General features: G+C 34.7%; 1 protein-coding gene across 1 annotated transcript; it reads left to right on the forward strand.

Moving 5' to 3' along the window:
• The first annotated feature begins 17,268 nt into the window (after positions 1-17,268).
• Positions 17,269-96,855, forward strand: LOC148941152 (beta-1,4-glucuronyltransferase 1-like). Its single transcript, XM_089103824.1, has 4 exons — positions 17,269-17,392; positions 44,662-45,749; positions 83,970-84,212; positions 92,935-96,855. Exons 2-4 carry the CDS (start codon positions 44,679-44,681, stop codon positions 93,130-93,132), a joined length of 1,512 nt encoding a protein of 503 aa, XP_088959950.1. The 5' UTR covers positions 17,269-17,392; positions 44,662-44,678; the 3' UTR covers positions 93,133-96,855.
• The last annotated feature ends 47,324 nt before the right edge of the window (positions 96,856-144,179 follow it).

A 144,179-nucleotide genomic window follows, 5' to 3' on the forward strand; every position in this document is an offset into this window, starting at 1 on the left:
AGCAATTCGATCAGGACCCAATCACCCAATACAACCAGAACCCTAGCGAACAATTTTAACGGAGGGTCCTAATCTAACCACCGAAGGACCCTAGCAACCAATTAAACCGAGACCTCTAGCAACCAATTTCACTGACAAGATGTTTCAAGACATTTCAAGACATCTCAGAATGTTTTCTAAGACATTTATCTTCAAGAAGTTTCAAGACATTCTAAGACGATTTTTTTCCCAAGACATTTTTCGAAATTTCCTTGCTTTTTATGCTTGAAAAAACCTAAAGCTACGGGGGAAACCTTCAAGGGGGCCCTATAGTGCAATTCCAACGGGGCCCTAACCTAACCATCGGGGGTCCAAGCTTCCAATTCAACCGGAGGGGCCAAGCGAACAATTCCAACGAGGGCTCTAACCTAACCATCGGAGGACCCTAGCAAGCAATTCAACCCCCAAATCCCAAGCATCCATTCGAACCGGGGCTCCTAGTGATCCATCCTAACAAGGACCCTAACCCGACCACCAGAAGCCCCTGACAAGCAATTCAACCAAAGGCACCAGGCATCCAATTCAATCGGGGGGTCTAACGATCAATACCAACGGAGGCCTTAACCTAACCATTGGGGGACCCAGGCAAGCAATTCTACCAGGCCCCAACCATCTATTGCAACCGAGGGCCCCTAGAGAGCAATTACAACGGAGCCCTTAACCTACCCATCGGAGGACCCTAGCAAGCAAATCAGCCTCCTCCCCCAAGCATCCAATTCAACCGGAGGCCTACCGAACAATTCAAACGAGGGCCTGAACCTAACCATCGGAAGACCCTAGCAAGCAATTCAACTGGTGCCCCTGGCATCCAATTCAACCAAAGCCCTAGAGAGCAATTCCACCGGAGCCCCTAACCGTGGGAGGACCCTAGCAAGCAAATCAACCGGACCCCAAGCATGCATTTTAACCGAGGGCCCATAGCGAGCAATTCAAATGGTCCCCCTAACCTAACCATTTGGGGACTCTAGCAATCAATTCTACCAGGACCCCAAGTATCCATTTCAACCGATAACAAATTCTTCTTACAAAATACAAAATACTTCATACAAAACACAAAAAAAATAATTCGTATTAATCGAAAATATATCCTTAGAAATTACAAATTCTTCTTATCCCCGAGTGGTTTTGTTTCAGGTCAGTAACTTTCTCTTCTTTGGAAAATCCAAAATTGAAGTGTAATTTTTCTCTCTTCTTTCGAAAGAATTCAGAATCGAATTGTAACTATTTTCTCATCTACGGAAAAGTTCAAACCAGAACTTTAACTTTTTTGCTCTTCTTTGAGAAAATCTAGAACTGAAGTATAACTTTTTCTCTTCTTTGGAAAAATTCAGAATCGAAGTGTGATTTTTTTCTCTTCTTTAAGAAAATTCAGAAGTGACAGGGAACTTTTTCTCTTATTTGAGAAAATTAAGAACTGAAGTGAATATTTTTCTCTCCTATAGGAAAACTTATTACCGAAGGGTAACTTTTTTCTCTTCTTTGGAAAAAATTCAAAATCGTAACGGAACATTTTCTCTTCTTCGAAAAAACTCAGAACTGAAGTTTAACATTTCTCTCTTCTTTGGATAAAAAATTCAGAATCGAAGTTTAACATTTTCTCTTCTATGGAGAAATTCATAAGAGAGCTTGAACTTTTATTCTCTTCCTTGAGAAAATTTAAAACAGAAGTGTAACTTTTTCCTTCTTTGGGGGAAACTAAGAGCAGAGCTTGATCTTTTTTTTCTTTGAGAAAATTAAGTCTGTGCTACTTCTGTTGATGTTTTAACAAAGGTAGTTTCAAGATATTGTGGAGGTAGTTGTAGATGTTTCAAGAACACTCTGGAAGTTTTTCGTTTGGAACGTATGACTTAGTATTTTTTGTAGTGTTGTGTCGTGCTTTATCTTGTCTTTGTTACCTCATTTGATGTTTCAAAGCGCATTTTGAAATTTTTTCGTTTGAAACGTTTGATTTAGGATATTTTTATAGTGTTGTGTCGTGGTTTTATTTTGTCTGAGCTACCTTAGTTGATGTTTCAAAGTGCATTTTGGAAGTTTTTCGTTTTAAACGTATGACTGAGGATATTTTTTGTAGTGTTGTGTCATGGTTTATCTTGCCTGTGCTACCTCAGGTGATGTTTCAAAGTGTATTTTGGAAGTTTTTCCTTTGTAACGTATCACTTTAGATATTTTTGTAGTGTTGGCGCATGCTTTATCTTGTCTCCACTACCTCGGTTGATGTTTCAAAGTGCAATTTGGAATTTTTTCATTTGAAAGCTATGACTTAGGATATTTTTGTAGTGTTGTGTCATGTTTTATATTGTCTAAGCTGCTTCAGTTGATGTTCAAAATGTATTTTGAAATTTTCTCGTTTAAAACATATGACATAGGATTTTTTGTAGCGTTGTGTCGTGATTTATCTTGTCTGTGCTACATCAGTCGATGTTTTAAAGTTCATTTTAGAGTTTTTCGTTTGAAATATATGACATAGGATATTTTTTGTAGTGTTGTTTTGTCGTTTATCTTGTCTGTGCAACTTCAGTTGATGTTCGGAAGTCTATTTTGGTAGCATCTCGATTGACACGTGTGACTAAGGATATTTTTTTGTAGTTTCTTGTACTGGTTTATCTTCTCAGTGCTACCTCAGTTGATGTTATAAAATGTATTCTGGAAGTTTTTCGTTTGAAACTACGACTTAGGACAATTTTGTAGTGTTGTGTCGGGGTTTATCTTATCTGTGCTACCTCAGTTGATGTTTCAAAGTGCATTTTAGAAGTTTTTAATCGAAACTTATGACTTAGGATATTTTTTGTTGTGTTGTGTCGTGGTATCTTGTACGTGCTACCTCAGTTGATGTTTCAAAGGAATTTTGAAAGTTTCTCGTTTGAAACGTATGACTTATAATGTTTTTGTAGTGTTATTTCGTGCTTTATCTTGTCTGTACTACGTCAATTGATGTTTTAAAGTGCATCTTGAAAGTTTTCGTTTGAAACGTATGACTCAAAACGTACTTTTATGGACAAAGCCAGAAACTGTCTTGGTACTAGTGCTTTTACGTTAACCTACACATTCTAGGTTAGGTTAAGTTAGGTTAATTTAGGCTAGGTGAGGCTTCATTTAACCTAACTTAACCTAACCTAGTTTGTGTAGGTCAACAGTTCACGTGGGAATGCATCATCCATAACCACTCCCCCTTAAATAAGAATTAAAGAAAAAAACGCCTTGAAAGAAAGAAAAAAAGAAACACCTTTAAAGAAAAAATGCCTTGAAAGAAAAAAACAAATGCCTCGAAAAAACACCTTGAAAGCTCTTCAAGAACAATGTCTTAAGAAACATCAGGAAATGTGTTAATAAAATTTCCCTGTCTTGTGCTGTCATTACGTAAGTTGTGCGCTAACATTACGTAAGATTGGCGCTACCCATAAGTTATTTCCGATAAATCCACTAAGTCCCGCATGAGTTCCAAATCCATTTCCGTAAGTTAGAATTCTTTGTGATATATAACACTTGTTGACTAACGTAAGATTACGTCATCCATATTACATAGTAACCGAATATAAACAGGGGTAAAAAAGTCCTCACTGGTTTTTCGATTGAAATGTAGGTTTTTTAATACTGAAGTAAGATTGCCTCATCCATATTACATAGGTTAAACATTAATGTAACACCTGGTCATGGAAACGGGAAAGCACTTGAAACAGGGATGTGTTTGAAACAGGGGCTGCGCTTGAAACCGAGAGTGTCTTTAAAATCCTAAGGGAAATTGCTATGGCAGTTGTGGAATCCTGGGTGCTGTGGAATCCTATGGGAATCTTGTAAGGGTGTTGTGGAAAACAGAGAGGGGATATTACTGATACTAAACATGGGGGGAAACCGGCATTAAAGAGAGGGATCTTAAATTTTCCTCCCCACCCCTCCTAAAAAATAAACATATATTAATAAAGAGAAAATAAAGTTTGAATTAAAGAAAAGCGTAAAAACGGCAATTGAAATCTAAACTACAGTAGATCTTACCAGTTCCAGTATTTGTCAAGGCCGATTTGGATATTACGCCGGTAACTGCCTTCGAAGTAATATTTCAAATTTCGAATGTAAAATGATTGCTGTAATCAAGACTAATTTGAGTGATCAGTTGAATTCATAATTTTATTGTTATATAGTCGGTAATTAGGATGTAATCAGTAGTCAATGTAACTGTGATTAGATTCGGTGAATACGCTTAAAAGATAAAAATTTATAGAAACTAATTGAGACAACGTCTTATACCGATAAGATTCCAAGAAATTTTTAAGAACTTTTTGAGGCGTGGGGGAAGCATGTTTTTTTAAGTTGCGTAAAACGTATTAATGTGAGGTATTCTAAAATATTTGATCAAACTGAAATTTATCCCTTTTATATGTGAAAGACACCCTTATTTTTTCCTTTTTTGTTTGTTCCCAGTATTCATGACCCAGCAGTAATAATTTTTAGACCTCCGTTTTTCTTCTTTGTCTCTAATTATTGATTGATATAGAACACCATCTCTCCCTATTTCTCTCTCTCTCTCTCTCTCTCTCTCTCTCTCTCTCTCTCTCTCTCTCTCTCTCTCTCTCTCTCTCTCTCTCTCTCTCTCTCTCTCTCTCTCTCTCTCTCTCACAGGCTCTCTATCACTCCTTCCCTCTCTCTTTACTTTTTCATCACCATTACGATTGTTATACAATTTTCATAGTTATTTTTTTGTATGTCGTAGGAATAGATTTTTCTTTTTGGGTTCATTAAGTTTAAAAGTTGTGAGTAATTGTTTTTATTCTGACCCCGTACCCTCTTGTGTGACCCCTGCCAGGTCATTTTTCCTACTTACTCTCTTCCAGGGGTACTTAAAAAGAATAGGAATCATACTGAAAAAACTGAACAGAACAAAAGGAACTGGAAAAAAACATATGAAAAGAGTTGAAAAATAAATGAAACAGAAGAGAGGAAGCAAGGAAGATTCCACATAAGACTTGTTCTGCACTTTTGAACACCAATGTGGCCTGCAGTGCAGCCACACTAGTATGGCCTGCACATTATACTCACTTGTCCAACTGTTAATATTTGCTGAATGTTGTTTTTGCTGTTGCAATTAACACGTTTAACCATTAATGTTTTACACATTTAATACATTAAATACATTTAACCGTAACGATTAACACATATAACAACTAATATAATTAACATATTTAACAATGTTGCTGTATCAATTAAAAATAACTAATTGGAATAATAAAAAATTGTTAGTTGTTACTGTTGTATAGCTTCTTATATACCACAGTTCATATATTATCCAGTATGATCATTCTCTATCTCACCCATTATAAAAGCCCGGACAGGGGTTTTTATGCAGAAACAGGCTAAACAAGCTAAGGCAGAAAGGAGTGGGAGGAGCTTTTTGTTCACGATGACCAGAAATGATCTGCGATAAGCTTACTGCTAATGCAGAAACAGGCTAAACAAGCTAAAGCAGAAAGAAGTGGGAGGAGCTTTTTGTTCATGATGACCAGAAATGATCTGCGATAAGCTTACTGTTATATTCTGTCTACTGTGTTATATACAAACTCAAATCAATTTTTATCTCTTCTTTATGTTCTAAGATTAGAGCAAGTGATCGATTCTAAAATTTCAAATTCAAAAGTATATTTCCACCACAAAAATGAGAGAAGAATTCAAAGATTCCGAAGTTAACATTAGCACAAAAATGAAAGAAAAATTTTGACCATTAAATGCCAATATTTATAAAGCCAGTTTGATAAGTTCAAATTGGAATATATCCAAGCACATCTTCTGTGCTTAGAAAACAGAAGAAAACACGCTGGACACATTTACCATCAGATAATAACTATAAAACCAAAATTTATATTTTTATAATTTTTCTTGTTTGCATCATGAATTTACCAATCCGTCGCTGAAAGGCCTTCTTCTTTTTTTGCTAAATTTCTGAAGATTTCTTAGAAAGAAAAAAACAAGACTTGAGATATTTTCCTTGAGCTGCTATTAATGCTCTGCTTACAGTTTTGGTAATTGTAGTTTTCAGTCATATAAACAGAATCAAAACAACCGTTTACCTTAGTTTTACAATTTCAGTCATATTTCACTTTTTTACAATTTGGATTTAAGAGATTCGTCCCCTGAATAGCTTTTTTCCATGCGACATTTCTAAGGCTTTCTTAGAAAGGAAAAAAATGAACCACTTCAGTAAATTAATATTCTGTTGACGGTTAAAATTCCGTTATGTAAACAAAATGAACAGCTGTATTTAACTTTTTAGAATTTTTATTCCTTACCTTTTAGATTTTAGCGATTTGGCCTCTGAAGAACTTTATTTTTTTATTAAATTTAAAATTTTTTTCTCATTTCTACATTTCGAAAGGAATATTTCATGCGAAAAATTGACAAACACAACTGACGAAAAAAGGAAAACAACTAGACAAGGCCGTATCCAGAACGGGTGAGGGATGGGTTTGATACCCCCCCCCCATGTAGATTTTATCTGACTCGTGAACACATAACAAAAATCTATATAAACAAACTATTGATGCGAATTTCAAGTTCTTATTGTAACTCCCCTGACGAAATTCCCCCCCCCCCCCAAAAAAAAATCCTGGATAAGCCCTGGATCATTATATTCCCCCGTATGTAGTAGATAACAAAGCGGTGCGTGGAAATTCAGTTGAATTATAAATGTAACCGATTTGTCCGCTGATTAGCTTATGTCCTGATAAGATTCTATACTTTTCTCCGAAGCAAAAAAAAAATTGAAACACTTTCTATGAACTGCAATTAACACTCAGCTTACAGTTACAATAATTACTGCTTCCAATTCAGTAAACAAAGAAAGAAAATTTATAATGAAGGATATTGAACCCTAATAATATGTTTCGCCACGTAAAACTTCATATGTTAAAGGTTATGCTAAAATTTACCTCAAAAATTAAGGAAAGATTGCGTGACAAAAAATCTCGTGTATGCTTACGTAAGATTTTTGCTATCGAGAGATGATCTGGCCAACATTAGCTGAGTTTTATGTCAACGCTCCCTTTCCTAAGGCTTATAAGCAACAAACAGGCCCGGATTTACCAACAGGCCTACTAGACCCGAGCCTTGGGGCACACAATGCCTGAAGGCTGAATGAATTATGGCTGAGTGATTTGTTTTCTTAACAAAACTAGACTGATCCGCCTTTGCCCAAGACTAGAGTTTTTCGGCTCTTACGTAAAACGGATGCTACATAACATAACACATTTGAAAAAATACAACCGACTTCCTCCTTAGCCAAATTTGGGGCAAATCCTTCGCCAACTAACACTCTTAGATTGGCATTTTGTTTTTATATTCCATCCCGGTATGAATGCCATCAAGGTCGCACGCAGAAAAAGTGGAGCCTTTGCCCCCTTCAAATCTATATCTTTACAGTTTGTCTTACGGAATCTTACATATTCCCTATAATTCACCCATTTTTTATTTATCCTCTCCTCGAAACAAACAGTTGCACACGTGCTTGAATGTTACTTTAACTTGCTTTAATTATGTAACACTAGCGATACTTATAATAGGACACAACTTTTTTGGTGACGGGTAACAGATTTTCCAAGGGTTTCTCGGATATTCAAATAGACGGAACATTTGATGGTTCACCTGCTCAACGCCCTTCCCTTCCCCCTTTATGCACAGGTTTGGCCAGGAGTATCAATAACCAAGCATTGGGACGGGAGCAAATTTTGGGGCAGGATTGGCCTTTTACCGGTTATGATAGAAATGCCGGTAAAATGGACAAGTTCTAAGTAAAATCACAGTGAAATCAACAAAAAGGCAGTCAAATTCAGCGAGAGTCCTGATCTCTCTTGTGCCCGGGGCAATAAATTGATTACCCCCCCCCCCGGTCTCCTGCAAATTTTTCAGGCCAAATTTTAACAGAAATTTAATTTATGAAACAAAATGTTTTCAACTTATTGATCAACTAATAATTTATTTTTTATCTTTGAATGTTTTACTCAACTTAATTAATTATCATTGATTATTTTAATTCAATTATTTTAAGTGTTTTTATTTAATTATTTTTTATTTATTTTATTAATTAATTAATAGTTTATTAATTCGTTTCATTGATTAACTGCGCCCTCTACTTTATTTTAATAAAAATGAGAGTTCAAAATATAAATTGATTATAAATTTTGCGCCCCTAAAATTTCCGTGCCGGGGCCAAGTGCCCCCCCCCTAAAGCCACCTCTGAAGTCAAATTGTGGTAAATTGGTATACCTTTATTGTCCAACCCCGTTTTTTTTTTACTGAGTTGCAGAATACATCAGGGGGCGTCCCACTCTACATTTAACACCTCCGAGTTTTCTTTTAAAACACCAAGGGCATAAATATATATATATATATATATATATATATATATATATATATATATATATATATATATATATATATATATATATATATATATATATATATATATATATATATATATATATATATATAGAGAGAGAGAGAGAGAGAGAGAGAGAGAGAGAGAGAGAGAGAGAGAGAGAGAGAGAGAGAGAGAGAGAGAGAGAGAGAGAGAGAGAGAGAGAGAGAGAGAGAGAGAGAGAGAGAGAGAGAGAGAGAGAGAGAGAGAGAGAGAGAGAGAGAGAGAGAGAGAGAGAGAGAGAGAGAGAGAGAGAGAGAGAGAGAGAGAGAGAGAGAGAGAGAGAGAGAGAGAGAGAGAGAGAGAGAGATATATATATATATATATATATATATATATATATATATATATATATATATATATATATATATATATATATATATATATATATATATATATATATATATATATATATATATATATATATATATATATATATATATATATATATATATATATATATATATATATATATATATATATATATATATATATATATATATATATATATATATATATATATATATATATATATATATATATATATATATATATATATATATATATATATATATATATATATATATATATATATATATATATATATATATATATATATATATATATATATATATATATATATATATATATATATATATATATCAATTGTTCCCCGGACTTTCCTATGTCTATTCAAACTTGAAAACTACATCTTTATTTTATATCAGCATCTTTCATTTCACTGTTTCAAAATTAGGAATTTTTTAGGGCAGAACTACATTTCCGTCAGTTTTGCCAGGTTAAACAGTAAAAATAACAGGCAAAACTAATTAGCTAAATGTGACAACGCTTTTCGTCCATAAAATTCCAACATTAACAATCTCGTTGATAACTAAAGACAATCACACCTTCAATGGAAAGCTACACCTATTTAAGCTGTTTGGTTCCGATTGTTTGCAGCTTATTTTCACTGATTTTTCGCCCATGTTTCTTCTTTTTAAATTTGGACCCATCATGACCAAAAACTGCATAACTACATAGAGACATATATTCTATCCGTTTTTTTTAAGATACGTATGTGTTAAAATTACCACTTAACAAATTCAAAAAATCAGATTTTCCTTGTCACTATGTCCTTGGTACTTTGAGTGCTAATGAGTCCCAAGGGTAAAAGGATAAAATATTCCTATGTACAGTTTCAAGAACTTTTTCTAATAGCTTTAAAGGTTTACAAATCAAAAATGTCAACTACAATTTTCATGTTAAAATAAAAAGTTGCGCATAAATTAAACCTTCATTTTTAAATTCATTAGGGTTACTACTTGTGTTTGGCACCAGTGTTACCAAACATGCGGTATTGAATAGGCAGCCATAGAAGCGAAAATGCAACGAAGACACCAGTTTTGAGCTAAAATGTTCCAAATATTCAATTTGTTATACAAATTATCAAAAAATGCACAACTTGGACGAATTCAACGTGCAAGCGCCTAATTATTGAACCCAAATGGTGTAATTACACCACATCTGGTGTATACGACTCTTCCACTACATCGGCTCCTAGGAGCACCCAGACCACCGTGTGTCAGAAGCACGGTTGCCGCCTGTAGCACGAAAGTGCTATGTTAGCAGTATTTTATTATGTTTAGTACTCCAGCATGTGCTCAGGGTTGCTAGAATAGTGCTAAAATAGAACGATCAGCGTCCTATTTTAGCATTATTACAGTCAATATTTGACGATAGCACCGAAAACGCTGTGTAGCACGCACACGCAAATTTGGGCAATTGCAGCACTTGGGGAACTAACCGTGGTGGCAGCCCTGGTCAGATGTTTAGACTGGGTAGAGGATGTTGTATTTTTGGAACTTAGCTGTCTCACTACATTAGGCGTCTCAGTCGCCGAAGTCTACAGGTTTGCGCTTTTGAATATTAGCTACCAAGTCAAATGCTAATTAGCTAGTTGAACTTCGTTCCAGTCCTAGTTCAACTTCTGGGTCTGGTTCAATTTTTTAATTTTAGTTCTAAATATCCTATTTTATTGTAAGTTATATTTTATTTATATACGTAGTTTGCCGAGGGCGCGTAGCTTGCTGATATATTTATCTTAAATATAGAGCTGAAACATTCTCAAGGTTTAAATAAATTTCACTGTCCTAGGTAAATTCCCTGTTGTTTGCTTGTTGTTGTTTTTATTAAGTCTATTAGGCCTTAATCGGTATGCAATTTTGTATGCTAAGCCGTTATGTTTCGTTAAATATTTCCATTCACGCTTAAGCAAATCCTTTCAAACTAGGCTAGCACAAAAGTTCATAAGACCGTAAAATCCCCGTCTAAGGTCATCACAATTATCAAGAGCAAACTATTCAAAAAATAAAGTAGTGAAATTTTGTTCTGTGGCCACACAATTTCCCCATGACGCAACACAAACTTACAACTACTACTACTACTATTTCTACTACTAACAGCTCACTGCAGTACCACGCTGCCTGAGGCCAAAACAGCTGTGCCCACTTTTCATCCATCCCAATCTATTCAAAGCTTTCCTCTTTATCCCCCCGAGAAGTTCTAATTTCCTTTCAATCCTTTCTTACGATCCCTTCGGGGACGATCCCCCTTTCGTTTGGCCCTAGATGATGACCGAAAAGAATGATCTTTGGCTAACTGTCTGCCTTCAGCCGCAACATGTGTCCTGGCCATTACATCCTTTGTTTAATTATATCGATAGAAAGCGGGATAGAACCACATTTTCGTATGGCCCACTGTTTGAAATACGTGTAAGTCCAACAGTTGCCCAAAACAATCCGTGGGTAATCTCTCTGGAAAGCATCTAGCAAATATTTCTCAGTTTTTAGGAGTTCCCACACTTCAGAACCATATTTGACCACTGTCATTACTGTAGCTTCCAATATTCTAATCTTGGTTTGCATACTTATCTTCCAATTCTTCCAAACTTGGAAAACTTGGAAAACTGTGAAAAAACACCCTGAGCCTTGCCTTTTCTACTGTTAACATCGTTACTGCTCCCACCATCTTTACTAAGAATAGTACCAAGGGTGAGTGGAGCTGTCCACTTGATCAATCTTTTTGTTACCAAATGCCACCTTTTCATCTTCACTTATTCCTAGCCTTAGTGACTTATTCTTCTTATCATTAATTTTCAAACCCATTCTAACACCCTGAAGTCTCAAAACTTCAAACAGGTACCCAAAACAATCCGTAGACAATCTCTCCGGAAAATATCTAAGAAATCGCCTTCCGTAGGACCCACGTCTCAGAACCTTTCTTGACCACTGTCCTTGCTGTCGATTTTATTTGTCCAATGCTAAGGACAAAATTTGCTGCATAAGATTAAATAAGGCAATTTAATGTCTTAATGTCTGCTAGTGTGGAAAGTACTATGGTGTTTTGTGCAAGCACCATTAATTTTTTTACGGCACTCACTACACAGTGGTCTATACATAAATCGAATTAAATAAAAATCTGGCCTAGACAATAATAATGGGAAGATTTTGGTTTCTTTACTATTCTTCTGTGACGCCAGACATTAAATCACTTAAAAATGGAAACTTTTAGGAAAAATCTCTCGAGTGGTTAACACAATTTAGGGTTTTGCAAAGGGTTTCACTTTTCAAGTTATTTATTTTGACGAAATGTGGCATTAATCCAAAATAACTCGAGTCTTTTTCTAGTCTTGTGTGATTTTTTTTCAAAAAGTGAAAGGATGAAATAAAAATGTTTTAAAGACGAAACAGCCGAAAATTTACTATTTTCATGCAACTGAGGAGAAAATAAAATCAGTCTTTTGATGGAACAACTTAATCACAAAATTTAAAAGTATCCTTTAGGTCAGTGTAGGCTCTAGGCCTCGGTAGGGGGAAGCTGCCCCCACAGTTTTCTGACATCTGACGTTAAATTTCTTTAATTTATATTTTTATACTCCTGTGGTATGCCCCCCCTGATTATGATGCTTAAAACCGCTACTGCTTTAAGTGCACCAGACGTCATTCAAAGGGAAAATGTCTACGGTGCACCTATCTCTAATCCTTCTAAACCCCTCAATATTCCCATTAGATACACAAACAGATATTTTTGTGAAGGGTTTGGAAACTCTAAAAAAAAAGCTAAAATCTGGCAAATTACAGAGGATCTTGAAAAATCACTAAAATTAATAGAGTTGAGAGGACCTGAGCTGCAGGTTTTTTCTGTATACTTACCTCCTGATACCCTGGCTGCACCAGATCTTCGATTTTGAAATTTATTGACTTGAACATAAATGTCAAATTTTCACTCTATTAAAGTGAATTAGCTTTTTAAATTGTCCTTTTGTTGGCAATTCAGTATGACAGCTAATTATTTAAATTAATACTCTCTGAAATCTTTATAAACCTATCTCCGGTAATTTCATACCTCTCAAGGCGCCCAGTAGTAGGCATGTGCGCATGTTTTTGTTTCTGAGATTGGGGAATAATTCAAATATTATGTGGTAATTCTAGTAAAAAGGGCCTGCAAATTTTGGAAATTTTTGGGGGACTAGGGCCCACAGGTTTTCCCTCATCACAGTAAGCTCATACTACTACTACTTCTAACAACTCACATCAGTACCAAGCCTCCTGAGGCCAACATAGCTACGCACACTCATCCTCCGTCCTAATCTATTCAAAGCCTCCCTCTTTACACCTTCCCAGGAAGTTTCCATTTCCCTTAAATCTTTCTTTACAATATCCTCCCACCCCAACCGAAAAGGGCGTAATTTTCTATGGGCGGGGGGGGGTGTCAACTCCCCCCTCCAGACCCCATTTTCCCCCACATGCTTAAATTTAGTTTCGGCAAAAAATGTTGCCAGAACTAAGATAAGCCTACAGAATTCAAGCATCCAGAGAAACAGGTCAGTTTTCCTTAGCATATTTATTGTACAATATGGCTCATTTTTCATTTTCCACTGTCATTTTTACTTGATTTGGGAAATTTGGCTCCAACTTCCCCCCCCCCCAGGATTTTGACAAAATTATGCCACTGCCTAACCGCGGACGACCTGTTTTCTGCTTATGCGGGGCTCCCATGGCGTTAATAAAGTTAGTAAACTTTTTGATGAAAGTGCGAACCATAAAGTTTAACCCACTCACACAAGGATTTCTCCTTTTTGACTTTACAGCAATTTTTCATAGAAATTAATTGGAATAGTCAGACATGAAGCTGAGAAAACCATCTTTTTAAACATTTTTTTCTTTTAATAAAATTAAAAATATTTTTCGTTTCTTTTATCAAGCAAAATATTTAAACAAGTATACACTATTATACTTGTAGACACTAATTTGTATGTCATTTATTTGAAATTGTCCATACGTCTTCTGCTATCGGTTGAACTTTGTGGACTTTCTTGAAAAAGTTAAATAAAGTTCAACTTTTTTCCGACAGCAATAAAGTCAACTAAGTCATGCGAGGAAAACAGTTTATTAGCTTTATGGACAGCTTTATTAACTTTATTGGCGCCGTGGTTAGCCCCGCATTAGCCCTAGACGGTTGGCCGAATTTATGTCGAGTACAGGGCAATATAGAATTTAGGGGCGTAAGCCCCGAGCCTTCCTCTCTGCATAATACATACATGTCTGGCAATCAAGGCTACACAGGCACCTTGATTTTACAGATCATTGACTTTGTGCGTCTGAATATTTCTCTGTTATAAAATAAACCATTCAAATATTTGCATTTTTGTTTGTTTTTCAGTGTGACACCTGATAATGAAGTTTAATACTCTGTGGATTTGTGTTAATATTTCCTGTTTGCTTTTACACTGCACAATTTTGAAAGATTGATGTCTCCAAGTGTGCAAAATTTGCTGAATAATACTTATCTTTCAAAGTTCTAATTACACTAAACACAGCTTTTTTATTATTTAAACTGACTGGAGTTTTTAGCTTTTTAGATTGACTGAATTTACTTGCCATGTTGCAGAAGTTGGTAGAAGGGGGGAAAGCCAAGCTCGTCCAAAGGCGTTATTATTAATTTTTAGGGTGAGGGAGGGGGTTAGGGGCTTGACAGTAATTTCCAGGGGTGATTCTATCGACCCAGTGGCTTTAGGAGATCGGGAGAGGGCTCATTTGAACGAAAATTAAAAGTTCTAGTGCGTTTTTTGAGTAGCCAAAATGATTGGCTGAATGAATTTGAGGCCAACTAGCACCGCTCTCACGGCATTTTTTACTCAAAGTCATTTGACCAAATTTTGTGATAGCCGTTTTGTTCAGCATAGTTGAAAGGTCGAACAACAATACCTCAGGGGATAACATGACCGCCACATCCACTTCAGTTGTGGAAGTTGCCATTGTTTACATATAGTATTTGTTACTGGGAAGTATAGAAACATTTTTCGGGGTGAGGAAGGGAAATTATATGTGGGGAGGAGGGATTCTCCATGGATAGAATTGCCGTGGAGAGGGAAGTTTCCGGGAGTGAGATTTCAGGGGAAATTTTAAACAGTGTGAATTTGCCAGAGTTCCTGTACGGAATTTTTGTTTGTCTCGCTTTCTCTTTAGTGACTCAATTTTACATGTGGGGATGCTCCCTGGAAATCCTCCTGATGAAATTTTCAGTTAGGTTAAAATTGCTGGCTGGTGGTTTTGCCGAATAATTTGGATGATATTGCATTTAGAATTACCTTATTTTTTTGTTCTTTACCGAATACGACTTAACTTCTTTCATTGATTTTTACGTTAAACATTTCCATCAGCCTATTTAGTCTAATGAAAAGAAATATTAGCCAGTAAAATAATAGTGCTTTGCGGCACTGTTTTACTGAAAAGTTTTATCTGACCGTCTTGGCCGTTTTTCAAATTATTCCAGGAAATATCCCTGATCCCTCCGTTAAAAGTTCTGGATGGGAAATTTTCTCTCCACGGAAAATTCTCCCCAGGGAAATTCCCCTAATGAAAGCCCTCCCCCATAGAAAATGGTCCGTACATTTCCCAATAGCAAATACTACTTAAAAACAATTGGCAAGATGTATAATTAAACCCCTTTGCTCAGGGGCTGGGGGGATCCTGTCGTCCCAAGAGGCATAATTATTGGACCTTTCAACTATTCTGAACCGAATGGCTATCTTAAAATTTTGATTGGATGCCTTTGGAGAAAAGGAGTGTGGGAGGGGGCTAGTTGCCCTCCAATCTTTTCGGTCACTTCAAAGGAGCACTAGAACTTTTAATTTTCGTTTGAATGAGCCTTCTCCCGATTTTCTGCAACCACTGGTTAAGTGCGATGACCCATGGTAAACACACATAAAAAAAATTAAACACACATCTGCAGTATTTCTTAAAAAAAAAAAAATCCAGGAGCTTGAAACCTCTGCAGTAGGATTCTCTGATATGCTAAATCTAATGGTGCGATTCGCATCACACTTTTCTAGCTACCACTCCTCAATCCCTAAGGACATCTGATAAAAATTTTGAGATAGCCATATTGTTCACAATAGTCGAAAAGCCCAATTGCTAAGCCTCCGGGGATGACCTGGACCCCAGAGCCAATGGGGCGAGGGCTGTAAATTATTTAAGTTGCCCATTGTTTACATATAGGCTTTATTACTGGGAAGCGTGGCATCTTTGATCCTAGGTGCCCGAAAAGGCCAAGAGTATCAAGGTGAAACTTTCATTGAGTGTTTGGAGAAATGTTGATTAAATTAAAAGGCGCTTTGAGTATCTAGACTTGTCGAAAAATCGTACCTTAAAAAAATTCATTCGATTAAACAGACTTCCAATTTATATGAACCCCCCCCCCCCTTGTCCCCCAGCTTATAGTAAGATATTACTAAAAAACAAATGTTCATATCTACAACACATCGAGTATTTTAACGGAATATTTAAGTTTAACCTTACAATCCACCATTTTAGTTCATAAGTAGAATAGCTACAAAAAAAAACTTTTTGCAGACTCCCACGATTAACCATGATAAAACTATGTCAGTTAAAAGACGAACAGACATTAATTATCAGAAAATCGTTTTCCAAAAACTAAATATTTTTTTTTTAATTTCTGTTCGTTTTATGATTCGTTTATTCATCCAAAGTAGTAGGCCTACCTGTTATCTCCATGTTTGCTGCGATTATTCAAATGATCGTCATCCCCCCCAGATTTCTTAAAGTACCCATTTGAAGCTGGGCCAACTCTGGATGAGCTTACATAGTCTGCGCTGACCCCTGTACCCAACCAAATAATCAGCGAAGTTAGGACTCGAACAATTTCCCCGAAGTACATAAAATTGTAACTTTTGCGTGTCAACCATTCCGTAAGACGGCTTATTTTTTTAAATGATCATAATAATTTTAAAATCTAAATAAACATTTAAATATTTAGATAATATTATGGCATACTTAAAAGGCTATAAAACAAATACCTAACTTTCAATTTCAGCAACGTAAGTAAGAAAAACACACTACTCTTAACACAGGATATTGTCTTGGACCTTGCTCATACACAGGCTGGACTAATGTTTAATTTTCTGAATTATAAATACAAAATTATACTGAATTTTAAGCGCTAAAATTAAAAAAGAACCCGTAAAACGTTGGTTCAAGGCAATTTTTCATTTTTCAAAATCCTTTTAACAGTATTTTATATTGTTCTAAAATACACTTCATTTCAAGACAGCAGATTTATTCAGTAGATACAATATGCAAATTTCGTAAACGTGAGTTATTGTTTTTTTAAATACTAGACAGTACTAAAATAAAAAATAAAAGATAAAAGCATCATACTTAAGCACCAGAACTGTAATTAAAAAAAGACGACATTTTCGGCTCTGGGCAGTAGTGCTAGAGGCGCGAAGAGCCTCCAGATTTCGGAACTATAGACAAGCAAGAGAAATCTCCAGATAAATTTCAGCAGTCAAAGCGTCAACACTGCCAGGAGGAATACTTTTCTAACTGTGAATGAATTTTTAGGATAAACTCTATCTGGATAAGAAACAAAAAGGTGAATAAACTTATCAAATGCTATCCTTACAATAAAGGAGCTTGGTTTAGATCTATAGGACTAAAATCAGATAGAAAATACCAATTGATTCCACATTCAATGCTCCTTCCGAATATGCTAATAAATACCGTGGCAATTGTGTTCCAACAGTGGCGTAATTTCGTCAAAATCCTGGGGGGGGAGAAAGGTTGGAGCCAATTTTCCCAAATCAAGTGAAAATGACAGTGAGAACTGAAAAATGAGCCGTATAGTACCATAAAGGCAAAGATATACTAAAGAAAACCAACCTGTTTCTTCGGATGCTTCAGTTATGCAGGCTTATCTTAGTTTCGACATGATTTTGAAGAAACTGAATTTCAGCTGGAGTCTGGGGGGGAGGGCAAATCGAGGTCTAGGAGGGGAATTTGCCCCCCTGCCCCATAGCAGGTTATGTCCCTATGTCCGAGTCCCCAAACCTCTATTGGGGATGGATGTAGCCGTAAGCTAAGTACAAAAGTCGTCAGATTCTTTTTTCATATTCGCTTTATTTAGCATTATGAACAACCTGTTGATGAGGAGTACACACAAAAAATAGGCTAAATAACAAACTCACAAAATCAGCAAACTTTCGTGTAGTATTGGGTTGTCTCCATGGCCGTATCCAGGGGGGTAGGGGGTTCGAACCCTCCCTCCCGAAATGTTTGTCCGAATCATAAAAAAGTAACAAAAATGAATCTTAATATTTTTTACGCGTTTTTTAAGTCTTTTTTTTAACCCCCCCCCCCCCCGAAAAAACTCCTTTTGCAAAACACACCGAAAAAAACCTGGATACGGCCCTGGTTGTCCCATTGGGGGGAGGGGACGAAATTTTGATGAAAGTGATGCGAGGAAGAGCAATAGAGAGCCGGTGTTGGTAAATTTTTCGCAGTTCACACAGTAGAATTACAGATACATTAAATATAGGAATTGTTGCCTTTTTTGTGCTGTTTCCAAATATAATAATCCTTTTTGTTGCAAATGAATTTTATCCCACCCTCTGTAGGCTATATCAATTCAGGGTATATATTTGCACATTAGGGGGGGGGGTGGAGGTAAATTTAATTTCTGATGTAAATGAGAGGTAAGTTTAAACTCCCCCCCCCCCAATGTGCAAATATATACCCTGAATTGGTAGGCTATATATGGGGGGGGGGTGGGGGTAAAAATCATTTCCGACAAAAATGATTATTATATTTGGAAAAAGCATTAAAAAGGCATCGAGTGGTATGTTTACTTTATTCATAAATCAATAATATGAACAACGAGAAAATTACCATATTTAGTTGGTATTTTGGTGAGCTTAGGCTAGTATTTAATTTAATGCGGTCTGGGGGACCCCCCTTCCATAATTTTTTGTTGTAGTTCTAATAATTTTGTTGATAAAGCATTATATTTTCATCAGATTTTTTTTTCATTAGCATTAATCATACTTCACTTTTCGACAGAACTTGAGTGTGGTGGCTATAAGACACAAGTACCGGTTAATCATAATGAAATACACCAAAATACGACGAAAATAAATACTTTAATTTATATATTAATATAATTTGCGCTATATATTTGCACATTAGGGGAGGAGGAGGTAAAGTAACCTAACCTTACCCCACCCCTGATTTACAAATATTTAGCCCAAATTATACAAGTCCAATGTATTCTGTCACCCGTCATTTGTCTTTGTGGCGATGAAACCGGTTTTCTCAGATCTTGCATTAAGCAAACTTCTAGATTGTGTTTGGTATAATAGATAAGCACAAAATTTACATCGTTATTCAAATAAGCTCTGTTGAATTTGGACGAATTGAAAACGTATAGTCTATCATCGTGATTATTTAATTGAAACCTATTGAATTGAAACCTATTCTTGAAACTATTGCAATTAATTATTTACTTATCGTGCTTCAGAGCTCAATGAGGTGCAATTCGTCATTTATAGGCTAGATAGAAAATTCGGTACTTATGTATTATACCAAACACAATCGAGAAGTTTGCTGAATGTAAGTTCTGAGAAAACTGGTTTCATAGCCACAAAGACAAATGATGGGTGACAGAATGCATTGGACTTGTATAATTTGGGCTATATATTTGTACATTAAGCGGGGGGGGGGGGAAAGGTTGCTTTATCCCTCCCCCTCCCTGTTATCATATAAACAATAGTATTATATTTTCATCATGTTTTGGTATTTTTGATTATGATTAACCAAACTTCACTTCTTGAGCGTGTTTGGTATAATACATAAGTACTGAAAATTCTTGGAATTTATCTATTAGCATAAACTAACAGTGTTTTTGGTTAGTTTCAAAGGTTTTATGGGTTTGCATTTTTTTTTTTTTTTTTTGCATGAAATTCACTGATGTTCAAACCGCGCTCAGTAGAGCACAATAGTTATACTTATTCAATAAGCTCTGTTGGACATCTCATTTAATAATCGTGAAGCGTTTCAGTTACTTGCAACTCTTTAATTACTTCACCCTAAAAACACTTTTTTCCACAATTTCCATGTTCCGGACATTCATTATGTATTAACTTTAAGGAAATGGTTGACAGTTACCTGTTATTTCCTTTCAATAGTTATGCTTTAAATTGGACTTCTTGCTCAAAGGAAATGGAAAGATCACAAGGAATTGAAATTATTCACTGTTCTTTGCTGTCCCTAGTTTTGGCTTAGTGCCGAAGTTGGGAAAATTTACCAGTCTAATATAATTCTTTTTTTAGGGGCAATAGCTGCAATCACAGTGATGTGTCACTATTTATCACGCGTTCACTTTGCCGTTCACTAATTGTAGTTTCTGTTCATTCGAGGTTGCATATGTTTCTTCGTAGGTAATTTTTGATCGTTTTTCTGACGAATTTCTGTTCGTCTCCAGTATTCAACTTTTACTGTAGTTCTGTTTTTCGGAAATAACCTATATGAGAAGTTGTGATCCAATTCATATGCTCAACTGTTGAAGTAGTTCGAGCGATTTTTTTCCGCTTTTGTAAAATTACAGCCAATCAGGGATTTGGGACCAGGAGCCCTAATTCCCGGAAATGTAGGGAAAAAGAAGGATTTTTTTTTAATGAAGACGTCAAAGATGTATTTTTGAAAATCTCGGAGGAGGATTTTGTTTATTTTTCTAAATGAAAATACCCGAAAAAGTATGTCAAAATCTACGGAGGTGATTGCCCCTCAGTTGTTGCGCTTGTTGGGAACTTAATTATGGGACAGTTCTGAAATAGATAAGTCAGAAAAAAAGTGTCAAGGAAAAAAATACCCAAGTCTTTGGCACTGAGATTGAATTTCGACATATTGACGAAATTAAGTGGATCCTAAATTAAAAAAACGACCATAGCACGTTGTTAGTGCCTAAATCCGCCGTATTTCCAAAGTATATAGTTGCTTTAGTAACTGATCACTATGTCCATTATGCTCACCGTCCATAACCAAATTTATCTTAAGGATTGTTTGTGTCCTACAGCCTGTAAAGACACTCCACGCTTGTCTACCTACGTACTGTAATAAACTTGGGACATAGCATATTTTTGAAGTACCCAGGAGAGTGAAATGAAATCTAATTGTTTGAACTGGGAATTTACTCAACCATATATATCTTAAAAATTAGGAAAAATTTTGAAGGAAAAATACCTTCATATATACTTATGCAGTTTTTGGTAATAGTGGCTGCCAAATAAAAAATATTTGAAATATGGGTTAAAAATCAGCAATAAAAAATTGAAAAACAATCTCGCACTAAAAAGCTGAAAAAATAGGGGCATAATTTTCTATGAGGCAGAGGGTGCAACTACCTCTCCCAAATCTCAGTTTTCCTCCCTCTAAGCCCCTGACCCCCCCCCCCAGTTGAAATTTAGTTTCTCCCAAAATCTTGTCAAAACTAAGATAAGCATGGATAATTCAAGCATCCACAAAAACGGGTCAGTTTTCTTTAGTATATCTTTACCTTTATGGTACTATGTGGCTCATTTTCATTTTTCAGCATTCACTGGTTTTGGGAAAACTGGCTCCAACTCTGCCCCCTCCCGGCCTCCCCCCTTGTATTTTGACGAAATTACGCCACTGTTAAAAAGATATAGCTTTCCTTTGAAGTTATAGCTGTCTTTGGGTATCAATAGATTGTTAACGTTTTCATTTTTAAGAACGAAATCCTTGTCAAGTTTACGTAATCTGTCTTGCCTTTTTCTTTCCACGGTTCAAAGTGGCAACACTGACGAAAATGTGACTGCCCTAAAGACTTCGTAACTTCGAAACAACCAAGGGAAAAATCTTAAAAAAAACGTGGTTTTCCCGCGTGGGGTCCATGAGGCAACAAATATTTGTATTTTTGTGTCCTTGGTAGGCTACTTGTCTGAATTTCGAAACATTAACGAAATTAGATATAACCTGTTTAACAGCACAAAATGAACATAAAAGATTGTTGACACTTGCCTCCGTCTTATTTCTAAAGTCTATAGTTATTTCAGTAACTGGTTACAAAAGCCATCATGCTGAAAACACGTGACAAATATTATCATAAGGATAGCTCGTGGTTGCAACTGTCCATAATAATGCCCACCCGAGCTCCCAAACCAATGCATCATAAAAATTCGAGCACAACACATTCTTGAGAATTGCATTGAAAATTATTTGGTCTTTATTTGTCCCCCCCCCCTCCTAAATGTATTTTCATATTTCTACAGTGTTCTGATGGAAGCTAAATACACATAACTATTTATTTTAAAGACCAAGGACATTAAATCGAAAATATGTTCCTCCTTGACCTATCTTAGGTCAATTAGTACGTAAAAACAATTATTTTCGTACATTTTTCTTCGGGCTCTTTCAAAATTATTACGTTATTGTTTGAACAAAGGGTTTATTTAAATATTGTGTTTTGTTAATTACAAAAGAGAGTAGATGCAGCAATTTCCTTTAACATAAGCCCTTAAACAGCTCTCTATGATGTTCCAGTGCCCCGATAGCAACAGAGAAGAAAAAAAGGGGACATGTGTTTCTCATGCAAAACAGTGATTGTTCTTGTTGTCCAAGACAGGGGACGTCAGGTTTCGTGTAGCCTATAGAGTTTTCGGTCATGTCGATTTCAATGGTGTACTTTTTGTTTCGATCCGATTCAGTTTCAAAATGATTAATTTTGGGCTACTATTGGCCGAAGTTCTTCCTTTACTAGGTTGCAACCAAAACAGTAATAATCTATTGATTCCCAAAGACAACTACATTTTCATAATCTGTTTGGAACAATAAGTTTTTCGTTTATTTTTTACTAATTTTTATCTACATTTCTTTTTTTGAATTTGGCAACCCCACCCTCCCCCCAACAAATGCTTAACAGCATATAGAGGACTTTTTCTTTAGAAATTGAATTCCTGAACGGTCAAATTTTTCAGGATAGACATGGTTCTGTTAGCCATTTCAAACAATATATATATATATATATATATATATATATATATATATATATATATATATATATATATATATATATATATATATATATATATATATATATATATATATATATATATATATATATATATATATATATATATATATATATATATATATATATATATATATATATATATATATATATATGATCACTTACCTTGGTAGTATTATTAGTAAAGATGATGGGACCAGTGAAGATGTTAAAAATAGAATAGTCAAGGCTCAGGGTGTTTTTTCACAGTTAAAAAAAGTCTGGAAGAATAGGAAGATAAGTCTGGAAATCAAAATTAGATTATTAGAAGCTACAGTGATGACAGTGGTCAAATATGGCTCTGAAGCATGGACGCTCCGAAAAGCGGATGAAGATTTGCTAAATGTTTTCCAGAGAAACTGCTTAAGGATTGTTCTGGGTACCCGGCTGACTGACCGTATTTCAAACAATAGGCTATACGAAAAATGTGGTTCAATACCGCTTTCTAGGTCTATAATGAAAGAAAGGTTGAGGTGGTTAGGGCATGTTGTTCGGATGAAGGATGACAGATTGCCTAAGATTGTTCTTTTCGGCCAACCATCTAGGGCTAAACGGAAAGCAGGTCGTCCCCGTCTGGGTTGGGAGGACGTCATAAAGAAAGATTTAAAGGAAATGGGAACTTCGTGGGCGGGTGTAAAAGGGAGGCTTTGAATAGATTGGGGTGGAGGAGGAGCGTGCGTAGCTGTGTTGGCCTCAGGTGGCTTGGTGCTGCGATGAGCTGTTAGTAGTAGTAGTAGTATATATATATATATATATATATATATATATATATATATATATATATATATATATATATATATATATATATATATATATATATATATATATATATATATATATATATATATATATATATATATATATATATATATATATATATATATCCAAAATTCACTTCCTCAAATGTAAAATTTTTGTCTCAGCTGATCAAACGTTGAGCACATTCAAACTCATGTTACATGTCTCCAAATTTCGATTAAATTACACGGAGAAACCCAAGATATTATGATATACCGTTGGCAGAGAATGTACAAGATTGGCTATATGCCCAGCATTCTGCTGCATGAGAGCTGAATTCATAAGGTTTAGGAAATATAAAAGCTGTATGATAGTATAGGAAAGTGCAAAAATGGGAACTGGGACTAATGTTGGGAAAGAAAATGGCCAACGCCATCTAATGTTTAGCGCCTTTTTGACCCAGAGACTACTGCATATTTTTCTTTTCAGATACTTCGGAATGCAGGGGAGGGTAAAGAAAGCAGAATTATTTCTCCAGTAGGCCTGCCATCTTAAATTCAACTAGCCTATTTAACCTTCCTAGGTTAGCCAAGCTAACTTGGGCCTACTTCGGGCAGACTGGATCTAATTTAGCTTTGGATTTAGGATTGTAGATTAATCATATGCATAAGATGAAAGAACTGACGCATAAAGATCACCTAGAGTAGCGTTATGTGATGTGTGTAATGGTGTTACGTGGCTGGGTGTTGGAAACACCCATTCTTAGGTGTTTGGAGATGATAGATGCTCTCACAATTTTTTCTGCAATTTTTTTACTAGTAAAGAGGAAGTTTCTTGAGCCTTGAAGATCGACTGTCTTCTGACACGAAAATTTTTGAAGAATATTACATAACGCGGAGAACATTCAAGCCTTTTTGTTATCCTTAGTAATTCAATTAAAATAAAAACATCCCCCTCCCCTGGACCCAGTTTAGGTCTATTTATATGTGAAAACCGCGTCTTTTTAAGATATGCCCTTTGGTTGTTTCAAAACTATGAAGTTTTTAGAATGGTATGGCATTTTCGTTTGTGTTTTTGACATTTTATCACATTTTAGTTTGTGACATTTCATCAGTGATAATGATTTTTGTCTTAAAAAACTTCTTAAGCTGTTAACAATCTGTTGATACTCAATGACATCTACCTCTCCAAAGGAAAGGTACAACATCTTAACCTGATAACAATCTGTTGATTCTCAATGAAAGCTACCTCTCCAAAGAAAAGGTGCAACTTCTCAAGCTGTTAACAATCTGTTGATTCTCAATGACAGCTACCTCTCCAAGAGAAAGCTACAACTTCTTAAGCTGTTAACAATCTGCTGACTCTCAATGACATCTACCTCTCCAAAGGAAAGCTACAACTTCTTAAGCTGTTTACAATCTGCTGATTCTCAATGACCTCTACCTCTCCAAAGGAAAGCTATAACTTCTTAAGCTGTTAACAACCTGTTGATTCTCAATGACATCTACCTCTTCAAAGGAAAGCTACAACTTCTTAAGCTGTTAACAATCTGTTGATTCTCAATGACATCTACCTCTCCAAAGGAAAGCTACAACTTCTTAGGCTGTTAACAATCTGTTGATTCTCAATGATATCTACCTCTCCAAAGGAAAGCTATAACTTCTTAAGCTATTAACAACCTGTTGATTCTCAATGACATCTACCTCTTCAAAGGAAAGCTACAACTTCTTAAGCTGTTAACAATCTGTTGATTCTCAATGACATCTACCTCTCCAAAGGAAATCTACATCTTCTTAAGCTGTTAACAATGTGTTGATTCTCTATGACATATACATTTCCAAAGGAAAGATACAACTTCTTAAGCTGTTAACAATCTGTTGATTCTCAATCACATCTACATCTCCAAAGGAAAGCTACAACTTCTTAAGCTGTTAACAATCTGTTGATTCTCAATGACATCTATCTCTCCAAAGGAAAGCTACAACTTCTTAAGCTGTTAACAATCTGTTGATTCTCAATGACATCTACCTCTCCAAAGGAAAGCTACAACTTCTTAAGCTGTTAGCAATCTGTTGATTCTCAATGACATCTACCTCTCCAAAGGAAAGCTACAACTTCTTAAGCTGTTAACAATCTGCTGATTCTCAATGACATCTACCTCTCCAAAGGAAAGCTATAACTTCTTAAGCTGTTAACAAACTGTTGATTCTCAATGACATCTACCTCTTCAAAGGAAAGCTACAACTTCTTAAGCTGTTAACAATCTGTTGATTCTCAATGACATCTACCTCTCCAAAGGAAAGCTACATCTTCTTAAGCTGTTAACAATGTGTTGATTCTCAATGACATATACATCTCCAAAGGAAAGCTACAACTTCTTAAGCTGTTAACAATCTGTTGATTCTCAATCACATCTACATCTCCAAAGGAAAGCTACAACTGCTTAAGCTGTTAACAATCTGTTGATTTTCAATGACATCTATCTCTCCAAAGGAAAGCTACAACTTCTTAAGCTGTTAACAATCTGTTGATTCTCAATGACTTCTACCTCTCCAAAGGAAAGCTACAACTTCTTAAGCTGTTAACAATCTGCTGATTCTCAATGACATCTACCTCTCCAAAGAAAAGCTACAACTTCTTAAGCTGTCAACAATCTGCTGATTCTCAATGACATCTACCTCTCTAAAGGTAAGCTACAACTTCTTAAGCTGTTAACAATGTGTTGATTCTCAATGACATCTACCTCTCCAAAGGAAAGCTACAACTTCTTAAGCTGCTTTGTTCCCCATGTCTTTGTTCCACTTGTTTTGAAGCTTGCTAACACTCCTTTGTTCATCTTCAGTTGACTAGGCTCATACGCAGGGGACAAGAAGGGTCTGTAACTTTGTCCTTATCTTACACTTCACAATTCATGGATTTTCTAAAAATATACCGTTTCCCCTCCTTCACATTATTTCCTCTATATGCTACTGATATTTCAAAACTTCTTTTCTAATTCTGTAGAAAAGAACGCAAATTTTAAAATTCAAATTTGCATTTTGATGCAAGAATAGGGTACTCCTTAAAGGATAAAAGAATTTTAATGCACTTAAAAAAGTTATAAGTTTATTTTAAAAGTCTCAAGGTTCAGGTTCTTTTTATTTGCAAACTAAATACAACTACAATAAGGGTATGTCCGGCTGAGAGTCTAGCTCCTATTACCGGGCAACCAATAACAAATAAAAACAAAAAACATAATAAATAACTGTATTTGCACACAATCACACTCTTTTTTGTAAATAAATAAAAAAGGGAAGAAAATGTATGACTTACCAAGCATCACCCCAAGCCAGCAGCCAAATGTAGAACCTAGCATAGCAATTCAAAAAAAAATAGTGAAGTGAAGCCGCGGGGAAACTTGACCAAGAGGATGAGTCAGCGGGACGACCATAACAAAGAAAAAAGAAAAAGAAATGATCAAATGGTTTGTAAAAGGGTTTGTTTTTCCATACCCCCAACCCCCCTTTTACGTTCATAAACTTTGGGATTTTTGCTCGGGAAGAGAATGGGGGCTGGGTAGCAAAACAATTTCTGATCATGGGCTTTGTGTAATTGCCTTCAATAAGATTAGAGCATAAATTATTTAAATACCTTATATGAAGTTATCTTCTTTTTTAACAGAAGTTAATGAAACTGGGCTCTTGGGTCTCGAAGTATATACTACTTTGGATACGGCCCGGCCATCCTTCTGTGTCCCCAGAGCTGAAACAACCTGGTCTTAATACGGAGAAGAGATTTAAGATTTAACATTAAATTATAATTTAAGAAAAGTTTAGGAAGTTCAGCACGAACTTCCATAACCCCTAAACACATAACCCCTAGGACCTCGGACAAATTGATTTATCAGAAAATATTTGGATTTAGTAATTTATGTTTGACCAAACAACATCACGTTCACAAGATTGAACTTATTTTCCTTGAGGCCCTGTAAACCTTTTATCCTTTTGTTAAGACACTAGGCTATAGCAAGGTGTCGTGTCTCAAAGAAAGTGTTTTGCGAGAGAAAAAGAGAGAGACAGACATTTTATAAGTACAATTTCGCGGCAAATGTTGCCTGTTTGGCCATATTAGCGCCATTTAGGCAAACTTTTTAGGTGATTGTGCGTCAAACTCTTTGAATCACCGCATTTTTCAAAGAATTTTTTGTTTGAATAATGCTTTCGGTGCATTTTCGCTTTTATGGCCAGGCTATATTGCAACAGCCATGTGGCAACACTGCCTTTGGCTATATGACATGATTCTTAAATACAATTAGTTTTTAATTAACTGATATTGAAATCATGCTTGGATTCATATAATGATTTGGGTATGGTTTTATTTCTTTCAAACTAAACAGATGGTTCAGTTTTGAGAGGCTAATGGTTATGATGCAGCCTAGACCAAACATGATATACCAGAGGCTTGACAATTAAAATTATTCTGGATAAAAAGATGGGAAGAGAAAGCAAAGATTGTGGAGATTTTCTTTTTCAACCTGATAGTTTATTCATTTTTTATTTTAATGGGGAGAAGAAAATATGTGCCGAGGATGGTTGAAGTTGAATCCTTATCGAGAAATGGATCCTGTGGCGATTCTCCATAAACTGTTTTTGTTGAATTGCCCAAAATCAGCGAAAATTTGGGTATGTGACCAAGGATACCTGGGTATGTTTTTTTTTGGAGAGAGAGGGTAGCTTTTCAAAAAATAAATGTTTCCAGGGTGAAGAAGGCTTGACTGTCCTATGCCGTAGCCTGGCATCTACACAAAGATTTAAGATTGATTTCTAAGATAGTATTCACAATAATATAATAATATAAACCAATAACAATAAGCTTGCAAGTCATAAGCTCGCGAAAAAAAAATTCAGTCTCCCTGTTCATTCCATGGCAGGGAATGAACAGGGACGAGGATTATGAGTTAATTATTGATCTTCCTTACTCTCCATACGGGGAGTCAGAATTTTTCTATCTGTTATACTGTCTGAGATGCAACCTAGTTTCTACTGGGGTGAAATTGGATTTCACCGGATTTCACCAGCCAAAACCTAGCTCAGACATACTAGACTGATAAGACCTTCTAAGCAGAAAATGGGCGGTAAAGACGGAAGAAAACGGAGTCTGTAAGACCTTTTTATGAATTTCTGTATCTTCAGCTATGTAAAGCCTTGGACTATGTACATTAAAGGGCGATGTCTTTCTCGTACTTTTTCTCTTAATCAATTTCTGGTTACTTTTTTGCCCTCTGAATATCTTCCTCACTTGTAAAGTTGTTGTACGAGGTCTTATGAAGCAAACTTACCTTAGTAAGCGGCGATTCAGGGAAATGTATGAGAGGGCAAAATATTCAAAATCTAGTGGGAGGGTAGTTTTTTTTTGTTTTTTTTTCTACAATGAAAATACCAAAAAAAAAAGTGTTTCAATGTGAATACCCCCAGAAAGATATTCTTCAAAATATATAGAGAAAAAGGTGAAAATCTAGGGGGGGGGGGAGTTGATCAAGTTCCATTTATATCCATAAAATAACAACGAATGCTTGCTTCCCAATTTACGCCCATAGAGGTCCTTTGAACTTGCAGAAATACTGTTTATTAAGAATATAATACTATAAAAAGGGATAAGAACATACAATAAGAACATACAAAGAGGGTGGAGAGTAGGGGTTCGGATGGTTTTGAACTTATAGATGACTTCTATAAAACAAATTTACGAAAGTGAATTTTTGGTTTCAGGATAGGGCCCCGGACCAATCCGGTGCTAGGGCAGGAATGTAGGGTATGTTTGTAGGCACACGCTTAAACATGACTAACTTCTCCTCTGGGAGAAAAATCGATCACACACACACACATATATATATATATATATATATATATATATATATATATATATATATATATATATATATATATATATATATATATATATATATATATATATATATATATATATATATATATATATATATATATATATATATATGTATATATATATATATATATATATATATATATATATATATATATATATATATATATATATATATATATATATATATATATATATATATATATATATATATATATATATATACAAAAGAACGACAGTATCAATGCTTTGCCATGTACGTAAATGTATATTCGCTTTTAGATCAGAATGTATATATATTAGTAAGTTAAATTGCATGTTTATTATCGATTGTTCAATTTGTGCAATCAGTATATGCTTTATTTCCGGTTCAGTATGTGGTTTTGACTCTATTTAAGCGGTATTTTTTTCTTGGTATTACCGTTAATTTTAGAAGTGTATTCTAAATGTTTACATCCTGGATAATATCTATGAAATTATTATTATTTAGAACAATCATTGATAAACTAAATTTACGTAGGATATTGTGCATCCCTTCTGTTGAGTATGTTACATATAAGGAGGATTGTCTGCATCTAGCGGGTTTACTTAGTCACCGTGGACGTCCGTTTTACTTAGTCACCGTTGGACGTCCACTGGAGTTGGCGCCGTACACTTCCTCTAATTAAGGGCCTCTGATAAGTTTCAAACTAATACCCAAGGACCATTTACAGTGGTCAAAGTGTCTACTTAACGTTGAAGAATGGCGGCATCTAGCGGGTTTTACTTAGTCAGCATTGGTTACCAACCAGGTTTTACTCCGTGTACTTCAACTAATTGACCGTTTTAAAAGTGTAAGCTTCTCTTGTAATTTTTAAACTAATGCCCAAGCACCCCTTAGGTATATTTTTTTTTTTTGTCATTGATCTAACTAACTACTCATGCATTGAAGACTAAGGCAAATTTATTGACTTACAAGAAAAAACACTAAAAACTTTAAAAAAAAACTTCGACCGTAAGCGAAAATTTTTTTTCGCGAACCTATTTTAGCATTACAACCGTTAAACTTTATGACAAATGGAATGGTGTAAAGATACTAAGCCAAAGTCTAAGATAATTATGTAGATTAATAATAATCTTGGACTAACACATGTGAGTAGAAAAATAAGTCAGGTACAAAAATTTATGTTCGATATTATAAAAGCAGGACTGACAATTGGAAGGGGGCACTAGGTTTTGAAAAAAACCTTCTTTTTTTTCTTTTTTTTTATTGAAAAGAATCGAAAAAGAGCCAAATTAACCCACTCATGATTTAGAAAAAAACTTATTTTCTTTATGTTTACTAAGAAATATTTGAAAAAAATCGTTGCCGCCCCACATTTACTTGGATTGGCGCCCCTGCACAAAAGGATGAGACATTTAGCTCAATTTTTGTCGAAAGCCCTATTTTGCTATTTAAAATTTAAAGAGTTTTTGACGACATTTTAAGAAGTGGATAAATGATAAGCATATATATATATATATATATATATATATATATATATATATATATATATATATATATATATATATATATATATATATATATATATATATATATATATATATATATATATATATATATATATATATATATATATATATATATATATATATATATATATGTGTTGTATATATAAAATATATATATTATTTATAATATATTATATTATTTATAAACATATATATATATATATATATATATATATATATATATATATATATATATATATATATATATATATATATATATATATATATATATATATATATATATATATAACGCCATAAATGGGTAAATTGCATGGAAAAACATTAGAACATAAAAGAAAAATTACACGATTTAGGGACCGGGCAGGGGTTTATAGGGCAAAATTCCCTCGTAATTGTGTCGTTCCCCTTGAAATTTTAAGATATATACGACTTCTACCATGATTTTATAATTTTTCTTGATTTGGTAGGCTTTCAGAATTTTGTCGAATTTCGATTAGAGAACCAGATAGTTTACTTATGTAACTCTGGGGACTTCAAAACTTTTTGCTCTCTTCACTGACTTAAAATCCTCCAGGTAAGAACAAATCAGGTGGAATCTAACTTTTCTGGCTTAAAATTTCACACATAAATTTTGAAATCTTATCCATTTTTTAAAAGACGGAGTTATCTATCTCTCCAAAAACGACGAGTAATGTAACTGGCTTAAGAAAATACGTCACAGATGTAAACAAAAGGAACTAAAGCACACTCTCTACCGGGGAACTACAGAGAAGCCACACAGAGAAATAGAGAGTTTACTTGTGTAAAATGTAATGGCTGAAGCATTTTTTCGTTGGCTTAATATTTTATACAAAAGAACCAATTAGGCCTTGCATTCTTTAATGGGAGAAAACTTGACATTACAACCACGTTTAAATAAATTGTGGTTATTTGGCTTCTTTTTCTGACATTTGCTAATAGTTAGAAAAGATGGCTTGCTTTCTGAAAGAAGCCTCACTTATCAACACGGGCCTACGCTGGGGAAAGGGGCCTTGGAAATCCTAAATTTTTCCAAATTTCAGGGCATTTCTTTTTCAAATTATCAAATTAGATTTTTATTTTTATTTTACCCCCCCCCCCCCCCAATTTTTCTCATACATGCCTGCTTGATAAAACATCATTAAAAGTTATGATACTTTGTGTAATTAGATCCAAAGGTTAAATAACGTGATTATATACTAAGACTTATCATTTCTTCGTTATGTACTCTGTAGCCATGGTTTCTGTTTGAAAACTAAAAGAATGTAATTGTCTGAACAGCATTACCTGATTAGTATTAATTAAAGCACCAAGGACAGGGAAAATCAAATCTGATGGTTTGAGTTGGTTGATTGGAAAGTTTCTTTATATATATATATATATATATATATATATATATATATATATATATATATATATATATATATATATATATATATATATATATATATATATATATATATATATATATATATATATATATATAGATATAGATATAGTATATATATATATATATATATATATATATATATATATATATATATATATATATATATATATATATAGATATAGATATAGATATATATATATATATATATATATATATATATATATATATATATATATATATATATATATATATATATATATATATATATATATATATATATATATATATATATATATATATATATATATATATATATATATATATATATATATATATATCTATATTAAGAGCTATTATTAGATACAAAGAGCTTTTTAGAATTCCTACATAGGCCAATCAGTTAAGTCCACTGTATATAAATAATAGATTAAGTCATAATTTGTGTATAAATTAAGTCATACCTGTGAGATGGGACAGTTGCAAATCACATCGCCGGCTCGCCAAGTTTCTTTCTGCTTTTGCAGTTACGAATAATACAATTTCGAACCATTTTTCAGTGACTGAGAAATACATACTAACCCGCTAATGAAAGAGTAAATGGGAGGAGCTGTTTGTACGCACCGAGAATGAAGCGCTGAAAATCATCGGCCTTAAGCTTACGGTTATATTATCTTTATACAGTGGACTTAATACACAGAAATATGTTTTTGTTGACCTTTGGATGCCGGAAGTGAAGTGTCTGTTTACAAAAAAAGGGAAATAGGTGATTGCTTATCTGTCTCTTATTTTGATTATGCTGAACAAATCAGGGTGAAATAAAATACTTGTAGATGAAAGAATACAAACATAGGTACAAAAATACTGAACTGTACCACATTCTACCATAATTATGTAAAATGTACCATATTTTGTGGAATTTTTTTAAGTTGTACCAGTAGAGGTGAAATGTACCAAAATGGTACAATTGTACCACGTTCGGCAAAACTAGAGAAGACTCAAAATTTTCCCGCCAGTCACCATTGAATTACGCCAGTGCGAGGGGAGTTAACTAATTATGGCACAAAGCATCATTGCTACGGTTATGCTGATTGATGAAGATCAGGGTGTCAATCTTCAATCAATTCAGCATTTCAAAAATTATTTATCTCAGTGTTTTTTTATTACTTAATCAACAGATATTAACCCAATTATTACTTTTTATCCAATGAAAATCTACAAACGGTTTATTGTTAATAATTTTTTCCCTTTATTTTGCAAATTAGTTTAAAAATTATATCTAGTTATTTTTTATTGTGAAAAATATTTATGTACTAATAATTTTGACAATAGCATTCAAACACCATCAAATAAGAGTAAATTTTCAATTTATTGCTATAAACTTTGAAGATTTCAGATGTTTCCGAATGCCTCTTTCGATAAGTTGCTAGAACAGCACCCAATTTTCCTCATCGTTGCCACATTGAACCCTGAAAATAAATAATCAAATAATTATTTAAATCTGGCAATACTTTTAACCGTAAAATTCCAGTATTAACATTTAACAATCTGTTTTTTCTCTAAGCAACTATACCTTTAGAGGAATTTTGTACCTTCTTAGGTTTTTTTGGTGCCGTATATTTTAGCTTATTTTTTGCTGGTTTTCCCCTTTTGGTTCATTTTGTTGCCTAATATAGAGGTCTTATTCATTAAAAATTGAATCGACGATTTTTTCCAATTTTTAAAGATTTGTCTCGAGTAAGTTTCAAATTAACCAATCACAAATTAGATTTTATTTCACTGCCCTTAGTACTTTAAAAGTATGGGGGGTTGAAAATTATGTCATTATAAAGGATATTAGGGACTGTAATACTGATACTGTGCAAATGTTTTCCCCATTTCATTTCTTTGTCTTGCCATATGAGTTTGATGGTGAAACCGCTCTGTGAGATATTCTGAAGGAAAGAGTAAGCCTAGTATCATTCAATTTGCCAACCAAAACTATTTCCAAATATAATTGTTCTTACCCTGATAATTGCGCCTCATCACTCCGATGGGGCCAGATATAACCCTAAGAAGTATATTTATCAGTTGTTTTTAACTGCTTGTAAGTATTGCATCTGTTCGTTCACGCGCATTGAAATTCTTAACCAGGGTTACAACCTGTAGCACGAAAGTGGTATTTCGAATCTGTAGCACGTGTTCAGGATTGCCACCTGTATCACAAAAGTGCTATTTTAGCATTATTATAGTCAATTTTTTGACTGTACCACCGAGAATCGCTGTTAGCCCGCAAATTTGGGCAATTGTAGCAGTTTAGAATCTGACCGTGGTGGCAACCTTGTCGTGGTGGCAACGAAAGTATTATTTCGACACTGTAGCGCGTGTTCAGGATTGCCACCTGTAGCACAAAAGTGCTATTTTAGCATTATTACAGTCAATTTTTTGACTGTACCACCGAGAATCGCTCTTAGCCCGCAAATTTGGGCAATTTTAGCAGTTTAGAATCTGACCGTGGTGGCAACCCTGTCGTGGTGGCAACGAAAGTGCTATTTCGACACTGTAGCGCGTGTTCAGGATTGCCACCTGTAGCACAAAAGTGCTATTTTAGCATTAATATAGTCAATTTTTTGACTGTACCACCGAGAATCGCTGTTAGCACGCAAATTTGGGCAATTGTAGCAGTTTAGAATCTGACCGTGGTGGCAACCCTGTCTAAAGCACCTTGCCATTCTAAAATAATGAGAAGTAAATGACTTAAAAATGTGAACGTAAATAGAAGGAAACATATAAAATCTGATTAATATAAACTTGATGCATATGATTAACTGACATTTTTATTGTTATAGCTATAATGTTATTTCTATGTACTTATTGTTATATGTGTTATTGTTTATAAATTTTATAATATTATAGCTATAATGTTAGACTAAATTTGTTTTTTTATGAATTTTCTTATGTTTTTGTATAAGCTATAGCCTAGGGCTATGCCTGGCACGATTCGGGGGGAGGGGCGTAATTGTCATGGTAGCATTGTTCTAGTGCAGCAATAATTTCTTAAGACCACACTGCTTTTCGATTTACGAAAGATTAAGAAAAAAAAATGGGTTTAATTTACATAAAGTTGTAGAACACTGCTTTATTCTACTGCTTTATTTGAATTAAACCCATTTTTCTCTCTTAATTTCTCTAGTGCTGCTTGTGGCAACCTCTGGCTTGTGAGCTGCATTTGACTCTTTTATCGTCAAAGTGTGGCTCTGGCAAAACTCCCCCTCAATTCTAATTATGCAGAATGAATTAAAACTTCTCTTCATGAACCTGTCAGCATGAATAATTGGCAATCTGACGTACTCCAAAAATTCATATCCACATTTTCACCCCAATGCATTTGAGAGTTTTGTTATTGGTTTATTTCCAAGAAAAGTTGTAGGATCCGTGAGCAATATTGCTGCTTTACTTTTGTATGCATCATACCCCAAACTACTTATGAGAGAATTTTGATTTGTGCTTTCACCGGCAAAATGAGAGAAAATAGCTCGGAGACTGCAAAATTTATTTGAAATGTTAGGTGTGAATGTCCTTTGTGTGTAGTAAGACATTTAATTTGCGATTAATCAAATGTTATTGATTGATAACTATGTACTGTTATTGTGAAAATACGGGGAATTGTGTTTATTGTAACCCGTTTAATGCCGTTTTACAAAGGGCTGTCCAGTGTTGAACGAAGATGCTATTCATCTTTGTAAATTTTGATACTTACGTATTATCGCCAATGCAGCAAAAGCTGCACTAATCAAGGAGGCGCACTTGTGCCTCTTCAAAGAGGCGACCCACCACAATTTTAAGCGATTTCCGGTCGTAGCGGTCGCAGAGAGACAGCGGTGATCACATTTTGTAGCCCAAGCTCCAACTAAAAAACGTGCAAAATTTCACCCCCTCCAACTTTATCTTCATGGGTAAAAGTGGGCCGGAAGTTTCGACCCTCCGACCACAGCCCCCCTTTAACGTTTTCCGATTGGGCTGAAATATAGAGGTTAAGTTTTTCTAGGGCCCGGGAGCTTTTCCTCGGAATTTCAGCTCAATCTGATCACTCCTTCCCTGTTTTCCAAAAAACAAATATAGCCACTTAAAGTTCATTTCTCTTTTTTTTTTATCAGCCACGCCTACAGGCCACAGTTGGCAATGAATCCGGGGGAATGAGGACTCATTCGAAGCGGAATTTGACCTGTTAGGGCCTTTTGATATTTTCAGACCGAAAAAATTATCCCCCGAATTTACATTTACGAAAAACCTCGTTTTCCTATAAGAGCCCATGTTAATTTTTCCCACCATAGCCCCCCTTTAACGTTGTCTGATCGGGCTGAAATTTAGAGGATAAGCTTTCCTGGGGCCTGGGAGCTTATCCTCAAAATTTCAAAAAGCTCAATCCGATCCTTCCGTCCCTATTTTCCAAAAACCAAATATCAAGTTTTGTGGGGATTTGCTTGCGTCAAAAATAGATACAAGAGACTAAAATTATATAACAAGTGTCTCTTTGGTACAATTGTCGCTGTTCCTGACTGCTAGGCAGAAGATCCGGGTTCGATTCCCTGTCAGAGAATATTTTTTATTTACTGAATTTAAAGTTGAAAAAAGAAACTCAGTTTCTTTTTTAAATCCAATCTATTAAATCATTCGGCTAAACAGATGTCTCAAGAAGAATATCACAGTCGGCCTACAGGTTACAGGTAAGTCTCCACTGCTTTGATAACATGCCGTATACCCGCATGCTCGAAAAAAATTTGAAAAAGTAAATCTTCTGTGCATTTGATTTCAGTATTCAGGAATTAAAAGCCTTAACACAAGAATCTTCAAAAGCGGGGGGTTTGGGAGGCGGCAGCCCCCCATCTTTAACTCCTGAAAAGATCAGCAAACAGTTATTCAAGCAATAATAAGTAATAAAATTTACAAAAACGTGCAGAAATTATTTTAAAAAAACTACGTTTTCTAAAGAGTTAAAGAGGCTGAGTCACAAGTTCGAACCTTAAAACGTACAGGGATTAGGAGGTGCAGTTGGGGGGCTGCCGCCCCCAAACCCCCGCGTCCGTATATGAAAGGGGCTGTGCCCTCCTCAACGCCTCGCTCTTTACGCTAAAGTTTGACTTTCTCACAACTCTTTTTTTTTAACAATAAAAACTTTAGCGTAAAGAGTGGGGGTTTTGGGGGCGACAGCCCCCCAACTGCACCTCCTCATCCCTGTACGTTTTAAGGTTCGAACTTGTGACTCAGCCTCTTTAACTCTTTAGAAAACGTAGTTTTTTTTCAAATAATTTTGAGATAAAGACGGTGGGAACTGTGAAGATGTTAAAAGTAGAATAACCAAGGCTAAGGGTGTTTTTTTTCACAGTTGAAAAAAGGTTGTAAGAATAGGAAGGTAAATCTGCAAACCAAGATTAGAATACTAGAAGCTACAGTGGTGACAGAGTCAAGTATGGTTCTGAAGCATGGGCTCTCCGAAAAACGGATGAAGATTTGTTAGATGTTTTTCAGAGAAATAGCTTACGGATTGTTTTGGGTACCTGACGGACTGACCGTGTTTCAAACAGTAGGTTGTTCGGAAAGTGTTGTTCAATCCGGCTTTCTAGGTCTATAAGGGAAAGGTCGAGATGGCTAGGTGACGTTCTGCGGATGAAGGATGACAAATTGCCAAAGACCGTCCTTGTCAGCCAACCGTCTAGTGCCAAATGAAAAGCAGGTTGTCCACGGCTGGGGTGGGATGATGTCAGAAAGAAAGATTTGATGGAAATAGGAACTTTCTGGGAGGGTATAAAGAAGGGGGCCTTGGATAGATTAAGATAGAGGAAGTAGCTGTCCTGGCCTCAGGTGGCTTGTTGCTGCATTGAGTTGTTGGTAGTAGTAGTAGTAAGAAATAGAGATATCCTTAGAATCGGAATCTCATCGGTATAAGAATCGGTATAATTGGGCACTTGTCGGTTATTGGAAACATACCTAAGAAGTGATGGTAGGCTAATCTTAATGAAAAATAACAAAACATGATGATAAAGAAATGCTTCAGAAACAAAATTATGGAAACCAAACATAACCTGATCCAGCCTAACGTAACCTAATCTAACCCCTACCCCACCCCTAGTGTACAAATATATAGCCCAAATTATACAAGTCTAATGCATTATATCATCCATAACTTTTTTTTTTAGCGAAATCGGTTTTCTGAGATGTAACCTAAGCTTAATTTTTGAATGTGTTTGCAATAACCAACAAGTACCCTCAATTAAATATTTAATATATAGTTGGCTAGGTCAGGTATTTAATATAATGCGTTCTAGGCGGCCTGCTTTCCATAATTCTCTGTTGTAGTTTCCATAAATTTTTTTTACAAAAAGTACTATATGAACATCATATTTTGGTATATTTCATTATGATTAACCTAAATCACTTATTGAGTGTGGTCGCTATAATGCATACATATCCATATCAACTTCATTAAATACTAAAGAAAATATGGTATACCGAAAATATTATCCAAAAAGCGATTTTTACCATATGCTTGTCTCTGTCTCGTTAATATGGTCGTCAAAATCATAGTTATGCGGTCAAATAAGCATGAAAAGTTTCCAGAATTTTTACTTCTAAGCTATTATGTCTATGGGTAAATCCCGAAGTCTAATACCAAGAATTTTATATTATATGGCTTTCCCCTTGCTGAATAAGCCTTTATTGAGATTCTATACAGGATATTTACCATATATGATGTAAAATACGCTACTTATGACGGACACAATGGATCCATTTTAAGCTATATGAAACTGGTTTTCTTTGTATAAAACTATTCAAAACCTCTAGACATTGATTCCTTCGAGCTATGAATTTAACAGGGTTAAAAAATTGAAAACCCTGTCGAGTAATAGGGTGAACGACCGAAGGAAATAGCTTTTGTGGTAGGAAATAATTGTGGGCAATAAAAATATAACTGCCCTTGTCAGTAATGGATTACCGCAATTCTTTCTTTTGTGACATTTAAAAGAAACCCTATAGCGCCAATCTAACTATACCCAAATCCCAAAACAAAAGATTTATGAATGATATGGGTTTTCCTAGATTCTAAAAACCGTTTAAAAGAATTCTATTTTGCGCAGCCCATTTAGCTTCTAGTAAAGCAAAGAGTAAAATATCAATATTTTAGAATAGTTTAATGCTTATAAAGACATCTATAGATATTTTTTAGTGTCAAAACTGTATGATCTGAGGGGGCGCCATTTGCCGAATGCAGCATGTGCCACACAGTTTCACCAAGCTAGGCACAGTTTTCGCCATGTTTGGCATTGTTTCCGCCACGCTTGGTATGCGCAATCTGGTATACGGGATTTTTAAAAGTGAGCCGCCTCTCGTGACTAAGGAGATGGGAACAACCAGAGGTGGTTTTAGGGGAGGGACAGAGGGGAACTTGATCCGGGCGTCAAAATTTTAGCGTGAGCAAAATTTCAAACAAATAATATAACGGTTATAATCATTTTGTAGTTTTTGAAATGTTATTAATCAAGTAGAGGGCGCAGTTTATAAGTGAAAATAATTAATAATTTATTAATTAATTAATAAAAGAAATTAAGTAATAAAAAATAGTTAAATAATAATATTCAAAATAATTTAATTATTAAGTTAAAAAATAATTTAAAAACTATTAATTAATTAATAACTTTCATAATTTTGTTAATAAATAAAAGTTTTGTCAAAATTTGGCCTGCAAATTTTTGTAGGAGACAGGAGAGGGCTAATCAAGCTTTTTCCAAAGGCGCAAGAGAGTTCAGAACCGCTACTGGGGAACAACTCGGAAAATATGTGTCATATTTTTGATCCCTTACTAATAATCACGCACGGAGAGGTAAACAGTCACAAGCCTTTTACAAGAATATGATTAATACAAAATTGCTAACCCTGTGAGGTACTAGGGTGAACGACCGAAGAAATTACTTTTGTGGAAGGAAATAATTGTGGGCAATAAAAATATAACTGCCCTTATCTATAATGGGTTACAACAACTCTTTTCTTTTTATGACATTCCAAAGGATTACTATGACGCCAATCGAACGGGTAAATGGAGAAAAAAAGAGATCAGATATTTTTCAGAAGGGTTACAGTACAACTGTGCTAATTCAAAAGCTGCTATACCACTTTTTGGAATAGTTAGAGTTATATCCCTCAAACAAATCAAGTCAATCTGCCACATACACTGGGGGCTTTAGGGCCCCCTCGAAATAACATTTTTTGAGTTTTTTGGGAACTTCTTATTCAAAACATCAAATATTTTTCGTTCTCGGTTGTCTTAAATGGTTCGTATGATATTAAGAAGATTCTGTTGTTTCCAAAATGCGAATTTCCTCAAATAGCAAAACTTCAGTTTTAGCTTTGTAACTACTTGCTTACGTTTTTTAGTTGTTTTTTTTACGTTTTACGTTTTTACATAAATTTTTTGTGTGACTTAAAGTTAACATTTTTGGATGAATTTAGCATTTTACGGAAAGCAGAAAAAATTAGCCCGCCACCGAAAAAAAATCTTCAGAGGATTATAATCATTAGGCTATAAATCATATAAGTGCGGGCGCAATTTTTCGCGGCAAAAAAAGCCAAATCAATTTTAACGAGGGTTTAATCTGAACAAAAAATTCAAAAAGTGTACCTTTTTTCAAAAGGTTGCCTTTTTAGACCTTACGGTGTCCTGATTTCACCCAAGGTGAAAAAGTGTAAGAACAATTAGTAAAATTGTCCTTTTGGTGACTAAGACTGTTAGAAAAGTAGGCAAGGAAAACAGGGACATACGTGAGGTGAAAGGCATCGAAGCATCTTCCCCGAAATTCCTCTTTTTTTGGATTTCTGGGCAGTTCTTATTCAAGTATATCAAATAAAAATTTTATTTATTATTGTCCCCTGAAAAATTTCATTATTATTCCTCTCCCACCCGGAAAAGATTTCTCGTGCGTGTCTGACGGAGAACCTGCTAATAAAACGAAAAAAATGCGCAGTATTTGTGGGCACTTGGAGGACACTTGTTTTTCTTCCTATGAGTTATTGGGTATAAGATAACCAATCATTAGCTTGAGATATACCTGGTTTCTATACTAAACCTGTTCTAGGAATTAGGCTAAGATAACCGGATTTTTACCTTAATTGCAAATATTTGACTTCTCTATATAGCCCATGACATTCTAAAATCATTAAACTCACGAAAAGTGCCGTTAGGATAAGTATTTATGGAAAATGAAAAAGTACTCAATAACGTTCAGTAATGGGACATTGAAATGAGAAGAAAAGATTTATGCTTAAACCAGACCAAGATTCCAGTTTTAATGATACGGATATAAGTATTAAGATAATATTTGTTTCCAAGCTCTAATGGTATTCACACTGCACCGTTGAACCTTTAATACTAGCGCAACATTTGTATACGACTCTGAAAAAGTTATGTCAGCTTTCCCTCTCAGGGAAACTATCTGTCTTGGCTTTAGTCTAATTAGTCTCTCGAGTCTTTCATCACTTTGACCAATACTTTAGAAAATTTCGTCCGTAGCTTAGGCAGTCCCAAGTTAACGAGTTCTTCGCATAATTTTACGTTACGTAACTTTATGATGCGCCAAACGGAATTTTGGGAAGAACAAACAATAAATTTTGAAAATAAACTAACAAGCTTTTTTTGGAAAGCCTTTCAAACTTGATCAGAGCGTTAATTTTTATTTCCATTCAATGTTTTTAATTTTTGAATAGTTCGCTTATGATGATTGTCAGTATTTTAAATGATGATTATGATGGTTTATGGATTTTTACGCTAGTCTAGTGTGAAAAGACTTGTTAAGTTTGAAAAGGTATACTTAACGTAAGTAATTTAGCATGGAAAATCACGTACATAGTGTGAACCACTTAAGAGAGCTGAATTCGGTCCTTATGTCGGGAAAACAATAAACAAAACAAAAAATTAAGAAACAACCAAAAAAAGAAAAAAAAATGTTAAAATTAAATAAGAAAGAAATGTGTCAATGGACATCAGGGAGTCGGATCCATAAAAATGATCAATATAAAATTAAAATAAATGGTAAAATGGAGAAGACGAAAATAGCGTGTCTAAAAATTATCAGGCTAAACTTTACACAATAGATGGAAACCAAAAAAAAAATGCCAAAACATTTACAGCAAAAAAAGGAAAAAGGGGGCGAGCATGGCCAATTATACAGGGTAAAACAGTTTTTCTGTGTTTTTCTGTATTAATTTTGTTGGAGTTAAAACGATGATTTTTTGGTGAGGAACGAGGGATAGAGATCAAAGCGGGGAAAATGACTAGAGTAAATCGAACCTTTTTCAGGGTTGAGGAGGGTGCTATTAAGTAAACCTACGCGATGTTTTCCTCTTTCCTTGAGGATAACCAGATTTTTCTAAAGTGCCAGTGTCCCCAATAGGGGGGGGGATTTTCACCCTACATGTTTGGCCCTTCTTAAATTTAAAGTATACTCTGTTTCTTATTTTCATTGGTAAAATACTAAGAACGAAATTGTACCTCCCCTGGATGTCGAAATATTTCTTTCCCTTCTAGCATTGTCTGAAGTGCTCTGAACTGCCTTGAAATTCAAGAAAATTCAAGGTTTTCGGGATGGGGGTGAGGCCCATCCCCCTGATTACGTTCCTTAGAAGAAATGGTGGTTTTGAGGGACAAGTTGCTAAGGAAATCATGGAAAAAAACGCACCCAAGACCTTACCTTTAGAGGTATCTGGTTTCCTCCCCTGGGTGATTTTCGATCCCCCTTTCCCCGAGGTTCAGATTTGGATGTCCTTTTATGTGTATCCGCTTGCCTGAAGCATTGGTAATATGCTATTACAATTCTAAGGGAAGACTTAACTGTATCACGCTTCATACCTTTCAACTATCAAGTCAGTGCTGGTAGGCTAATAATTGTTTGTCAAAATTTATTTAATCCTACGGTTAACTCGAATTTTGTTTTGAGGTTCAGTCATTATCGACCATAAATCTGCGAGCCAAGATTTAGCACTATACCTACTTTGAGGCCTTCGGTGTCAAAATTCAAAATGCGTTTAATGACTCTTTTTTTAATAGCTAGATTTACATCCTATCCTGAAATAAAACAAGATTAACGGATTGAATCGATCCGTTTTCCCGTATCGGTTCCTAAGTTATTATGAGGTTTCTGTTTTTTTCCTAAATGTATTGCCTATTCTCTCGCTCATGAGATAAGCTGGAAATTGAAACCTTTGATATAAAAAATTATTTTGTCATATAGACATAATCTATTTTACACAACTGTTGCTTAATAATAACCCAATCACATTTTCCTGTTGTTTTTTTCTGTAAAATTGAGGTAGTTTCACATACCACTTTTTGAATTACCACACCGGACCAGAGGTGCCTATGCTTGAAAGTATAGAACAGGCAAAATGCATTTTCAAAATCAAGGAGGGGGGGGGCAATTTCGTTTCAAAATCTAGGGGTATTCTAGCCCCTCTACCCATCCAATTAGCGCCACTGTAGCCGCCCGTTGTTAGGGTACTCGGTTGTTGTGTACAGACACAACATATATACATAATATAATATAATATATATATACATACAACATAATATAATATATATATATATACATACAACATAATATAATATATACAACATATAGTATACATATAATACCTAATATAAAGGTGTTTTAAAACATACCAGAAATGTCGCTGCATTTGCGAATTCCACAGAACGTATGTTTAAGAACAAGTTATTAACTTTCTCCAAAAATATTTCAACGAAGAAATTTTCAGAGTATCCCCTTCCCATAAAACAATTTCGTTTCGATAATTGACCACTTTCTATATAAACAGAAACATTAATATAAACCACAGTTTATATAATTAGCAGTATGATCTTTCCGTATCTCACCCATTTTAAAAACCCGGACCGAGGTACGAGCACTCCAGAGAACGTATAAACATAAGCGGCATTAGATCTTTTCACGAGTAGACAAAGATTTATCACCTACGGAACAAGTACTGACAAAACCACTTGGCCGGCTCACCAATAAGTGGACAATAAGTGCAGAAATAAGTGGGAGGAGCTTTTTGTTCGCACCGAGAATGAAGAGCCAGAAATCATCTGCGGTAAACTTACTGGATAATTATATAAACTGTGGTAGAGACTATTGTAAATGTCTACGACTCTAAATTATTCAAAATGCAGTTAATACGGGTTGAAACAGCCATTGTTGTTTTTGAATTTATTTCCTTTCAGGTTTCCTCAGACCTACGATGTCTATAATCTGGAGTCGACGAGTTATCATAAAAGCTTCGCTACTTTTCAATTTCTGTGCTTTAACATATGTGGCTTTGCATGCATCCAACACTAGCATATCAGTTAGTGATAGTGAACTAAAATCTTCAGAACCTGTTTGTCCTATTGGTTATACTGAAACTTTAACGTCTAATGGAAAAACGTGTACAATCCCTGAGCGGAACACTGATGCTGTGTCTGAAGCAGAAGTTGATACGGATCCAAATACAACGTATCAAGACGTTGTATCCGTTGACCCGTTAGTAACTGAAAAGCCTCCAACTCCGCTTTTTACATGCGAAGGAAAGAGTTCTGAATTCCGCTATGGGCAAAGGGGCTCACAATATATTCTCTACAACTATATACAAGCAAAACGACAATTTAAATGTGATGAGTCAATAACGCTCACAACCCATGGCGACACAAGCTATTTGGACAATTTGGTCGTTTTGAGTCAGAGGTGGCAGGGTCCAATATCTGTCTCAGTCTATGTCCCAAGTTCTGACTATGACGACGCCATTAAAATCATATCATATCTCAGACAGTGTACTGTTCCAGAAATTGAGGAATTTGTAACATTTCATTTTGTGTTTGACAACAGACATATGCCAAAGAATATTCTCAAATTACATACAACGCAGCAAGGCCTCCCATTCTTTGAAAGCCAAACAAAAGTGCGTACCTCTGATGGAAAGACTGTTGTTAAAGTAACTTATCACGGGGATAAAAATGGAAAAACAGAACTACCAACTGCCAACTGTTCACTGCCAGCTCCTTGGGGTAGCCCACCGAAGCAAACTTACCGAAATCAGAAAAAATTATTATATCCAGTGAATGTCCTGAGAAACGTGGCCCGAGAATCAGCAACTACATATTATGTATTTGCCTCTGATTCTGAGTTATATCCAAGCCCTAATATAATTCCTCAATTTTTTGATATGCTGAGACGAAATGAATCATATATAAATTTAGGCAAACATAGGCTGTTTGCTTTGCCTATATTTGAAGTCTATTCAAATCAAACAGTTCCTGACTCGAAACAAGAGCTGGTAAGTAATCGTTTGCTTTTCACTACTCTTTAGTTTATATTTTACAACTTCGAATCAATTATAAAGGGTTGATGAAAGAGTCGCCAAATAGGGTAAAGCCCATTGGACATCTTCATAAAAAACACATTTATCTAAAGTCCCAAATCAAAATTTTCTTGTGTCAGAAAACATTCTTCTTAATCCAATCAGAGAAAATATTCTTTCTTACAAACTTGACCATTCGATTATTGACCATTAAGTTTTGAAAATTGATCATTAAATTTTGTCTGTCCGTGGCCTCTATAATAATATTAAATTAAAAAAAAAAGTTTTTTAAACTGAAAGTAAGGAGCGACATTAAAACTTAAAACGAACAGAAATTATTCCGTATATGAAAGGGGCTGTCCCCTCCTCAAAGCCTTGCTATGTATGCTAAAGTTTTTTATTGTTTTAAAAAAAAAGTTGTGAGACAGAGTCAAACTTTTGCGTAAAGAGCGAGGCCTTGAGGAGGGGACAGCCCCTTTCATATAAGGAATAATTTCTGTTCGTTTTAAGTTTTAATGTCGCTCCTTACTTTCAGTTTAAAAAACTTTTTTATTTATTTTTATTTAATTTAATTTATTTTATTTAATATTGTTTTTTTATTTAATTTCTGATCGTTTTTTAGTTAATGCAGCTTTTATTTGCATAAAAATTTTACTTTTCTTTTGCTAAATGGATGTCTTTACAAATTAACTTACGTAACTAACTTCTATATTCGTATATTTTTCTTCTGGCAAAAAATACAAAGTTGCAGATTTTTGCAGATATGAGCTTGAAACCTATGTAATAGGGTTTTCTGATACGCTGAATCTGACGGTGTGATTTTCATTAAAATTCTTTCACTTGTAGGGGATGTTTCCCCTCTTTAAAAAATCGATTAAATTTTCTCAGGCTCGTAGCCTTTGATGATTAATACTAAACTTAATAAAATTTATATATTTAGAATCAGCATTATAAACACATTCTTTTGATACATTTATTGACATCAAAATTCCGTTTTTAAAGTTTCGATTATATTGAGCCGTATCGCTTGTTTTTTTATTGTTTTTTTTATTACGTATATGTTATTACGTATATGAGGGGGTTTTCCCCTTAGTCAATACCACGCTCTTTACGTTAAAAGTTAAAAAAAATTTTGATTCACAAACCCCTGAATCACAAAGGCCGTTTAATTAGAATAGATAGGTCTTTTGAAAGCACTAAAAAAAAAACTGTAGCGTAAAGAGCGAGGTATTGACTTGGGGGAGAACCCCCTCACATACGTTATAATTTCTGTTCGTTTTAAGTTCTAATATTTCTTCTTATATTTTAGTTGAAAAAACTTGTTGTTTTTTTTATTTAATTTCTGATCGTTTTTTAAATAATGCTTGGAAATCCGGCGCCCCCTTCATAGAAATGTCCCTTACCCCAAACAAACATCCTCCACGGAAATAGTCTCCAGAGTAACCCCTCCTCTAGCCCCCCCCCTCCAGAAAAAATCCTTCCTGAAAATGGTTGTATACTTCCCAATAACCAATAAATAATGCTGGCAAGTCTGGCGCCCCCTTCATAGCAATTTCCCTTCCCCCATGAAAACTTCTGTCATGAACAGATCCTCCAACATAACCCCCGATCCACCCTTCCCTCCCACTACCAGAAAAAAACCTCCTGAAAACTTCTGTATACTTCCCAATAACCAATACTATATGTTAACATTGGGTAAAGTTCATAACTTTTAGCCCTCCCTCTGGGAACTTCGGGGATTAAGTCATCCTAAAAGACATATTTATCATATTTTCGACCATGCTGAACAAAATGGCTATCCCAAAATTTTGATCGGGTGACTTTGGGAAAAAAATAAGCGTGGGAGGGGGCCTAGCTGCCCTCCATTTTTTTGGTAGATTGAAAAGAGCACTATAACTTTTAATTTCCATTCCAATGAGCCTACCTAAGATATTCTGGTTTTCTGGTTATTCTGGTGGACCACTGGGTAAATACGATTACCGCTGGGAAAAAAAAAACAAAAAAAAAAAAAAAAAATAAACACGAATCCGTGATATTTATTCTGGCAAAAAATTTAAAATTCCACATTTTTTTAGATAGGAGCTTGAAAACTCTACAGTAGGGTTCTCTGATACACTGAATATGATGGCGTGATTTTCATTAAGGTTCTATAACTTTTAAGGGGTCTTTCCCCCTTTTTTTGAAAATCAGCCAAATTTTCTCAGGCGCGTAACTTTTGATGGATAGTACTAAACTTGCTGAAAGTTATATATTTGAAATCAGCATTGAAATCAGATTCTTTTGATATATCTATTGGTATCAAAAACCCGTTTTCTAGAGTTTCGGTTACCATTGAGCCGGGTCGCTCCTTACTTACAGTTCGTTACCACGAACTGTTTGATATTGCTTAAGTAAAAAAAAAGAGTGGCTTTCTCTATTGAACCAAAATTCTGTCTTGAATTCTTTATGCTAATTTCCATTCAAATTCCAAATTGATTAAGCTATCTTGTGTCTTATATATATATATATATATATATATATATATATATATATATATATATATATATATATATATATATATATATATATATATATATATATATATATATATATATATATATATATATATATATATACATATATACATATATATATATATATATATATATATATATATATATATATATATATATATATATATATATATATATATATATATATATATATATATATATATATATATATATATATATATATATATATATATATATATATATATATATATATATATATATATATATATATATATATATATATATATATATATATATATATATATAATATAATTATAATTATATATATATATATATAATTCAATTTTGCGTATGTACGTGTCATATATAGTTCATATTCAAAACTTGTATAATAGCGATTTATATAACATTAAAGAAAAAAATTCAGTGACTAATACCCTCCTCCTTGACTAAGCACTGGTATAATCTAATTTAATTCTGTTTTGTGTGTTTCCTGTCTCTCTATAACCTAGTATCCTAAAATACTTTTTTCATGTTTAATTACTACATTTGCTGCTTAATTGAAACCTTCTTTTTTTTTATCCATTATCTGTTATTTTTGGGGGCCAAAGGAATAATAAGGGCAACTTTTTTTTATTAAATTCTTAATAAAAAAAAATATTATTACATAAATATAATAAAGTGAATAAATATAATAATGATAAAAAATATAATAAAATATAATAAATATAATACATTAATATAATAAGAAAAGTTCTTGCTGAAAGTAAGGAGCAACATTAAAACTTAAAACGAAAATAAATTGTTACGTATATATAAGGGGGTTGTCCCCTCCTCAATACCTCGTTCTTTACGTTAGAGTTTGACTTTTTGTTCCAACTACTTAGGAATGACTCCTGAAACACAAGGGTCGTTTAATTAAAGTAATAACCTTTTTTAAAAGTTCGAAAACAGAGCTTTAGCATAAAGATCAAGGTAAAGAGATGTATTTTTTTTAAGCTTCAATGTTGCCATTTACTTTCGGTTGAAAACTTGTTACTTTTCTATTCAATTTCTTATAGTTTTTTAAATAATGCCGGGCAATCCAGCTCCTCCTAAATTAAATTCTCTGTTCACAAATAGTTAAGCCACAACAATTAATATCTAGTGTAAAAATTTTAAAAGAATAGAAAACAGCTTAAAAAAAAATGATAATAATTTAAAACCATTTAGTCGTATATAAAGTAAGTCATATATTTATGGTATAAAGTGTAAGCTAAAAGTTTGCTTTTTCAAGGAAATTTCGTCATCATGCTCAGAGCCTAGGGGCATATTTCCAACTTATTTTTTGTTCTATCTTACATAAAAAAAAGTCATAAGAAGAGGGTCATTGAGTCGTGCCGTTGCAAAGTTAGCGTCTTTGTAGGAATTCCGTTGATGGTATTTAATTCAGGGTAGCCGTGAAGATCACGTGACAGTTAATGTCACGTGAGGGGCATCCACTTTCAGAAATTGCGTGCACCAGTTGGCACGTGTCAAGCGGAATGGAAGTGTTTCAAGCATGGTGGATACTATGCCAAGCGTCACGGAGCTCCGTGGCACACGTGGCGTTCTGAGATGGACACTATGTGGCGGAAAGTGAGCATCCCCTCGATATCACGTTGATAATGCATGCTTTTTTAGACAGAGGAAATTACAGACAGGCCTATTTTCTCTCTAAACTATATAGTTTAATTTCTCAATGTATTAGTCTCAAAAGTCAAATTCCTATCTTAATTTAAATATTTATGTGTTTACTGAAAGGTAATTTCCGTAGCGTCACTTTATCAAATGATTGGTTAAGAGATAAGAGATTCGTTATTTAGGGATACGGGCTTTATCAATCAACTAAAAGTAAATTATCTTTTATGACCTCAGAGTTGTAGCTTTTCCAGGGCAGAAGGGCATTCTAAGAAGCAGGAGGGTCGATTAATTCCTTCAAGGGAAATTTTGTTACGCGTGGTGCGATGCGAAGTGTGCCATTTATGGTGAAACAATTAGCCTTCTGCAATGATTATATATTTATATATATATATATATATATATATATATATATATATATATATATATATATATATATATATATATATATATATATATATATAGGGTGAAATAGGTAAAAAAAATACATAGATATAACGTCTTTTAAATTCACTATAATAAGAAAGAAAGAAAAAAAAGAGAGAAAAGAAAAGAAAGAAAGAAAATAAAGAATAATAATAATACTACAGGGACAGCAACTACATACCATATTCATGCTGTGGGGTCGCACTCACAAACCAACAAGCAATTACAACTTAATTTAAATTAAATCAAGTCAAATCAAATCAATGGACACTAAGAGGTGAAAAGTGGGCAAATCCCTCTTTGAAAAACAGGTTTCCAGGGCAGAGGGATGAATCTTCAACTCTGATCTGAAACAGAAGTGAGCTAGTGGGCTAGGAAGCCCTTTTTTAATCGGAGCAAATTTTGTTTTATTCATTATCTAGGAACCCATTTTCACGAAGATGGAGGTATAACTTATGTCAGCATCCCTTCCTAATGAGACTGACCATTTTTTTGGTGAAAAGTTGGAGTTTTCCATCTAGCTGAACTCTAGTTTCGAAGCGGAGTGAAACTAAAGTCCTTCATCAAGATCAACAAGAGATAGATGAGAGGAGGTGGAAGATCAAACATACTTTTGTTGAACAAATCCAACGAGAAGTCACAGGTTCACATAGATGGATGAATTCCGCCCAGCTATCTTCCTCGTGAAAATAGGCCCAAGCCTTGGGGTCAATTTTCCCAAGGATTGGCAGTTGAACTCATGTTCACCTTCCATCCTCATGAGAACAATCATTTTTACAAAAATCTACGGATTATTCCATCCAGATGAACTCTGGCCTCAAGGCGGAATTGAATTTGAACTCTTTGTCAAGTGTTATCTTGGGATGACAACTTCAGGGAATCCGCAGAAGAGGTCGACCAAAGAACACCTTGCGTTGCACCTATCAAGTGGACCTGTCCAACATTCACACGAGGATCCAACCCCAATGGGAAGACGTTTGGACGGTGGCGCGCATGCTTGATGACTGGTGGCTCTTCGTGGATGCCCTGGGTGCCTTTGGTGAAACAGGAGGATCTAAGGTCTAAGGTAAAATCAATTTCAATAAGAGATAGATCAGAGGAGGATGGAAGCAAAAACATACTTTTGTTGGACATATCCAGTGCGAAAACACAGGTTTATGCGGATGGATCACTTCCGTCTAGCTCTCATCCTCGTGGAAACAGCTCCTAGTCTGTTTTAAATGAACACTTATCAACCACTTGTACAACAAAAAGGTTGATCTCTCCATCCTGAACTCTGGTCTGAAGGCAGAGTTGAACTAGAGGCGTTCGGTAAGTTTTACGAAAGGCTGATTAGAAAAGGATGGAAGCAAAAACATTCTCTGTTATCAAGTCAGCGCGATAATCCAGGCTAACGTGGACGGATAACTTCTATCCAGCTCTAACCTCGTAAAAACGGGACCTTATAATATGAGCTCTAATATACTTTCATTGCCCCTATTTATATGTCATCATTTCTGATTAACTACTTTTTTTTAAGAAATGAAGTTTGCAAAAAGTTGACTAAAGGGAGCTTGCTCTAGTAGCAAGTTTTAATCATTCCAAATAGAGGCTGACTAGATTGGTAAGAAACTATTGGAAAGAAATTAGGTAATTAGGAAATTATGTAACTAGGAATTAAAGAAATTAGGAAATTAGGTATTGGAATGAAATTTGGTGAAATTTTAGATTTCACCTGAAATCTTAAACAAAGAATGCGATCCTAGAAGAAGATGGAGCTACATTTGAATAATTTCTGGAAAGAAACAGAAGTATAGACTTGCATATATCATATAGGATCAACCAGATTGCGACACCCAAGTTCTCAGATTGAGGATTTTAGTACATGCATATAGATTTTAGGGAGATGATCAATAATCTTCAGAGTTCAGTCCGTTTTTCATGGACTACAAAATTCTATGGCAAAAAATCTAGCTACTGCTAGTTTATATTTTAAACTATTTTTACTTTTTTAACTATTAATTTTTTTTTTATTTTCAACTACATTTTTAAGAAACGACGTTAATAAAAGCTTACTAAAGAGGAACTTGCTCCAGTGTAATGGTGCGAATTCACGTAAATGGACGGAAAGAGGACAAGGATGTTTTTTATTTGTTTGGTGAAGATAAAATTGGGGATGTTTCAAAACTAATTAAAAAAAACTTTTCGAAAAATAAGCTTTTCAAAGAAAAGTAAAGGCCATTTTAAACTTAAGCTCAGCAGATACAAATACCTTTCAAAATTCAAACTCAAAACGACCAGAAATTACTATTAAAGAATAGATGAAATCCGAGATGAAGAGAAATTAAATAAACAATCATAGCAAAACATACAACAAGTAATAATATAAATGGATAAATAGATCTTAAAGCGAGTTATAAATGTAAATAAATAAATAAATGTAAGCGAGTAAAAAAGTAAAAGCATAAATGAAACTTAAAACGAACAGAAATTAAATAAACAATCAATGCAAACAAACATACAATAAATAAATCTTAAAACGAGTGAAACTTAAATTGAATATGCAAATCAAGATTGAAACGAACAAAAATCACTGCAAACAAGAGTTTGGGAATCACCTCCTTCTCTCACTGTAAAAGTCTAAAACCTACTGCGTATTTGGCGCTTTACTAAAAACCAAGTTTATGACAAATATTTTCTTTTGTACTTAATGTTGAAAATAAACATTAAAATTATACTAACATTTTGAACTGATGAGCTTTCAGCAATTAATATCATTATACATCAAATATTCAGTTTAACTTATTAGCTCTTTTTAAAGTTGTTCAAGACGGATGTAGTTTCACTACAAACAAGTGTTTGGATACTGCCTCCTTTCCTAACTGTAAAATAAAAACCAAAAGCCTACTGCGTCATTGGCGCTTAACTGAAAACGGATTATATTACGAATATTTTCTTTTCCAGTTCTTACAATATTGAAAATAAAATACAATTACAGTGAAATAAATTCTTGAACTGATGGATCGTTCAACAATTAATAGCATTATACATCAAATATTCAGTTTGATGTTGTTTATACTTTCTAAGACTCTTCAAGACGCATATAGTTTTCAGTAAAGTGCCAATGACGCAGTAGGTTTTAGACTTTTACAGTGAGAGAAGGAGGTCATCCAAACTCTTGTTTGTGGTGATTTTTGTTCGTTTCAAGCTTGATTTGCATATGCAATTTATGTTTCACTCGTTTTAAGATTTATTTACTAATTTACATTAATATCTATTGTATGTTTGTTTGCATTGATGGTTTATTTAATTTCTGTTCGCTTTAAGTTTCATTTGTACTTCAATAAGAAAATATATTTTTCGTCTTAAGCTTGATTTTCATATTCAATCTAAGCATTACTCGCTTTAAGATCTATTTATTCATTTATATTATTACTAGTTGTATGCTTTTACTATTATTGTTTATTTTAATTTCTGTTCATTTTGGGTTTCATTTATTCTTTAATAGTAATTTCTGGTCGTTTTGAGTTTGAATTTTAAAAAGTATTTTTATCTGCTGAGCTTAAGTTTAAAATGGCCTTTATTTTTCTTTGAAAAACTTATTTTTAGGAAAGTTTTTTTGGTTAATTTTTTTTCTTTTTTGATTGAAAAACATTTCAAGTTTTTAAAAATTGCTTATTTCAAAATCAAAACTTAAAAAAAATATCAAATATTCATCAGAGTATCAAAACTGGTATCAAAACTGGTATTATCTGATGTTTGAACTATTTTTAGCAAAATTACTATCTCAAAATTTTTATCGGATGGGTTTGGGGAAAAAGGGCGTGGGGGAACTAGATTAAGCTTCGGTCTCTTTTGAATCTTTAAAAGTGAACTAGAACTTTCTATTTTCAATCAAATGAGCCCTCTCTGAAGTTTATACGAGTATCTCTTCTATAAAAACCATATGCATCCCCAGAGTATAACTTACAACGCCTGTCCCTGGGCCCTGGGGGGTTGTGTCGACCCTGGAGTTTTATAATCTGATGCTTGAACTATTTTTAACAAAATGGTCACCTGAAATTTTTATCGGATGGGTTTATCCATTTAATAAACTCTGCCACAGGGAGAGCGGGAGGGGCTAGTTTCCCTCCGATCTTTTTTCACTCTGAGAAAATGAACTACAGCTTTTAATTTCCATTCAAATGAACCCTCTCTGAAGTTTATATGAGCATACCTTCCATAAGAACCATATATGCCCCCAGAGCATTACTTACAACGCCTGCCCCGGGCCTGGGGGGGGGGGTGTCGACCCAGGAGTTTTTCTTATCTGACCTTTGAACTATTTTTAACGAAATTACCATACATAAAGGAGTTTTATTATATGCTCTTTGAACTATTTGATGAGGTATGGCTACCTCAAATTTTTTATCACATGTATTTGGGGAAAAAGGGCTTGGGGGGCCAGTTGCCCTCTGATCACTTTTGACTCTTAAAAAGGGTACTAGAACTCTCGATTTCCAATCGAACGAGCCTCCTTTGAAGTTTATACGACGATCCCTTCTATATGAAGTGCCTGTGGGAAAAAAAATAAATGGAGTGTAGGGGGAGGCTAGCTGCCCTCCAATCGCTTTTGACTCTTAAAAAGTGAATTGCAACTTTCAATTTTGAATTAAATGAGCCCTCTAGGAAGTTTATACGATCATCTCTTCCATAACAACCATATATGCCCCCAGAGCATAACTTACAACGCCTACCCCCGGGCCCTGGGGGGTTGTGTCGACATCGGATTTTTTTGTTATCAGAACTTTGAGCTATTTTTAACAAAATGTCTATCTCAAAATTTTTATCTGATGCATTTAGAGCGTGGAGGGGGGGGGGGGGCTAGTTGCCCTCCGATCTCTTTTGACTCTTAAAAAGTGGACAAGAACTTTCAATTTCCAATCAAATGAGCCCTCTCCGAAGTTTATACGAGCATCCCTTTCATAAGAACTATATATGCCATAGAGCATTACTGATAACGCCTGCCTCCGGGCCCTGGCGGGTTTCGTCGACACATGAAGTTTTCATATCTGACCTTTGAACTATTTTTAATTAAATGGCTATTATAAAAATTTTATCGGATGGACTTGGGGAAAAAAGCGTGTATGTGTGGGGGGGGGGGCGGCTAGTTGCCCTCGTATATCTTTTGACTCTTAAAAATTGAACTAGAACTTTCAATTTCCAATCAAATAATCCCTCTCTGAGGTTTATATGGGAATTCTTTTCATAAGAACCATATACGCCCCCAGGACAACACATACAACGCCGATCCCCCGGGCTCTGGGGGGCATTTATTTTATCTAATTTTTGAACAATTTATAAAACCTTGGCCCTCTCACAATTTGTGGCGGACGTGTTTGGGGTAAAAAGAGCGTGGGGGCTAGTTTAACTTTCTTGGCTCTTAAAAATTTAGCCGTAACCTTCAATTTCCAATCAAATGAGCCCTCTCTGAAGTTTATACGAACATCCCTTTCATACGAACCATATATGCCCCAGGGCATAACTTACAACGCCTGCCCCCGGGCCCTGGGGGGTTATGACGACACCTGAGTTTCTTTTATCTGACTTTTGAGCAACTTTTAACTTAATGGCTATCTCAAAATTTTTATTGGATGCATATGGGGAAAAGGGGGCGTGGAGGGGGGGGGGGCTAGTTGCCCTCCAATCTCTTTTGACTTTAAAAATATGAGCTAGAACTTTCAATTCCCAATTAAATGAGCCATCTCTGAAATTTTTACGAGCATCCCTTCAATAAGAACCATATATTCCCCCAGGGCATAACTTCCAACATCTGCCCTCGGGCCCTAGGGGGCTGTGTTGACCCCTGAGTTTTTGTTATATGGTATTTGAACTATTTAAAAAAAAGCTATCTCAAAATTCTTATTGGATGGGTTTGAGGAAAAAAGTGCGTTGAGGGGGTGGGGGGGGGGGGTTAGGTGCCCTCCGATCTCTTTTGACTCTTAAAAAGTTAACTAGAACTTTCAATTTCCAAACAAATGAGCCCTCTTTGAAGTTTATAAGAGCATCTTTTCCATGAGACCCATATATGCCCCCAGGTCAGAACTTAAATGCCTTCCCCCTGGCCCTGGGGGGTTGTTTCGACACCGGAATTTTTGTTTCATGATCTTTATTTTTAACAAAATGGTTATCTTAGAATTTTTATTGGATGCATTTGGGAAAAAAGTGTTTTTTGGGGGGGAGAAGCTGGTTACCCTCTAATATCTTTTGAGGCTTCAAAATTGAACTAGAACTTTCAATTTCCAATCAAATGAGCGCTCTCTGAAGTTTATACGGGCATTCCTTTCATAAGAACCACATATGCCCCCAGGGCATAACTTATAACCCTTGCCCCTGAAGACTGTGGGGGGGGGGGATGTCCTGCTCAGACATATAATTTCCAGAACTTTCAAATACGTTGAACAAAATGTCTATATCAAATTTTGATTGGATGTGTTTGGGGAAATGGTGGGCGTGGAAGGGCTGTCAGTTGCCTTAGAATCACTTTCGACTATTAAAAAGGGAACTATCCATTTAAATATCCAATCTAATAAGCCCTTTCTGAACTTTCTACGACAACGTTGTCTATAAAAAAAACCTAATATGCCCCCAGGGCATAACTTACAACCCTTGCCCTAGGGGCTGTGAGGGAGTTGTCATCCTCAAACACCTAACTTCCAGAACTTAAAACTACGTTTATTAAAATGAATATCTCAAAATTTTTATTGGATGTGTTTGGGATAAAGGTGGGCGTGAGAGGGGGGTTAGTTGCACTCCAATCACTTTAGACTATTAAAACGGGCACTAGCCTTTGAATTTCCAATCGAATGAGCCTTTTTGAAGTTTCTACGACAACGCCTTCTATAAAAAAAACCTTATATGCCCCAAGGGCATAACATAAAACCCTTAACCTGAGGGTTGTGGGGGAGTGTCCTCCTCAAAAACATATTTTCTGTCTGGAAATCAACTACGCTGAACAACTTGGCTATCTCAAAATTTTGATTGGATGTGTTTGAGGGAATGATGGGCGTGGGGGGGGGGGGCTAGTTGCCCTCAAATCACTTTTGACTATTAAAAAGGGCACTAGAACTCTCAATTTCCAATGGAATGAGTCCCCTTTGAAGTTTCTACGACGATCCCTTTCATATGAAGTGCCTCTGGGAAAAAAATTAATAAATAAATAATAATAATAAAACATTGGAGCCGTATGGCCTTTACTATAGGGAACGCTATATCGTTGCCTCTGATAAATGGGAGGGGGCATTTTATTGTTTTTGCAGTAAAAATAAAACGAAGTTATTTACTACAACTTCTGCCCCCCTCCCTTAATTGGCGTCCCTGAATCAGTAGCACATTCCGATCATTTCAAATAGATGTTGACTTATTGCCCAGGTAATGACTGATTCTTCAATTAAACGACTGAGTTTCTAACTTAAAAAAGCTCCGATGTTTCTAACTTAAAAAACTTAAGATCCGAGAACTAGAAATAAAACTACATCTTAATAGTTACTTAAAAAAGGACCTCGAATGACTCTAGATATGAATTTGTCTCTATCGTTCTTTTCAAACAGTTCGTAGTAACGAACTGTAAGTAAGGAGCGACCCGGCTCAATAGTAACCGAAACTCTAAAAACCGGAATTTCGATACTCATAGATACATCAATAGAATCAGATTTTTATGCTGATTTCAAATATTAAGTTTCGTCAATTTTAGTTTTACGCATCAAAAGTTACGCGCCTGAGAAAATTTGCCTTATTTTTGAAAAAAGGGGAAAACACCCCTTAAAAGCTATAGAACTTTAATCAAAATCACACCTTCGGATTCAGTGTATCAGAAAACCCTACTGCAGAAGTTTCAAACTCCTATCTGCAAAAATGTGGAATTTTGTATTTTTCAGAAGAAAGATCACGGATGCGTGTTTATTTTTTTTTTTTTTTTTTTGTTTTTTTTTTCAGGGGTGATCGTATCGATCCAGTAGTCCTAGAATATCTTAACATGGCTCATTCGAACGTAAATTCAAAGTTCTAGTGTCCTTTTTAAGTGACCAAAAAAATTGGAGGGCAACTTGACCCCCTCCCTCGCCCCTTTTCTCCCGAAGTCACCCAGTTAAAATTTTGAGATAGTCATTTTGTTCAGCAAAGTCGAAAGTCTAATAAATATGTCTTTGAGGATGACCTCGCTCTTTACGCTAAAGTTTGAATCGGTCACACAACTTTATTTTTTAAGTTTTAATGTCGCTCCTTACTTTCATTTAAAAAAACATGTTTTTTTTTTAAATTTAATATTTCACTAGGTGTCAAAGTATTTGTATTTTGATTGCTGGTTAAAATTTTCGGCAAAAGCTGCATGACCTTGTCAAACTGGAAAAGAGTTTAAAAAAAAATATTTTAAATGATATCAAATGATGAAAAGAGACCGTGAGAATTCGCAAAAACTAGCATATTTAACACATCTTAAAAAGTTGGAATGTCCCCTGTACAGGTTTTGCATAGTTTTGGTTAGCCACTTTTTCTACACGCAAGAACGGTTACACTTGACTGAAAATATTCTTTTTGCGAGATAGATGACCTTGTCTAGTTTGATTTTCTTGCTAAAACACAGCAGGCAATAAAAGTCAACGCCATCTGATTTTTACCCGCATTTTTATGGGAAGTTCGCTGGGGATGAAGCTAGTAATAAGTAATAATAAAAAATATAACCTAATATAACCTAATATATTCTGAAAAGCAAAAACTTCTACAAATGTTGAGAACTAAAATATAATGGGAAACGAGTCGGACTAATCGGTCCAGGGTCCCTAGTTTAGGGTTAGGGGGTGTATATCTCAGATTTACAAAACATGTAATAAAATAATGTACTTATGCATTATGAATAACCCATCGTTATAGTCTGTACAAGGAAACCAGACAAACGGGTATTGCTAGATAAATGGGTCGCAAAGCGTGATTTTTTATTGCGTTTACAATATTTAAACTGTTGTTTTTTGGGGTTTAGGGGGAGGGGGGAAGGTACCTAGGTTAGGTTAGGTTAGGTTACGTATTTAATTTATGGTATTCTTTACCCCACCCCCCCCCCACCCCCCTAATATGCAAATATATAGCCCAAATTTGTTTCTAAACTATTATTTTTTCATCCTATTTTATTTTATTTCATAAGCATTGATCAAACTTGACTTCTTTCGTGTATAGCGGTGGGTTATTTATAATGCATAAGTACCTAAAATAAATATCTTTAAGTAAAACACTTTAGGGTGTTATGGCCCCTGAAAACGATGGAATGATTGCATAATTTTGGCACTTTGCCACTCTTGCTACGTCAAAAAGTTGCTACATATGTCTGACAATACAAATACATTCTTTACCATTCTGGATGACCTTGCCTTTTTCTCTTGTTTTTTTTTTTTTTTTTTTTTTTTTTTTTAAAAGCCCATCTAAGCTATCCTAAATCATAAGAAATCAAATTCAAAATATATTTTGAAGTTATGCAACTTTTAATGCTTCAAAATGGTTAAGTGAGAAAAATGGGTTTTAAGTAATAATAGTGAGGATGACTAAAGAAAAATAAACTTCAGCTTTACTGGGACAATAATGTATTCAGAATGATCCTCCACAGTCGTTATCTGTTTTTAATTGAAAAGAGCGAGGGGGCGCTGACTTTCTGCCAACTGGTGAGTATCTCGGAACGCCCCGTGTGCCACACAGTTCCGCCATGCTTGGCACACTTTTCGCCACGTTTGGTACAGTCCCAAAAGGCTTAGCATAGTTCTGCCACGCTTGGCAAGAGCCATATGTCGAGCGTGATTTCTGAGAGAGAGCAACCCCTCGTAAAAGTGATTTAATTGTATACTAAATAATAGTAGAGTAAGAGGTTCCATTTCTACGACTTTATGTTCCTTTCTGTGTTATTCTGGACCTTGTATACACCTTTTCAAAGAGAGTGAGTATCCTCTCAGATGGTATTATATTTCTACGACTTTATGTTCCTTTCTGTGTTATTCTGGACCTTGTATCCACCGTTTCAAAGAGATTCCTTTCTGTGCTATTCTGGACCTTGTATACACCTTTTCAAAGAGAGTGAGTATCCTCTCACATGGCCTAATACTTCTATGGAAGCTATAGCAAATACCATGTTATTCTACAATGCTCGCGTAAAGCATCTAGTACCACAGCCAGTGATTGCGGTTTAATCCGTGGTCATTCATCTGTAAGTTGATTATTAGGTTTTTTTTTATAAAACTTGGCTATTCGTTTCATGGGTTTGATTAATAGAACGAGTCATGCATTTGAAAAGGGTAAGTACTTCTTTAGTTTACGAGATTTGCGAAATTTTTTTTTTAGAAAAGATATTTTCGAAAAGATATTTGCGTAGACGCTTACAAGGGACATTGCTAGAAAGTATTCAATAGCATAATTGAAAAGTAACGATAGAATGAAATTGTGACTTGACCTAGCTTTACCTCGCCGATGTGGTCTGTATAATACGTAAGTAACTTTTGAAAAATATTGTCAATTTAAAAAGAAAGGGCTGAAACGTGTTATGAGGGGGGTGGGGGGCATCGCGGGGTGCGGGGCACGAGGTTTCAGTTAAAGCGGATACAGGGGCATGGCGGGATTGCGGTTAGACACGGGGTCAGGGAAACGGAGGGTTCAGGGGCCCGGAGCCTCCCCCTTTTTTCTTTTTCGTAAATAGGGAACCCTGGTTTCAAAATAAATTTTTATTATTATGCATGGCGCCTGTTGTTGATAGATATTAAAAGTAATTAAATTTATCACGGAGGTTAAGTTGTACAGGGGTTTCAGTTATACAGGGGTTCAGTTACATGGGGGTTCTTTGTGTTAAATAAGTAGTTTTTGTATCTTTTAAAAGAACTTTACGGGGATTGAGAGACTCAGTTGCCTAAGTCCGTGTGATTTTTATTTACTTGATGCTCATTAAAAAAGAAATTTTTTTGTTAAATAAGTAGTTTTTGTATCTTTTAAAAGATCTTTAAGGGGATTGAGAGACTCAGTTGCATAATTCCGTGTGATTTTTTTTTACTTGATGGTCATTAAAAACGAAATTTTTGTGTTAAATAAGTAGTTTTTGTATATTTTAATAGAGCTTTAAGGGGATTGAGAGACTCAGTTGCCTAAGTCAGTGTGATTTTTCTTTACTTGATGGTCATTAAAATCGATATTTTTATGTTAAATAAGTAGTTTTTGTATCTTTTAAAAGAGCTTTACGGGGATTGAGAGACTCAGTTGCCTAATTCCGTGTGATTTTTCTTTACTTGTTTGTCATTAAACACGAAATTTTTTTGTTAAATAAGTAGTTTTTGTATCTTTTAAAAGAGCTTTACGGGGATTGAGAGACTCAGTTGCCTAATTCCGTGTGATTTTTCTTTACTTGATGGTCATTAAAAACGAAAATTTTGTGTTAAATAAGTAGTTTTTGTATCTTTTAAAAGAGCTTTACGGGGATTGAGAGACTCAGTTGCCTAATTCCGTTTGATTTTTATTTTCTTGATTGTCATTAAATACGAAATTTTCGTGTTAAATAAGTAGTTTTTGTATCTTTTAAAAGATCTTTACGGGGATTGAGAGAGTCAGTTGCCTAATTCCGTGTGATTTTTCTTTACTTGGTGGTCATTAAAAACGAAATTTTTGTGTTAAATAATTAGATTTTGTATCTTTTAAAATAGCTTTACGGGGATTGAGAGACTCAGTTGCCTAATTCCGTGTGATTTTTCTTTACTTGATGGTCATTAAAAACGAAATTTTTGTGTTAAATAAGTAGTTATTGTAACTTTTAAATGAGCTTTAAGGGGATTGAGAGACTCAGTCGCCTAATTCCGTGTGATTTTTCTTTACGTGTTGGTCATTAAAAAATAAATTGTTTTGTAAAATAAGTAGTTTTGTATCTTTTAGAAGAGCTTTTAGGGGTTTGAGAGACTCAGGTGCCTTATTCCGTGTGATATTTAATTACTTGTCTGTCATTAAAAACGAAATTTGTGTGTTAAATAATTATTTTTTGTATCTTTTAAAAGAGCTTTACAGGGATTGAGAGACTCAGTTGCCAAATTCCGTGTGATTTTTGTTTACTTGGTGGTCGTTAAAAACGAAATTTTTGTGTTAAATAAGTATTTTTTAAATCTTTTAAAAGATCTTTAAGGGGTTTGAGAGACTCAGTTGCCTAATTCCGTGTGTTTTTTCATTACTTGGTAGTCATTAAAAACGAAATTTTGGTGTTAAATAAGTAGTTTTTCTATATTATAAAATAGCTTTAAGGGGTTTGAGAGACTCAGATGCCTGTTTCCGTGTGTTTTTTGTTTACTTTGTGGTCTTTAAAAAAGAAATTTTTGTGTTAAATAAGTAGTTTTTGCATCTTTTAATAGAGCTGTAAGGTGTTTGAGAGTCTCAGTTGCACTAGTCCGTGTGATTTTTGTTTACTTGTTTGTCGTTAAAAACTAATTTTTTGTGTTAAATAAGTAGTTTTTGTATCTTTTAAAAGAGCTTTAATGGGATTGAGATTCTCATTTTACTTAGAACTTGTTGTATTTACTTAATTTGGATTACAAAAAAAAAAAAATTTAGTTTTATATAATTATTTTTTGTATATATTAAAATAGATTTAAGGGGTTTGAGAGACTCAGATGACTGTTTCCGTGTGGTTTTTCTTTACTTGGTTGTCATTAAAAACGAAATTTTTGTGTTAAATAAGTAGGTTTTGTATCTTTTAAAATAGCTTTAAGGGGTTTGAGAGACTCTGTAATGCACTAGTTTTTCAGTAAAGACACTCAATATCCTAAAAGTGTTTAATTCAAACTTTTTAAAACTTCGAAATTTTTCAACTTTATTTATTTTTTTCTTTCTGTACATAACTTAAAATGTCAAAATATGCTTACAGTTCTAACAATTGCGCTCTATGATTGGTCAGAGACACGATGTGACTTTCCCACTGGCATTCTATGACCGGTTATTGACAGCGCTCTGTGATTGATCAGAGACACGATGTGACTTTCCCACTGGTATTCTATGACTGGTTATTGACACAACCTAATCTATTGCATTTATTAAATCAGTATTTTTTACGCAGTGGAACGATAAACACATAAGTCATATCTTTAAAAAAAAAGTGAAGATGGAACATTTTAATAAAATGTGTTTACATAACAAGGTTATTGTAGCATTGAATGCCGACAAAAAGAAATATTTAAACTTTGAAACAAGTACAGGTGGTAGCACTATTGGAAATGTATGCATGCATTGTCATGACAGTAAGGAATTAAATTTCTTTGGAATACCGAAAAAATTCAACTCTTATGTTGGTGGTTATGCGAGATTGAGATCTCCAGAGATGATTGCACTCAAAGAGAATGCCAACATAAAAATAATCATTGATGATAGAGGACAACTCCTTGCTACTGTTGCAGGTAACACATTACCTACTGATACATCCAATCGTCACCTTTCAGGTATTAGCATTCAACGGAAGATCAATAAAAGAAAGGCCTACTCTTCTACTAATATCGTAAACCATATCTTGTCTACGTGCCGAAACTGTTACCTGTGTAAAAATAATGTGATAATAGACAGTGAAATTGCCAGAAAAATAAAAAGGGCATTGTCAGAAAATATCACGATGGAATATAAAGATGAATCGATGAAAAACAAAGCACAAGCAAACGTTACTGCCATTGGTCAAACAGTCATTGAACCAAATAATACCAAAGACGAAAAGCATATTGAGCCTTTTGATGAGACACCAGTAAAAATTGTGTATGACTCAAAATGGAATAATGATTATTCTACTGATTACGAACTAAGAGAAGACAATAGCTATAATATCAAGAGAGAACATGGTGAACTATTTTATGGAACAGATTCAAAATGTCCAAAGTTAATTGTTGATATTAATAATGTATCATAATATATTTATTTTATTAATATTCTACATAGCATTATTTCATTAAAAATATATTTTGCATTACATTGTTATGTGTTCATTATTTTTAGAGTAAGCTAGCATATCAAACGTTTAGAATGTCTAATAAAACGTCGGAGATGTAAGAAAAGGAATTTGCATACATCTATTGTCAGACACATGTGGACAAATTTTTTTCTTGAATTCACATTCTGGATAAATAAAAAAAGACATTTAATTCTAGAAATTATGACGAAACTCTAAGTAAGCTACAAACTCTGTCTTGAAGTTACCTCATGGATACACAATGCAGAGATTTCATTTAAGAAATTATCAAAAATTGTAAGTAAGTAGCAAATTCTTTCAAAAATATGTTAATACGTTTAAGCAATAAATATCTTTAAGCTTAACCCGTCTTTATTCTTTAGAATAGTTTTATTCATTTCATTAAATTATGAAGAAATTGTAAGTAAGTAACAATAGCTTTCTTGAAGTCGCTTCCTGGACACACTACAGATATTTAATTCAAGAAATAATAATCAAATCGCAAGTAAGTAATAAAGTCTTTATTATTTTCCCCTCTTGGATACACAATACTGAAATTTCATTCAAGAAATTATGAAGGAATTCTAAATACGTAACACACTCATGCTACCTCATGGATATACAATGCATAAATTACATTTAAGAAATTATCAAAAATTTTAAGTAAGTAGCAAATTCTTTCCTGAATTCGCCTCCTGGGTAAATAAAAAAGACAGTTCACTAAAGAAATTATGAAAAAATTGTAAGTAAGTAGCAAATTCTTTCTTGAATTCACCTGCTGAATAAACAAAAAGACATTTCGTTCGAGAAATTATGACAAAATTCCAAGTAAGTAACAAACTCTTTATTGTTTTCATGACTTAGATACACGTTGTAGAAATTTAATTCAAGAAATTATGAAAATATTCTCAGTAAGTAGCAATTTCTTTCTTGAAGTCAACTCTTGGATACACAATACGTAAATTTCATTTAATAAATTATTAAAAAAAACAATTTCTTTCTTGAATTCAACTCTTGGATACACAATAAAGAAATTTCATTCAAGAAATTATGAAAATATTTGTAAGTAAGTAACAAACTCTTTTTGTTTCAACCTCTTTTATATACAGTACAGATACTTAATTCAAGAAATTATTAAAAAATATCAAGTAAGTAACTTTTTTTTTATCTTTATCAAAATAAATTTTAACTTAGATAAAAAATGTATAAATTTAATTCAATAAATTAGGAAAAAAAATTCTCAGTCAGTAACATTTTCTTTCTCGAAGTCAACTCATGGATACACAATAATGAAATTTCATTCAAGAATTTCATGACTTAGATACACGATGTAGAAATTTTATTCAAGAAATTATGAAAAAATTCTCAGTAAGTAACAATTTCTTTCTTGAAGTCGTCTCTTGGATACACAATGCGGAAATTTCATTCAAGAAATTATGAAAATATTTGTAAGTAAGTAACAAACTCTTTATTGATTTCACCTCTTGGATATACAGTACATATACTTCATTCAATAAATTATGAAAAAATCGCAAGTAATTAACTTTTTTTTCTCTTTATCAAATACACTATTCACTTAGCTAAATGATGTAGAAATTTAATTCAAGAAATTATTGAAAAATTCTCAGTAAGTAACAATTTCTTTCTTGAAGTCAACTCTTGGATACGCAATACGGAAATTTGATTCAAGAAATTATGAAAAAATTGTAACTAAGTAGCAAAATCTTTCTTGACTTTACCTGCTGGACAAACAAAAAAAGAAATTTAGTTCAATAAATAATGATAAAATTCTAATTAATTAAAAAACACTATATTGTTTTCAATATTTATATAAAATAAATAGAAATTAAAATAAAGAAATAATTAAAAAATAAAAATAAAATTATGAAAATAATTAATTTATTAAACCTTGGTTTAAAAAAAAAAAAAAAAAAAAAAAAAAAAATTTCTTAAAATAAAATATGAAAAAATTAAAATTAATTAACAAAATTTATTTTTTTAACCATTTATATATAATATTTATAAATTAAATTAATTAAATTATTAAAAAAATTATCAGTAATTAACCATTTCTTTCTTGAAGTTAACTCTTGGATACACAATACTGAAATTTCATTAAATAAATTATGAAAATATTTGTAAGTAAGTAACAAACTCTTTATTAATTTCAACTCTTGGATATACAGTACAGATACTTCATTCAAGAAATTATGAAAAAATCGCAAGTAAGTAGCTTTTTTTTTCTTTATCACAAACAATTTTCACTTAGATACACGATGTTGTAAATTTAATTCAATAAATTATTAAAAAATTTTCAGTAAGTAACAATTTCTTTCTTGAAGTCAACTCTTGGATACACACAATACGGAAATTTCATTCAAGAAATTATAAAAAATATTTGTAAGTAAGTAACACGCTCTTTATTGATTTCACCTCTTGAATATACAGTACAGATACTTCATTCAAGAAACGTGATTAAACACGTTTTGAAACTACATGCTATTTGTATGCCGTTCCTTGCCACCTTTCCAAACGAACAGGGAGTCCCCACTGGTTCCTACACATTGCAAAAAAGTGAGCAGTACGAAAACTCCACGTTTTCAACCAGACTGGTTTTTTTGGGACCCATAAGGTGAGGTATGCAAATTCGACATAGCTTTATTTCATTTTTTTAAGGTTCATTTTGACGCAGGTTCGTGGGGGCGCGGAACGTCGTGTACCTGTTCCTTAAAAAATTGAATAAAGCTCTGTCGAATTTGCCTTTATCTCCGGATTGGTCCCTAAAAAACCCGTCTGGTTGAAAACGTGGAGTTTTCGTACTGCTCACTTTTTGCAATGTGTAGGAACCAGTGGGAATCCTGTTCGTTTGGAAAAGTGCCAAGGAAAGGCATACAAATAGCATGTAGTTTCAAAACGTGTTTAATCACGTTTCTTGAATGAAGTATCTGTACTGTATATTCAAGAGGTGAAATCAATAAAGAGCTTGTTACTTACTTACAAATATTTTTTATAATTTCTTGAATGAAATTTCCGTATTGTGTGTATCCAAGAGTTGACTTCAAGAAAGAAATTGTTACTTACTGAAAAATTTTTAATAATTTCTTTAATTAAATGTTCCACCTCGTGTAGTTAATTTAAAATTTTTTTTGATAAAGAAAAAAAAAAGATGCTTACTTAAGATTTTTTAATAATTTATTTAATTAAGTATCTGCAGTGTATATACAAGATTTGAAATTAATAAATACTTTGTTACTTAATTACAAATTATTTAATAATTTCTTGAATGAAATTTCCGTATTGTTTATCCAAGAGTTAACTTCAAGAAAGAAATGGTTACTTACTGAGAATTTTTTTCATAATTTCATGAATTTAATTTCTACATCATATATCTAACTCGTGAAAACAATAAAGTTTGTTACTTACTTAGAATTTTGCCATAATTTCTTGAACGAAATGTCATTTTTTTTTGTTTATCCAACAGGTGAATTCAAGAAAGAATTTGCTACTTAGACTGAGAATTTTTTCATAATTTCTTGAATTAAATTTCTAGGTCGTATATCTAACTCGTGAAAACAATAAAGAGTTTGTTACTTACTTATAATTTTGTCATAATTTCTTGAACGAAATTTCTTTTTTGTTTGTCCAGCAGGTAAATTCAAGAAAGAATTTGCTACTTAGTTACAATTTTTTCATAATTTCTTGAATCAAATTTCCGTATTACGTATCCAAGAGTTGACTTCAAGAAAGAAATTGTTACTTACTGAGAATTTTTCAATAATTTCTTGAATTAAATTTCTACATCATTTAGCTAAGTGAAAAGTGTTTGTGATAAAGAGAAAAAAAAGTTACTTACTTGCGATTTTTTCACAATTTCTTGAATGAAGTATCTGTACTGTATATCCAAGAGGTGAAATCAATAAAGAGTTTGTTACTTACTTACAAATATTTTCATAATTTCTTGAATGAAATTTACTCATTGTGTATCCAAGAGACGACTTCAAGAAATTTTTTCATAATTTCTTGAATCAAATTTCTACATCGTGTATCTAAGTCATGAAATTCTTGAATGAAATTTCCGTATTGTGTATCCATGAGTTGACTTCAAGAAAGAAAATGTTACTTACTGAGAATTTTTTTCCTAATTTATTGAGTTAAATTTCTACATCTTGTAGATAAGTTAAAATTGATTTTGATAAAGAGAAAAAAAAAGTTACTTACTTGAGATTTTTTAATAATTTCTTGAATGAAGTATATGTACTCTATATTAAAGAGTTGGAAACGAAAAGATTTTGTTACTTACTTACAAATATTTTCATAATTTCTTGAATGAAATTTATTTATTTTGTCTACAAGATTTTAATTAAATAAATTTATTGTTTATTTCATAATTTCTTTAATTAAATTTAAGTAGTGTGTATAAAGGAGTTGACTTAAATAAAGAAATTTATAAATAATGAGACTTTTTTCATAATTTATTGAATTAATTTTATAAATCGTTTATATAAGTCATTAATACAATAAAGAGTTTGTTACTTACTTGGAATTTTGTCATAATTTCTCGAACGACATGTCTTTTTGTTTATTCAGCAGGTGAATTCAAGAAAGAATTTTCTACTTACTTACAATTTTTTCATAATTTCTTTAATGAACTGTCTTTTTATTTACCCAGGAGGCGAATTCAAGAAAGAATTTGCTACTTACTTAAAATTTTTGATAATTTCTTAAATGAAATTTCTGCATTGTGTATCCATGAGGTAACATGAGTGTGTTACCTATTTAGAATTCCTTCATAATTTCTTGAATGAAATTTCAGTATTTTGTATCCAATAGAGGAAAATAATAAAGACTTTATTACTTACTTGTGATTTTATTATTATTTCTTGAATTAAATATCTGTATTGTGTCCAGGAAGCGAATTCAAGAAAGCTATTGTTACTTACTTACAATTTCTTCATAATTTAATGAAATGAATAAAACTATTCTGAAGAATAAAGACGGGTTAAGCTTAAAGATATTTATTGCTTAAACGTATTAACATATTTTTGAAAGAATTTGCTACTTACTTACAATTTTTGATAATTTCTTAAATGAAATTTCTGCATTGTGTATCCATGAGGTAACTTCAAGACAGAGTTTGTAGCTTACTTAGAGTTTCGTCATAATTTCTTGAATGAAATGTCTTTTTTATTTATCCAGGAGGTGAATTCAAGAAAAAATTTGTCCCCATGTGTCTGACAATAGATGTATGCATATTCCTTTTCTTACATCTCCGACGTTTTATTAGACATTCTAAACGTTTGATATGCTAGCTTACTCTAAAAATAATGAACACATAGCAATGTAATGCAAAATATATTTTTAATGAAATAATGCTATGTAGAATATTAATACAATAAATATATTATGATACATTATTAATATCAACAATTAACTTTGGACATTTTGAATCTGTTCCATAAAATAGTTAACCATGTTCTCTCTTGATATTATAGCTATTGTCTTCTCTTAGTTCGTAATCAGTAGAATAATCATTATTCCATTTTGAGTGATACACAATTTTACTGGTGTCTCATCAACAGGCTCAATATGCTTTTCGTCTTTGGTATTATTTGGTTCAATGACTGTTTGACCAATGGCAGTAACGTTTGCTGGTGCTTTGTTTTTCATCGATTCATCTTTATATTCCATCGTGATATTTTCTGACAATGCCCTTTTTATTTTTCTGGCAATTTCATTGTCTATTATCACATTATTTTTACACAGGTAACAGTTTCGGTACGTAGACAAGATATGGTTTACGATATTAGTAGAAGAGTAGGCTTTTCTTTTATTGATCTTCCGTTGAATGCTAATACCTGAAAGGTGACGATTGGATGTATCAGTAGGTAATGTGTTACCTGCAATAGTAGCAAGGAGTTGTCCTCTATCATCAATGATTATTTTTATGTTGGCATTCTCTTTGAGTGCAATCATCTCTGGAGATCTCAATCTCGCATAACCACCAACATAAGAGTTGAATTTTTCGGTATTCCAAAGAAATTTAATTCCTTACTGTCATGACAATGCATGCATACATTTCCAATAGTGCTACCACCTGTACTTGTTTCAAAGTTTAAATATTTCTCTTTGTCGGCATTCAATGCTACAATAACCTTGTTATGTAAACACACTTTATTAAAATGTTCCATCTTCACTTTTTTTTTTAAAGATATGACTTATGTGTTTATCGTTCCACTGCGTAAAAAATACTGATTTAATACATGCAATAGATTAGGTTGTGTCAATAACCAGTCATAGAATACCAGTGGGAAAGTCACATCGTGTCTCTGACCAATCACAGAGCGCTGTCAATAACTGGTCATAGAATGCCAGTGGGAAAGTCACATCGTGTCTCTGAACAATCACAGATCGCAATTGTTAGAACTGTAAGCATATTTTGACATTTTAAGTTATGTACATAAAGAAAAAAATAAATAAAGTTGAAAAATTTCGAATTTTTAAAAAAGTTTGAATTAAACACTTTTAGGATATTGAGTGTATTTACTGAAAAACTAGTGCATTACAGAGTCTCTCAAACCCCTTAAAGCTCTTTTAAAAGATACAAAAACTACTTATTTAACACAAAAATTTCTTTTTTAATGACAAACAATTAAAGAAAAACCACACTGAAACCGTCATCTGAGTCTCTCAAACCCCTTAAAGCTCTTTTAAAAGATACAAAATCTACTTATTTAACACTAAAATTTTTTTTTTAATGACTAACAAGTAAAGAAAAACCACACGGAATTAGGCAACTGAGTCTCTCAATCCCCGTAAAGCTCTTTTAAAAGATGCAAAAACTACTTATTTAGAACCATAATTTCGTTTTTAACGACCACCAAGTACACAAAAACCTCACGGAAACAGGCAACTGAGTCTCTCAAACCCCATAAAGCTCTTTTAAAATATAGAAAAACTACTTATTTAACTAAAAAATTTAGTTTTTAAAGACTACCAAGTAATGAAAAACCACACGGAATTAGGCAACTGAGTCTCTCAATCCCCTTAAAGCTCTTTTAAAAGATACAAAAAATACTTATTTAACACAAAAATATCGTATTTAAAGACAACCAAGTAAAGAAAAATCACACGGAATTGGTCAACTGTGTCTCTCAAACCCTTTAAAGCTCTTTTAAAATATACAAAAAATACTTATTTAACACAAAAATTTCGTTTTTAATGACTACCAAGTAAAGAAAAATCACACGGAATCAGGCAACTGAGTCTCTCAAACCCCTTAAAGCTCTTTTAAAAGATACAAAACTACTTATTTAACACAAAAATTTCGTTTTTAATGACCATCAATTAAAGAAAAATCACACGGAATTAGGCGACTGAGTCTCTCAATCCCCTTAAAGATCATTTAAAAGTTACAAAAACTACTTATTTAACACAAAAATTTCGTTTTTAATGACCATCATGTAAAGAAAAATCACACGGAATTAGGCAACTGAGTCTCTCAATCCCCGTAAATCTCTTTTAAAAGATACAAAAACTACTTATATAACACAAACATTTCGTTTTTAATGACCACCAAGTACAGAAAAATCACACTGAATTAGGCACCTGAGTCTCTCAATCCCCGTAAAGATCTTTTAAAAGATACAAAAACTAATTATTTAACACTAAAATTTCGTTTTTAATGACCATCAAGTAAAGAAAAATCACACGGAATTAGGCAACTGAGTCTCTCAATCCCCGGAAAGCTCTTTTAAAAGATACAAAAACTACTTATTTAACACAAAAATTTCGATTTTAATTACCACCACGTAAAGAAAAATCACACGGAAATAGGCTACTGAGTCTCTCAATCACAGTAAAGATATTTTAAAAGATACAAAACTACTTATTTAACACAAAAATTTCGTTTTTAATGACCACCAAGTAAATAAAAATCACACGGAATTAGGCAACTGAGTCTCTCAATACCCGTAAAGATCTTTAAAAAGATAAAAAATCTACTTATTTAACAAAAAAATTTCGTTTTTATTGACCATCAAGTAAATAAAAATCACCCGGAATTAGGCAACTGAGTCTCTCAATCCCCGTAAATCTCTTTTAAAAGATACAAAAACTACTTATTTAACAAAAAAATTTCGTTTTTAATGACCATCAAGTAAAAAAAAATCACTCGGACTTAGGCAACTGAGTCTCTCAATCCCCGTAAAGCTCTTTTAAAAGATACAAAAACTACTTATATAACACAAAAATTTCGTTTTTAATGAGCATCAAGTAAAGAAAAATCACACGGAATTAGGCACCTGAGTCTCTCAAGCCCCGTAAAGTTCTTTTAAAAGATACAAAAAACTACTTATTTAACACAAAGAACCCCCATGTAACTGAACCCCTGTATAACTGAAACCCCTGTACAACTGAACCTCCGTTCTAAATTTCATTACGTTTAATATCTATTCACCAAATGCTCCAACCCTCATAATAAAATGGTGTTTTTAAACCTGGTGTCCCTATTTCCTAAAAAAAAAAAAAGGGGTACCCCCCGTGCCCCGGCCCCCTCCGGTTCACGGAACCCGGGGCTACCCGACATCCCGCCCTGCCACTGTCTCCGCTTTAACCGAAGCCGCGTGCACCTCACCCCGCTATGCCCCCCCCCCCCCGCCTCACACGTTTCAGCCCTTTATTTTTAAATTGACAATATTTTTCAAACGTTACTTACGTATTATACAGACCACATCGGCGAGGTAAAGCTAGGTCAAGTCACAATGTCATTCTATCGTTACTTTTCAATTAAGCTATTGAATACTTTCTAGCAATGTCCCTTGTAAGCGTCTACAAAAATACCATTACGAAAATAAAATTTCGAAAAAAAAAAATTAGCAAATATATTAAAAAAACTGTTTATTTCCCATTGTAAAATTAAGGAATATTTATAATATTTAACACACTGAAACGAAGTGAAAAGTTTTTTAAAAAAAAAACCTGATAATCAACTTAACTTTTATTTACACAGTTTTTAACATAAAAAAAAAAAACACAAAAAAAGGGCGGGGGTCCTATATGATTTAAGCGAGCAGTGTAGAATAACATGGTATTTGCTATAGCTTCCATAGAAGTATTAGGCCATGTGAGAGGATACTCACTCTCTTTGAAAGGGTGTATACAAGGTCCAGAATAGCACAGAAAGGAATCTCTTTAAAACGGTGTATACAAGGTCCAAAATAACACAGGAAGGAACATAAAGTCCTAGAAGTATTAAGCCATGTGAGAAGATACTCACTCTCTTTGAAAAGGTGTATACAAGGTCCAGAATAACACAGAAAGGAACATAAAGTGGTAGAAGTGGAACCTCTTACTCTACTAATAATGAGCGATAAATTAAAGTTTGAAAGATATGGGCATATTATTCGATAAAGATAAATCCTCTTATCATTTTTGAAGCAATGAGTACTGAAATAAAATTGAAGTCAAAACTGAAATCCAATTTCTATAGAAAATGGGGGTTAAAAGTTTTAATGAAAGGGGCTTGATTCTTTTCTTCCCCTTCCATGATTAAAGTCAAAATAAAGTCTTGGTTGATTTTTCATTTTTTGATTTTTTGATTTTTCATTTTTTTGACATAGATATATTGGATTTAGATAAAACGAAAGTTCAAAATAGGGTGAAAATCCTTTTTAATTGACAATGTATAGAAATTTACAAAAATACCAGATATTTCGGTCACATATACAGTGACCGTCATCATTAGTAAAAGATTTAGCAAAAAAAAGGGTCAATTAAAAAGATGTCGATTAGTAAACAGGGTTTTCCTTAAGGAATATGTAGAACAAAAGTGGATATCAAACGGTTTTTCACCATTCCCACTAGATGGCGTTAAAACTAGTCTTTTATCGAAAAGTCGTGTCGTTAAAGAGCAGAAGAATTTACTTTATAATTTTATTCCCTTTAACTGTTTACATTTTAGTGTTACACCCTGTTAACGGGGTAAATAGTTTGTTTAAAGGTAAAAAGTTTTCTTTTTGATGTTACCTCTTTCTTTTTAACAGTGTTTTTGTAATAGCGGATCAGGGTACAAAGTGTTCTGCTTAAAGCTAAAGACAGAATTAATTCTTTTAAGCGTATAAGTCACGAGAAATCGACACTCCTAACAAAAAAAAAAACAAAGAGTTTGATATCAGTCCAAAGAATATGTAAAGATTTTGTGACTCTTTTAGTAAGAAATAATCTTCAAACTGGTTAAATGACAGCACGTGGCGAGCTGGTAAGAACTCATCAAAAATCCCGATCCGTGACCTGCATGTCTGTTGACCTACAATTGGCAAAAACTCGAGAATACAATGTTGAATGGTGCTATGGAGAGCAAAAATTCAAATGTGAAGACTCAATTAGGCTCAAACGTGGTTATCTATGGCGGCGTTGCGGTGTCGATGATATAGCTGCTACCTCCAATTTGCTAAAGAGCTGAAATACTGCAATTTTACTGTTTAAAGCGTCCGAGAGAGAGCTTACTATCAGAAATCATCTACACTGAGAGTGTTAAGCGCGGAAGAACACAGTTCCATCACGCTTCGCACAGTTCCCACACAATTGGTACAACTCCACCACGCTTGGCATAGTTCTACCATGCGTGGGACAGTTCCACCGCATTCCTAAGATATAAATCAGGTGGCGAGAAGTCAGCCACCCTCGAAGGCTTCCTGGATATCAGACAGGAAGAGTATGTCATATCCCGCAGCAAGTAAGGCTACAAGTGAAGCCAAGTAGTTGGACATAAGCTGCCGACGATGCGAAGTGTTTTTCTGGAATCTCAGTGAAAGCTTGTCTCTTGTATAATCAGAATTTCATCGTTTATTTATGTCTGCCGTAGCCGGCACCAGATTACATTGTATTCATAAAAATCTTAGGTAAAAAACAAGGGGTGATTTTTCATGGGTAAAAAAGGGTAGAGAATATGGTACTGGACTTCAGAATCCCTAACTTTGGTGCTGATCTCTGTTTTAATGACCCTTCAGCTAGAAAGTGCAATCGGGGGCTGGGGGCCAGCCATCTTGTACTTTTGCATACCCTTCCTGTTTAACTTCCCCAGATTTCTCCAGGTGCCCATTTAGAGCTGGGTCGACCCTGGCTGAGCCTAACGAGTCTCGGCACTGACTCCCGTTCTAAACCAAATATCCAGCGACACCAGAAATCAAAACCCCGTCCTTACAGACAAAGGCGTGCTAACTGGGTGCACCTCAAAATTTGGTAGGGATCAGAGATAATATCCCAAGTTCTTCCCTGAAAGGGTACACACAGAAATTGGGTATGCGGGATATGTAATCCCTAACTTGTTCTGATGACATCCAGGGACACTTACTTAATTGTGTGTTGTCTTCACTTAATCGTGTACTTCATACAAACTTATCGAGAAGAAGTACAAAATGAGCTGAGTATACTTAAATTGATGGTTTGATGGTAAAATTGATGGCTTGATGGTAAAAACAAATTGATGGCTTGATGGTAAAAACAAAACATATTTACATAGTAAATTAAAAACTTTCCTCTCGTTTAGAACACTTTGTCACACAGAGCACTATTGAAGGGAGGAGGTCCCTCAGATACTTTAATCGGCCTTACTTGTGGCCCTGAATCATCAAAATATCATTCCAAATGAGTTTAATGCATGAAATATATACTTTTTTAAAGCAAAGGGACTCGATTTTTCTATGTTTTTACTTGTCTCCTCAAGATTTTTCAAGATGGAAGTTTTCGGACGTCCGAAGGATGGGGTGACGGGTGACTATTGATAAGAAAAAACATTTTATATGATAACTTTAGCTACAAGTTCCTAGTAATTCAGGAAAATTTGGAATTTTTTTGGGAGGGGGAAGCCTCCCCCCACGAAAATATCCGGAAAAGTTGTCCTCGATTAACCCATTCGAGAGGCGTGTCTCCTCCTTTCTAAATTATGACTATATTCATTTTAACTAGTAACATCTTTCAGAGTCTATCCAAGAAGACATTTAAAAACTGTAATTCAAAAAAAAAGAACAAATGAATACATTAATCGCTCAGAAACCTTTAGAATCCAGGTTTGTCTATGATGATCAGTGATTATCCAGGTTACTTAGATTTCTTAAATGTTTTTGAATTGTTTTTTCAAGTACTTTAATTAAGCTTAATCATTATCTACTGAAACTAATTGACTCTATGTTCATCATTTACTATTAATAACTTTTAATAGTTGTTAGTGCTAGATGATCATGTATCATACATATAATTTTCTCACGATGATGTAAAAACTCATACTTCTGGGTCATTCATCTTGAAAAAGTACTATAAATTTCTGCACGTATGATCGTTATAAAAACTTTCCTTTCAATTTGCTTAACTGTTTGTTTTAACTTTTCTTTTAAACAAGCTTTTCTTGATCTAAGTTGATTCTTCTCTGCAATTCATGATGAACGAGATTACTATCTGACCTTTATTTCTGCCAACCGAGTACTGCACCTTCTGATTGTTCCTTCGGCTCCTTCTACTGTCTGCTCGTTCTGTTGTTCTGACTGCTCCTTCTATTGTTGGTCATTTGAAGTTTCAACGTCCTCCTTGCTGTGTCTTTTAATCTACATCAAATGTGAAAACTCATAGATCTTGGTCATTCATCTTAAAAAAATAATGTAAATTGTTGCACTTATGATTATTATAAAAATCTTCATTTCAAGGTGCTGTTTGTTTTATTTTTTCTTTTAAAGAAACTCTTCTTGATCTAAGTTGGATTTTCTCTGCAATTCATGAAAACAAGATAGTTATCTGACTTTCATCTCTGCTAACCGACTTTCCCTCCTTCTTACCGTACCTTTTGCTCCTTCTTCTGCCTGCTCGTTCGGTTGTTCTGACTGCTCCTTCTATTTTGGGTCATTTCAAGTTCTTCCTTGCTGTATATTTATTCTGCGTCTAATTTGAAAACTCATAGATCCTGGTCATTCATTTTGAAAAATACAAAAACTTGCTGCACTTATGATCGCTGTAAAAATGTTTCTTTTAAACAAACCTTTCTTGATTTAAGTTGGTTTTTCTCTGCAATTCGTGATGAACTTGTTATCTCACTTTTATTTCTGCTAATAGACTCCAACTCTTTCTGATGTGAAAACTCATAGATCTTGGTCATTGATCTGGAAAAAATTCTATAAATTGCTGTACTGATGATCGGTATAAAAACGGTCATTTCAACGTTCTGTTTGGTTTAGCTTTTTTTAAACAAACTTTTCTTGATTTAACTTGGTTTTTCTCTGCAATTCATGATGAACGAGATCGTTATCTGTCTTTTATCTCTGCTAACCGACTCCCGCTCGTTCTGATTGTACCTTCTGTTGTCTTTCACGTTCCTCCTTGTTATATTCTTTGTTCTATCTCTGCTATTATCTGTCATGCTTTAACTTGTATTTTGCTTTTCTAGTCAATTTAGTCATTTCTTTTAAACAAGCTGTTCTTGTTCTAAGTTGCATTTTCTCTACAGTTTATAACGAACGACTATTTTACTTTTATTGCTGCTCCCACTGCTTCTCATTGCTCCCACTGCTTCTCATTGCACTTATGCAGTTGTTGATCATTTAAAGTTTCAAATTCCACCTTGCTAAATTTCTTACTCTACTTTATGTATTACTTCCGTATGTTCTACTGTATTAATTGCTATTGTCCATCATTATAACGTAATTATTGACTTGCATGTCAGTTTTCTGGTCACTTTCATATTTCTATTGGAATTTAGTTTGATCCAATTATATGAGGAGTGGACGCATACACTCTGGGTGGAGGCTCAGACCTCAGAGGTTTGTTGCCTCCTCAGCTCAGCTTAAAAAAAGCAAAACAAATAGTTGTTGAATGGCTGGGTTGCCAATAATAATTTTGCCCCTCCCCCCCCCCCTCCCCCACACACACTCTTACAGTATAATTAACAAACTGCCCAACTCTTCCTCCCTCCATTCAATGCATGGAAAATTAGCCTCCTGGCTACTCCTATCTACTCCTGGCTGGAGATTCAGTTGTCAGATAAATCCCTGTATCCACGGCCATCTTACACTTTGGAATAAATGAGAATCTCCCTTTTTCGGGCAAGGTACTCCCCGTAATTCCCAACTCCGGTTATGGCTTCAGTTATCCTTCTTATGCCCGACATTTTTACTCATTCATTCAAAATTGAAAAATTCAATCTTAGTCAGAATACAAAAATTCATCGAATGGTAATATGATGTCTCTGTGGTGGGCTTAGACAAGACGCAGTTCTTGAAATGGCTAAGTCACGATTCACGGATTAAACTGAAATGGCTAGGTCACGGTTCGGCTAAACTGAAATGTTTCAGTTTAGCTTCAGTCTAACTGAAGTATTTCAGCTAAACTGGAATGTTTTTTTGAAATGGCTAGGTCACGGTTCACGGTTCACGATTAACGGATTAAACGGTTCATGGAATTCAAAATTCAAAAATTCATTCTTAGTCAGAATCCGGAAATTCATCGAATGGTAATATGATGTCTCCGGGGTGGGTTTAGACAAGACGCAGTTTTGAAATGGGTAGGTCACAGCTCACGGATTAAAGATGCAGGTGGGAAAGAGAAAGAGATACACAGGTCTCTCAGCTTACATCTACATTGTATTGTACCAAAACCCTTTTGACATTGAGTTGAAGAAATACAATATTTTTTAATAGTTCCGATGTTTAATAGTTTAATAGGCTAAAACGGCTGGGTCTCGTTTTACGTACGAAAGATGGCAGGTTGCCAAATATTATGTTTTTGGCCATTGATCAGGGGCTAATCGAAAACCAGGTCGTCTTCAAATGGTGTAGGAGGAGTTGACTAGAAATAACTTAATAGAAATCGAAATTTCAAGGAAGGAGGTAAAGAGTGAAGCTTTGACTATGTTTTGTTGAAGAGAGCGTGCGCGGCTGTGTCGGGCTCAGGCGGCTTGGTGCTGATGTGAAACGTTAGTACCAGTAGTAAATGCAAATTTTGAACTGGCACCACAGCTGCGGCAAATTAAGTTGATAATGTTAAAAAAGATACTTTAAGATTTTTTTTCGTTTCACTAAGAAAAGGCGTTTTTCTTACTGCTATCAACAAGCCGTTATTGAATAGATTTATTCCAAGCATTCAAGTTTCATTAAAAAGATTTTTGATACAACTTTTTATTTCTTTATTATTTCTAAAACTGAGAAAAGGGGATACGATATATTTTGGGAAGAGAAACTTCTTGGTACCTTAAAAATAAAAAAAATTCTCAAAAACTGATTGAACCGACCGGTTCATTTAGTTAAGTTTGAGGATATGGGACAAGAGGACCCTTTTTGCCAAAAACATCACAGTGCCTTTTGAATTTCTCTAACCAAGATACATAAAATGTTTAGATTTTTGGAATCCACGCATAAGATTTTTTTTTTGATATTACAAACCATTATGTTTTTCCCGAAAGGACTTTCTTTCTCCTCCAATTTTTTTCTTCGTAATCTTCGTTGAACAAGAATGTGTTTTGTCTTTTATTCCTGCAAACACTGAGCCCCCACAAAGGCTCACACGCGTTCGGGGGTCCCAAGAATAGAAGAATTATATTATTTGATAATTCGAATAAGAAATGTCTAGAAATTCGTGACAAATTAGGATTTTGCTCCCTCCCCTTGTGCACGTGCCTGCTCCCTTTTTTTATTGATGAAGAATCTTGCTAACTCAAGTTAATTTCGTGGCTTATTTAGGTGTTATCTAATTTTCTTCAGACGCTTCAGTAGCCATAAAAGCAGAGCCACAAGCACCGGGTGGATGAACTTGAGTGGTATTAGTTGCTTACGACATTTGGGTTTATTTATAGAGACCTATTATTCTTGTTCAATTGGAAAAAGCATAATCCAAATAAAGATATGCCGCATGCAATAATGGGGGAACATAGTGATCCCTACTGAACTGGATCCCTAATTGTCCAAACACTGAACAATTAATCTCACTTAGTATAATTTGAAACTTCCAGCCAGTTACTAATCGGAAAACATTCATTTGATATTATTACAATGGGTGCTGCACCTGAATTGAATATTTCTCTATTGTACAATCAGTCAGTTGGTTTCCGATGCTCACGAGAGAGAATGCGTTTTCTTGCTTTTTTAAGCCTGTGATCCAACTGACTCTTTGGCTAGTAAATATATAGTACTAACAAGTTCAAGACGGCAGAAGCAAACAAGCTCCAGGTGAGTATAAGCAAGCCAATGTCGATCCTGGTGCAGTAACAGCAAATTAAATCTGATTTAACGCAGTGAATAATGCCGAGTGGTACCTGTATAATGTGGATGCAGTGAATAAGCTCTAAATGGGTACCTGGAGAAATCTGGGGAAGGTAAACAGGAAGGGTGTGCGAAAGAACAGGATGGCTGGCCCCCATCCCCCAATTATACTTCCTGGCTGACGGGCCAAGAAACGGAGATCAGCACCGCCGGTAGGGGCTGTAACGTCCAAGGCCGTATTCTTTACCTTTTCTTTTAATAATGCCGAGTCAGTGTTTTTAGGTGCATGACATAAGATGCTGCGTCCATAAAACCAAAAATGTACCAAAAATAGCATTTTCGGGCAAAAATTCATTTTATTCGAAATTTTAACTTTGAAAAGTTCACTTGCATGAAAAATAAAATGGGCAACCGTCTCAAAAGGCGCCCAAATGATGTAAGTACGCTCCATTTGGCAACACTGTGCGGAGTATTTAAGCCATTCACTTAGCAGTTTTGTCCTTAGTTTTTGGCAAACCAACGCCACCGTCATACCATTTAACAGCGGCTCATTTGGTTAATATGGTTCAGTTGTGTTTACAAGAAGGGCTAGCAATGGTTTCACTGGGGGGGAGGGGATTAGGAGGGTGTTTACCCCCTCCCTGGATTTCAAAAATACCTTTTTGGGATATACTCATTGAAAAATGCCTTTATAATCATTTTCATTGATTTTTTTTTTTTTTTTTAAACGAGGCTTTAAGCCAGTCTCATTATTTTTGTACCGTATGCCAGAAAGAGAAGCCAATAGTCCCGCCTTTCTAAAACATGATTGGTTTATTGGTTCTTCCATTTTTTATTTAAAGCCAGTTGGTTCAGTGGCTCTTCGATGTGAAATTTTCAGCTAGTAAAAAGAAAGAAAAAAAAGTCAGATTCCACCTGATTCGCTCATCTGTGCAAAATTTTAAGCCAATAGGAAGAACAAAAAGGTTTTGAGTCCTTTTTTTTGCAAGCAATCCCTCTTTCTCTCTCTGTAGTCAGTATCTTTCAAGCATACTCAACATTATTTAAAAATTTTAATCAGATATGTAGATAAGGGATAAGTTTATTCATTATAAACTTTACAAGAATGATCCTCCTCCAGTTCTTGCCCCCCCCCAGAAAACTACTATATATATGCTCAAAGTATCTCTTATCGTTATTTAGATAATTATTATCTTCTTATAATACAGCTATTGAAAAAAAGTATGTCAAAGAATAATACAAATTACGATGAGTGGTCAATTTATTAGTACATGAATTTGTTCTTTCTCAACTGGCCTGGATTTTGCAGGCGTATTCACAAGTGTAACTAAATACTTGGCTGTCAATCAATGCAAATGGCAAGTACTTTCACAAATTACGTTTAGATCTAAAGAAAGCAACAGTTCCGCATTAAGTACTATTCATTAAATTTATTGTTAAAAATAATTCAATCAGAACTATTAGAATTTATATTTATATTATTATTATATTATTATTTATGATAATATAGTAATATATAGTATGTATATATATATATATATATATATATATATATATATATATATATATATATATATATATATATATATATATATATATATATATATATATATATATATATATATATATATATATATATATATATATATATATATATATATATATATATATATATATATATATATATATATATATATATATATATATATATATATATATATATATATATATATATATATATATATATATATTATAATATTATTATTATTATGTTATTATAGTTTGTATTTTCAGAACTATTATAGTTATTTTAACAATTATTAGTTTATATTTCTTTCTTGGCCAGGTTCAGGTTCATTTATTTTCCAATCATGTTTATGTTACCGTGAATGTCCGAAATCTGATTAATGTCGACATTCACCAGTGAACGTTCGAAATTCCTTTTTCTCTGCTTGGATTCCATCAGCTTTGCGGGTCAGCTTTTTAAATCTTATGTAAGCTATGATGGTACACGTTAAAGTTAAGTTAGATTATGTTAGTTTAGGTTAGATTAGGGTAGGTTAGGTTATATTTGGTTCTAAATATCAGAAATGGGTTAAAAACCAAAGCTAACCAAACCAAACCTATTCTAACCTAACCTGTCATCATCAAACCTTGTATTAAATTGAAAAAGTCATTCACCAATTTGCGGACATTCAAATTCGGACATTCACCAATTTGCAGACATTCACGGTAATATATACATAACATACTAAATATACTAATATCTGGCAGAGAGACCAGCTCGTTTTGCACAGATAAACAACTAAAGAAATAAATGGATAATCCAATCAAAAAAAAGACATGGCACAGACATTAAAAGATTTTAAACATTAACAGTAACAAGATTTTAAACATTAACTATGTGTTGATTCCCAAAGATAACTATATCCCCGAAGGAAAGTTACACCTTCTTAAGCGTTTTGTTGCTGTTTATTTTTAGTTTGTTTTTGTCGATTTTTCACGCACGTTTAATTTTTTTTAAATTAGGTGGCCGCTACTACCAAAAGCTGCATAACTGCACACAAAATCATTTTTCATTAATAATCAGATAGTCAGATTTATTTTTTTTTTTTTTTAATATTAATTTTTTTTTTTTTATTTATATATATATTATAGTTTTAGTAACTTTTCACTAAATTTACCAAGTCAGTTTATCTATTCTTAGAAAGAAAAATTTAAGTAATTCTGAGATAAGAGAAAGCAAAAAGCAGACTAACTAGGAATTAAATTTTATCATAACCTGCATACTAAGGAGAGAACTGGGAAAAGCAGCCACAATAAGATATATCCAAATTTTACCGAATTTTTTGGGCCATTTTTATTCAAATTGTCAAATAATTTTTTTTTAATAATTGACCCCCCAACCCTCAGAAAAAATCCTGTGTGTGCAGTGGTGGTTCTGGTCTCCCTTGCGCCCGGGGCAAAATCATGAGTAGTGCCCCCTCCCCTGTCTCTCACAACATTTTTAGGCCTAATAAAAAAAAATTATCATTTATTAACGAAATTATTTTCAGTGTATTATTTACCTAATATTTTTTTAATTGTTTTTTATTTTATTATATAAATTATTTAATTTTAATTAATTATTTTTATTATTAATATTTAATTATTTTAGGTTTTATTTATTATTGATAATTCATTCAGTATTTTTATTTTTTAACTGCGCTCTCTACATTTTTTAATAAAACGAAATTTCAAAAATTACAAAATGATTTTCACCGTAAGACTTCATTTGATATTTGGCGCCCCTAAAATTTCCGCGCTCGGAGCAAGTGACCCTTCTATCTCTCCCCTAAAACCACCCCAGTGTACATGTGCCTGACTAGAATACTATTTTCCTTGCAGTTGATTTTGGACATTTGTTTTCTCCTTCTAGGTAAAAATGCTGGAAAGTGGGATGGCAATTCCATTTCATAAAAAAATCTGTGCCTCGTGTCATAGCATTCCACGGCAGAAAGAATGGCTAAAAGCGCCAGTTAAGGAAGGTCTGAGTGTTTTCCACGTTGGGAAACGCCACAAACCTCATCATAACTGGGAGCCGATCTTCATTGGAACTCAGGACGATCCGTTGTATGATGAGAGGCTGTCCTGGGAAGGTCGTAGAGATAAGATGACACAGGTGAGAAATGTTTTAATGGCTCTTAGAAAACTTCTTAGGATTGTTTTTCCTTCAGGTCTGTCATTATTGTTTAAAATCTTGGGAGCTAGTTCAAATGACTGCAAAAACATAGAAATATTTCAGAGAAAGTTTTCTTCTGAGTGGCAGATATAAGAAAACAGAGAAAATTATGCAGTTTGGGCTATGGAAATTTTTGGAAAATTTATGTTTTGCTTTTTTCCTACTCCCTATTTCACTTTTAGTTGAAAAATAAAGTTTGAACTACATCATAAATCCACAGATAAAATGATCTTTGATGCACACTCTTACACTTTTACGGTCTTCTTAGGGAGGTGAATAATTGTGGATTTTCAGGCCACAATATTTCAGTTTTTTTCAATTAGGGAAGGAGGTCTTTGGACCAATCTGTTGGGGAAGTCTTCGTGTTCATACGGATATTGAAAAAACGTTCTGAGCTAGTCAAACGATGCAAAATCCTAGATAACCTTGTATTGAATCTCCCAGGCTAGCTTTTTCTAGACTATTTCCCCAGGGTGGTGCACATACAGTATGGGGCGTCAATTCATAAAATGTAGGGGAGGGGGAAAATTTTATTTCTCAAAGCCAAGGAGTTGCGATTCCTTTTGTTTCTATTTTAGATGAGAATACCAAAAAAAGAAATTTTTCCGCTGCCTGGTCTGACCTGTATACTTCCTTCTTTCCCCAAGTGGCAATCTGCCCCCGTGATACTTGTCACTTAACCAAACTCATTCCCCCGTACTCCTGTCTTAAAATAAATCTCTCCCAAAAACTCTCGGTTTTGAAGTAGGCCTACTGTAAATATATAAAATGCTGACTGAAAGAATATTACTCTCAATGGCATGTTATTGTCGCAGAAATAAGGATCTTTTTTTTTTTAGAAAATTTTTGTTGAATCGGCCTTGCTTGCTAACTTTATAACTTTAATAAATCAAATAATATTAATGTTTTGATTACTAAATATCCAATATATGTATATTAAACTGACAATGCATATTCATATGTCTAAATGAATGGTCTAAAGAAAAGATTAATTTTGATTAGCCCTACATAACATAAAATGCAGCCCTAAATAACATAAATAACAATTCATAAAATGTAGGGGGGGGGGAGAAAAATTTATTTTTCAAAGCCTACGAGTTGTGATTCCTTTTGTTTCTATTTTAGATGAGAATACCAAAAAAGAAATTTTTCCGCTGCCTGGTCTGACCTGTATACTTCCTTCTTTCCCCAAGTGGTAATCTGCCCCCGTGATACTTGTCACTTAACCAAACTCATTCCCCGTACTCCTGCCTTAAAATAAATCTCTCCCAAAAACTCTCGGTTTTGAAGTACTGTAAAAATATAAAATGCTAACAGAAAGAACATTACTCTCAATATCATGTTATTGTCGCAGAAATAAGGATCTTTTTTTAGAAAAATTTTGTTGAATCGGCCAAAAGTAACAATTAGAAAGCTGAGCGGTTAATGCATCTTAAGGCTTTTATTGTCGCTATATATTCTCAGCTGACGAGCGAAAGTATAACTCAAAGGGAAACGCCCTTTTTTTGCACAAACCAAATGATGTATTTTTGTAAATTTTTTTTCCAGCGGCCATTGGTCCTCTGATTCTATATTGCTGTGTTTTTGTATGATCGTTCAGTGAAGCAGTTGAACTCACAGCGTTGGATGTCCAAATGCTTAATTTTCGTTTTTACTGCACGGTGGACGTTATGAGGATGTTCGGCGTTCTTCAGTAAAAAAAAGGAATTAAGCATGGAGGGCTAAAGTAGCACGGATTTTTTAAATTGCAGTCAACAGAGGGGGGGGGTAAATTATTTTTTAAGAGAAATACCAAAAAAAGGTATTATTCAGAAAAAGATATCCCCCCAAAGGTATCAGACAGTTCGTGGTAACGAACTGTAAGTAAGGAGCGACCCGGCTCAATAGTAACCGAAACTCTAAAAAACGGAATTTTGATGCCAGTAGATGCCCCTAAAAGTGATAGAATCTTAATGAAATCAAACTATCAGATTCAGCGTAACAGAAAACCTTACTAACCTTACTTGCTTACTAGATGTTCCAAGCTCCTATCTGCAAAAATGTGGAATTTTGTATTTTTGCAAGAAAAAAGATCACGGATTCGTGTTTATTTTTTTTCGAGGGGTAATTGTATCGATCCAGTAGTCATAAAATATCGTGAGAGGGCTCATTCGAACGGAAATTAAAACTTCTAGTGCCCTTTTTAAGTGACCAAAAAATTGGAGGGCAACTTGGCCGCCTCCCACGCTCATTTTACCCCAAGTCATCCAATCAGAATTTTGAGATAGCCATTTTGTTCAGCATAGTCAAAAATCTAATAAATGTCTTTCAGGATGACTTAATCCCCCAGAGTTCCCGGGGTAAGGGCTGCAAGTTATGAACTTTGCCCATTGTTTACATATATTATTTGTTATTGGGAAGTAAACATACGTTTTCAGAAGGGATATTTTCTGGTTGGTGGGCGGGGGGTCGAAGGAGGGGGTTACGTGGGAGGATCTTTCCATGGTGGATGTTTCCTTGGGGGAAGGGATATTTGTTTGAAGGGGTGCCGGATTTCCCAGCATTATTTAAAAAACCATCAGAAGTAAGGAGCAAAATTAAAACTTAAAAAGAACAGAAATTATTGCGTATATGAGGGGGTTCGCCCCCTAGTCAATACCTAGCTCTTTACGCTAAAGTTTCCTGCAGTAGTTTCAAAAGCGCTATATATTCTAATTAAATAGCCTTTGTGATTCAGAGATTTGTGATTCGAACAAAATTCGTTCATTAGCGTAAAGAGCGAGGTATTGACTAGGGGTGAACCCCCCTCATGTACGTAATAATTTCTTTTTGTTTTAAGTTTTAGTGTTGCTTTTTACTTTCAGTTGAAAAAACTTGTTTTTTTATTTTTTCACAGTTCAAGGAGGAGAGAGTGTCCCCTCTCAATTGATGCCAATGTTGGATTCTAGCTCCAAATCTAAAACGTTATTTAGCAAGCTCAACTACTTTCCAAGATAGTAAAAAGGCTATCATCTAGAATTCAAACCAGCCTAGTCTAAATTCTTACATTAATAATACAGCTGAAGGTGAGGAGTAATATTCCAACATGTGTTAGAATCAAGTTTAATCTATATTAGCTCAGAAACTAAAGCCCTAAAAGTGATGAGGACAATTATAAGAAGGCAAATTTAAACTAATACATGCAAATTTGATTGATTGCAAAGTTGATAGATTTTCATACTGAATCTTTTGTTAGGCTATTTGTGCTATGTCCTATTTTCCTTTTTGAGCAGAATCTTAAGCCATTTTATATAGCAGGTTAAGTTTGAAATTAGCTGATAGGCTAGTCAACCGGTTACCCTTAACTTTCCCTACAAGTCAAGGGCAAATCCTTTTTTTCCCTTCTACCTAATGCTTTACATGCTGAAAAGTATCTTCAACCCTTCATCTTTTTATTGCCTAAATTCTATCCAGGTTTTATTCCAAGTGGAACGTCCAACGTCCTTTTAATCAAAGTTCGACGTTCCATTGCTTTTCGCCGTAGACGTTTGACTTCGCCGGTCGCCGTTCAAAGTTCGTACTCGCCGTTCGAGCCATCCTCGAGCAAAAACGGAAATAAGCACAACGGTGAAATTTCCGGCCATTAAAACATATTTAAGAAAAGAACATATTTAAAAAGACTTAAGAAAAACATATTTTAAAAAAAATATTTAAGATTAAACGTCGATCAAAACGGCAATCAAAAACGCAGCTATTGTTTCAATTTCAATAATGAATGTCTTCCATACGTACACACAGGTCCGATGAGGGCTATCAGAGGATATTTCAAACGTGGGCGCTCATTTGCGGTGGCCCACCTGGATATATGTTTTACATTTGATGACACCCATCACGCATGGTGCAATTGCACAACGTGCTCTTTGAGGCTTGGCGTGCGCAGCATAAATCGGCGCGGCGGAATGAAACTATGCCATACCTGGGGAACAAACTAGCATTACAAAAGGTGGCAGTCATACAATTGTGAATAATGCAGTCATCCTTTATTCTTATTAACTAAAAAAACTAGTTTATTTTTACTGAAAGTAAGGAGCGACATTAAAACTTAAAACGAACAGAAATTATTCTGTATATGAAAGGGGCTGTCTCCTCTTCAACGCCTCGCTCTTTAGGCTAAAGTTTTTTATTGTTTTAAAAAATAAAGTTGTGAGACAGAGTCAACACGCATCCGTGATTTTTCTTCTGGCAAAAAATACAAAATTCCACATTTTTGTAAACAGGAGCTTGAAACCTCTATAATATGGTTCTCTGATACGCTGAATCTAATGGTGTCATTTTTACTAAAGTTCTATGACTTTTAGGGGGTGTTTCCTCCTTTTTTCAAAAATAAGGCAAATTTCCTCAGGCGCGTAACTTTTGACGGGTGAGACTAAACTTGATGTATCTATTGGTATCAAAATTCCATTTTTTAGAGTTTAGGTTACTATTGAGCCGGGTCACTCCTTACTTAAAGTTTGTTACCACGAACTGTTTGAATATTTGTAATCAATTGTCTTATCTGTCTATTAATTGTATTAATTATAAACATGTATTTAATTGTACTAGCTATCTTATCCTCGTTGAGGCTCATACACGCTGAGAATCTACAATATAAGTATAAGCCCCATATTACAGTCGTTTCTTTTTTCTGGTCTTTTTGCTTCAGGCGATAATTAATATCAATATAATGATATCATCAAATCAGCCTTTTTTTTATATCTTATTCAAAGTAGAGGCAAAAACATCTTGAAGCAACTGCCAGGGGCGTAGCTCCAGCATTTTTATTGAGAGGGCAAACAGTTCCAAATCCAGAGAGTCAAGGGGCATGAGCTATATAATAGCTTTTTCTACAATATAAGTATAAGCCCCATATTACAGTCGTTTCTTTTTTCTAGTCTTTTTGCTTCAGGCGATAATTAATATCAATATAATGATATCATCAAATCAGCCTTTTTTTATATCTTATTCAAAGTAGAGGCAAAAACATCTTGAAGCAACTGCCAGGGGCGTAGCTCCAGCATTTTTATTGAGAGGGCAAACAGTTCCAAATCCAGAGAGTCAAGGGGCATGAGCTATATAATAGCTTTTTTCAATTTATTGGGGGGGGGGGGGCAACCACCCCCCTGGCCACCCCCAAATGACGCCACTGGCAACTGCTTTAATAAACAATAGTAGTCTGTGAAATTACTAAAAGTTCTTGAGAGAGACAAGGAGTGGTCCATTCCCTCCCACATGGTGTACGTCTCAGAATATTGCCTGTGCTACCAATGGCTCACTTCCACCACACCGCCCCTAAGTGCACCACGCCTGGGACACCCTAACCAAATGCGGTGGGTGCGATTTAGTGTACAAGATTTTTTTGCATGGCTGACCCTTCACAGACCGATAATAGGAGGCAAAGCAGGGACGTACGCAGGGGGGGCCTCCGGGCCCGGGCCCCCCTTCGAAATCTCACGATTTTTTTTTCATTTTCCCATAATTTTCTGATTTTTCTCACAGAATAATGGGTTTGAAGTATTTGGCCCACCCCCCGAAACAAATTGGCCCCCCCTCGAAACATTCCTGCGTACGTGCCTGAGGCAAAGGTACACGCGCTGCTATAGAAATCTATGAAATAACGAAGAAAGTTGCAAAAAAAGATTTATTTGTATTGTTGCTGTTCATAGCTTACACATGTCCGGCCTCTAGGGGTGGGGGAATTAAAGAATTTTCAAGGTTGGGGGGGGGGTGTACACAAAAGTTTCAATCTTTGAGAAAACACCTTTTAGAAACAATCTTAGAGGGATTCCCTACCCCTATCGCCCTCTCCTCCTATGTTAAGGTATGCTAGTATTTATTATATTGTACTAACGGTACTTGTATGACATAGCGACCGCACTTTTTAACCTGAGTGACCACACTCAAGAAGTGAAATTAGGTTAATCATATTGAAATATACCAAATTTGACGAAAACATAATTCTTTAGTTACAAATTGTGGAAACTACAACAAATAATTATGGAAAGCAGGCCGCCCAGAACGCATCATATAAAATACCTAATCTAACCAACTCTGTATATTAAATATTTAATCAAAAATTCTGCATATTAGTTTATCTCACTCAGCTGATAATCAGCTCACTAAGCTGATTATCTCCGAGTAGACACAGAAAACTGGTTTTATTACAGATCAAGAACAAAGTGTGGTCGCTATATCATACAAGTACCGCATTCTTTGGGTTATTTTATAAGCAAGGGGTATAAAATACCTTAGGGTATTTTAAAAATACCTTAGGGTATTTTATAAGCATAAGGGGAATTTAGGTATGTGTCAACCTCCAATCCCTCTCTCCCCGACTTCTAGAAGAAGAAAAATGTATAACAAGCATTATTTTGCAGCATTTGGAAAATATGGTACACTTTTCCGTGAAAACGTGTGTTTTATATCAAACTTAAGTAAAACTTTTGTTTCATCCCCACCACCTCCCATTAGAAAAATTTAGTGGTTGTCCTTGGCTTGAGCAACACAGAATCATCATCGTATATTGCGTCCAAGACAAAATCGCATCCTTACCTCATTTTCCCTCGTAAAGTAATTTATGATTTTCTAAACCTTAGTAGGTATGGTTCTCTTGGCACTTATCTCCAATGGACAGGTGTCCTAGTAAGCATTGTCCTGGGTGACAATGGGTAATAAAAGTCTGATTAGTACTATTTTAATTGATTCCATTGCTTTATTTATTAATAATTTTGATAAAATTGATCAGTCGGGCTTTTTGATTTTGTCAAGATCGATTTCATGGTTCATTACTTTGATGATATTAATTTGAAAAATAAAATCACTGTGACATTTCCTTAATTGCTATTTCAATTAGGTAGTGATAAAAATGCAAAATAACTGTATATTGTAAGTATTTTATTTTTAGTGCACAGCGCCAAATACTAAACATAAAAAAATGTTGATGTGGTTGTTAATGTAATTTAAGTTAATGTAAAAAAAAACAATTTTAAGTCAAATCGAAGCTACCGGAATCAAAATCGAACTAGACCACCCGTCAAGAAGAATGTCGAATCGACTTGTTCATTTTATTTCTGTGCCCTTATCCAGTTGTTTTTTCTTTAAAGCTGTTGGGCTTTTCCTGTTCTTCCTGAATTGTCATTTTGTTTGATGTTAGTTAAAAATGATTTAGAACTGAACTTGAATCGGAGTAAGTTTGATTGAGTTAAAGCCAATTAGGCTAAATATGCCAACATAGCTAAAAGCCAATAAAAATCAAGCCGAAGTTCTTCAGTCCATATGAAGTTCAAATGAAGTTGTGTCTACTTTTGGTGGATAACACAACTTATTTTAGAAATAAAAAAATACTAATTAATTTCAAACTAAGTGTTAATTAATTTCAAACTAAAAAAAAAAAAAAATCTAATTTACCAGAAACTTGTATCCAGTCTGTCAGTTTTTATGCTATTATTTTATCCAAAGTATCCTGTAGCTTTTTTTAACTAAAGTTAAATCAACTTCTTTTATTCTTCCTGGTTGGTCAATTTGGTCTCGTTTTAGAAGACCGAATTGGTCTCACTTTCGTCAATTTGTTCTTATTTGAAGTTGTATTTTAAAAAACGGGTGCTTGCATATTATCCAGAACACACTCAAGAAGTGAAGTTAGGTTAATCACAATGAAATATACCAACATATTATAAAAATCTAATAGTTACGTAACAAAATTATTGAAACTACAACAGAGAATTATGGAAAGCAGGTTACCCAGAACGCATTATATTAAATACCTAACCAACTCTATATATTAAATATTTAATTAAAATATACCTGCATCGTAGTTTATTTCACGAAAGAATAAGCTAACTATAAAACCCGGTTTTATAGTTAGCTATAAAACCGGTTTACTTAGAGAAAACCCGGTTTACCGGAGAAAACTCGGTTTACTTAGATCAAACAAAGCAAATTTCTTGAGTGTGTTCTGTATAATATATAAGTACCTAACAGCGATTTGAGTTGAAACCGAACCGTAGTAAGGTTAATTATGCTAAAGCAACAATTTTTAAATCAAAAATGGAATTGAATTTTCACTTTGTTTTTAGTGAATAATACAGTTGATATAGAAATCATAAAAAGTGCTAATAGAGTTAATTAACTTATGTTTTTAAATATAATGAAATCTACAAGAATCTTGAGTCGAATCTGCCAGTCCTTTCACAATTACTGGAGTCCTTTCAGAATTACACAACTACCATATCCCGTTATTCTTCTAAAAAATTATTAGACTCTTCTAATTCTTCCTGATTAGCTAATTGTCTTGGAAACTATCTCAATTTAAATACGATTTTATTTAAAACAAAATATATTTGTATCTTGAGTTGCAACTGTCAGTCTTCATGCTAAGTGACTGGTGATAATTTTCAATATCTGTAGAATTCTAAAAATTATCGCTTTACTAAAAACTAACCTTACTTGAGTTTTTTTTTAGAATTATAATTACGTAGTAGAAGAAGTCTTTTATTTTCCGCAGCAAACTCGTGAAATTTTCAGATCCGAAGAGAACATCCTGTTTTTTAGGTTGATTTTCGGGTTTTAGTAAAGTGCTACTTTGTAGAATTCCACAGATATTGGAAAAATATCACAAGGAAAATATTGTTTTTTAAATAAATCGATTCAAAGGATTTTTTTTTTGCAGGGCTATGCATTATGCATCCTGGACTATGACTTCATGATTCTGGACAACGCTTTCCTAGTCCATCGGCCGGGTGTAAAAGTGAACAAAAAGGACCCTGTAATTGGACTTATTTCACAGAAGCAAAATGCTTATATCAAATCGACAATAGTGCCAGAGCTAAAGGTGCTTTATGGCAGTCGGCCAGAATGTTGGTTATAGGGATTTCAGTGGCTTTCACACTACGTGCGGAATTTACTATCCAAGTGGTGAAGTTACGTTATGTATAATCTTTCACGCTTTAGCACGTCCTTTTACACTAAGCCAACTTATAGTTCCATAAAACCATCATATTCGTCATTTAAAATCATCACAATCATCAAACTATTCAAAAATTAAAAGTGTGGAATGGACTTGGAGATTCACGCTCTTATCAACTGCTGAGAGTTTTCTAGGAAAATATTATTAATTTTTTCAATATTTATTAATTGCTCATTCGGGAATTCCATTTTGTTGCTGCTATTTGTTAATTTTTCCTTAACATACCATAAACTTACGTAATGGAAAATTCTAATTAAAGCGATTCTACTCAACACTGCCCGCGTTACGGATAAAATTTCTTCTATAATATTACGTAACGTAAAGTCTTAAATTGTGCTAGTTAAGCGCGGATCCATGGGGTTGTTTTTGGGGGCACCTACCACCACCAGAAGGTCAAAAGTCCTCCTTATTACCAGGTTTGAGGGGTGAAAACACCAACAAGGGAACAAAAGCATAGTTTCCCCTCCCCCGCAAAGATTAGTTGGACATCCAGCCCTGAGTGTGAAAGGTTCTACGCCGTAGTGTGAAAGGACCATTCCTTAGTTATTTATATTGAAATACTCAAAGGCCTGAAGATGCTGTGCCCGGTGTCAAGCAAAATAGAAGCTTTAAAAACATTTAGGATGTATTTAATTTGTTTTTGGGGGTGTATGGTTTTATTATTGTTCGTTTGTGAAACTAGTCTTTTAGTGACAGAATGTGATTTTTTAGGAATTGTTGGTGATGTGATTATATTTTGTGAGATAGTTGGAGCTTAGCCATGATATACAATGCTATTAATTTCATTCAATGGATTAATCTATGGAAGAATTTAACAGCTAATGTTTTTTTTAAAATGCAGCATATATTGAAAGAACATTTGAACATGTTCGATTGTTATAGAAGGCTAAAAAAGTCATTCTTTTGATATCTCTAGCACCAGAAATGACCATGGTTACATTATTCTTTTAGACTCTTTAAGTGAATCAGCCTATACCTACAGTGCTAGAAATCGGATAGGCTTTAAAAGAAGAATTACAATGTTGATGGAGTTCCACAAGGAAGATCTATTATATGAACCTAAACATCAGAACATCAGAAACATCAGAAAATGTTTCAAATGGTGTCGTTTTTTCTCAAAGTGATCTAATTTCCAGGCTTTACATTATCCTTTAGAATTAAGTGAATTAATTTATTAACTAACAAATAGAATATATTATAACTCATGTACATCTACACTTCTGGAGTTCCGTAAGGAGGATGTAAAGTATAAAATGATACATCATATAAAAGCTACTCAAGGATAAAGTAACGAATAGAACTGTGTATCATATTAAGTGTCATCTCTATTGATTTTCCTAGTAGCTGTTTCTAATCATTGTTTAGTGTCTTTTGTACGGAGCTCTCTGGAGTTCCACAAGGAGGATGTAAATTATGAGATTTTACATTATAAACATCGCCCAAGGGGAACACTAAGGTATAAAATTGAACAGAAGATGAAATGACTATTCTGGCTAATCGCCTCAAAGAAACTTTGTAAATCATTTGCTAGTGTCATTTGCTCAACCGTCAATTACCCTTCTTATAAGTGTTAGTGGTAGCAAGTACTATACGATTTAGGTCCATCAGATGGATCTTTTTTCGGGAGGGGGGGGGGGATATATTCCTTTTTTTAAGGCACCAAAAATTTGTTTATATTCTTTTTTGTTATGTTTTTACGAGTTGGAAAAACATTTCGAGAGGAGGATCAAACCACTTACCCCCCCCCCCCGGATACGGCTTTGGATCATCCACATGATTTTATTTTGGGATGGGTGCAACTTCAAAGGAATCACCACAAGTAGACGAATTATATGAAAAATATAAAACATTAGAGTAAAAATTGTTTAAACTGTTTTTTGTGGGGGGGAAGGGGAGGGGGAGAAGCACGGTACAAACGCCACCATCAATACGTGCCCGCACATATACTCTTTTTTTTGTTTTGGGTAGATTAAACTTCAAAGAAATGGAGCGAAGAAATGGGGCCAATGGTCTTCTTTCGTACGTGTCTGGTATAAAATTTACCAAAAATATATGGTTGTCATTTGCTCCTCCTCCAATCCACCGTCCATTACATTCTTAAATTAAAGAAATCTAACAAAATAAATCAGTCGATTTCTTAAGGCGATTTCTCTCAGACAATGTTGAGCCTTTTTCAGGAAAGAAATATTTTTAAAAATAAAGTTCTCCAAAAACAACTCTCATTTGATTGTAAATATATGAACAAAATACATTCCTGAGTTACTGCCTTATCTGTTAATTTAAATGATGAGCCAAATGGTGAATATTGACATAGTTACCGGTGATTAGACAAAGATAGAAGTATTTTACGTGCTATAAAGATTAAAGTATTGATAGAAGAATCTAATCATAAAGTTATTCAGGCATTTGTCGCATCGATTTTTTTATCGAAGTTTCAACAATTCCTTTGAAAATTCCTGAAATGGGCCATTCAGCTTTATTTACAAACTTTATAGTACTTATGATGATAAAATATTTGAAATTATTATATAAATTGATTAGACAAAGATAGAAATATTTTAATCGTTAGGGAAAGATGGAAATATTTTAATGGCAAAATAATTCAGGCAGTTGTCGCATGGATTTTTTTCTTTTCTTTTTTTAAAATCAAAGTTTAACCAATTCTTTAAAAATACTCAAATTAGCTAAGTCAGCTTTATTTACAAACTTTACCTTGCTTATGATGAATAAGAAAATAATGAATATTCAAGGGCGTATCCAGGGGGAGGTTAAACCCCCCTCCTCCTTTGAAGTGTTTTTCCAACACGTAAAATCGTGTTGGAAAACACGATGTGCTTCTTTCAACACCTGTGTTGAAAGAAGGGGCACTCCGAGATTTGCTCGAGGGATTGAGGGTAGACAACCTTTTTATTTTCATGTTTCATTGAAATAAACATTTTTTATTTCATGTTTCAGGAATTAAGTGCACAGAAAGAAAAAAACACTTTGTATATATATGTAGGTAAATTTACATGATTTTAAGGAGAGGGGGATCGGTGGGTTGTTCTTTCCCCTTTTTGCATCTTTGTCATCTATTCGCAAATTCCACTATTAATAAAAATAACAGATGAAAAAATAATATTTGGAGACATTCCGTCCTTATTAATGGCTAAAAGATTTTCCTTTTTGAAAAAAAAATATGCGTTCAAAAATCGTAAGTTTTTGGTTAAACGTTGGCGAAGCATTGTTTCTAAATTTTTGTTCCCATATGCTCAAAACGTACACTCATTCCACGCCCAAAATTACATTAGCTAGTATTAGTCAAAGATGCGTAACGTTAGTTAAGATCTTACGTGATAACCTTTTTCGGAATACTATTCTAGAAGATATATTGCAAAACAATGGCTAAGAGCGTCTTGAAATAATTTTTTCATTAACTTGTCCAAAAATGCATCCAACCAGAGTTCCTTGTTCAAATTTTTCATGGTCACAAGAAGCTATCTGGCAAGAACTAGCTTATCCAGATAGACCAGACGTTTTGAGCTTCTATGATAACTGAAAAGAAAAGCTACTACCACTATTTATACTCTTTTAGAGATAGATGTGCCAAAAAACTTACTTTCACTGGAACTATCCATTTTTAAAGAAAAGGGACTAATTTTCTGTATATATATATATATATATATATATATATATATATATATATATATATATATATATATATATATATATATATATATATATATATATATATATATATATATATATATATATATATATATATATATATATATATATATATATATATATATATATATATATATATATATATATATATATATATATATATATATATATATATATATATATATGTATGGTAAATCTGGCATACTTGCTTGGGTCTGGCACTTTATTTCTGAAACATCAGCCGTACATTGACCAATTTGAACAGCAAACAGTTTGATCTGTTTCCAAGCAATTTACCACAATTATTCCCATTCCAAGGTTAACTGCAGGGTTGCCATATGATATGATAATCACAGGGTTGTATCCAGGATTTTATTCGGTGGGGGGAAGCTATAAAACAATTGAGGGGGGGTACAAAGAAAAACATTAGTGATTGTCAAGGTTTCTGTGTGAAAAAAATGTTTACATGTTTTTTGCTACTTTTTTACGAGTCGGACTAACATTTTGGGGAAGGTTTTCAAACCAAGTACCCCCCCCCCCACATCAATGTGGCGATGGATAATTGCTCTTGTTTCTTTTGGACGTGTTTTGAAAATTCTGGAAAAGTTTGTTATTTAGTGAACCTGTGTGTGCTATTAATATTCCCAGTGAATTTTTATTGTAAATTTATCAATTGTTGTAACTCCGTCCGACAAGAGTTTATTGTAATTAAATAACGTATATATTTTTGCGCAATATAATGTAATTTTATTTTCATTGTACCAGTGATTTTTGAGATCGAAGTAAAATTCTTCTACAATAATTTGTTAAGGTAGTGATTTTCATTTATTTTTATAGCAAAACTGATTAGAAGATCAACCGCGTTAATATAACCGCTATTCAACCCAACGAAATCCCTCCCCCCGGGACCAAATTGTATGTTCTTGTAAGATCTTGGTATTTGAAGATTTCAATTTAGATGTTGGCAGAGTTGCCCATTAGGTACTAATCCTACCTCTTAAAGAGTTTCTGTTTTAAACGAATTTATATTATTATTTACGAGCAAAATTACTTTGGATGGACTTTGAAGAATGTAGGATGACAGATTGCCAAAAATTGTCTTATTCGGCCAACAATCTAGGAGCTAACGAAAGGAGTGGGAAGGAATTGTAGGAAAAGACAAGGAAATTTGAACTTCTTGGGAGGGTGTAAAGAGGGAAACTTTGAATAGATTGAGAAGAAGGAGGAGCGCACGCAGATGTGGTGGCCTCAGGTGACTTTATGATGCTGTAAGTTGTTACTAGTAATAGCAGTTATATAAGATTTAAGGGAATCGTATAGTATGTTAAATAAGTTTATTGACGCACAGATGATTATATTGACAAATCATCATATCGAAATGACATAAATTCAAATGGTAAATCAAACCCACAGTAAATCAAATTTACTAAATAAGAATAAAAATAATGTCCCCCAGTAGAGAACATATGGCTAATTGGGCAAGGTATAAATTCCTTAATGAATTCAAGTGATATATCTTAATATATTTTATAAAAATAGACAAATAAATAAACAAGACAATAGTTTAAACCTTTAAAGAACGGAAAAGGCGGACTAAGACGACTGGGTGACGCAATGAGTTATTAATATTAGTAATTAGTAGTATTGCAGTATTGATAATTAGTGGTTTTGAAGGCTTAAGGACACCCTAAACAAGTTAAATAAGTTTATTGACGCAGAAGTGATTATATAAAAAAAATATAATTTCTTTCAGATATAATAAATATAATAATTTCAGAAAAATATAATAATTTCAGATGGTTATTAAAATCATAGTAAATCTAATTGCAAAGTAAATAAAATCACATTAAATTCCTTCAATTGAGAACGTATAGCTGCTTGGGTAGGGTATGAATTCCTGAATAAATTCAATATGATATATCAATTTATCTGGACATAGACAAATGGAGTTTATATGGACAAATCAAAAACTGAATTTGATTCGATAACTGAATTAACGAATGAATAAATGGAAAAGCTGGATTAAAAGAAGGAGAAAACTCTTGCAAACTTATTTTTCCTACTCTCACTACTCCTACCGCTTTTGTTCTCCCCATATTATGATACTCCCAATATTACTTTTCCCAACACGACTATTTCTAGCACGACAGCTCCTACCAAGACAGCTGCCACTATGTTTTTAGTATCGACTACTAATAATAGTTATTTGCCAAACGTTACCACTATTTACATATAAAAATTATAAAGTTATGTCAATTAAAACAGAGCAGCCATTAAACTAAATATATATATATATATATATATATATATATATATATATATATATATATATATATATATATATATATATATAAAAGAAAAAAAGAAAACTTGAAAGGAATCAATTGGATTATGTAAGTTGTGAAAATTAAAACAAATATTGTAATTCTGAAATTTGAAAAAATAATTGAGAAACGTAGACGCGAAACTGTGGCAAAAAGCTGAGAAATTTCCAAATCAGTCTATTACAGAGATCTACTAATGCAGCATTGCCAGCTGTGTGTAATTGACTACTTTTTAGGATGACCCACTCCCAAGACATTATCACTAATTTCTACAGTAAATTTTTATTACACTAGCCTTTTGGTAAATACGAGGAAGAAGATCTCATCGAAGAAGACGAATTCAGAATTACGTATTGAAAGATGTGTCTAATCGATCACTTGCTATGCCCCCCCCCCCACAAGAAAATTCCTACTACGTTCAATTTCTATTTCACAAGCCTTACAGCAATAGGCTGGTGTGGAAGGGCTAAAATCCCCGTTTGTCAGGACAGTGGGAAACATACAAATAACCCGAAATATTGTACGCTATGTACTATACCATTAAAACATAAAACAAATTTATAGCCGAAAAAAAAAAAAAACCCAATAATGGAGGCTGATTAGGGACATTAAAAACTATTATTTATGGCCAATTGGAGCTGTTGAGTAGAGTGGTAAAAACACCAAAATCTTTTTGAGATGATGACTTGTAAACGGTTTTTGATTGCCATTGGTGTCATTGACTTTCAAAATGGTTTCAAGACGACACAAACAAAGAATCAATTATACTTTGATTTGATCCTTTATGCATATAAAGTAAATAAAAAAAAATACAGATATAAAACAAATATAAATGTTCTGCGTACAGAATATAAATATAAAACATTTCTATATATAAAGCGCTTTTTCAGATGCAAAAAAAAGATAATTTAAAAATCCAAAAATTATATCAGTCCTCTTTAACGTTCGTAACGTGCCATAATGTTCATTTGTTTGTTGGTACTTTGCTGAAAACATTCACTTTCCATATTTTTGTTGAAAACATGAAAATACTTCTAATCTTTTTTTTTAATAGACGAAAATTTTTAACTATTAACTTGCATCATTATATTCAAAAAAGTTTTCATTAAACATAAAGCAATCACTTGAACTTCGTCCTTTACTTGTGTTTGATAAACAAAATTATTTTTCAACTTTAATTTATTTTTTGTGATTTTTATGAAATGTAATTACTTATTTCTCTCATAATTGGATTGGGCTGATCTCGTTTATCAGGGCCAACCTTTTATCATCAACGCTAAATTGTCATTTTTTTTTTCTTTCTTTTTTTTTAACTGCAAATGGCTCACAATTTCAACAGGTAATATTTTTTGTTAGTGTTTTAATGTTAAGAGATACAATTGAAAATGCTGAGCAATAAAATGCATACCAGAGGAAATTCCTAGCTACGCCTTAGTTAAGAGCCATGAGCCTCCAAGGTATTATCCTCCCCACCTCATGTAGAAGGCTAGTCGTAGTAACTCAAGATGGGGATCATTCGATCAGAAATTCAAATTTTTAATGTTCTTTTAGGAGCCATGGTAATTAGAGGACAGACATTCCTTTCCCTTGCCTTTTTCCCCTGGGTAACCCTTTAAGACTCCATGATAACGGTTCAATATTTTGAGACATCCACTTTGTTGAAAACATTCGAAATATCTAATATATAGGCCAACATGATCCATAGGCTACATTCCCAGGGGCATTGTCCTTAAATTACTTAAACAATTCATTGCTCATAGACAGGAATCACAGCGATTCCCGAAATCACCCAATGCACAAAGATTACCCAAAATACCCAAGGCAAAGCTCCAGAATTGAAAGGCTTTCAAAAACCTGAGTGTTCAATAAATATCTTATTTATACTGATCAATGATCAAAATACTGATCAATAAATATTGTGGTACATCAGAGTCTTCAAAATATGTTATCAGGAGTACGTCAGAAATGACTTGGGGGTGGAGTTGAAATATTCAGTTATGTGTTATATGACTTACTTCTTCTTGTTTTAAATCGTAATATAGTTGTATTTTGACAAATTTTTAGTAAAATGTTTTTCCTTCCTAGGCAGTCCAAGTCAAGAGCGGTATGGCTTCAATACATAATTTTTCCTTCCCCAGGCCCAAGGCCGTATCCAGGGGGGGGGGGTTACCGGTTTTCACCCCCCCCCCCCCCGAAATTTTTGACCGACTCGAAAATAAGTCGAAAATTAGTAAAACCTAGGTAAAAATCAGTAAAATTAGTCGAAAACTGAGTCAAAAATTAGTAAAAACCCCCCAAAAAAGTCAAAAATTAGTAAAATCCCCCCTGAACAAAAATCCTGGATACGGCCCTGCCCAGGCCACTCAGTATAGAACGAATGGTCGTTTGGAAATTAAACTTTTAGCGCCCTTTTTAAGAATCAAAAGGAAGGTAACCAGCCCTTACGGTCTTTTTAGCTACCAACCTCTATCTTAACCCCCCAAAGACATCCGATAAAGATTATAAGATAGCTGTTTTTGTTCAAAACAGACAAAATTCCCGTAGTTTAAACTGCGTTCCACGCAGTTTAAAGTTCAGGAAATTATACCTTTGATTAGAAAACTCTCCCCAAAGTCTTCAGGGCAAGGGTTATAAGTTATTCCCTGGGGGTATAAAAGTTTTTATTGAAATCTTTGTCGTATAAAATTGAAAAAGGGCTCATTCGATTGGAAATTCAAAGGGCTAGTGCCCTTTTTAATAATCTCGAAAGGGACTTGAGGGCAACTAACCCCTCTCTCATGCCACCCTTTTCCCCAGACACATCCAATTAAAATTTTCAGGTAGCCATTTTATGCAACATAGTTGAAAGATTTAAAAATTAGGTCTTTAAGGATGACAACCCTTCCACCCCCACAGCCCTCAGGGCAAGGGTTGTAAGTTATGCCCTGGTGGCAAATACGGTTTTTTATAGAAAGCGATGATGTAGAAACTTCAAACAGGGCCCATTCAATTGGAAATTGAAAGCGCTAGCGCCCTTTTAATAGTTGAAAGTGATAGAAGGGCAACTAACCCCCCTCTCACGCCCACCATTTCCCCAAACACGTCCAATCAAAATTTTGAGATATCCATTTTGTTCGACGTAGTCGAAAGTTCTGGAAATTAGGTCTTTTAGGGTGATAACCACATCAGAGCCATCAGTGCAGGAGTTGTAAGTTTTGCCCTGGGGGCATACAAGGTTTATATAGAAAGTTGCTGTAGAAATTTCACAAAGGACTCATTTAATTGGAAATTGAAATAGCCCTTTTTAATAGTCGAAGGTGAGTGGAAAGTAATTAACCACCCTCTCACGCCTACCTTTTCTTCAGAAACATTCAATCAAAGTTTTGAGAGAGCCCTTTTGTTCAATGTAGTTGAAAGTTCTGGAAATTATCCATTTAAGGATGACAAACCTCCCAGAGCCCCCAAGGCAAGGGTTGTAAGTTATGCCTTTGAGGCACATAAGGTAACTGAGAGGGCTAGTACCCTTTTTAATAGTTGAAAGTGATTGAAGGGTAACCAACCCTCCTCTGACGCCCAAAATTCCCCCAAACATATCCAATCAAATTTCCAGATAGCCAGTTTGTTCAATGTAGCAGAAAGCTCTAGAAATTAGGTCTTTGAGGATGACAGCTCCCCCCCAGCCCTCAGGGCAAGTGTTGTAAGTTATGCCCTGGGGGCATAAAAGGTTTTTATTGAAAGCGTTGTCGTAGAAACTGCAAAAGGGCTCATTTGATTGGGAATTGAAAGGGCTAGTGCATTTTTAAATAGTTGAAAGTGATTGGAGAGCGACTAACGCCACTCTCACGCTCACCATTTTCCCAAACACATCAAATTAAAATTTTGAGATAGCCATTTTATTTAATATAGTTGAAAGTTCTGGAAATTAGGTCGTAGAGGATGACAACCAATCTCACAGCCCTTAGGGTAAGGGTTGTAATTTATGCCTTGGGGGCATATAAGGTGTTTATAGAAAGCGTTGTCGTAGAAACTCAAAAGGGGCTCATTTGATTGGAAATCGAAAGGCCTAGTGCCCTTTTTAATAGTCGAAAGTGATTGGGAGGCTTGACATTTTCATAGTAAAGATCGATGTCGGTATAGTGTATTATTCTTTTGTTGTTGTTGTTGTTTAGACCAGGGCACTTTGTATAGAAGGAGTTGTCGTAGGAACTTCGAAAAGGGCTCATTGGATTGAAAATAGAAAGGGCTGATGCCCTTTCTAACAGGGCTGATGCCCTTTCTAACACGACCTTTCTAACATTTAAATAAATTAACCCCAAAACGAACATAAATCATACGGTAAAGACCATACGGCTCCAATGTTTATTATTATTATTTATTTATTTTTCCCAGAGGCACTTTATATGGATGGGGTCGTCGTAGAAACTTCAAAGGGGGCTTATTTGATTGGAAATATAGAGTTCTAGGGCCCTCTTTAAAGGTCAAAAGTGATTGGAGGGCAACTAGCCCCCCCACGCCCATCATTCCGCCAAACACAAATTTTTAGATAGCCATTTTGTTCACCGTAGTTGATTTCCACATAGAAAATATCTTTATGAGGAGGACACTCCCCCACAACCCTCGGGGCAAGGGTTTTAAGTTATGCCCTGGGGACATATAAGGTTTTTATAGAAGGTATTGTCGTAGAAACTTCAAAAAAGGCTCATTCGATTGGAAATTTAAAGGGCTAGTGCCATTTTTAATTGTCGAAAGTGATTGCAGGGGAACTAACCCTCCTTTCACGCCCACCTTTTCCCCAAACATATCCAATCAAAATTTTAAGATAGGCATTTTGTTCAACGTAGTTGAAAGTTTGGGAAATTAGGTCTTTGAGGATGACAACCCCCCCCCCCACAGCCCTCGGAGCAAGGGTTGTAAGTTATGCCCTGGGGGCATATAAGGTTTTTTATAGAACGTGTTGTCATAAAAACTTCAAAAAGGGCTCATTCGATTGGAAATTGAAATGGTTAGTGCCCTTTTTAATAATCAAAAGTGATTGGAAGGCCAATAACACCCCTTCCACGCCAACCATTTCCCCAAAAATATCCAATCAAAATTTTGAGATAGCCATTTTGTTCCATACAGTTTAAAGTTCAGGAAATTATACCTTTGATTAGAAAACTCTCCCCAAAGTCTTCAGGGCAAGGGTTATAAGTTATGCCCTGGGGGCATAAAAGTTTTTATTGAAATCTTTGTCGTATAAACTTGAAAAAGGGCTCATTCGATTGGAAATTCAAAGGGCTAGTGCCCTTTTTAATAGTCTCGAAAGTGAATTGAGGGCAACGAACCCCCCCTCACGCCCACCTTTTCCCCAAACACATCCCATCCAAATTTTTCGATAGCCATTTTATTCAACGTAGTTGAAAGATTTGGAAATTAGGTCTTTAAGGATGACAACCCTTCCACCCCCACAGCCCTCAGGGCAAGGGTTGTAGGTTATGCCCTTGGGGTATATAAAATTTTATAGAAAGCGATGTTGTAGAAACTTCAAAAAGGGCTCATTCAATTGGAAATTGAAAGGGCTAGTGCCCTTTTAATAGTCGAAAGTGATTGAAGGGCAACTAACCCCCCTCTCACGCCCAACATTTCCCCAAACACGTCCAATCAAAATTTTGAGATATCCATTTTGTTTGACATAGTCGAAAGTTCTGGAAATTAGGTCTTTTCGGAGGATAACCCCATCAGAGCCCTCAGTGCAGGGGTTGTAAGTTATGCCCTGGGGGCATATAAGGTTTTATAGATAGAGTTGTCGTAAAAACTTCAAAAGGGGCTCATTTAATTGGAAATTGAGAGGGCTAGTGCCCTTTTTAATAGTTAAAAGTGATTGCTGGGTAACCAATCCCCTTCTCACGCCCAACATTCCCCAAAACATATCCAATCAAAATTTTCAGATAGCCATTTTGTTCAACATAGCAGAAAGTTTTAGAAATTAGGTCTTTGAGGATAACACCCCCCCCCCAGCCCTCAGGAAAAGGGTTGTAAGTTATGCCCTGGGGGCAAATAAGGTTTTTTATTGAAAGTGTTGTCGTAGAAACTTCAAAAGGGCTCATTTTATTGGGAATTGAAAGGGCTAGTGCCTTTTTTAATAGTTGAAAGTGATTGGAGAGTGACCAACGCCCCTCTCACGCCCATTATTTTCCCAAACCCATCCAATCAAAATTTTGAGATAGCCATTTTGTTTAACGTAGTTGAAAGTTTTGGAAATTAGGTTATTGAAGATGCAAACCACCCTCACAGCCCTTAGGGCAAGGATTGTAATTTATACCCTGGAGGCATATAAGGTGTTTATAGAAAGCGTTGTCGTAGAAACTCAAAAACGGATCATTCGATTGGAATTTGAAAGGGTTAGTTCCCTTTCTAATAATCAAAAGGGATTTGGAGGCTTGACATTTTTATAGTAAAAATCGATGTGGGTATAGTGTATTATTTTTGTTGTTGTTGTTGTTGTTTAGACCAGGGCACTTTGTATCGAAGGAGTTGCCGTAGGAACTTCGAAAAGGGCTCATTCGATTGAAAATAGAAAAGGCTGTTGCCCTTTCTAACAGGGCTGATGTCCTTTCTAATATGACCTTTCTAAAATGTAAATAAATGAAACCCAAAACGAACAGAAATACGGCTCCAATGTTTTATTTTTTTTTCCAGGGGGACTTCATATGGAAGGGGTCGTCTTAGAAACTTCAAAAGGGGCTTATTCGATTGGAAATCGAGAGCTCTAGTGCCCTTTTTAATCGTTGAAAATGAGACCAAATGTGTGTTTTGTTCAACGTAGTTGATTTCCACATAGAAAATATCTTTTACGAGAGAAAACTCCCCCCCAACCCTCAGGGCAAGGGTTTTCAGTTATGCCCTGGGGGGCATATAAGGCTTTTATAGAAGATATTGTCGTAGAAACTTCGAAAAATACTCATTCGATTGGAAATTCAAAGGGCTAGTGCCCTTTTTAATAGTCGAAAGTGATTGGAGGGCAACTAGCCCCCCCCCACGCCCATCATTACCCCAAACACATCCAATAAAAATTTTGAAATAGCCATTTTGTTAAGCTTAGTTTATTTCTAGTTAGAAAATGTATTTTTGAGGAGGATACTCCCCCACAACCCTCAGGGCAAGGGTTTTAAGTTATGCCCTGGGGGCATATAAGGTTTTTATAGAAGGCGTTGTCGTAGAAACTTCAAAAAAGGCTCATTCGATTGGAAATTCAAAGGTCTAGTGCCTTTTTTAATAGTCGAAAGTGATTGGAGGGCAACTAGCCCCCCCCCTCACCCCCATCATTCCCCCAAACATCCAATCAAAATTTTGAGATAGGCATTTTGTTCAGCGTAGCTGATTTCCAGATAAAAATATGTTTTTGAGGAGGACAATCCCCCACAACCCTCAAGGTAAGGGTTTTAAGTTATGCCCTGGGAGCATATAAGGTTCTTATAGAAGGCTTTGTCGTAGAAACTTCAAAAAGGCTCGTTCGATTGGAATCAAAGGGCTAGTGCCCTTTTTAATAGTCGAAAGTGATTGGAGGGCAACTAACCCCCCTCTGACGCCCACCTTTTCACCAAACACATCCAATCAAAATTTTGAGATAGCCATTTTATTAGACGTAGTTTTATGTTCTGGAAATTTGGTCTTTGAGGATGACAACTCCCCCACAGCCCTCAGGGCAAGGGTTGTAAGTTATGCCCTGGGGCTTATAAGGTTTTGTATAGACAACGTTATCGTAGAAACTTCAGAAAGGGCTCATTCAATTGGTATTTTTAATGGATAGTTTCCTTTTTAATAGTTGAAAGTGATTCTAAGGCCACTGACACCCCTTCCACGCCCACCATTTCCCCAAACACGTCCAATCAAAATTTTAATATAGCAATTTTGTCCAACGAAGTTGAAAGTCCTGGAAATTAAATGTTTGAGCAGGACACTCCCCCCACAGTCTTTAAGAGGTAAGAGATAAGATAATAATTTTTTTCAAAGGCTATCACAAGCTCTAATAGAGCCGAATTCGCTTCATATGTCAAAAGGAAATAGACAAAGCAAAACGAAGAAACAAATAACACAGCAAGAAAAGAAACACCAATCAAGCATAAAAATGTTCGATAAGAATTTAAAAAATGGCTAGAATAGAAACAGAAAAATAGAAGAAGAAGGGGCGGGGGATAAAAGAAAATCACAGTCAAAAAGAAAAACATTGCCGAAATCGTGTTCAAGGTCAAATACATAAAATAAAATAAAAAACACTTAAAATCAAGCCAAATTTTTTGTCAAAAGATATATTTACAATTAAAGAAACGAATACAATTAAATGAAAAAAGATTTAAAATTAAAGTTCAGAAAAGAAATTTAACATAAATTATTATAAACAAAAGGGAAAATTAAAGTGACAAAGGTAAAGAGAAAAAAAATGAAGCATGATTAATGTGAACATACACAACAACTAAAATAAGGGAGGGAGGAGTTAATTTTGGTACAGAGCATAGTTCAGGGATTGTTTAGGTGCGACAAAAAAGCGGGAGTAAAACTTTTCTGGAACCTATCAGTAACGGTGTGGATAGGTAAATATGTTAGAATTGCCAAGGGAAGCTAAGCGGGGAGACGGGGTCTATTGGGATCATTTAAATCAGCATAGATTTCCTCAGTACGAGGATTAGATATTGCGAATTTAGCAAAACGCAAACAAATTTGTGCTCTCCTTTAAGGAGGAAGGAGTATGGAATCTTTGGGAAGGGATGCTCGTATTAACTTCAAAGAGGGCTCATTTGTGGAAATTGAAAGTTCTAGTTCACTTTTGAAGAGTCAAAAGAGATTGGAGGGCACCTAGCCCCACCCCCACAGGCTCTTTTTTCCTCAAACCCATCCGATAAGGACTTTGAGATGATTTTTTTTAAATAGTTCAATGATCATATAACGAAAACTCAGGGATCAATAAAGCCCCCCAGGGCCCGAGGGCAGGGGTTGTAAGTTATGTCCTGGGGCATATATTGTTCGTATGAAAGGAATGCTCGTATAAACTTCAGAGAGGGCTCATTTGATTGCATATTGAAAGTTCAAGCTCACTTTTTAATAGTCAAAAGAGATTCAAGGGCAGCTAGCCCCCCCCCCCACGTCTTCATTTTCAAAACCCATCTGATTAAAATTTTGAGATAGACATCTTGTTAAAAATAGTTCAAAGGTTGTATAAGAAAAAATCCGTTGTCAATAGAACCTCCCAGGGCACAGGGGAAGGCGTTCTAAGTTATGCCCTAAGGGTATTTATGGTTCTTATGAAAGGGATGCTCGTATAAACTTCATAGAGGGCTCATTGGATTGGAAATTGAAAGTTCTAGTTCACTTTTTAAGAGTCGAGAGAGTTAAACTAGCCCCCCCCCCCCCCACGCTCTTTTTACCACAAACCCGTCCGCTACAAATTTTGAGATAGCCGGTGTTTTGAAAATTATTAAAACATTAGATAACAAAAACTCCCCCCAGAGCCCGGGGGATTGGCGTTGTAAGTGTTGTCCTGGGGGCGTATATGGTTCTTATAAAAAGGATGCTCGTATAAACTTCACAGGGGGCTCATTTGATTGGAAATTTAAAGTTCTGGTTCAATTTTTAAGAGTCAAAAGATATCCGTAGGCACTTAGCCCCCCCCATAAACCCTTTTTTCCCCGTCTCCATCCGATAATAATTTTATAACACCCGTGTCATTAAAAATAGTTCAAAGGTCAGATGAGAAAAATTCCTGTGTCGATGGAACCCGCCAGGGAGGCAGGCGTTATGAGTAATGCTCTAGGGGCATATATAGTTCTTATGGAAGGGATGCTCGTATAAACTTCGGGGAGGGCTCACTTTTTAAGATTCAAAAGAGATGGGAGGGCTACTAGCCTCCCCCCCGTCCTCCACGCCCTAAATGCATCAGATAAAAATTTTGAGATATTTATTTTGTTAAGAATAGTTCAAAATTCTGATAACAAAAACTCCGGTGTCGACACAGCACCCCAGGACCCGGGGGTAGGCGTTATAAGTTGTGCCCAGGGGGCATATATGGTTGTTATGGAAGGGATGCTCGTATAAACTTCCTAGAGGGCTCATTTGATTGGAAATTGAAAGTTGTAATTCACTTTTTAAGAGTCAAAAGTGATTGGAGGGCAGTTAGCCTCCCCCCACACTCCATGTATTTTTTTCAAAGAGGCACTTCATATAGAAGGGGTCGTCATACGAACTTCAAAGGGGGCTCATTCGATTGGAAATCGAGAGTTCTAGTGCCTTTTTTAAGAATCAAAAGTGATCAGAGGGCAAGTGGCCCCCCAAGCCCTTTCTATCCAAAAACATCTGATAAAAAATTTGAGGTAGCCATTTTGTTAAAAATTGTTCAAAGATCATATAACAAAAACTCCTTTACATATGGTAATTTCGTTAAAATAGTTCAAAGGTCAAATAAGAAAAACTCTTGTGTCGACACAACCCCCCAGGGCCGGAGCAGGCGTTGTAAGTATTGTTCTGGGGGCATATATGGTTCTTATGGAAGGTATGCTCGTATAAACTTCAGAGAGGGTTCATTTGAATATAAATAAAAGTTTTAGTTCATTTTCTCACAGTAAAAAAAGATCGGAGGGCAACTAGCCCCTTCCGCCCTCCCAACCTTTGGGCGTATCGGATGATAAACCCATTCGATAAAAATTTCAGGTGACCATTTTGTTAAAAATAGTTCAACCATCAGATATTAAAACTCCAAGGTCGACACAACCCACCAGGGCCCAGGGATAGGGGTTGTAAATTATATTCTGGGGATATATATGGTTCTTATAGAAGGGATAGTCGTATAAACTTCAGAGAGGGCTCATTTGATTGAAAATAGAAAGTTTTAGTTCACTTTTAAAGAGTCAAAAGAGACCGAAGCTTAATCTAGTCCCCCATGCCCTTTTTCCCCAAACCCATCCGATAAAATTTTGAGATAGCAATTTTGTTAAAAATAGTTCAAACATTAGATAATAAAAATTCAGAGGTTGACACAAACCAATTTTTGCACTTTGACATTGTTACTTTGATATCAGTTTTGATGCTTTGATGAATATTCGATTTTTTTTTAAAGTTTGATTTTCAAATAAGGAATTTTTAAAAACTTGAAATTTTTTGCAATCAAAACCTAACAAAAATTAATTAAAAAAAAAAATTTCCGAAAAATAATTTTTTCAAAGAAAAGTAAAGGCCATTTTAAACTTAAGCTCAGCATCTACAAATACCTTTTAAAATTCAAGCTCAAAACGACCAAAAATTACTAATAAAGAATAAATTAAACCCAAAACGAACAAAAATTAAATAAAAAATCATAGCAAAAACATACAACAAGTAATAATATAAATGAATAAATAGATCTTAAAGCGAGTAATACTTAGATTGAATATGAAAATCAAGCTTAAGACGAAAAAAATATTTTCCTATTGAAGTACAACTTCAATAGGAAAATATTTTTTGTGATTGAAACTTAAAACGAACAGAAATTAAATAAACAATCAATGCAAACAAACATACAATAGATATTAATGTAAATTGATGAATAAATCTTAAAACGAGTGAAACTTAAATTGAATATGCAAATCAAGCTTGAAACGAACAAAAAAAAACAAAAACACCTATGCCTTCCCAAGGCCAGAATATAATTTGCACTTTACTCAAAAAAATACAAATGATTGTGCATTGTAAGTTTAATATACATGTACTGATATTTAGTAATCAAAATGTTGATATTATTTGATTTATTAAAATTATAAAAATAAAAACATTTTTATTTTTTCAGTAAAGTGCGAATTATGTTCTGGCCTTGGGAAGGCATAGGGGTTTTGAGCCCTATGCCAACTTATTTTAATTTCTGCTCGTTTTGAGTTTGACTCGGTTATTTATTGTAATTTCTGTTCGTTTTGTGTTTCATTTATTTATCAATGCTGATTTGTGGTAGTTTCACGCTTAATAGATTATTTGATTTTATTTTTGCTCATTTTTTGTTTAATGGAGTTCTTTACTTTTCTTTGAAAAACCTATTCTGTGGAAAAAGTTTTTTTAATTAATTTCAGTTCGTTTTATATTGACATAGTCTATTTAGGGAAAAAGAAAATAATACTTTAAATCTTTTCGTTTTTTTAAGAATTTATAGTTTGGCCTCCTATTTGTATGCTCGAGAAAAATTTTGGCAATTTTTAACAACATACACCCTCTTAAAAATCTGGACACAAATAGTAGTGTTTAATTTAGTTTCATACCTCCTCAAGATGATCTGAAATGGAAAACTTGATACCATTCGCAAAAAAATCTTTTCACTTTCTAGTTGAGCTTTCATTCAGTTACGCTATTTTGACTTGGTTGAATCTTAAGAGCAGAAGTAGTTTCGAAAGTTGAAACATAATACCAACAGTTGGTTTTGGCATAAATCTTTTATTTGTAACCTAGAGTTATTTGGTACACAGTTAGATTTGATTTAATATTAAGGCACATATAGTTTTTAAACATAAAGTCAAATGGGAGGTTTGGCGTGGCAGGGGTATTAGTTTCCCTCCAATCACTTTCGACTATTGTAAGCGCATCAGCCCTTTCTATATAAAATTGAATGAACCCTTTTTGAAGTTCCTACGACAACTCCTTCGATACAAAGTGCCCTTGTCTAAACAACAACAACAACAACAAAAATAACACATTATACCCACATCGATCTTTACTATATAAATGTCAAGCCTTCCAATCACTTTCAACTATTAAAAAGGGCACTAGGCCTTTCGATTTCCAATCGAATGAGCCTTTTTTGAGTTTCTACGACAACACTTTCTATGTACACCTTATATGCCCCAGGACATAAATTACAACCCTTACCCTAAGGGCTGTGAGAGTGGTTGTCATCCTCTAAGACCTAATTTCCAGAACTTTCAACTACGTTAAACAAAATAGCTATCTCAAAATTTTAGTTGGATGTCTCTGGGAAAACGGTGGGCGTGAGAGGGGCGTTAGTCTTTCTCCAATCACTTTCAATTATTAAAAAAGGCACTAGCCCTTTGAATTTCCAATCAAATGAGCCCTTTTGAAGTATCTACGAAAACACTTTCAATAAAAACCTTATATTCTCCCAGGGGATAACTTACAACCCTCGCCCTGAGGGCTGGGGGTGGGGGGGGGTTATCATCCTCAAAGACTTATTCTCCAGAACTTTATACTACGTTGAACAAAATGGCTATCTGAAAATTTGATTGGATGTGTTTGGGGGAATTATGGGCGTGAGAGGGGGTTAGTTACCCTCCAATCACTTTCAACTATTAAAAAGGGCACTAGCCCTCTCAATTTCAAATTGAATGACCCTCTTTTGAAGTTTTTACGACACTTATATCATTGAAAACCTCATATGCCCCCAGGGTATAACTTATAACCTTTGCCCTGGGGACTCTGGGGGGTTTGTCATCCTTAAATACATAATTTCCAGAACTTTCAACTACGTTGAACAAAATGGCTGTCTCTGAACTTTGATTGAATGTGTTTCGGGAAATGTTTTTATTAAAAAGGGCAATTTCAATTTCCAATAAAATGAGCCCCTTTTGAAATTTCTACAACAACTTTCTATATAAACCTTATAAGCCCCCAGGGCATAACTTTCAACCCTTGCACTGAGGGCTGTGATGGGGTATCATCCTAAAGGACCTAATTTCCAGAACTTTCGACTACGTTGAACAAAATGGATATCTCAAAATTTTGATTGCATATGTTTGGGGAAATGGTGGGCGTGGGAGGGGGGTTAGTTGCCCTGAGAAATGAGCCCTTTTTGATGTTTTTACAACATCGTTTTCTATAAAAACCTTACATGCCCTGGGAGTTATGCTCCAAGGGCATAACTTACAACCCTTGTCCTGAGGGCGGTGAGGGGGTTGTCCTCCTCAAAGACATAATTTACAGAACTTAAAACTACGTTGAATAAAATGGCTATCTCGAAATTTTGATTGTGTTTGGGGATAAGGTGGGCGTGGGAGGGGGGTTAGTTGCCCTCCAATCACTTTCGACTATTAAAAAGGGCACTGGCCCTTTGAATTTCCAATCGAATGAGGCTTTTTTGAATTTTCTACGAAAACACTTTCTATGAAAACCTTATATGCCCCCAGGGTATAACTTACGACCCTTGCCATGACGGCTTATTTTTTTCGTCAAAAAAATGATTTATATCAGGAAATCAACTACGCTGAACAAAATAGCTATCTCAAAATTTTGATTGGATGCGTTTCGGAGAACGGTGGGCGTGGAAGGGGTGTTAGTTGCCTTCCTATCGCTTTCGACTATTAAAAACGGGAACAAGCCGATTCCAATTTTCAATCGAATGAACCCTTTTCGAAGTTTCTACGACAACTCCTTCGATACGAAGTGCCCGGGTATGGAGAAAAAAACATTGTGCCCACATCGTTCTTTACTTAGGCAGCGCGATCGCGCTGCCTATGATTTCTGGTCGTTTTGAGCTTGAATTTTAACAGGTATTTTTATCTGCTGAGCTTAAGTTTAAAATGGCCTTTATTTTTGTTTGACAAACTTCTTTTTCGGAAAGTTATTTTTAATTAATTACAATAAACAACCAAGACAAACTCAAAACAAACAAAAATTAACATGAGTTGGGCTCAAGATCCCCATGCCTTCCCAAGGCCAGAACAAAATTTGCACTTTACTGAAAAAAAATACAAATGAATGTGCATTGTCAGATTAATATACATATTCTGATATTTAGTAATCAAAATGTTAATATTATTTGATTTATTAAAGTTATAAAAGTAAGAACATTTATATTTTTTCAGTAAAGTGCATTTTTTGTTCCGGCCTGGGGAAGGTATAGGGGTTTTGAGCCCAACTTATGTTAATTTCTGCTCGTTTTGAGTTTGACTCGGTTATTTATTGTAATTGACATCATCAGATAAGAAAATTTCACATCGTGAACATTCTTATCAGAGTTGAAAATACTGACGAGACAAGATATCTTATTGACACAAATTCTCCATGAGAAATGATATATTTGGAAGGGTTCATAGGAATTTAAAATTTATCTGTGGACAGTTGCCAGAACAAAGGAAACGTCAGAGATTAATTGACATTTTACGGGATTTGAAAGTAGAGACGAAATAGGTAAGGCATCTCAGGGAGTGCTAACTCTATTAAGAGATAAATATTATTTTTTATTTGGGTGGTTCTCGACTGTGTTCTGTATAATGCACAAGTACCATTTAAATAGTGTTGTCAACTTAAAATATGCTATAAAATTATAGCATACTAAAAAGCTGATACTAATAGGGATGCAGATGCCAAGAAAGGAATTTTAATAAAGAAATTCAGGACAATCCATAGAAATCCTTAGAAATCAACTAGTGAGATGATTATAGGTTTGAAGCATCAAGGACCGCAATCATCAATGACCCTAACCCCCAAGGACCTAAACCTCCAGAGGTCCCCTACCCCGACCTCCAAGGGGCCCCTCTCCCTAACGTGTTGGGCCCCTCCCCCCATTTTTTTTAATACTTTTTTTTGCGCGCTTGAGACACAGAAATTAACAAACAGAAAAGATTTTTCAGCTAAAGCAGGGAACAAGTTTAAAACAAAAATAAATATAATTATTCTCTATTTTTAAAAACTTCTGGCTGTTTTCCAAATCACACCCGGACCTATCCAAGATATAATTTGAGGCTTTTATCAAGGACATTAAATATCGTCCAGGCTTTCACCAATGATTTTAAATCTCGTTCCCAGGCTTTCACCAATGACATTATATCTTATCCAGGCTATTACCAAGGACATTAAATCTCGTCCAGGCTTTTACAAAGGAAATTAAATCTCGTTCCCAGGCCTTTACCAAGGACATTATATCTCGCCCATGCTTTTACCAAGGACATTAAATTTTGTCCAGAATTTTAGTCCAGACTTTTCCCAAGGACATTAAATCTCGTCCAGGCTTTTACCAAGGACATTAAATCTCGTCCTTCCGAATAAACTAACTAGAATAGCAACATTTTACCCTGTATTATTAGTATTTTCAAGGGTTTTGGTAGCCTTGATGAAGCATTCTCCTTCTAAACTAACTACATTCACAACATTTAACCATTTTCTTTCAATATTTCAATGGGTTTTTGGTAACCTTGATTGAGAATTCTCCCTCTAAACTATCGGCAATAACAACACTTTACCCTATATTATTAGTATTTTAAACAGTTTTGGATAGTGTTGATAGAGCATTCTCCTTCTAAACTAGCTACAATAGCAACATTTTACCCATGTATTATTAGTATTTTCAAAGGTTTTGGTAGCCTTGATGGAGCATTCTCCTTCTAAACTAGCTACAATAGCAACATTTTACCCTGTATTATTAGTTTTTTCAAGGGTTTTTGGTAGCCTTGGATGGAGCATTCACCTTCTAAACTAGCTACAATTGCAACATTTTACCCTATATTATTAGTATTTTCAAGGGTTTTTGGTAGCCTTGATGGAGGATTTTCCTTCTAAACTAGCTACAATAGCAACATTTTACCCTATATTAATAGTATTTACAAGGGTTATGGTAGCCTTGATGGAGAATTCTCCTTCTAAACTAGCTACAGTAGCAATATTTTACCCTGTACTCTTAGTATTTTCATGGGTTATTCGGTAGCCTTGATAGAGCTGTCTCCTTCTAAACTAGCTACAATAGCAACATTTTACCCTATGTTATTAGTATTTACAAGGGTTATGGTAGCCTTGATGGAGCATTCTCCTTCTAAACTAGCTACAATAGCAATATTTTACCCTGTATTCTTAGTATTTACATGGGTTTTTTGGTAGCCTTGATAGAGCTGTCTCCTTCTAAACTAGCTACAATAGCAACATTTTACCCTATATTATTAGTATTTCCAAAGGGTTTTGGTAATCTTTTTTCACTCCCAACATTACTTTACGACTTTTTGCATACCTCAACACCAAGAAATACCTTTCAAAAGACTTTATTATATTATTTCAGAACAAGTTTTTTTCGTAGTATTCCTCCTAAACCTGTTTTACAAGACGAAGTACTCATCTTTTTTCACTCCCAACATTACTTTACGACTTTTTGCATACCCCAACACCAAGCAATACTTTTCAAAAGCTTTATTATATTATTTCATAACAAGATTTTTCTTAATATTCCTCCTAAACCAGTTTTACAAGTTGAAGTACTCATCCTTTTTCACCCCCAACATTACTTTACGACTTTTTTGCATACCCCAACACCAAAGAAATTCTTTTCAAAAGGCTTTATTATATTATTTGAGATCAAGTTCATTTATTATTATTCCGCCAAAACCTGTTTTACAAGTTATAGTACTCATCTTTTTTTCACTCCCAAAATTACTTTACGACTTTTTTTAATAAAGTTGAGTTTAAGCTTTCTGAAATGAGAACGTCCACGTTGAAAATACATCTGGCCTTATTAATAATATTTGATTTTCTAATAAAGTTGGTTTTAGTTTTCAGAAATAAGAACAACCCTGTTTAAAATACATCAGATTTTATTAATAATATTTTATTCTTTTTAATAAAGTTGGATTTTAATTTCCAGAAATAAGAACATCCACGTCTAAAATACATCTGATTTTATTAATAATATTTGATTTTATAATAAAGTTGGGTTTTAGTTTTCAGAAAAAGAACGTTCATGTTTGAAATATATCTGATCCTAATAAAGATATTTGACTTTTTAATAAAGTTGGGTTTTAGTTTTCAGAAATAAGAACAGCCACGTCTAAAATACATCTGATTATATTAATTTTATTTGATTTTTTATTTAAGTTGGGTTTTAGTGATAGGAAATAAGAACACCCACGTTTAAAACACATCAGGTTTTATTAATAATATTTGATTTTCTAATAAAAGTAATTTCATTGTCGAGATCAACGATAAACCTGTTTTACAAGTTGAAGTACTCATCTTTTTTCACTCCCAGCATTACTTTACGAATTTTTGCATACCCCAACACCAAGAAATACTTTTCAAAAGGCTTTATTTAATTATTTCAGAAAAGTTCTTTTCTGAATTTTTCTCTTAAATCCATTTTACAAGTTAAAGTACTCATATTTTTTCACTCCCAATATTACTTTACAACTTTTTGCATACCCCAACACCAAGCAAAACTTTTCAAAAGGCTTTGTTATATCATTTCAGATCAAGCTCTCTTCTTAATATTCCTCCTAAACCCATTTTATAAGTTGAAGTACTCATCTTTATTCACTCCCAACAATACTTTACGACTTTTTGCATACCCCAACGCCAAGTAATACTTTTCAAAAGGCTTTATTATATCTTTTCAGAACAAGTTCTTTTCTTAATATTTCTCCTAAACCCATTTTACGACTTTTTGCATACCTCAACACCAAGCAAGACTTTTCAAAAGACTTTATTATATTATTTCAGAACAAGTTTTTTTCGTAGTATTCCTCCTAAACCTGTTTTACAAGACGAAGTACTCATCTTTTTCACTCCCAACATTACTTTACGACTCTTTGCATACCCCAACACCAAGCAATACTTTTCAAAAGGCTTTATTATATTATTTCATAACAAGATTTTTCTTAATATTCCTCCTAAACCAGTTTTACAAGTTGAAGTACTCATTCTTTTTCACCCCCAACATTACTTTACGACTTTTTTGCATACCCCAACACCAAGAAATTATTTTTAAAAGGCTTTATTATATTATTTGAGATCAAGTTCATTTATTAATATTCTGCCTAAACCTGTTTTACAAGTTATAGTACTCATCTTTTTTTCACTCCCAAAATTACTTTACGACTTTTTTTTAATAAAGTTGAGTTTTAGCTTTCTGAAATGAGAACGTCCACGTTTAAAATACATCTGGCCTTATTAATAATATTTGATTTTATAATAAAGTTGGGTTTTAGTTTTCAGAAATAAGAACAACCATGTTTAAAATACATCAGATTTTATTAATGATCTCTGATTCTTTTTAATAAAGTTGGGTTTTAGTTTCCATAAATAAGAACGTCACCATTTAAAATACATATGGTTTCATTAATAATATTTGATTTTCTAATGGATTTTGGTTTTACCTTTTAGAAAAGAAAAGATTCACGTTTGAAATATATCTGATCCTATTAATAATATTTTATTTTTTAATAAAGTCTAGTTTTAGTTTTAGGAAAAAAGAATATCCACGTTTAAAATACATCTGGTTTTATTAATTTTATATTGACAATGCTTCTCAAATGGTACTTGTGTATTATACAGAACACAGTCGAGAACCAAAAAAATAAAAAATAATTTGTATCTCTTAAAAGAGTTAGAACTCCCTGAGAAGCATTACCTTTTTCGTTTCTACTTTCAAATCCCCTAAAATGTCAATTAATCTCTGACGTTTCCTTTGTTCTGGCAACTGTCCACAGATAAATTTTAAATTCCTATGAACCCTTCCAAATATATCATTTCTCATGGAGAAATTGTGTCAATAAGATATCTTGTCCCGTCAGTATTTTCAACTCTGATAAGAATGTTAACGATGTGAAATTTCCTTATCTGATGATGTCACCTTGATAATCCCAATATTTCTAGCTCTGTGATTTGGAGGTCAATAATCTTTTACCGGTTGTATTCACTGAGCGCGTTGCGTTACTCCTGAAAGTAAGTCAATTCCCATATTTGGTTTTATCCTTGTATGTAAACCCCTCCCCCTACTAGCACTAAGCTCAATGAATCTTATATGTTTGAAATCAGCATAATAATCCGATGATATATCGATTGATATAAAAATTAGTTTTTTTTAGAGTTTCGGTTACTATTGAGCCGTGTCCCTCCATTCTTATAGTTCGTTGCCTCCAACTATTTGATATTTATGCACATTAATCCAAAAACTTAAAGAATAGGACGTCATCTTCGCTTATTAGCTGTTACAGTTACAAACAAGAGAATTTGAAGAATTACTGGAGTTTCAATTAGATATTAGAAGTAAAAAATTAAACCATTAAACAACTCTCGAATTAAATACCCCCTCTTTTACTCCCAACTGCGTTCAATCATCAAACTACAATCGATTTAACCTATCTAGTTATATTACAAATCGTTTAACAAAAAGTACTAAGTCCTATTTTTTTTTTCAATAATTTCTTTTTCATTCAAAAATTATATTTAATGTATTTCTACCTTCTTATTTTTCCATGCCTCCGTTTTTGTTCTATCTGTAGATGTAGAGAGTGTGTTCATATCCACTCCAATTTCAAAGGTTTTAACAAATGAAATTTGGAACTAATTTGGAACGGATAGATTATAGAGAGTAAAAAATCATAAATTTGAAGAAAAAAATTAGACCTGAGCAATTGTTTTGAAATAGGAATTATAGAACAGTTTTGCAATTTTCAGATTAAATAAGTTCGGGTATCATCTTGCTGGGGTGTACCTGTCTAATTCTGATATGGACGAATGGTGGGAAATCGGAAGTTTTAAAGGCGGTATATTTGCATAAATGCTAATCAGGAATATATTAGGAACTGTTGTGAATAAATAAAATCATGAATCTACGCCCTATAAGGTGAAAAATCACTAGATTTGAGAAAAATCGCTAGTTTTAGAACAAAAATCACTATAATCACTAGCGGGAAAAAGAATCACTTAGCAACTTAAGAAATCACTAGAACTAGTGATAAATGACTAGGGGTGGGAACCCTGTATATCAATGATGTGTCTACTTTTTTTCTTTTAGACCTTAGATCCTCCTGTGCCTCCAGCGGCAATTAGGGCATCTCTAATTGCTGCGGCCACCAATACATCTTCCCATTCGGGTTGGATTGAGGCATTAAAGTTTTTGAGGTCAGACCAGTAGCTGCAAGGTGTTTTTGGGGCGTCCTCTTCTTCTAGTAACACGTCGCTGCCACTGAAGGAAAATCTTCGGTAGTCGAGTTTTGGGCATGTGGATTGCATGACCGAGGTACCTCCACTTCCTATATTTGGTCACTAGAACAACTGTATACTTCAGATTAACCTAAAAAAATGACAAAAAAATGACAAAAATGTGACTTTTTGTTTGTAGTAAAAACTGAATGTTTAATTTCAGTCAATCGTTTATTTATATCATAGAATAATCAGTCTTTTACAAAGTCAACATAAAAAACACTTTCTAAAAAAAAACTTTTTTTCAAAGTAAAGTAAAGAGCCATATTAAAACCTAGGACGATAATAAAAGAGCCACATGAGCATAATTTACCTGAGTTACAGCTGATAGTGTAGTATGTCTCCATTTTATTTATATTGAATAATATTAACTTGTATTAGACAATTGAAATGGCAAAATCGTCATTAATACATTCAGACAACAGAAGTTTGAGCCATGTCGCAGAACCATAAAGAAATGCTGCTACTAAGTTTGAACATTAAGTTGGTACAGCACAATGAAATTTGCATTCTTCTTTCTCTTTTACTATTCAAATAACCCTTTTTTTATAGTAATATTTACGGCATCATTAATTACTTGGTGATGTACCGTTATTCTTCGTAATTATTTCTTTTTGTATAGGGCAGTGATGCTTCTTTTAAAGAAACTTGAGTTACTGCGAATATGAATTACCCTTCAGTGCATTACCCTCAAAGTGCCAAGGACAGTGAAATTTGACTGTTTGAATTGGCTAAGTGGAAGCTTACAGAGGCTACAGAGGTTAAAATCCACAAGTTTTTCTCAACTGAAAGTAATGAACAACATTAAAACTTAAAACGAACTGAAATGAATCCTTACATGAGGGGGATTACCCCTTCCTCAATACCCCGTTTTTTACCCTAAATTCTTTTAGTACTTTAAAAAAGTATCTTAATCTAGTTAAACGGTCCTTGTGTTTCAGGAGTCATTTTTAAGAAATTGGGACAAAAAGTCAAACTTTAGCATAAAGAGCAAGAAATTTATGAGTAGAAAACCCCCCTCATATACGTAATAATTTCTGTTCCTTCTAAGTTTTAATGTTGTTCCTTACTTTCAGCTGAAAATACTTTTTGTTTTTTAATTTAATTTCTGATTTTTTTTCAGATAATGCCAGGAAATCTAGCTCCCCCTTTGTGAAAAATTTCCCTTCATCCAAAAAATTACTCCATGGAGGGTGCTCCTACAAAAATCCTAACAGAAAATTGCCCCAAGGACAATTCCATCCTCACTGGAAATTCTCGCCGGAAAGTTTCTTCCGGACGATTCCACCTGAAAAATTCTCCTTAGCATACCTTTACTTGAAAAAAAAATGATTTCCGATCGTTTTTCAAATCATGCCGTGGAATACCTCCCCTCCGTGGAATATTTCTACCGGAAAAGTCCCACCCCATGTGGAAAGTTGCTCTCTCAACACATAAACCATGGAAACTTTCTCCCGCAGAAAATTCCCCCATGGAGAATTTAACGTGTGAAAATCCCCCCCCCCCATGAAATAGTTCTCTAAACAATTCCAACCTAGCTGAAAAATTCCCCCAGATAATTCCCCTGAAAAATGTCAGACACATAAAATTGAGTCGAAAAAGATAAAAAAAAAGACAAATAAAAAGAATGTTGTGAAGGAATTCTAGCAAATTCCCAAAGTGTAAAATTTTCCCTGGGAAGCTCAGCCCCAGAAACTTCTCTCCCCATGCATTCCTTTACCCCAAATTAGAAATTTCCCCCGCAAAAAATGTCTGTACACTTCCAAATAATAAATGATATCTGTAAACTAAGAACAAACTTTGTAGCTTGTAACCCTTCCTCCAGGGGCTGTGGGGGGTCTTGTTATCTCCAAATGCAGAGCTATTGAACTTTTCAACTGTGCTGAATAAAAACAATAGCTCAAAGTTTTGTTGTTCGGACGACTTTGGCGAAAAAGGGGCGTGAGAAAGGGGCTAGTTGCCATCCAGTTATTTTGGTCACTTAAAACGGGCACTAGAACGTTTAATTTTGGTTAGAATGAGCACTCTCCCGATATCCTAGGACCGTTGGTTTGATACGATCACGCCTGAAAAAAAAAACAGCAAAAAATAAAGACGCATCCGTGATCTTTTTTCTGGCAAAAAAAGATGTATCAAACAGTTCGCGGTAACGAAAAGTAAGTAAGGAGCCACCCGGCTCCATAGTAACCGAAACTTTAAAAGACGGAATTTTGATACTAGAAGATACATCAACAGAATTGAATTTTTATGAGGATTTGAAATGTATAAGCTTCATCAAGTTTAGTCTAATCCATCAAAAGTTACGAGTCTGAAAAAATTTGCATTATTTTCGAAAAAAGGGGGGAAACACCCTCTAAAAGTGAAAGAATCTTAATAAAATCAAACCATCAGATTCAGCATAACAGACAGCCCTACTGTGGATGTTTCAAGCTCCTGTCTGTAAAAATTTTGAATTTTTTTTTGCCATAAAAAAGATCACGGATGCGTGTTCATTTGTTTTTTTTGTTTTTTTTTTACCAGGGGTCATCGTATCGATCCAGTTGTCGTAGAATATCGTGAGAAGGCTGATTTGAACGGAAATTAAAAGTTCTACTGCCCTTTTTAAGTGACCAAAAAAATTGGAGGGCAATTTGGCCTCTACCCACGCCCATTTGTTTCCCAAAGTCACCCAATCAAAATTTTTATATAGCCATTTTGTTCAGCATAGTCGAAAATCTAATAATTATGTCTTTGAGGATGACTTAGTTCCCTACAGTTCCCGGGGAAGGGTTGCAAGTTATGAACTTTGCCCATTGTTTACATATAGTATTGGTTATTGGGAAGTATGCAGACGTTTTCAGGAGGGATTTTTTCTGAGTGGGGAGGTCGGAAGAGGGGGTTAAGTGAGAGAATTTTTCCATGGTGGATGTTTCCTTGAGGAAAGGGACATTTCTATGAAGGGGGCGCCGGATTTCCCAGCATTATTTAAAAAACGATCAGAAATTAAATAAAAAAACAAGTTTTTTCAACTAAAAGTAAGGAGCAACACTAAAACTTAAAACGAACAGAAAATATTACGTATATAAGGGGGTTCTCACCCTAGTCAATACCTCGCTCTTTACGCTTAAGTTTTTTTTAGTATTTTCAAAAGAACTATCTATTCAAATTAAACGGATCTTTGGGATTCAGGGATTTGTGATTCGAACAAAACTCGAATTTTAGCGTAAAGAGCGAGGTATTGACTAGGGCGTGAAATTCTGTTCATTTTAAGTTTTGATATTGCTCCTTACTTTCAACTGAAAAACTTTTTTTTAATATAATAAATGTATAAACCCACATTTTTGAAGATGGGAGCTTGAAACCTATACAGAAAGGCTTTCTGATACGCTAACTTTAATGCTACGGTTTTGAATAGGATTCCTTGAATTTTCGGGGGTGTTTTTTCGAAAATCAGGCAAATTTTCTCTGGCTCATAACTTTTGATGGGTATCAGTAAACTTAGTGAATCTCATATATTTGGAATCAGCACAAAAAATCAAATTCCTTCGATTATTCTATTGATATAAAAATTTTATTTTTCGAGTTTTGTTTACTATTGAATTGAGTTGCTCCTTACTTACAGTTTGTTGCCACAAACTGTTTGACATGGACTGTTTTTTTCAACCTCCAATTGGCTATAAAGGAAAGACAGATGAATAAATAAAAATTTTAATTACCAAAAGCAATGTACAGTTAAGGTTACTTCTCTATATTTCTCCTTGAAGATTGATGTATTTGTCATATCTGTGAGCAAGTTTTGTCTTATCCTTTCCATAAAATGTCGCTACTGATGATTTGGTTGTTGTGGATTCTTTGTACTCCTTCTCTGTTCGGAAGCTCTGCCACTCAAGCCACTTCTTTCATTCAGGAAACGGATGGACGGCACTCGGCACTAAGTCAGGACTCTATGGTGGCTGTTCAAAAATATTCCATTTAAATTGCTCAAAGAGCTGCTGGGTTGCACCTTCACTGTTAGGTCAGACATATTATGGATCAGAAAAATTCCAAAAGTCAGCAGGCCTCTATTTCTGATTTGAATAGGCATCGCAAAGCTGAACAATAAGGAAATGCAGTACTCGTTGTTCCAAGCTGCCTCCAAAAGCCTCTACAAGCCTCCACAAGCAGTTCAACTGTTTGATCTAAGAAATCGTTGCCATAATTTTGTAGTTATTGGAAGTTTGTTTGATTTTTGGAAGCTTGTTAGTTGTGAGTATCGTTTCGTTTCAAGCGCGCCAAATTCAACCCAGAACAGATCACCTGTCATCTAATCACCTGTTACCACATGTCATTTGGAGACGTAGCTAGGGCAGTGCTTCAAAATTGACGAGGAGCTCAAAGGAGCCGTTAACAACTCGCTTCAAATGATTTCTGGCTACATTTTACGAAGAGGGTATTGTAAAGCTAGTCAAATAGTTCGTGTTAATGGACTGTAAGTATGGAATGACCAAAACTCTAAAAAAAATCGATAACAATTGATATGAGTAGTAACCTATCATGAGCTCCCAGACACCACCACTGCTGCCATCTACAATTAAGTCTAACACTGACAGGTTATAAGTTATTCAAGGATTATCGATCGAGTCTAATGGGATCAAGGTCAATTGATTTGTTGTTGTTTGTCTAGGTGTATTGACACTGGGGGTGAAGTTTGCACATGCGCATTGACTGTGGGGAAGAGATGTATTGATCTAGGACTCGACGGGAAAAATGAATTTCTGAAAACTTGATTGTGTAATCGACTAGAATAAGTGAATTTCCGAGAAATTGATTACGTAATCGACTAGGACAAGTGAATTTCCGAAAAATTGATTGCATAACCTAACCTAACCTCATGAGCTCGTGATGGGAGCTCATGTAATTGTAAATGGCAGCAGTGGTGGCGTGTGGGAGCTCGTGATAGGTTACTACTGATATGCTAAAAGAATTAGATTTTATTTTAGATTTCAATTATAAAATTCATTAAATTTAATGTTTCCTATCAAAAGCTAAGGCCCTGAAAAAATTTGCTAGATTTTCGAAAAAGAGGAGAAACCCCCCCAAAAAGTCAAGCGATCTTAATGAAAATAGTACGTCTGATTTAGCATATAAGAGAATTATACTGTAGAGATTTCAAGGTCCTATCTCTTGAATTCAAAATTCAAGTCTTTGGTCTTATTCAAGACCAAAAAGATTGGGGGACAACTAGTGCACCTCCCATTCCCGATTTTCCCCCGGAGGCATCCGATCAAAACTATGGGATGGCTATTTGGTTCGAAATACTCAAGTTTATATATGGAGAGAAAGCTCCAGGAGAGTTATCCAAGGAAATTTTCAGCAGAGAGGGAATTTTCTGCAGGATTTTTTTCGTGGCGGATTTTTTGCCAAAGGGAATTTTCTATCAGGGAATTTATGGCAGGAGGTACCTTTTCATGGGGCTTGGGGATTTTCCTGGAAAGTTTTCCATGGAGGATGAATTTTTGGCATGATTTGAAAAATGATTAAAAATTTAGTAAGATAAAGGATTTGTTTTCAAATGAAAGTAAGGAGAATCTTCCAAGAAGCATTGTCGGGGGGAAATTTTCTAGGAAGAGTTCAGAGCGAGTATGGAATTTCTCGGGGATAATTTTCCAAGGGGAGGTAATATGGGAAGAATTTTACATAGGAAACTTTTCCACATGAGGTATCTTTTGTGGGGGAAGGTTAATTTTAAATGGAAAGGAGCGGATTTCCTGGTATAATTTGAAAAAGATCAGAACATAAATTTTTTTTTTCAACTGAAATTGCAGAATAGCATTAAAGCAAATAGAAACTCGTATATGAAAAGGCCAATCCCCACTATTTACTCTAAACTTTGACTTTTTGTCCCAATTCTTCAAGAAAGACACGTGGAATACAAGGGCCATTTAATTGAAATAATAAGTTTTCTTAAAGCACTGAAAAACTGTAGCAAAACGAGTGAGGAATTGAGAATGGGGCAGCCCATTCATATACGGAATTAAATAAAAAAACAAGTTTTTTTTAACTGAAAGTAAGGTGCGACATTAAAACTTAAAACAGACAGAAATTATTCTGTATATGAAAGGGGCTTTCCCCTCCTCAATGCCCCGTTCTTTACGCTAAAGCTTGACTCTGTCTCATAACTTTATTTTTTAAAACAATAAAAAAACTTGAGCGTATAGAGTGAGCCGTTGAGGAGGGGACTGCCCCTTTCATATACGGAATAATTTTTGTTTGTTTTAAGTTTTAATGTCGCTCCTTACTTTAAGTTAAAATAAACTTGTTTTTTTGTTTTTTTAATTTCTGATCGTTTTTTAAATACTACAAGTCTTGATTTTGGCTCAAGGTACATGAATAATTAAAACAAAACTTGCATATTAATTATACTTTTCGTCTTTTTTTTTTAGCTAAATGGTTTTCTCGAAAGTTGTTTAATTTTGTTTACTAACGTTTTTATTAGTAATAAATATACGTAACCTACGAATTAATTTACGTAACGAACCTCTATATTCGTATATTTTTGTTATTGCGTTTATTAGGGGGGTTCGCCCGCCTAGTCAATACCTCGCTCTTTACGCTAAAGTTCAATTTTTTTTTCCAATTCTTTAAGAATGACCCCTTAATCACAAAAGTCGTTAATTAGAATAAATAGCTCTTATGAAAGTACTAAAAAAAACTTTAGCGTAAAGAACGAGGTATTGACTAGGGGGCAGACCCAATCACATGCGTAATATGTTCTGTTCGTTTTAAGTTTTGATGTTGAAAAGCTATCAGTTGAAAAGTTTTTCAGTTGAAAACTTGTTGTTTTTATTCAATTTCTGATCTTTTTTTTTTAAATAATACTGGGAAATCCGGCACCCCCTTCATAGCAATTTCCCTTCCCCAATGAAAACTTCCTCCATCAAAAAATTTCTCACGTAACCCCCGATCCATCCACCCCACTACCAGAAAATATTCCCCCTGAAAACGTTTGCATACTTCCCAATAACCAATACTATATGTAAACATTGGGCAAAGTTCATAACTTGCAGCCCTTCCCCCGGGGAGTGTGGAGGATTAAGTCATCTTCAAAAACGTGAACAAAATGGCTTTCTCAAAATTTTGATCGGGTGACTTTGAAGAAAATGAGCGTGAGAGGGGGCCTAGTTGCCCTCCATTTTTTTGGTCCCTTAAAAAGAACACTGGAAATTTTAATTTCCATTCGAATGAGCCCTACCACGATATTCTAGGACCATTGGGTCAATACGATCAACCCTGGGAAAAAACAACAACAAAAACAAACAAATAAAGGAGCATCCGTGTTCTTTCTTCTGGCAAAAAAAAACACAAAATTCCACACTTTTGCAGATAGGAGCTTGAAACCTCTACAGTAGGGTTCTCTAATACGCTGAATCTGATGGTGTGATTTTTATTAAGGTTCTACGACCTTTAGGAGGCTTGTTTCCTTTTTTTCGAAAATAAGTAACTTTTGATGGGTAAGACTAAACTTGATGAAACTTATATATTTGAAATCAGCATAAAAATCTGATTCTTTTGATGTATGTATTGGTATCAGAATTCCTGTTTTTAGAGTTTCGGTTACTATTGAGCTGGGTTGCTCCTTACTTACAGCTCGTTACCACGAGCTGTCTGATAATTTCTAACTCTAAAAAAAGGAATATTGACAAAAATCAGTACATCAAAAGAATTAAATTTTTATACTGCAGATTCCAAATACAAAAATACATTAAGTTTAATGTTGCATGTAGAAAGCTAGGACCCTGAAAAAAATTGCCTGATCTTCGAAATAGGAGGAAACACCCGAAAAGAGGCAAATGAAAGTGCATTGTCAGTTTAATATACATATACTGATATTTAGTAATCAAAATGTAATTATTATTTGATTTATTAAAGTTATAAAAGTAAAAATATTTATATTTTTTCAGTAAAGTGCAAATTTTGTTCTGACCTTGGGAAGGCATAGGGGTTTTGCGCCCAACTTATGTTAATTTCTGCTCGTTTTGAGTTTGACTCGGTTATTTATTTTAATTTCTGTTCGTTTAGGGTTTCATTTATTGATCAATGCTGATTTCTGGTAGTTTCACAATTGGTAGATTATTTGATTTTAGTTTGGCTCATTTTTTTTTAATGGAGTTCTTTGCTTTTCTTTGAAAAACTTATTTTGTGGAAATTTGTGGAAATTAATTTCTGTTCGTTTTATATTGACATAGTCTTTTCAGGGAAAAAGAAAATAATGCTTTAAATCTTTTCGTTTTTTAAGACTTTATAGTTTGGCCTGCTATTTGTATGCCGGAGAAAAATTTTCAGCAATTTTTAACAGCATACACCCTTTTAAAAATCTGGACACAAATAGTACTGTTTAATTTTGTTTCATAACTTCTCTAGTTGACCTGTAATGGAAAACTTGATACCATTCGCAAAAAAATCTGTTTACTTTCTTTGATAGCTTGGATGCACTTACGCTATTTGGATTTGGTTAAATTTTAAGAGCAGAAGTAGCCCCGAACGTTTGAACATAACACTCTTAGTCGTTCTTGGGATACTGCTGAGGTGATTTATTGGGAATTAGCATTATCACAGTGCATTTTAATTTAATCTTAAGTCAATATTTAGTTTTTAAACATATAAAAATTGCATTTGAGTAAGACTAAAATCTATTCTATAAATCATATACAACAACTTTCTATATAAACCTTATATGCTCCCAGGGCATAACTTACAACCTTTGCACCGAGGGCTCTGAGGGGTTGATCATCCTAAAAGACCTAATTTCCAGAACTTTTAACTACGTTGAACAAAATGGATATCTCAAAATTTTGATTGGATGTGTTTGGGAAAATGGTGGGTGTGAGAAGGGGCGTTAGTCGCTATCCAATCATTTTCAACTATTAAAAAAGGCACTAGCCCTTTCAATTTCCAATTTAATGAGCTCTTTTGAAGTTTCAACGACAACGCTTTCAATAAAAACTTTATATGCCCCCAGGGCATAACTTACAACCCCTGCCCTGAGGGCTGTGGAGGGAGGGGTTGTCATCCTTAAAGACCTAATTTCCAAAACTTTTAACTACGTTGAAAAGAATGGCTATCTAAAAATTTTGATTGGATGTGTTTTAGGAAAAGGTGGGCGTAAGAGGGAGGATAGTTGCCCTCACATACCTTTTGACTATTAAAGAGGGTAATATCCCTTTGAATCTAAAATCGAATTAACCATTTTTCAAGTTTTTACGACACAGATTTCAATAAAAACCTGATATGCCCCCAGGGCATAACTTAAAATCCTTGCTCTGAGGGTTGCAGGTGAGTGTCCTCCTTAAAAATATGTTTTCTATCTGGCAATCAACTACCCTGAACAAAATGGCTATCTCAAAATTGGTATTGAATGTGTTTGGGGGAATGATGGGCGGGGGGCGGGCTAGTTGCCCTCCAATCACTTTCGACTATTAAAAAGGGCACTAGCCCTTTGAATTTCCAGTCGAATGAGCTTTTATTGAAGTTTCTCAATCAATTCAGTCAATCAATTTATTCAATCAATAAACTCAACAAAATACACTTCAATATAAACTCCCCCGTAAGGCTCTCTGGCCAGTAAAAAAACAGGTGATAAACAAAAATGAAACAAATACAGAAAAGACTAAAACATTTTCAACATCATACATTCACACCTTTGAGACTCAACACAAGAAAGAAAAAAAAATTAATAAATTAAAATACAATGATCCATATAAAAATAAAGAAGCAAAAAAAGGAAAATCCAAAAAATCAAAAACTAAGCAGGGGACTAACAAGCAATCAATTTATTCCGCGTGGATCACCCTATGATCAATAAATCAATCGTTTTATTCAACCAATAAATTTACGACAAAAAAATATCAATATAGAACCCCTCGTAAGGTTCTATGGCCAGGAAAAAAACAGGGGAAAAACAGAAATGGCATAAATACTAAAAAAAAAAAAAAAAAAAAAAAAAAAAAAAAAAAAAAAAAGTATTTTCAATATAATGAATTGCATTTCAACCTTTCAAAGACGCAACACACACACAAAACAAAGAAGAGAAAAAACAATAATTAAAAAACCCAAACAAAAAGAGATTTTATGAGACCCCCCCCCCCAAAAAAAAGATGTAGGACAATCCGATAAATTAAACCAAATTCTAAATATATATTTGAAACCAAACCACAAAAAATAATAGACAAACTCACTACCCCTCACAACGAATGTTTCCAACCCAGGCTAGTGTCACCCCCCCCCCCAATAATAATAATAAAATTAACAGAAATATAATTAAACATGAAAAATCAAGACATTAAAAAGTTTCTTAAGATTCTTTTGAAAGTACCAAACGAATGACATTCTTGAGCTGACTGAGGTGGGCTATTCCAAACGATATGACAAGCAGTTAATCGATTAAACTCAGACCTCACCGATGGAGTAAATAAAATATTAATATTCCTTGAATTGCGAAGACGATGCGAAGACCTATCAGTGACGAAAGAAGGAGTAGTTTGAAGGGCTGTGGGAACATCACCATGAATTTGATGAAAAGTGAAAGACGCACACGAAAGAATGTGGAGAGACTGCAAATCAGGTAATAGGCTAGTTGGGTTAGTTTTAGTACACTTTGTTTCCTGTATAAGCCGTCTTGCCTTATCATATAACTTAGAAAGTGGTTTCAAAAAAGAAAAGAAATTTGACATCCATATTGTAGCGCAATAAGAGACGTAGGACTGAACTAGGCAATGGAACAGAATTTTTAAAACTGATCCAGGAAAAATGTGTTTTAGCTTCCTCAAAATTCCAAGACTCCTTGAGATCTTCATATTAATTAGTCCAATATGATGCTTGAATGAAAGGGTTTCATAGAGAAGAATAACGAGAAATTGGACATATCGTTCCTTAGGTCTACTGAGAGAGCCCCTTGAAAGCTGGGTATTAGATAACTTAGGGCATGACAGAGAAATACGGGAAAAAATTAAAAAACTAGAATTAGAAACATTTAGTGCAAGGCAATTTGAATCAAACCAAAGAACGACTCTCTCAAAAAGGTCAACTAATTTGGGAAGCATCTCAGACTCAGTTCCTACTACAGTACCAATGGTACTGTCATCAGCAAAAGCAACGAGAGTGTCCACATCCTGCGAAAATGATGGATTTTTCTTAGCATTGAAAGATTCAGGATGACATAAGCGACATAAAAATGTAGGTTTTTGATTCATAACCGCAACTATAAGGTCATTAACATAAATTAAAAACAGAGACGGTCCAAGAACAGAACCTTGAGGAACACCAAACTCAACTTCAGACGAAAAGTGGGAAAGGGAATCTACGGAGGTAGTTCTACCTGACAAATAGGAATCAAACCAAGCATGAGCCTGTCCTTTTACACCATTGTGTGATAGCTTATACAGCAGAATCTCATGAGTTAAAGAGTCAAAAGCCTTACGGACATCTAGGAATATAGCTGAAATCTACGGCAACGCCTTCTTTAAAAACCTTATATACCCCCAGGGCATAACTTAAAACCCTTGCTCTGAGGGATGTGGGGGAGTGTCCTCCTTAAAAAGATATTTTCCATCAGGAAATCAACTACGCTCAACAAAACGGATATCTTAAAATTTTGATTGGATGTTTTTAGGGGAATGAAGGGCGTAAGGGGGGGGGCTAGTTGCACTCAAATCACTTTCGACTATTAAAAAGGGTACAAAGCCCTTTGAATTTCTAATTGAATAAGCCTGTTTTGAAGTTTCTACGATAACGCCTTCTATAAAAACCTTATATGCCCCCAGGGCATAACTTAAAACCCTTGCCCTGAGGGTTGTGGGGGAGTGTCCTCCTCAAAAAGATATTTTCTATCTGGAACTCAACTACGCTCAACGAAATGGCTATCTAAAAATTTTGATTGGATGTGTTTGTGGGAATGCTGGGCCCGGGGGGGGCTTAGTGCCCTCCAATCACTTTCGCCTATTAAAAGGGTACTATCCCTTTGAATTTCAAAACAAATGAACCAGTTTTGAAGTTTCTACGACAACGCCTTCTATAAAAACCTTATATGCCCCAAGGGTATAACTTAAAACCCATGCCCTGAGGGTTGTGGGGAGTGTTCTCCTCAAAAACATATTTTCAATCTGGAAATCAAAGTACGCTGAAAAAAATAGCTATCTGATAATTTTGATTGGGTGTGTTTGGGGGAATGATGGGCGTGAGGGGGGGGCTAGTTGCCCTCCAATCACTTTTGACTATTAGAAAAGGGTACTAGCCCTTTGAATTCCCAATCGAATGAGCCCTTCTTGAAGTTTCTACGACAACGCCTTCTATAAAAACCTTACATACCCCCAGGGCATATCTTAAAACCCTTGCCTCGAGGGTTGTAGGAAAGTGTCCTCCTCAAAAACATATTTTCTATCTGGAAATCAACTACGCTGGACAAAATGGCTATCTCTAAAATTTTGATTGGATGTGTTTGGGGGAATAATGGTCGCGGGGGGGGGGGCTAGTTGCCCTCCAATCACTTTCGACTATTAAAAAAGCTCTACCCCTTTGAATTTCCAATCGAATGAGCCTTTTTTGAATTATCTTTGACAACCCCTTCTATAAAAAACTTATATGCCCCCAGGGCATAACTTAAAACCCTTGCCCCGAGGGTTGTGGGGGAGTATCCTCCTCAAAAAGATATTTTCTATGTAGAAATCAACTACGCTGAACAAAATGGCTATATCAAAATTTTGATTGGATGTGTTTGGGGGAATGATGGGCGTGGGGGGGCCTAGTTGCCCTCCAATAACTTTCGACTATTAAAAAGGGTACTAGCCCATTGAATTTCCAATCGAATGAGCCTGTTTTGAAGTTTCTACGACAACGCTTCTATAAAAACCTTATATACCCCCAAGGCATAAATTAAAACCCTTGCCCTGAGGGTTGTGGGGGAGTGTCCTCCTCAAAAACATATTTTCTATCTGGAAATCAACTATGCTGGAAAAATGGCTATCTCAAAATTTTAATTGGATGTGTATGGGGGAATGATGGTCACGGGAGGGGGGCTAGTTGCCCTCCAATCACTTTCGACTATTAAAAAATGCTCTAGCCCTTTGAATTTCCAATCGAATGAGCCTTTTTTGAAGCATCTACGACAACACCTTCTATAAAAAAAACTTATATGCCCCCAGGGCATAACTGAAAACCCTTGCCCCGAGGGTTGTAGGGAAGTGTCCTCCTCAAAAACATATTTTCTATCAGGAAATCAACTACGCTGGACAAAATGGCTATCTCAAAATTTTGATTGGATGTGTTTGGGGGAATGATCGGTGTGGGGGGGGGGCTAGTTGGCCTCCAATCACTTTTGACAAATAAAACGGGCACTAACCCTTTGAATTTCCAATCGAATGAGCCTTTTTTGAAGTATCTTCGACAACACCTTCTATAAAAAAACTTATATGCCCCCAGGGCATAACTTAAAACCCTTGCCCCGGGGGTTGTAGGAAAGTGTCCTCCTCAAAACATATTTTCTATCTGGAAATCAACTACGCTGAACAAAATGGCTATCTGAAAATTTTGATTGGATGTGTTTGGGGGAATGATGGGCGTGGGGGGGGGGGGCTATTTGCCCTCCAATCACTTTCGACTATTAAAAAGGGTACTAGCCCTTTGAATTTTCAATCGAATGAGCCTGTTTTGAAGTTTCTACGACAGCGCCTTCTATAAAAACCTTATATACCCCCAGGGTATAACTTAAAACCTTTGCCCCGAGGGTTGTGGGGAGTGTCCTCCTCAAAAACATATTTTCTATTTGGAAATCAACTATGCTGGAAAAATGGCTATCTCAAAATTTTAATTGGATGTGTTTGGGGGAATGATGGTCGCGGGGGGGGGGCTAGTTACCCTCCAATCACTTTCGACTATTAAAAAATGTTTTAGCCCTTTGAATTTCCAATCAAATGAGGCTTTTTTGAAGAATCTACGACAACACCTTCTATAAAAAAAAACTTATATGCCCCCAGGGCATAACTTAAAACCCTTGCCCCGGGGGTTGTAGGGAAGTGTCCTCCTCAAAAACATATTTTCTATCTGGATATCAACTACGCTGGACAAAATGGCTATCTCAAAATTTTGATTGGATGTGTTTGGGGGAATGATGGGTGTGGGGGGGGGGCTTGTTGCCCTCCAATCACTTTCGACAAATAAAACGGGCACTAGCCCTTTGAATTTTCAATCGAATGAGCCTTTTTTGAAGTTTCTACGACAAAACCTTCTTTAAAAACCTTATATGCCCCCAGGGCATAACTTAAAACCCTTGGGCGTGGGGGGGGGGGCCAGTTGCCGTCCAATCACTTTCGACTATTAAAAAGGGTACTAGCCCTTTGAATTTCCAATTGAATGAGCCTGTTTTGAAGTTTCTACGACAGCGCCTTCTATAAAAACCTTATATGCCCCCAGGGTATAACTTAAAACCTTTGCCCTGAGGGTTTTGGGGAGTGCCTTCCTCAAAAACATATTTTCTATCACGAAATCAACTACGCTGGACAAAATGGCTATCTCAAAACTTTAATTGGATGTGTTTGGGGGAATGATGGTTCCGGGGGGGGGGGCTAGTTGCCCTCCAACCACTTTCGACTATTAAAAAGGCTCTAGCCCTTTTAATTTCCAATCGAATGAGCCTTTTTTGAAGTATCTACGACAACACCTTCTATAAAAAAACTTATATGCCCCCAGGGCATAACTTAAAACCCTTGCCCCGAGTGTTGTAGGGAAGTTTCCTCCTCAGAAACATATTTTCCATCTGGAAATCAACTACGCTGGACAAAATGGCTATCTCAAAATTTTGATTGGATGTGTTTGGGGGAATGATGGGTGTGGGGGGGAGGGGGGGGCTAGTTGCCCTCCAATCACTTTCGACAAATAAAACGGGCACTAGCCCTTGGAATTTCCAATCGAATGAGCCTTTTTGAAGTATTTACGACAATGCCTTCTATAAAAAAAACTTATAGGCCCCCAGGGCATAACTTAAAACCCTTGTGCCGAGGGTTTTGGGGGAGTGTCCTCCTCAAAAAGATATTTTCTATCTAGAAATCAACTACGCTGAACAAAATGGCTATATCAAAATTTTGATTGGATTTGGGGGAATGATGGGCGTGGGGGGGGCCTAGTTGCCCTTCAATCACTTTTGACTATTAAAAAGTGTACTAGCCCTTTGAATTTCCAATCGAATGAGCCTGTTTTGAAGTTTTTACGACAACGCTTCTATAAAAACCTTATATGCCCCCAGGGCATAAATTAAAACCCTTGCCCTGAGGGTTTTGGGGGAGTGTCCTCCTCAAAAACATATTTTCTATCTGGAAATCAACTACGCTAAACAAAACGGCTATCTGGAAATTTTGATTGGACGGGTTTGGGGAAATGATGGGCGTGGGGGGGGGCTAGTTGCCCTCCAATCACTTTCGACTATTAAAACAGGTACTAGCCCTTTGAATTTCAAATCGAATGAGCCTGTTTTGAAGTTTCTACGACAGCGCCTTCTATAAAACCTTATATGCCCCCAGGGTATAACTTAAAACCTTTGCCCTGAGGGTTGTGGGGAGTGTCCTCCTCAAAAACATATTTTCTATCTGGAAATCAACTACACTGGACAAAATGGCTATCTCAAAATTTTAATTGGATGTGTTTGGGGGAATGATGGTCGCGGGGGGGGGGGGGGCTAGTTGCCCTCCAATTACTTTCGACTATTAAAAAATGCTCTAGCCCTTTGAATTTCCGCTCAAATGAGCCTTTTTTGAAGTATCTACGACAACGCCTTCTATAAAAAAAACTTATATGCCCCCAGGGTATAACTTAAAACCCTTGCCCCGAGGGTTGTAAGGAAGTGTCCTCCTCAAAAACATATTTTATATATGGAAATCAACTACGCTGGACAACCTAGCTCTCTTACATGTAAGATTTGATATGTTTGGGAGAAAAATGGGTGTGGGGGGCTAGGTGCCCTACAATAACTTTAGGTAGTCAAAACTGGTCCAATCCCAGTGAATTTCCAAACAAAATGGCCTGTTTTATAGCTTCTTCTACAACGCCTTCTATAAAAACTGTATTTTTCCCCCGGGCAGAACTTAAAACCCTTGCCCTGAGGGTTGTGGGGGATTTTCCTCCTCAAAAAGATATTTTCTATTTGGAAATCAACTACGCTGAACAAAATGGCTATCTCAAAATTTTGATTGGATGTGTTTGGGGGAATGATGGGCGTGGGGGGGGCTAGTTGCCCTCCAATCACTTTCGACTATTAAAAAGGGTACTAGCCCTTTGAATTTCCAATGGAATGAGCCTGTTTTGACGTTTCTGCGACAACGCCTTCTATAATATCTTTATATGCACGCAGGTCATAAGTTAAAACCCTTGTCCCGAGGGTTGTGGGGGCGTGTCTTCCTCAAAAATATATTTCCTACCTGGAAATAAACTACCCTACGCTGAACAAAATAGCTATCTCAAAATTTTTTTTGGGTGCGTTTTGGGGAATGATGGGCGGGGGGGGGGCGAGGTGCCCTCTAATCACTTTCAACTATTAAAAAGGGTGCAAGCCCTTTGAAATTCCAATCGAATGAGCCTGTTTTGAAGTTTCTACGACAACGCCTTCTATAAAAACCTTATATACCCCCAGGGTATAACTTAAAACCTTTGCCCTGAGGGTTCTGGGGAGTGTCCTCCTCAAAAACATAATCCGGATATCAACTACGCTGAACAAAATGGCTGTCTCAAAATTTTGATTGGATGTATTTGGGGGAATGATGGGTGTGGGGGGGGTTCTAGTTGCCCTCCAATCACTTTCGACTATTAAAAAGGGCACTAGCCCTTTGAATTTCCAATCGAATGAGCCTTTTTTGAAGTTTCTACGACAACGCCTTCTATAAAAAACCTTATATGCCCTCAGGGCATAACTTAAACCCTTGCCCCGTGGGTTGTGGGGGAGTGTCCTCCTCAAAAAAATTTTCTATTTGTAAATCAACTACGCTGAACAAAATGGCTATCTCAAAATTTTGATTGGACGTATTTGGGGAATGATGGGCGTGGGGGAGGGGTAGTTGCCCTCCAATCACTTTCGACTATTAAAAAGGGCACTAGCCACTCCAATTTCCAATCGAATGAGCCCTTTTCGAAGTTTCTGGACGACTCCTTCGATACGAAGTGCCAGTGTATGAAGAAAAAAAAAAAAAAACAGCGCTAGCGCGCTGCCTATGATATCAGAGCACCATACTGAAGACGTTTCAAGTACCCATTGTATAAAATCACATGATTGTTTCCAGATTTAGATTTGGCTGGGAGTTACTAAACTAACTATCTATGTGGGTAGATAATACACTATGCGCGTTTTTTATTTATTTTAATTTTTTATTGTTTTTTTTTTCTAGGGATAATCGTATCAAATCAATGGTCATAGAAGATCTGATGATGACATTTGAATTAAAATTAAAAGTTCTAGCACCCTTTTTAGGTGACCAAAAAGATTGTGTACCGGGAAAGCGACACATTCTGCTATTTTATGGCACCAAACTATTGGACCAATTTGCTATGGATTGAAAATTCTGAGATAGCCAATCAATTTAAAAGTATAAAAAAAACTATATAGTTGAGCTTCTCAGTTGAAGAGGGTGTAGTGCCAAATGGTGGAGCACTCGTTCCTGAAAAGTCACGTAGTCCATACAAGATAAATGGTTAATACTGACATCTATCTTAATGCTCGATTTATCTAAGTTGATTCACTTGAATTTTTAAGAAATGCACAATGACGCATTAGCAATTTTGTGGGAGAGGGAGTGGGTCATTGGGTAGGCGGGGGTTTTTGGTCCCAGACGCCGATAAGAGGACATTTAAAGAGGGTATTAGAGGGCATTACGCTGCTTATATATATATATATATATATATATATATATATATATATATATATATATATATATATATATATATATATATATATATATATATAAGCAGCATCTTTTTAGCTTCATCAAAACTGCTCATCACTGAAAACTTTTATTAAATATTTAAATTTTTTCAAAACATTTAATTAAAATCTAACATTTAATTCTTAAGCTGAAAAGACGCTGCCAATTTATTTACAATTATTTATATATAGGCTACAATTCAAATGCAAGAAATTGGTGGCTTATTGAGCCTGTAGCCCACATCATATCTTGGTTAAGTCTTGGCACAACTTGAAAAACGATAAGAAAATAAATAAAAAAACAGGCATTTTCAACTGGAAATAAGGAATAACATTAAAACTTAAAACGAGCGAAAATTATTCTTTATTTGTGCAGGGCTCCCCCTCCTCGACCCATCGCTCTGTACATCATAGTTTGACTTTTCTGATTATTTACGAACAATTGCTGAAACACAAGGGCTATTGAATTATAATAAAAAACGATTTTTAAATCACAAATCAGCTTCAGCGTAACGAGCGAGGGATTGAGGAGGGAGCAGCCCTCCTCATATACGGAATAATTTCTGTTAATTTTAAGTTTTGATTTCACTCTTTACTTTCTGTTAAAAAACGGGCACTGTTGCGCTTAATGGTACACACCGCTATAGACTCTATTAAGGTAACTAGTCAAACGGGAGAGACAGATACCCGATTATAATGATAAAATAAAAGTTCAAAATAGGGATAAAATCCTTTTTAATAGACAGTGTATAATAAATTTCACAAAAAATACCAGATATTTCGGTCACATATACAGTGACCGACATCGTCTTACTACTGATGACGGTCACTGTATATGTGACCGAAATATCTGGCATTTTTTGTGAAATTTATTATACACTGTCTATTAAAAAGGATTTTATCCCTATTTTGAACTTTTATTTTATCGTCATGGAAAGGCAGTGGGCTCTCCTAAATTATCTCCGATTATAATGGTTTATGAAACAAATTTAGGCTATATATTTGCAAATTAGGGGGGTAAGGGGGTAAAGCATAGCATATATTAATTACGTAACCTAACCTATATACCCCCCCCCCTAAACCCAAAAAAAAACAACAGTTTAAATATTGTTAAATTCAATGAGAAACCACCCTCTTCGATCAATTAGATAGCAATTACCCGCTTTGCGGGTCTTCATGCTAAAATGCTATAGGGTCTGAGCGGTGTGTACCATTAAGCGCAACAGTACCGAAAGACGTATTTTTTCTTTATTTGGCAATTTTAAATCGAGATAAAAACCCAAAAGAAGCAATATACTGGTTTCTCAGGCATCCCCAATTTGCAGAATAAGGCCAATGCGGGGAATTTCACTGAAAGCTGTTTAAAATATTTATAAAATGCTTCAATTCACAAGGTCAATGGGTATGAATGAGATCGATGGCGATAAGGAATGTACAACATCTCTAGTTTACGTACCAGGATAGAGATCGCCATAATCCTTTTATGAATCAAATAATAATTCAGTAGTATTTGATTTATTAAATCGTAATTCAATAATTTTTTGAAACGTATTTGAGATCTTCAACAGTTCTAACTTTTATTTTTGGCTTTTGCTTAAAACAAACTAAAAATACCCTAAAAAAGGAAAAAAAAACGGATGTGACTCCAGTAGTGAGCTCATACTTGCAAAAATTCTTATGTCTACACCAGAACATTGAACTATACATAGTAAATTTACCTCTGTTTTTAAACCATCATCAAATGGTTTATTGCCAAGGCCGTCCACATTTGAAAATTACCAAAGCTAACAAATGCGGTATATTGGTCAAAAGCAGAACTACTGAAGAGGAGTGATAATGCAATATAATTAATATCATGTGTCTTTTTTCTGTGTGTCATTCTTCTTGTCAAAAAGCACGGCTTCTTCATATTTCCTGATACAATAAAGGTTTTTGACCTTATATGTAAATTATAAGATTGTGAGAATAGGGATTTACCGCCATTTAGAAACCTAATTCTAAGTTGGGAAATTGCACAAATTGCACATTACGAAATTGCACAAAGTCACATTACGAAATTGCACAAAGTCAAAAACAGCGCAGTAGCGCTGTCAAAGTAAAGAATGAAGTGGCTCGTATGACATACAAGCAATGATACATAGCCTACAATGTATGTGTTATTTACTTTTTTTTTCAACCCCTTCCTATTGATGGAATTGTCGTAAGAACTCTGGAGGGGGCTCATTGGGTTGGAAACAAAAAGTTTAACTGCTCTTTTTAAGAGCCTAAAGCGGTTGGAGGGGAATCATCATCCTGTGTCCTTTTTTCCCCTTCCCCCTACCGTAACACCCCAAGATGTACGATCAAAATTTTCAAATATCTATGTTATAAACGATTCGATAATATGCCTCTGGGGATGACATTACCCAACAGAATGTGGAGCGAGGGCTTTAAATTATACTACTTGCCCGTTTTTCACATATCGACTTTTTTATGAAAAAAGGAGGGCTTGTCTGATCCTGGGTGTCCGATTAGCTCAAAACTCTCACAGACTATTCTCTGGGAAAAGTTAATCGTACATTGTGTAGCCAGTGTGTGTGGGGGGGGGGGCACAAGTTATGAATAAACAAATCTGAAAATGCACACAAATTAAGATGAATAATCAAGCACACTTAAGATGAACAGAAATGGCCACAAACAAGTGTTGGGGTAACTTCTATTAAGCCTTCTAAAGTGAGGCATTTAAAGCAAATAAAGTGGTGTTGAGACATTGGGCTCTCAGACGTCAAACGTTGGTAGTCAGTTTCAATCCAGGGTATAAAAACCGTTGACTCCCAGACAGTCCAGAGTCTTAACACCATTAACGTGAGACAAACAATCCTATACATTCTCTCCAGAAAATGATAAGTGCAAACAGGTCCGTATCCAGGATCTTTTTTTATCTATGTGGGAGGGGAGAGGGTTTTACCAAAAAAAAAAAAAAATTGGTTCCAAGAAATTTTTGTTCGATGCATTTTTTATACCAATTTACGAGTCGGAGAAATATTTTCATGAGATATAGTCTTTTTACCTTTACTTAAATACAATTTAAAAGTCGGATGCATTTTTTGGGGTTCAAACCCGGTAATCTCTCTCCCTGGGATACATCCCCTGAGGACTATTGAGTTAGGTCAAGACCCACGATGATGCTTGGGTTTTTTCTCTGCTGTTTGTCTTATGAACTTGGTTAAATTTGCATCTGAATGTCCTTATGCAAGCTTAAATATAATTAATTATTAACCCAATTATTATTAGAGCCTGCCGAACGACAGGCATAAAATATGTATACTATCTTCTGAGGACCTACAGCCAACTGACTCTGATTGTACAATGGATAAAAACTAGTTGTAGGTACCCATTGTATAAAATTACATGATTATTTTCGGATTTGTGATTGGCTGGAAGTTACCGAACTAACTATCTATGTGGGTAGATAATAAGACCATAACTGCACCTTCTTCGTTGGAATAATTAAAATCTGATTTTGACCATCGCTCGACCGAATATTATGAAATACTTAGCAAATAATTTCATTATGATAAACTGGTACAGTCGGGGGAAAAGCAGGCAGAACATCGCAGCTTCATTTGCTTTTAAATAATTAGTATTCAATTAAATTGTGGATGTGTCAATTTATAAAGCATAAGAAAATAAGAATTATTAACATTGTAAAGCTCGACTTATATCTTCAGAGTTCAGAGTTTTATTTGCCATTAAATACGTAATGGAAATACAATACTCTCATTCCCCCTCGAAAGGCTCTATGGCCAGGGATACAAAAAAACAATACGATATAAGCAACAACCAAAAAAAGAGAACAATAGCCAAATAACATATAAGATTAAAAAGAGAACATACCTGAGGCCTGAGAGTCAAAGCGAAGAGATGACAACCATGCACCATGAAAAAAACACTCAGGGGACACCAACTCTTCAGAAGAAAAGGACAAAAAATTGTTATTCTGTTTGACTCTTAACTAAATAGTCCTTAAGAATCCTTTTAAAAGTCCCAAACGAGTGTCATCTCTGTACTGAAGAAGGTAGGGAATACTAGACCGGGTGACAAGCAATGAGGGGATTTTTGTGGCGCTGTCTGTACTTTTTAATTTCTATTCAGTCCATGTAAAAGGCCTGTTTCCCAAACTCTTTGGCAAGAGTCCTGATAACCGAATTGAAGTAAACAAAGATTTCTTGGATTAGGCGTTGATTTATCACTTGCACTTTCCAAGAAAGTGATAGTTCCCTTATCAAATTTGAGATAGGATTATAATAATGAAGATTATATAATTAAAACCTAATACGTCTTGAAGTTTCAAGGACATCAAAACATAAAAATTTTCGGTCCCCTGGACCTTCTCTCTTCTAGATCCTATTCTGGACCTACGCTGGTAAAGATTCTAATGAGTGTTGCACACATTCGAGACGTGACGTCTATGAATTCTTGAGACTTTGAAGTATCCCTTTCTTCCTTTGAAACTGCAAAAGGTGATTTTTGTTTCCAAATTAATTTATAATTTTACCGGATGAGCAGCTGGGATTCCATTTACCAGAAAATGGAGTTGTCACTTTTGTAGAAGCTTTCACATAGCAATTATTCAGTCATGAACTGTAAAATGTCCACTGCTAGCTAAAAGTTTTATCCCTGTCTATAGGGGTCATTCTGACACATTTTGTCCTAAGGAACAGACCAAAGGTCAAGAGGACATTTTTTGAATAGAAAGTGTAAGTCACCATAACAAGTGTACATAAAACTACTATCCAAATGAGAATAGCTATAAAAAAAATAAAGCATGCGGCACTAAACTCCAAAACAACTCCAAACCTGCGGTGCTGATCTCCGTTTCATGGCCCTTCAGCCAGGATGTGCAATGGGGGAGGGCGGCTAGTCATCCTGTGCTTTCACACACCTTTTCTGTTTACCTTCTCCAGATTTCTCCAGGTACCCATTTAGAGCTGGGTCAAATCAGGCTTAGCTTACAGAGTCATGCTAATGACTCCTGTTCCAAACCAAATAATCAGCGACACAAGGACACGAACCGGTGTCCTTACAGACACATGATTTCAAGACTAGTGTGCCAACCACTCAGTTAGGACGAGAATAGCTATAGACCATTATTATAGGCTAACACCTGTAGCCAAAACCCGCCGGGAGAATTTCAGAATTGAGATTGCTCCTAATAGTTAATACCATGCTGGTTTTGTTATAACTTGTTTTGTTATAAGAGTCAAAAGAGAGTGGAGGGCAACTAGCCCCCCCCCCTCTTCCACGCCCTAAATGCATCAGATCAAATTTTGAGATAGACCTTTTGTTAAAATAGTTGAAAGTTCTGATAACAAAAAACTCCGGTGTCGACACAGCCAACCAGGGCCCGGGGGTAGGCGTTTCAAGTTATGCCCGGGGGGGATATAAACAATCAAACAATCATTAAATAAACAATGAATGCAAACAAACATAAAATAGATTTTAATGTAAATTAATAAATAAATTTAGTTTTTAAAATTAATTTTCTTATGTTACTAAGTTTTAGACAATAGAAAACTGAAGGTCATAAATGCAATAAAGTTTCAATTTTTTATTGTTTTTTAGTTGTGCACTAAGATTAGTGAAAACAGGGCCACCAATGGGAAGGTTGTGCACAGCCAGCCCCGTCCGCCCACCCTTTAGGACTAAACCCGACCCCCTAATATCCTCCCATTTGTAGCGAAAATGTGAGGATAGCCTTATATAGTGCTTGTTAATTGTTATCTCTTTTGTAAAGTTATTATAGTTTTTTTTTAATTAATTTTTTTCTGTTACCAAGTTTTAGACAATAGAAAACAAAATGTCAAAAACACCATAAGGCTTTAATGTTTAATTGGGTCTTTACTCCTCATATTGTTGTGTACAGCCAGCCCTGCCCACCCACCCCTTAGCATTAAACTCGACGCCCTGATATCCTCCCATTTGCTGTGCAAATGGGAGTATAGGTCTGTCCAACCCCGTAATATCCTCGCATTTGCAGTGCAAATGGGAGGATAGCTCTATATACTGCTTGTGAATTGTTATCTCTTGTGTGAAGTTAGTTTAGTTTTTTAGATTAATTTTCTTATGCTACTAAGTTTTCGACAATAGAAAACTAAAGGCCATAAGGGCAATAAGGTTTCGAT

Source organism: Artemia sp. Qi Xiang Cuo, chromosome 18 (assembly GCF_049724085.1).
Source record: "Artemia sp. Qi Xiang Cuo chromosome 18, ASM4972408v1, whole genome shotgun sequence".
Lineage (NCBI taxonomy): Eukaryota > Metazoa > Arthropoda > Branchiopoda > Anostraca > Artemiidae > Artemia > Artemia sp. Qi Xiang Cuo.

Excerpts from the sequence above, each read along its gene's own strand:
- LOC148941152 (XM_089103824.1), top strand. The coding sequence starts at position 44,679 with ATGTCTATAATCTGGAGTCGACGAGTTATCATAAAAGCTTCGCTACTT. Across the intron at positions 45,750-83,969 it reads CTGACTCGAAACAAGAGCTG|GTAAAAATGCTGGAAAGTGG; the intron begins GTAAGTAATCGT and ends TTCTCCTTCTAG. Across the intron at positions 84,213-92,934 it reads GTAGAGATAAGATGACACAG|GGCTATGCATTATGCATCCT; the intron begins GTGAGAAATGTT and ends TTTTTTTTGCAG.